The sequence below is a fragment of the Diabrotica undecimpunctata genome, chromosome 9 (assembly GCF_040954645.1).
Source record: "Diabrotica undecimpunctata isolate CICGRU chromosome 9, icDiaUnde3, whole genome shotgun sequence".
Lineage (NCBI taxonomy): Eukaryota > Metazoa > Arthropoda > Insecta > Coleoptera > Chrysomelidae > Diabrotica > Diabrotica undecimpunctata.
The window spans coordinates 103,173,995-103,318,173 of record NC_092811.1 but is presented as its reverse complement, the minus strand read 5'-3'; the positions used below and the strand labels follow the sequence as shown (position 1 = coordinate 103,318,173).

Here is a 144,179-nt window from a genome sequence, read left to right as displayed (position 1 = left end):
TCTTGTATGTAATGATTCCATTTTTTTTTCTCGTTGTTGTCAAGAATAATTTTATATTTCTCATCTAATAGGATACTACTGTGGTTTGTTTTTCTGATACCTTCCAGTTCTTTCACCTTACAATTTTCTATTCTTCTTTAAACATTTTTTATTTTCTTTATTTTGATATTTTTCTAATACAAAAAATTGCTTGACTAACAATTAGACTACTTTGTTAAATATTTCCGTTCTTTTATATTACTAACAGAAAAAACTTATTTTTTATATATTTATAATAATAATAATTTCCTAATATTTCTTCTTCAAAACAAAGGCAATGACCATTCGAAATCGATGTTCGATGTATATACATCGTCTACAGATTGGACTAGTTCTGTCACCAGAAAGAGAAAAAACTTTCACTCTTAATTACTGCACGGGCCCCGTGGAAATTTTTATTAGATCAGATGTGATCTCATTAAAGCCATAAATATTACATCTATCAGTCGTTCTCCGCTTTGATTTGCAATGAAGGAGTGTTATTTTTACGACTCTCTGAGTTGAAATCGAAATCACCATGACGTCTCAAGAGCTTCTTGAGGTAGGTAATTCAGTTTCGAATTAAAGTATAGCTGAGAATGTGTAATACAAGGTGTGTCGTATTGGTTTTTAATTGCTTATAATTTAGTTTATTTTCAAGCTATTCGTTAGAATATAATTTTACTGCATTAGTAAATTTCGATTAAGCGTTAGTTAAGTCTGAAATGTCATAAATGTTCTAAATATTTTTAAGCTAACTGGACGTTCTTTTATGCTGCATTTACATTTTCTACATTGTACACAATGTAGACTTGCTAGACATCGGTGGTACAAATTTTCTTGACGTCGTCAGTACTTCTCATGGGTGGTTTTTTCTAATTTCCTTTATCCAGTGATAAAATGATATAGTGATAAAATGATGAATTTTCATAAAATACATTTATATAATAGATAAGGGAGAAAATCTCCCAGCGGAATTATATAAAGAAGGTGGCCACGATATCTTAATAGCGCTACAGCAGCTTATAAAAGAAATATGGATACAGAAGTCACTTCCCAGTGATTGAAATATTGGAATACTCTGCACCATATATAAAAAGGGAGATATCTTTGAATGGTCTAACCATCGAGGAATTACGCTCCTAAATGCAGCGTATAAAATATTCTCCATTATACTATGCCATCGTAGGGCACCATATGCAGAGCGAATAATAGGACAATACCAGGCTGGTTTCAGAGGTGGTAAATCAACAATTCATCAGATTTCAACCCTGAGACAAATTCTAGAGAAAACACTGGAATACGGTGTAGACACGCACCACATATTTATAGAATACAAGGCAGCCTATGACTTTGTAAATAGAAGAGGATTGTTTAGAGCAATGATAGACCTAGAAGTACCAAATCAGTTGGTAAGTCTAACCAAACTAAGCCCTTGAAAAAGTTGAATGCAGAGTACGAATCCAGGGGGAACTCTTTGAACCTTTTAACCTTTTAACAAATAACGGGCTACGTCAGGGAGACCCACTCTCCTGTATATATCCTGTATATCTGTGCAAATCCTAGCATATGCTGATGATATCAATATTGTTGGGAGAACGAAAAACGCAGCACGAGAGGCGTACGTAGCACTAAAGGAAGCGGCTACAAAAATGGGTTTAATAATAAACATCAACAAAACGAAATACATGAAAATAGATACGCAACCACAAATACTACGGCCACTTGTTATAGAAAATGACGTCATCGAAGCAGTTAACGAATTTGTATATGTACTTGGGAACGCTCGTCAATACTGAAAATAACACTACCGCAGAGATAAACCGCAAATTTTGCAAGGCTAATAGATGCTATTTTAGGCTTATTCTCGTTTTTAAATCTACAGTTATATTAAGAAATACAAAAGTAAAACTGTACAAAACAATAATACACCCAGTCCTAACATATGGTTCAGAAACCTGGACTTTAACAAAAAGCAATGAAAACATGTTAGGATGTTTCGAAAAAAAAATACTAAGGCGAATCTATGGAGGGGTAAATGAAAATGGTGTCTGGAAAAGACGATACAACTAGGAACTCTATAGAATATACCAGGGACCAGATATCGTAAAACACATTAGGATAGGACGTCTGAGGTGGGTAGGCCATGTAATGCGGATGGAGCAAACCGACTCAGCTAGAAAAACACTCCTTGATAGACCTATTGATCAAAGAAGAAGAGGAAGAGCCATAACAAGATTCCTAGATAACATAGATCAAGATATGAGAAATATGGAAACACGTGCTTGGCGGAAGAAGGCGATGGATAGGGACGACTGGAAAAAAATTCTTGGGGAGGCTAGGACCCACACAGGGTTCTAAAGCCAAAATGATGATAATGATATTTATATAATACTTTAGTCTAGAGCTAAATTTATTATTTATTACCTCTTTTAAAACAAACTCAAATCTAGAATATGACGCATATAGGCCAATCACTCTAATTATGTTGTATAGGCAAATTATTGTATATATTATTATATAATATGTAGATATTAGAATCATCAAACCGATTAATTCAAGAACAAAATAGTTTTGGACAAAATTATTAAGGCATTGACAATATTTTTTATCTAGAAGTAATAGCAACAAGCAATCCTGCATTACAATTTTTTTTATCTAAAAAGAACACTTGTTGGAAATTTAATATTCTGCGAAAACTACATTCATCGAATATTCGTGATGATGGTTTAAAATTTCCAAAAACTTTTTTTGTAAAACCGGCCTTTTTCGTCAAACTACATAATACTTACAAGAGAAAATATATTAAAATGAAACTCCACAAGGTTTATTCCTAAACCCTACATTATTTCAGTTATACAGAAAAGTTTTTTTAACGCCTCTCGCCTCAAAAATATTACCACCCTCCCATTAAATTAACAGCAAAGTTTCTAGATATGGGGTTTGATCAAAAGCTAATGTGGCAAGAACATAATAAACAAATGCTTCAAAAACATTAGTAAAAAAATTTGACAGCATATACAATGCTGATATTTGAATTGCACTTGGAATCTTACGGCAACTTCCATTGAAAGCATACTGTTGAAGCAGCAAACCATCTCTACTCTACCGAAGAATATACCTAGCTCCAACACATGGCACATCTAAAGCTTTAAACATAAATAAACCTCTCGTCAGCAATACTTTTAACAAATATTTGAATCATTACAATAATAAACACTACGCCCCTAAAACTTAATTATGAAGGAATCCGTCTATTAAACAACCTAAAGTCATTTTAGCGTTAAGTTGATACAATAAACATAAAACTAGCCCCAGTATATTTAAAATCAAACTAAATTCAATCCTATCCAACAATACAATGACTGGATTAAAGTATATAAAGATGCACCTAAAAGTGAAGAAGGAGTTGGAGCAGCAGTCGTAACCCCAAATGACTATTTTCAATTTACACTTTCTCAAAATTCCAGCATATAAACCGCAAAATTATTTGGTATGTTTGAAACCATCAAATATATAAATATTAAAAACATGCCTCGCTGTTTATTCCCTTCCCAATCGCTCCGCGCAGTCAAATTTAACAAACATCTACCCTAAACACCTTATTGAACATATGATTTAAGTCAAATTAATTTAAGCTCAGGAAATCTTCAGAAGAATTAACTTCTCGTGGATACCATGTCATATAGTCATAGAAGTTAATGAACAAGCAGATACTAATGCGCGTAATGCTAGCACACATGATGCATCAGAAACAAAGTTGCTGAGTGTCGCTAGTGATTTAAACGTTTTGTTTTTTTTATAATCTACTAAGGGCGTGGAATCGGGAGTAGAAGGATTACAGTTCAAAACTTCTGAACAGTTCGTCAAAAGTGACATCTTTCCACTGCCAGATAAGTTGATGTACATTTCATTACTACTAGATTAACATAGAAATGCATCTTGCATTTATAAAGTTTGAAAAAGCCTTCGAACCTAGGGGATCTAGTGAGTTTAACCCTAGTTTGTAATTTTCTAAGCAGTAATTTAAGTTAAAATCCGCAAGGAATCTAAGTTCCTGTAGTTGGCTGTATACCATATATAACAAAAAATTTTATTAAAAATCCTTTATAGAAGATATATAATTTAAAAACCCAAATCGGGCTATATCACAAAACGTTGCTTTCAGTTGCTTTCATCAGGTCCTCGTAGACACATCGTCTCAGGACCAACAACTTCACGTGGAGTTTTACGTCGCCATGTTACCAAATCCAATGGTAACTTTAACATCATAGAATGTATCACCATATAATGTAAACTAAATTTATATAACAATTTTTAACGGGTTTTTACCCACATATTTGGTGGCTCAATACATGTATACCCACCTAGTGCACTGATGATGGAATATGGATTTAGAAAACGTTTTGTGATATAGCCCGATTGGGTTTTTAAATTATATACCTTTTATAAAGGATTTTTAATATAGTTTTTTTTTAATTTAAGTTAGTGAAAAAATTGCTTATTGGGAAAGGCTGATCAACATCGAATGGTAATCAATGTTTTAAAAGATGTTTATAAAAAAACGTTTATTCACTTTAATTTAAAAAATTTATAATATTTAGCCTTTGGTGACAAACATTTTAATTTTTTTTAATATAGTCGAAACAATGAAGAATTTAAAACTTCATTTTACATTTATTTTAAAATTATACTCTAAGGATACGTGATTATAAGGATTTCAACCTAATTACAAGACATATACCCGTCGGATAATACACTAATTATGGGTTGTAACAGAGGAAGGAATGTGAAGAAAGGCCATAAATTTAAATTATATTTTAATACAGCTTATTCGTACTTCCTGAATTGATACCGCTCGGATCCACAAAGTAAGACTTAATTTTCGTGCGGAAGAATTAGCTTTCACAAATCATCATTTTAAATGGATTTTAAATTAAATTATGATTTAAGGAGTTTGTAGAAAAAATTTAAAGAATGTGCAACTCTATAATAGATTATAATCGTTTACATCATTTAAATTAGTTCGATGTTCTTTATATTTAAAATTAATTAAGTAATTAGTAGAGATACACTTTGAATTATGTATCTATATTACTTTAAAATTAGTACCATAATTTATTATTAAAATTATTAGTAGTTAAAGAACCTTCTTTACCATCAGGCCTCACCAGACTTTTTTATATCTTTCCTTTTAGCTGTTTCCCAATTTCTCGATCACATAACACCCCGCTCATTCTCTTCCAATTAAACCAACCAAGGTCCCATTTTCCGTTATGTAAGAACAAAAGTATTTAAATTCTCCTACTCATCCTAGTTTTCCCCAAGCAACGCGATAGGTTAAAGTCTAGAGCCGGTGATAACGAACCTACAAGGGACGCACTTCAGACGGGCGCCACTGTTTCGGAGGCGCCAAAATGATATCTTTTTCAGCTAGTGTTTCATAATGGTATAATAGAAAAATTAATTTTTAAAATATGGTTTCACTTCCAGTCATAATTTTCTAATTTTTTGCATCCCACACACGTAAAATATACAAGGCATACAATTCCTACCAAACAGCGCCTATTTATGGATGACCATAACGTTATGGTCATCCGTGGTATATTGGTAAATAGATTCCGTTTCAAAAAACAAACAGTTTTGCGGTTATTCCAAATGCTTTGTTTTTCTTCTTCAAATTTCTTTGAAGTTGTTTATAGGTTTTCTGTCAGCAGTTAGGAGCATAAATAAATAATTAGTAGTAAAATAAATATTTTACAAAAAAATGTAATAAATTAAATATTAATAAATCAGTAAACTAATTTTTCGAAACCAAATTCAGATTTTTGCTTTAATCTGCTGTTTTTAAGAATTGCAAAACAGACGTTGATAAAGATGTTATTAGAAATATGGGGAATCTAAAATTCCATTCCATAATATATGAAGGGTAAGGGGAAAAACAAACGATGTCCATTTTATAAGAATTTCAGGTAATCAACTCATTGTGTTGACAATATCCGGTCCCAAACACGTGCTAAATTGTATGGGAATAATACCAACGGTGTCCAAATAAGAAAGCATTAGAAAATACCCATACTGGTTTAAAACAAACGTTGTCCGCGCGGTACTGGTAAACAACCGACGTAGTCCAACTAGTTGCATAGCAACGACAGTTAACAGGGCGTGACAATTTTACGTCATGTTTTGTTCTTTTCGTCTTTCGCGGCAGTTTATGTCAAGATGAGTTCGAGTGAAGAATATTTGTGTGACGATCTGTTAAAAAAAAACCAAGAAACGACAGAAAATTGGTCGAACTGCAGATGTAATGAAAAAGTTAAGATTGCAGGCTCACGAGTTAGGAGATGATTGTAAGTGTAAAAGACTGAAGTGTTTTGAAAACACTACTGCTCAAGAGAGGCAAAACATACTTAACGGATTCAATCAACTAGGATCAATTGATGCTCAAAACTGTTATTTAGCTGGATTGATTGCTGTATTACCAGTTGTAAGACGAAGGTCACGACAAGTCGATGGAGAACAACACCATGATGCTACCTACCGCTACAGAGTACGAGTGAAGAGAGAAAACATAGAAGAAATATCTGTCTGCAGTAGTGCTTTTACTGCAATGCATGGTATTACTAGATCTAAGTTGGTTCATATTCAAGCATCTCTGAAAACATCCGGACTTGCTCCTGTCGACAAAAGAGGAAAGCATTCTTCGAAACGTCGTCAGTTAACTTCTGATTTTAGTAACCAAATTCAGCAACATATTGCTTCATTTCGGGGCAGGTTAAGTCATTATAGCATTCAGGACTCGAAAAAAGTGTATTTAAGTGAAGAGTTAAATATTATGAAAATGTTTCAAATGTTTAAAGAAAAGTATCCTATTGCATCTGTTTCATATGACACGTACCGAAATATCTTTAATAACAAATTCAACATTTCATTTGGATACCCAAGGGCAGATACCTGTAGCAAGTGTGATGAGTTTAATACAAAAATCAAGACTTTTCATTCTGTTGACGATGCAGCACAGATAAAAGCTCTATCTACTGAAAATAACTTGCACAAAAGTCGTGCCCAAGTTTTCTATGATAGAAAACGAGCTGCCCGAATAAAAGCTAGGAGAACTTTTGAATATGAATCAATCGTCATGGACTACCAGAAAAACATTTCGCTACCCAACATCAGCACTAACGATGTCTATTATAGGAGACAACTTTCTATGTTTTCTTTCAACATTCATGTGCCGTCTTCAGGAAAATCCTGTTTTTTTACATATCCTGAATATGTGTCAAGGAAAGGATCCGACGAGGTATCATCGTTTCTCTTCTATTTCATTTTTAATGAACTACCAACAGAAGTCCGTCATCTTCACATTTTCTGCGACTCAGCTGGTGGACAAAATAAAAATTTCACAGTTGTTCGGCTACTTCATTACATTGTCCATGACATAAAGCGACTATTCAAGTTACATTCCCCATTAGAGGACATTCGTATCTAGAATGTGATAAAAACATGGGCTTGATAAATTTGAAGACTAAGATGGAACTACCCGTAGATTGGATAAATGTGTTAAAAGATGCAAGAAAAAAGCCGGAACCGTTCAAAGTTATAGACGTGGACCAGACATTAACGAAACAGTGGACTACATTTCTCCAAGAAAAATTTATTCGTAAGTGTCCAATAGCTCTGCAACAAGTAAGAGAACTTCGATTGGTGAAAGACAAACGCGGATTGGTTTTTTACCGAACCACTTATAATGGCATTTGGGAAAGCAAGCAAATAACAGGTAGATCAATAAAATCTGTTGTTCCAAGAAAAATGAAAGATGGCGAATTTGAGCTACCAAGTCAAGCATACCATAGACCATTACCGATTTCCCAGGCTAAGTACAACGATTTACAAGTTTTAAAACGATTTTGTCTTCAAAATGCTCAAGAATTTTACGAAGCATTGCTATACAAATGAAAAATCTCTGTGTAGGCTTATGTAGAAAGTGGACAACGTTGGTTTTTAACAAGTTATTTGTGACGTTAACGTGCTTTTTTATTTTTTCAACAAAATCTAATAACGTTAAGTTCGTATTCTTTTGTTTAGATATTAATAATATAGTAATAAACTACTTAAAAATATTTGTATGCAGTTTTATTTATTTCTAAGATCATAACCAGCAGATTAGTCACGTTGATTAACTTTTCTCTGTAAGTTACTTTTGTGACATCGTTTGTTTTTTCCCCTTACCCTTCATATCTCCTCAACTAAGCAAAAATCCTTAGCGAATTGGTTTCTAGTACTCATAAAGAGTATACCGGAATAAAAGGAAAAAGTCAGTTAAGATTTGATATCACGTATAGTGCGTCTGTATATCCGCCTATACGTATTTCACCATAAAAGAGATCATCAGAACGGATATTCACAGATGCTCTGAACGTGAAAATAAATCTTTCCTGTCTTGAGAAGCAACTCTAACACGGCTTCTAACACAACGAAGCAAAAATCCTTAGCGAATTGGTTTCTAGTACTCATGAAGAGTATACCGGAATAAAAGGAAAAAGACAGTTAAGATTTGATTGCACGCATAGTACGAACTGAAGCACAAAAAGTCATTTTTACTCCGAATTGAACATACTATGTTTTTTCTAACGTCGCAAATATTTTTTATATTACTATGGTTACTTCTGTTGATTGACACTTTGATAAATAAGAAAAATCACCGATTTTTGCGCTATTTGTTAAGATTTGTGAACGTTTGTGTTGCTGCCCAAAAATACGACAAAAACAGGCAGAATAAAATTTTGAAACTATTTACATCGGGTTTTACTAATTTAAAGGGAAATTTAAATAGACAGGAATTCAATTAGTTAGTATTGCTCATAGTTTTCGTAATGTGGTACGCAATCCGATTTTAGAATACATATGCTTTCTCTACATCTTCGTTTTCTTTTATCCCAATATCTTGTCTTATCTTTTTATTTACAGAATTTTGGAAAACATGCCAGTTTGTTTCATTAGTTGTGAGTTTGGGTCATGGTGTTCTCCATATGATGTGTGTGCTTAAAGTTATTATTATTATTTTTGTGGTCTGATGTTAAATCGAAGTTTGACACTGTTGCACTATGGATTTTAGCTATTCCTTTTGTTACAGCAAAATCTATCAAATCTGGGATTTTGTTGTGGTCCGTAGGCCAATATGCGGGTTCTCCCGTTGATAACTATTTTAAGTTATTTTGTTAAATGATATTTATTAATGCTCGACTTTAGGCGTGATTAACCCCTTAAACCCCATGTGGTGTGTTTGACATTCCAGTCTCCTGCTACTATGAATTTGTATCCACGAGCTTATATAAAATCATGATACTCTTCGCTTGAAAGGGGATGTCTAGGTCGGCTGTAGACTGATGCTACACTGAGAAAGGGGTTTGTTTCGATTTAAATGATTGCTGCTTGATTTTTTTCCATAATATAAGGTTGGACTCCATAGTGTTTAATTTTTGATTTAATAATAACGGCAGAGCCTGCATGTGTTCCTCCGTCTGGATGCTTTGCATAATACACAGTATAGTAAGGTATCTTACTAGCTGTTCTTTGTATGGAATGGCTTTCAAATAATAATAGAATGTCTACAATATTTATTTTTAAAGACAGTGATATCTCTAGTATATGGTTTGAAATCCCATTAGCATTCCACAACCCAATTCATAATGACTTGAAAGCTATTTTGTTATTTTGTTAATGACTGGAGTTAAGATAGTTAAAATCATGCTATTTTGGTTTAAGAGTTAAAAGAACATATTTTTGTATTCATTTAGAAAATTTATGTTTCCAATGGCAGCATCTCTATAACTACGAGTATGGAGAATATGGCATACTAGAACATATGATATTAAATTGAAGTAAAAACAGAATAAAGACCAACATTTTTATGGAAGCCATTATGACAATAAAAATTTTAGTAAAACCCATGAACCTTTATGGGTTAATAGTTTTTAACAATTTAGAAGTTTATAAGTTGCTATATCAATACATAGCAGTTAAAAAAAAGGAATATGAAACAATAGTTCATAAAGACCAATGTTTACCATAACTTGTACATAAATAAAAAAAAATAAATAAATAGACAAAAAAAATATACCAAAATAAGATATATAAAACATAATATAAAAAAGCATTTTAATAATAAAAAAAACAAAAAAAAGAATTTAAACAATATTAAAATAAAAATACATAAAAAATATTAAAAATATTAAAAAAAAAAGAAAACAACAAAAAAATAAATAAAAAAAAATAAAAGAAAAATAAATAAATAAATAAATAAATAAAAACACTGCTTGCGGAACTGGATAATACTGGAAAAACATGAACACTGGGCACTGGATGCATGGATACGAGACTGGATACCTACTACTAGAAAATTTTATACAAAATTGTATAAAAAATATATGATTTTTGTAAGTTCACCAATTGTATAATGTAAATTTTTTACCGTAGTTATATTGTTTTTAAAATATTAATAATGTAAATTTTAAATATTAATATATTTTATTTTAATCATTGTCAAGAATCAAAGTCTAACATGATTAGACGAATGAAACTATAGGTTTCGCAGTCAATATCACAACCACGCACACACACATCTCTATAACTGATTCTGTGGAAATTATGAGCATGATGTAGTGAGTCTCAGTTGCAGTGAGTGCCAGTTGCTGGCATATCTTTTGGTTTTTTGCAGTCCTTTGTATTGTGTGATCTATCAAATTTTACGCAATTATATGGTTTTTCACATTACGTTTTAGTGTGACCATATTCTTGGCATCATGTACATTGTGGTATTTTACAATGTTGTATATACTGTAGTTCAAATATTTCTTTGTTGTTCGTTTGAGGCTTGAGGTCCACAAAAAATAATGGTAATGGTTCGCGGCTTAATCTGTGTCTGACATTTGTAATGTTCCTTCCCTTATAACCCTTTTTCTGGATTTCCGCTTTTATTTCATCTATTGGCTATGGGTGATGTAGGTCTCGAATAACTGCTCTGGATGCTCTATCTTCCTTAGGTTGGTATGTATGGTGGACGATGTTTTCCTTTCGTACGTGATGTATTAGTTTTCTGTAGGATTCAGGTGTCTTTGGTAAAATTTTTATTGTGTTGTTTGTTAAGGCTTTAGTAAAGTAAATTTCTACTTCTACTGTTTGAGCTAAATAATCTATTATTTTGCTATAATCATTTACGCCATATATAAAAATTTAAGGGGGTTTTGAGATTGGTGGATTTTTATTCGTATCATTTATGAAGTTTTTCTGTGGAAGTGACTGAAAACTATTTGAGCGTGTAATTGGAGCTTCTTTTTCTTTTGAATCTTCACGTTTAAGCCTTTTTCTTTTTGATCTTATTGTTTGCCATGGATGTTTATTATTTTGAGCGTCTTTATGTTCTTCATCTAACATCGAATTATATTCATTCTGTTTGATGTAGAATGACAAAAGTTGGTTTGTTGGACAACTTTTGGCTGCACCTGATATTGTTGATAATTATCAAAAAGTATAATTTGGTTTACTGTTGGTTAATTTGAGCACAATGGTGGAGCTTGAGTATTTATTTGAGTTACTTGGTGATACTGTTTGTAGGCTCGTTCTGCATTACAGTTGGAAACTGCACTATAATGCAAACTAGCGTACTGAAAATCACTTGATCCTGGTCCGTTTCATTTTGGAAACATTTTCACTTCACTTAGGAGCTCACTTTTATTTCACATTGACTGGACAAATGAAAATTTATTAATTTACCAATAATTAATTAAAATTTATCAAATCTCGAGAAGATTAATAAATAGTGACACAATCTTCAGAGAACCGCCAAACATTAATATTTTTCCGGGAGAAAACCAAAATTTTTACAGTTATTTTGAGCATTGTTTAGGCTTAAAAGTGCTTCACTTTTATGTCTAGGCGTAAAAGTAACATTTTTGTATTGTCAATCAATAAACAAAATAAATACTTTTGTGGCGTTAAAAAAATTATTAATAATATTGTATTTTACGCGCATATTATAATCATTACTACAATTGCAATGTCTTCATAATAGCAAGAAAATTGAGTCCACACTCTCAACAATGTAAAAGTAGTAACGAATCTTGTAAAGAATACAAAACAGGCAATTAGTTTTGTTAAATTCGGTCAATTTTGTGCCCATATGTATATTAATCAAAATTACATCTGTAATCAATAAAGTGTCTACTTTTACCAAAAAAAAAAAATTATAAATATTTATTTATATTATGTTAATATTTTTTTTAACTGGCACCTGGCTGTTTTAAGCGATCGAAACAAATTAAATGATTTAAAATCTCCATTATTTATTTGTAAGTGCTGCATAACCATAACCGATTTAATCAAATTATCCGTAAAGATTATTCAATAAATATCATCACTTATTTTGTACCTGCGTGGATAATTTGTCTGTTGAATAACCTAAATTTCCAAAGTCAAGGTCGTACACAATAGTTTTATTTCGGAATTTTTTACAGAAACTAAGATAAAATGTGCAAAAAATAAGGAAATTACATGAAGTGAATGTACAAAAAGGTATAAAAAACAAGAAGATAAAATGAAGCGAATGACAATTGAAATGTTGCTTGAAATTCAAAATTAGTCCTAAATAACAAAATAGTTATGTTTATCAAAATTTTAGAGTTTTTATCTCATTCTTACAATAGTTAGCTTTGTACAAAATAACTACAGAATTTAAACCTAAGGAAACACACTATGTAAATCTATAGGCCCCATTAATAGAATCAGAAAGTATTGAACACTATGAAAAAATAAAATAAATAACTTTACAATAAACCTAATTCTACTGACTAGAGTCTTCGGGCATCGAATACTAAAACCCCGTGGTAATAAAACTTAATCATCTGCTGCATAATATGGCTTCTTCTTTTCTACGAGTATTTATTTATTCGGATACTTCTTTTTTCTTCAATCTTTTCCTCCATAGTCAATTTTAAAAACTGGTACTTTGAATTTCTAAATATATAACATAGGTAGGCTGTTTTCCCTCGCTTGACTATTTGCAGCAATTCTCTTTCTCTCGTAATTCTTCGTTATCTAATTCGTCCAGGGAATTTTACGAATTCTCCTGAACATTTCAAGGTCTCACTGAAATTCATAACGTGAGCTTTTGTTATCCAATTCTCGACCCCATACAGCAGCATTAAGTAAATGTGGTATTTCACAAAACGCTACCCTACCGTTAAATTAATATCCAAGGGCCGCACCCCACCGAAACGCCATGGCGACATGGCCAGCAACGTTTCCAATTAATGAATAGCAGTTAGCTCACTTGGTCACGGGCCCGAATGGGAGGCGTCGCCACTGTCTACCGCTCCTTTTATGGAGGCTGCCTACCCTGGCTACTTGGAGGCGACGCCAGCAATTTAAATGAGAGTTTATGTACCGTCACTCATTCACATGCCAAGTTCATTTCACTACGAAAACCAAGGAAGGACGGAAGAAGACCAAAAAGCTACTGGAGACAATAGGAAAAATACTGGAGATCATCTACAGAAAACTGATGAAACATGCAGAAAAAAGAAGAATCATTCAGGAGGACCAGTTTGAATTCAAAAGAGGAAGAAACTGCGAACCCCAACTAGCAAGAGTTATCAGCGACACGAAGATCAGATTCAACAGGGAACAGAAGACAAAAATGGCCATCCTGGACATCGAGAGGGCATATGACACGTTTTGAAAGAAAGCCCTAATCTACAAGATGGACAGAGCTAGATTACATTATTACTTAGTTAACATATGTGACACATATCTAATAGTACTTTTCAAGTTTTAGCCGACCAAAAGATGTCCAGAATTCAAGAAATCCAAGAAGGGACACTTCAGAGTAGTGTACTCTCGCCTATTTTATACAACAGATCTAAGAACAAGTACAGTCCTCTACGCAGATGACACGGCAATATATGCAACAGGAAAAGATGACAGAAGAATAGTCCAAAACATGGAAAATCACCTTGGAAGAATCACAGAATTTATGGAAAAATGGAAAATATAGATCAACACCCAAAAACGTAATTCATCATGTTTACACAGGAGAAAAATTCACCAGTAGTAGAAATTACAATGGGAGGAAACAGAATTAAATTACAAGGTTTAGTCCTCCTGTCCATCTTGACAGAAAACTCAACTTCACGAAGAACACGCAACAAATCAAGGTAAAAACAAATATTGCAAAGAAACTAATACTTCTTTATATTTTTAGGTCCAGTCCACTAGCGAAAGCCACGAAAGTGCAGTTATACCAGGCCTACGTTAGATCGGTAATATTGTACGATGTCCCAGTATGGAGCTCCACCTCGGAAACCAACTGGAAGAAGCTAGAAGCTACATAAACGTCATGCTAAATCAACATAGGAAGAAAGAAGAACAAATGCAACCATCAAAGAAAGGCTCCAGTATAAAACACTGAGGGAGGTGGCTAAGAATAGGGCAAGATATTTCTTCCACCAAGCCACAAAAAAACTCCATAAGACCAGGGACATTCTCACCAAGAATCGGATCCAGAGGATGTACAGATCAAAACCAGACTAATCGAGCATATGATGAGGGTCTAGCCAGGTGGTTGCCGAAGACAACTAATCAGGAAAGTAGGTACGATGCCGAAAACAAGTACCTACAGAAAAAGAAGCCGAAGAGTCCAGGACAGAAAAATTCAAGGTCCGAGAGGATGCAGTTCAACCAGTAGACGGTGTAGAAGCAGAACGTCAAGAAAGAAGGCTATATTATCTTAGGTTGAAATATCTTAAGTATGAAATATAAATTATATTAAGGCAATAAATGTTTTTATTTTTAATTTTAATTTTTTTTTTATTTTTATTTTATTACCCATTCAGTCACTAACCACTTGTCACGTGAAAACCTCGGGAGCAAAATGAGTCTTGATATAGAAAGAATTATTGTAGGGATCGAAAACCAGCCCTATACTTACTGATTTTCCTAACACTGTATCTTGTTTATCCAGACCATCCCGACATAAACTCAATAATTCATCAAATGATACCAATGACATTCTCACATAATTGAAAAATTCTTTAAGATATTTCAATAAATCTTTATACATTTTAACCAAAACACCACTTTCGCTTTAACTTAATATAAAAAGATGTACCCATATTTTTTTCTTCTTTTTCTGCTTAATATTTTTGTGACGTAGATAAAAATAATATAACAGTGCGATTTTATCAACTCTATTTAACGAGAGCGGCTACAGTGAACCGGGGGTGTTCTTGGCGACCCACGTTATCAAGAGTAGCCGTGGCGACTTCCTTGGTTACGTCGCTATAGCTCCACAGTGAGATACGGCCCTTGTCGCTAAGCATATTTCTGATATTCGTAACGTTGTTCTTGTTTATTCAATTCTGCTAAATATCTCTGTATCTGGGTCAATATCCTTAGGTATCCAGTTTCCGAGATACGTGAACTTGAAAACTTGAACAATATTTTTACCATTCACATTTATAGTGAAATGTATATTCGGTGTTCTGCTAACCACCATTACTTTTGTTTTATCTTTGTTAATTTTCTGTTATATTTAATCTGTCAATAAGACATTTTAGGGCTTCTTGTCAATTGGCTATTATGACTGCGTTATTGACTTAGTAAAGGTTATTAACAATCCACCCATTATTCTTTATGTCGCTTTTCTTATCTCTCAAGGGTCCTTGATTCAGAGTAAACATGTAACAGTAGAGGAGTCAAAATGCAACCCTCTCTTACATCTTTTTCTACTGGTATGTTCTGTGTAGTTTCATTTCTCACTTTTACCAATGCTGTTTAATTTAAGTAGAGGTTCTTAATGAATCTTAAGCCATTCTGATCTATCATTCTACCTTGTAGTAGTTTTATTATCTCTGGATGTTTGAATAATTCTAACGCTTTGTTGTAATCAGCGAAACATAGAAAAACATCTTTGCGCTGATCTGTGCAGTTTTGCACCGGTTTAGACAAAATAAATAGTATTTTACATATGCCGAAGACTTGCCTGAAGCTAAACTGAGTAGGACCAATGTATATTTTACATGTGTTTTAGATTATTGTATGTACTATCTTCAAGAATACTTTTAGGACCTAACTTAATAGACTAATCCAGGGCTTCCCAAACGATGCGTCTCGACGCCCTGGGGCGTCGCTGCGTTGTCCCAGGGGCGTCGCGTGTCAGCTCAAACTTTTAATAGAGAAAATATATTAATTTATTAATATATTATTTATATATCCTAAAGCCAAAGGACCCGGAGGAATACCAAACGAACTAATTAAAAACGGAACGGATAAGTTATTCCGCATGCTACATAGAATGTTCGAAAGAGGACTAAATGGAGAAGAAATACCTGCGGAATGGACACAAGCATACATCACATCCATACATAAGAAAGGAAACAGGAAAAAATGTGAAAACTATAGAGGAATTAGTATAATATCGTCGGTAGGTAGACTTTACGGGAAAATTATTAAAGAAAAACTAGAAACTGAAATAATAGGAAAAATTGGAGAAGACCAAGCAGGGTTCACAGTAGGAAAATCATGCCTAGATCATACGTACACATTAGAACAACTGATAGAGAAGAAAATGGCAAAAGGTAGACCGGTCCATCTGGCCTTTGTTGATCTAAAGAAAGCATATGACTCAATACCTAGAGTCAAATTATGGGAAGCAATGAATGATCTCGGAATCCGACAAACACTAATAAAAGCAGTTAAAGCACTATACAAAGAAAACAAAGTAGCTATTAAATGTGGAAATAAAGCCTACAATCCATTTAAGACGACAAAAGGACTTCTACAAGGCTGTGCTACGTCCCCTACTCTGTTTAAAATATTCTTGGAAAAGACACTTAAACCATGGAGGAGAAAGTGCGAAGGAATGGGCATACCAGTAAGAGACGAATACCTATACACCTTAAGTTTTGCCGACGATCAAGTAGTCATCGCACAAGATGAAGAAGATCTCAGCTTTATGCTCAGAAAACTAGAAGAAGAATATAAAAACAACGGAATGGAAATAAACTTAGAGAAAACCGAATACCTAACAACAGAAAACAATGATATGAGAAACCTAGAGATAGACGAGGGAAGACAAATAAATGGAACAGATAAATTCAAGTATTTAGGAACCATAATATCGAACCAGGGAACAACAGAAGAAGATATAAACAACAGACTGAGACAAACAAGAAACTGTATAAGACAACTAAACTCAGTGTTGTGGGATAAGAACATTACGATAAAGACAAAAAAGAGAATATATAATACCCTGACAAGAAGTATCCTGACATATGGGTCCGAAAACTGGACAATAAACAAGAGAAATAGAGGTAGAATAAGAGCAGTAGAAATGGAGTTCCTGAGGAGAAGCTGTAGACTTACAAAAAGAGACAGAATTGAAAACGCAGAGATTAAGCGGAGAATGGGAGTGCAATCAGACATAATCGACTATATAGAGGAGAAGAGACTATCCTGGTACGGCCACGTCAGAAGAGCGGACAGAGGACGCTGGATAAACAAAATCACAGAATGGAGCCCGATTGGAAGAAGAAAGAGAGGAAGACCCCGAAGGTCATTCAGAGATGAAATCGACGAGGCTATGGAGAAAAGAACCCTGCGAGATGGAGACTGGAATGACAGGGAAAATTGGAGAAAACGGTTGAGTGAAGGAAGACAGTGAAAACTGTGGAAATCCTTAGTAGTAGTAGTAGATAATATTATTGTCCTATTTATTTTATTTGGCTGCAAGAGTTTATTCGGCTTAATGGATGCAAAGATTCAGCTTAATAAATTTGATATTCAAAATGACTAAAGCATCCAAAATGAGCAAAACATCGAGCCATTATAAATGTATTAGTCAATATTCCGAAATCAAACAAGCGGAAAAAATTCAACACACAAAAACAAACACCTTTAATCAAATTTAAGAAGACGTCATAGAAATGCACAAAAATATCATCCTCGTTGTGTAATAGAAAGAACATTATCATACTACCTAGGAAGAAAAGGAATTATAGATATGGGTGAAAAATAGACAAACAAGTTGCTATTTTAAAAACTTATTTTCAAAACAGGCTTATACCTACTTTGAATGGGGCATTCAAATCATCTTCACCACTATCTCTGCATAATAATGAAGTCAGTCAACAACAATGTCATAGAAGAACTATCGAAATATTGGTCGATCCTAGGAAACATATTTCCTGAAATCGAGTATTTCCTACTTACCATTCGAATGAGTTATTTTTTTAACAAAAAATACCTGAAACGCGTCAAAAAATGTAAGTCCAAAATGACAAAAACCGCTATGGAGCACAAACCCAAGAAACGATTCAACCACTGTCCGGCTGCTATAACACATTCATTGTAACTGATTGTAAAGAACGGCTTGACTCAGTAAAAATTATACCCCATTAAAGCCTAGTCAACAAACTGTATTTTCTCCAAAGCAACAATTTCACGTATTATAAATATATCCGTGGTATCATACTAAAAAACAACAGTTAGCTACATTGTCCCTAATTCGTGTTAAACGCAACGAAAAACGCTACCTTTAGATGTCTTGGAATACAAATAGGTAGACAATGGAGAATGAAAAGTACCCAGACCAAACATGTTACCTCGTAATACCTATATCTCTTACTAGTGTCACTCTTAAGTGCTCGTTAGGGGACAACAAATGAGGTGTTCTACGGGAAACCCTATATATTTTTATAATATTGGTATAAAGACAAATTTAATATTTATTCCTAAACCTTTTCCTAAGCCTTTGAGTGGCACTTTTTCCTGTACAATATTTTGTGCAAATTTTTTTATTTGTTTCGTGTTTCTCCCGTTTAAATTGTTTCAGACGCTATACTGTACAAGATCATTCGCGCAACAATTCAATTAGAAGTTCTCAATGTTTTCTTGTCTTATATTTCTGAAAATTCAGACCAGGAGGGAGAGGTAAAAGATGCTCCACCTTCTAATTGAATATTTTGGTTAACTTACCTTAAACCATGAAGAATCGACTTTGACAGTAGTTTAATAATGCTAATCGTTTAGCAATGCATAAATCACCAAACCAAGTAGCAAATTACTAATATTTGTTAACACTCATGATACCAAAAATTGCAAAAAAACAAATACCCTTTATACCTCAGAACGGAACGGAATGTAAATATCATTTCACCTCACCCAAGTATATAAAGTGTGGGGTATTTATTTTTTTAAGCTTACGATTAAAATAGAAATTTTTGTCAAAAACACATTTTTATTTACTAAAGGAAATTCCTTGTTTCTTTTTATTCACAACGTTCACGGTTAGATTCCAAGGTATCATCATTTGGTGGTGTCACTATAATGTTGGGTGGCGGTTTATTAGGAGGACCTCCAAAACAAAACAATAAATAAAAAAAATTGGCGAAAACATTTTATGTTGTTATAAATCTATATTTATTACGTTTCATCAATATAAATTTTTAAAAAAGAAAACTGTTTAATTTCTATAAATATTTTTACGTTGCAAACATAATGCAGATACTTGTATAACTTTAATTACTAAATTATTCCGATAATAATAAAAGCGCAATATTTGCGGAACATGCTGGACGTCCCGCGGGACAAAGCACCAGTCCCGTCCCGAGTCCCATCCTGCAGAAAAATCTCTGCCCCTTCACTGTTCCGTCCCGCAGCAAAAATCGCTATTTTATCCCGTCCCGAGGAACAAAATTCGGGACAAAGTGCGTGCATCCTTAGCAACAAACAGCAAACTTAGTGAACATCTCTATATTATAGCGATGTTGATAAACAAAAAGCGGTACTACTCGTGGTATACAAATGAGTCTGAAAAGTTGTCGGAAAATTTGGTATAAGTCGAAATAGCAGCTTGGACAACATTATATGCTAGATCTTAGCGAACATCTTAATATGATATTGCTCAAAGCAGTATCACTTACAACGTCCAGATGTGTCAGAATATTTGTAGGACAACATACCAAGTCATCGAAGGATCCATTATAATACGGAAAGAGTATCCCCAGGGCTCAACCATTAAGTTTTTGCTTTAGAGGAATGAGAGTCGTATGACTTAAATTTGAATAATAATAAGGTCGAACAACAAGTTCGATCACAACAGTGTATGAACCAAATGAACAAAAATAGAATATGTTTGACAATCAGTGGGTTAGAGCAACTGGAGCAGATACGTAGTGGTTCTTTTGTTATTAAGTATTTGTGTGTTAATGCAGTATGGCCAATTCTTAAATGGTTAATAATACCTTTGTTTCTTCTGTTTAAAAGAGTCTCCAGGACAGCATTTATTTTTCGGCAAATTACATTTAATTTTGTACCTAATTTTTCCCAATGATTTTGCCAAGTATTAGTACAGTGGATTTTAACCAGGTTTGGCAGAAAATACTTATAATACTTGTAAATACTTATAAAAATACTTATTCTCATGAAGTCACGGAAACATAATTTTTGCTGTACAAAAAAAAAACAAGAACATTACCACCATAATTAAAAGAGGTAATCCACCATAAATATAGCTGAGTAGTCAAAAAAACAGCTTACTATAATTTGGACTTTACGAACATATTTTCAAAAATAGTGTGAGACATCTAATTTAAGATACGGTTTGTTAAACTCAGTTGTAACGAAAAATTCTGTTAATTTTTCGGTTACCGCTGTCACTTAGGTTCATTTGTAAGTAAATTTCAACGACAATCGAAATGGTATCGGTAATAAAAATCACCACAAAAATTGCGTGCTTATGCTTAAATTTGAAAAAAAAAAAAATGTTAAAAATAGTTCTCTACAACTGGTTGATGAAGCATAATTCGTTTAAAATCGGTAAGATAGTTTCGAAACAAATTCAGATTTCTGCTTTAATCTGAACCTTCTATAAATGCAAGGTATAACAGACGTTGATAAAGATGTTAATAGAGACATGGGAAATCTAAAATTTGCATTCCACGACATGTCTATCAACTAAGCAGAAATCCTTAACGAATTTGTTTCTTGTACTCATACAGAGTAGATCCGAATAAAATGAAAAAGACAGCAAAGATTTGATTTCACGTACAAAGCGTCTATGTATCTGTTGAAACGTATTTCGACTTAATAAGTCTCATCAGAACAGTTATTCATAGCCGTTCTCAACGTGAAAAATAATCAATTGCGTCCATAACGAAGCCATTTTATTGTTACTTCTTAAAAGACAGAGAAGATTATTTTTCACGTTGAGAACGGCTATGAATAACTGTTCTGATGAGACTTATTAAGTCGAAATACGTATCAACAGATACATAGACGCTTTGTACGTGAAATCAAATCTTTACTGTTTTTTTCATTATAATTCGTTTACTTTATTTGTTTTTTATACACAGCATTAATCGATATCTCAACTGCTTTATCTTACTCTAATCAAAATAGCTTAGAGCCTTTTTCTTTTGTAATATCCATTTTGACTGATACAATTCAATGGAGAATTGGATACGGTTTTAAAGAAACCACCATCGCATCTATCGTTGACCAAACATATCACAGATTGCTCATTTTCTGTTTGGTCCGTCCAGCAGGGAATCCTAAGAAACCACAGCTTTACATCGCGTAATTTACCCAGCAGATGACACACGTCTGTTTAAGTGTTTAACGGAGCAAAATATTCGTACGTACATGTATTTGTACGGAGTAAAATTAAAGATACTAATAATAATGTCTTGCAAATAATGAGAAAGGACTGTGAAATAAGCATAGCTATAAAACGACGCAAACTGAAATATAACTGCTACGTAACGCTTAACGAACATCCTGCTTTAAATCATTCTGTAAGGTAAGGTGCACTTCAAAAGATACCCAGGAAGGCGTAGAATATCATGGCTGCGAAATCTCCGAGATTGGTATAATTTAACGACTGCGGAACTTTTTAGAACAACAGTCAAAAAAGTTAGAATAGCCATGCTAGAAGCTAACAATTGTAACGGTAGGCACCGCAAGAAGATAATACTGCTATTGATTCCTAAAAAAATACTGAAACAGCTGTAATTAAATAAAAAATAATGCAATATAATAATAATACATGATTATCTTCTTTTATTCTTATAAAGTAATGAAAAATGAATATGATCATGAAAAACTAATAATAAATGTAGCTCTTACAGCTTTAAAAACTTAAATATGCATTAATTTTGAACAATGTTACTGGTGATAAACTTTTTTCCCTCAAAATCGTAATGATGAAACTGTAGGATACGCCCTTGCGGTAGCAGTAGCGTCGACGGACGATGCCGAGAGTCATAATTATCTTTTTTCGTTTTTATTTTCATCGAAAGTGAAATCTGCTGGTTTGCTAAATTGATGTTTACGGAATATTGCATTATTTATTTCGAAAAAAGTTCATTTTACAACAATGAGAGCTGAGGTATGAGGAAGATATTTTAAATATATTGTAATCCGAAATTTAATATTTAAAAAACAGGTTCAAATATTATATAAGAGTATTAACACTTCGATCGGTGTACTATATGACAATTTACAGTTGATAAAAGGTCCTCTATCATAAAGTATAACTGTCTTACTAATAAAACACTCGTATTCTAAGGTTATTCCGTATTTATATCTAGAATAGTTATCCTAAGTATAAGGTAAATATAATACTAAAATATTTTGTTACAAATAAACTCGGTATATGTTAGTTATAAGTATTCCCACTTTATTCCGAAATAATAGTTTGGCAATGTCGCAATCTTTTGCACAAATACATAGAACAACGACATATTGAGTGAAATATGTCAATATTGATTTTTCTTTGAAACTGACAACTGACACCAAATATATATTTTTCTTTATTTGTTATCTTATATCAAAGAATATAGACGCTTATAAGCGTCTATATTCTTTGCTTATATGTTGAGTTTGAGTATTTTAAAATTGCAAAAATGTTGCAAAAAATTGCAAAAATTGCCAGTGTATTTTGAAAATGGATTTATTTTTTCTTTGAAAGTTTTTCTTTTTCGTGTATTTTCCATAATGTTAATTAAATTATCAACCTCCTCGACAGCCGCAACACCTCTTAAACACATTTTTTTATTATATAGTACTCACTCACAAAACAATACAAAAAATAATATATTCTTGTCACTGATGACTTTGACATTTTATAAAATAGGTAATACCACGGTTATGCTAGACTTAAACAAGGGTGTGGGTCGGTATAATCTTGGAATAAATTCTTATACCAAGTATAACCTATATCTTAGTTATTCCATGTTTATTTTTAGTGATTTTGCCTATACCTGATTTATTCTGAGTATAAGTTTTATACTTGGTTTATTAGTTATGCTGTTAGACGATAAGTAATACTATTCATTTTCCTCAGATGCTTCTTTGTATTTCTATTTTTCTTTTACGTTTTAGTAATACCTGGTCTAGCTTTCTCTTATTTTCATTTTTCGAAATGTTGTTTAAAACGTTATATTTTCGATAAAATCTTAATTACCTTCTTTCATTGTTCTCTTGATAAGTTTTACTGTATTACTCATGTCAATTTAGAGAATTTTTCACGTTATTTCATGAGCGAGGTACCTAGGTATAAAAGTAGATAAAATACGTTCTTTGTATTGGTTTGTCTTTTTTTAACATAACATCCCATATATAGTACATGCCTTTTAGCGGCAAGATGGCTGACAAAACAATCCTTATAGTAGGGAAGAATCCTGACCTGTACAGAAAAATATAACTAGATATCTCTACTTTGGTTGCATTTATAATGTGTGTTAGCTAAATTATGCTAGAGATAACACTGATAAAATATCAGTATTATCTCTAGCCAGCTTTATATAATATTTAGGAATAAATCATACAGGTGAAATGTTCCAAAAGCAAACAGAGGCTCCGTTCGGATTTGTGAGGGAGGACTAGTTTAGAAAGAACGCCATTAAATGTTGAAAAATTAATCCACCATTAATGAACATGACCTAAAAATCTTAGAAAAAATTCCATTGGATTCAAGGACCAGACAACAGTTGCCATGTCAGTCAAATTCGACGTTGAAACACCCATTGAAGTGTTCATAAAAACCACTAAATGGGTAAAGAAGTTGAAACGAAACTGGAAGAAGGTTCTCTCGTATAGTATACGGATAGATCCAAGATAGCTGAAAAAGCAGGAGTGAGAGTTGCTGGGCCTAATTTCAGGCTATCAAAATCTCTTAAAAACGCCCCAAATATCTTTCAGGTAGAAATACACGCTACAGACTTAAGTGCGCAAGCATTTTTCAAACGAGACGCTCGTAAAGCAAAAGTCTTAATTTTATCAGACAACCAAGGCTCTTAAGGCATTTATTTGTAAATCAAAGTTGGTTTAGGACTGTAAAGAATTCCTCAAGGAGCTTCTGGAATGTAACAAAGTAACTTTGATGTGGGTGTAAGGTTACAAGGGAATTGCAGGAAATTGACAGTCTCGCAAAAACGGTCTAAAACCCCATTCCATGGTCCAAAACCCTTCTGTGGACTATCGAAAAGCCACATTAGAGAGTAACTTCGGACCTGGGAACTCAATCAACTAAGATTACATTGATCTAACACACCAGGAAAAAGGCAAGCAAAAAGGCTAATAAAAGTGTCGCCTACTGCAACAAACCGCCTTCTCGAAATAAGTAAAAAATATATCAAAATGGTCACTGGTTTTTTCATTGGCCACTGTCCTCTGAGATATCATCTCAAAAAAATGGGCAAAGTAGACAGTGAGAATTGTCGTTTTTGTAACAGAATTAACATATGCTACAAACGACTAAAATTCCTAGGAATGGTCAATCTAGCACGCTTTGACATAGGAAACAAGTGAGCTAGGAAGCTAATCAATTTCATCAGAAGTATTAGCATCCTAGATTTAACACTTTAACTGCCATGTGTACCATATATGGACAAAAACAATTTTGCTCTGCCATGTGTACATATAATGGAAATAGGTTTTTATCAGCGTGTCAGCCATGTGTTCGTGGCTGGTACACATTTACCGTGTATTTAAATAGGAATATAATTGAGTCTGGCGTAGAACTATGACGTTTAAAAGTATCCTGGGATATTTTTCATTTTTTAAGGTATAAGGGATAATAAAATGAAAATTAAATATACGTGTAGTATTTTTCCTCCCTAAGATAAAATCCTTCGAAATAAAACAAGCTATAGCACAACTAAAGAACAATAAGGCTCCGGATCCAGATGAAATACTTGTAGAAATGTTAAAGGAGGGGAATGAAATTATTCTCGAAGAATTAAAAAAAACTTTTCAACGAATGTCTTCACAGAGGAGAAGTCCCAGATGATTGGAATGAAAGTTTGACAATACTTCTCTTCAAAAAGGGAGACAGGGGAGATCTCAAGAACTATAAACCAATCTCCCTGCTGTCCCAAATGTAGAAACTGTTTATGAGAGTAATAACTAACAGTTTAACGTCGAAGCTCGATAGGTATCAACCGGTAGAGCAGGCAGGATTCCGAAAAGGTTACAGTACAGCGGATCATCTTCTTACAGTCAGAACTCTAATAGAGAAAGCCAATGAATATCACTTGAACTTATATATTGGCTTCGTTGATTATGAAAAGGCATTCGACTCCATAGACCTTTGGGCAATAGAGAGAGCTATGAACAACTGCAGGATAGACTCCCGATACAGAATGCTCATACACAATATTTACAAGAAAGCTACAATAAAAATACTAATTGATGCGAAAACCAAAGCTATTTCAATGAACAGAGGAGTTCGCCAGGGAAATGTTATCTCACCAAAGCTATTCACACTAGGACTGGACGACGTGTTAAATACATTAACTGGGCAGATATGGGAGTAAATGTTAATGGAAGAAAACTGAGTCATTTAAGATACGCTGATGACACTGTAATATTCGCTACAAGTTTCGAAGAACTACAGACCATGATCACGCATAAATTTAGAAACAGTAAGCGAATACATCTACCTTAGACAGATAATGAAAATTAACAAAGAAAATCAAACTGCCAAAATTACCAGAAGAATAACGTTAGCGTGGGCAGGATTTGGAAAACTGAGTTGGATCTTCAAGCACTAAAATAGAACAGTATTTGAAAACCAGAATTTACGATCAGTGTATCCTCCCTATACTCACGTATAGTTCACAGACGTGGACACTCACCAAGTCCAATATGGATAAAATAGTAAAACCACAAAGAGCGATAGAAAGATCAATGCTCGAGGTGAGACTTATAGACAAAAAAAACAAACAAATGGATTAGAAGCAAAACGAAAGTAAAAGACGCAGGATAAGACATGGAACCACGAAATACAACAGTGAAGGCCATGGTTAGGAAAGAGAAGCAGAGGAAGACCACAAATGAGATGGGCTGATGATATTAAGAAGATCAGAGGACACAACTGGAAGCAAGTGGTGCAAAATAGAAGACACTGGATTGATTTGGGGGAGGCCTATGTCCAAAGTTGGATTACTTAAGGCTGAAGAATAAGTAGTATTTTTTAACTAGAAAATTAAGTACTGCGAGTCAGTTTTGTTGTATATGTTTTAGTTACTCGTTTTGTTTTTTATAGTATAAATTCGACCATGTAGTTCAGAGTTTTTTGTTTCAAATCGTGCATCTGCCTCTTTTATTCAAAGCATTTTCATACAGAAAGAGGTGGACTACTACATTTAAGAAATTGCATGCACACATTTTCTTTGAATTTTGTTACTGACCATTTGCTTTGGTTGATGTTATTGAAAATAATTAGAGCATTCACCAGTGAAGTACCAGTGATCATCTCAAATGCCACTTTTCTGTACCATTTTACAGACTTTCGTAAGCAGTTTGAGTAAGCTGTCTTTTAATCTGACATGTCCACAAACGCTTTTGCGTTATTGTACTCGACAATGGCTGCAGGTTTTCTTTTAGGACCTTCCCTATGCGCTACCTCTATCATATCGTCTCTATGTTTTGTAGATAGAAAAAGTACGTCTTTATTGTCATGCCATTTCATAACTAAAATATCATGTTTGTTTTCTTTGGCAATGATCTCCCTTTTCTTGAGTTTGACTTCTACAGCATCTTTGGGTAGATTTTTTCAGTTTTGACGTGACAACGTCTTAAATTAGGTTGTGGCTCGGAGTCATTCATGAAAAAGTGTAACGCCCGCTCACGTCTGTTACAGTGAGTCGCCGAACGAGAGAGAGGCCCGCCGGACCGGCGAATGCCTTGCGTCTCTCTCCCACTCAAACATGATCGGTCCGCTGCGCGCGGCACTAGAGAATTAGGCGCGTTGAATCGCTAAAGTTGAAAATCGTTGAAAGTATCGTCAGCTGTGTCTATAGTGAAAATGTGGAGTGCTTAGATTCGTCATTTACAACAACTACAACAATAAAGGTAAATAATTGTACACTAATATTTCATTATCGTAAACTATGATTGATTGATTAATTGTTAGAGTGACACAAAAGTTGAGAAACTGAGTTTATAGGTTATGTCATACTATTGACAAATGTTGATAGTGTTAAGTAAATTATTAGTTTAAATCACTCTGCAATCAATCGTAATTCAGTCGATTGAGAAGAAACAGCGCGTTTTGCTAGTCAAACATTTAAAATAACAAATTATAACTTCTAACCTGTCAAAACAGGGCGACCAAACAAAGGAACTAAACCGACCAATCACCACGCGCGGAGTTAGAATTTAACTGTGTTTAGCAAGAATTTCAAATTCCAATTTTAGTAAATGTTTTAATTTTCAACTTTACCATTTACATTTACAAATTTTAATTAATTTCAAATTTATTTAGCAAAAATTTGAACCTTCGATCTGAATAAGTGTTTTGATTTTCAAATTGATTCTTTAAAATTAAAAATATTAAAATATATATAATCAGAAGTGAACGTCACATAACATTATCTGTACTTATTATTATTTAATATGTAGGCAAATACATGTGACCATACTTGGTAGACACAATTGGAAATAGTAATTTTTTATAACTGAAAAAAATAAATATATAAAATACTGGTAGCAAACAATAACTTCAATGATCGATATCTCCGCAACTAATTGATATATCGAAAAAATTTTCAAATAAATTTTGTAGAAAATAATAAGATCAATAATATAATATAAAATAAATAATATATAAAATAATATATAAAAATATATATAAAATATAAATAATATATAAAATACCTAATAAATCGGTAATGCAATTCTTATTTTCATTCAATTCCTTGTTCCTATTGTGCAATTTAATAATATTCATATCAATAAATATTCTACCGAGAAAAAGACGTTGTCACGTAAAATCTTCGTCCGTAAAACCGACTTTACAGGCAACCAATTTTTTTCTTAATGTTCCAATAAGATAAGTAAATTTTGTTATTAAAATTTCAACAAGGTTAACTGATGTATACCAGTTGTCCGTAATAAGAGTCCTACCCTGATCCAATAAAGGTTTAATAATTTCCATAACTACCCTTTCAGCAACCGGTGGTCCATTAATTTTTTCTTCACCTTAATATATTATAATAATATATAAACCTATGACGTTTTTCTTTCACGTACTGTCGAAAAGGTAACTTGCCTCTAAGTAGGATCATAGTTTCATCAATGCAAACAGTTGAGCCTGGAATCATACATCGATGAAAATTAGTGTTCATTTCATTGACCAGACATTGAATTTTATGAAGTCTTTCATTTTCGGAACACTGGTCATTGTTTGGTAGATGAAACATGCGCAAGAGCAATTGAAACCGATTTCGGGGCATGTATTTAGCAATATTACTTTTATATAATGAAATTTTGCGCCAGTAATCAACTAATGACTGCTTTCAGTCTAGTCCCATCCAAAAAAGGAGCGCCATGAATGTACGCATTTCAATGTAGATAGTCTCTTTCCAATAATTAAAACGTGACTCTTTCGTAATTGTCTAATTTACTATTGTAGTAAGAATTTTTTGTTCTGCATACCTATTTGTTTCGAGAACAATCATATTTATAACATCTTCAGAGACAAACAATTCAAACAATAACAGTTTATTCTTACCAGCCATTTCGGTTTTCAAATGTTGAGGAATGCCAAAGTTCAAAGGACAATCGAAAATTGGAAAATTTCCAGCAACAGGTCCTCAGTTTGAATCTTGTAAGGAATTTTCTTCTGGCCTAACAGTATCTGCCAAAAAATCATCATCTTGAGTCAAAGAACTATCTGATTCTTCCTCCATTACTCGAGATAACTGAACACAATGTGTTAATGTCATGATGATCCTGCAGAAGTATTGGGTTTTACGTCTACTACAAAAAAATATCGATATATTAGTCCCTTTTCAGATAATGCTTACTCTATCTATGCTCAAATCAAGGTTTTGTGTCAGTTTAAATAATATATTTATAATACGTAAAACAAACGCAAATTCATTTGTATAGGAGTCTGTCCCGGAAAACTGTCGTAATTTTGAATTTTTGTTAAGTGATTTCACACGAATGATTTTTTCCTCCTGGATTCATATTTATTGATATAATAATAAATAAGATTATTCACATTCGTATTATATAAACAATTCTAATAATGATGACTGCACAACTGATTGATAAGATATTTTAATAGGGTGCCAACAGAAGACGTGCTTAATTCTTGAAATCATTAAAATGACCAATTCAGCAATTCACCGTATCACATTTCTTAAACACATTATTTCAGTGAGTCGTTAACGAATATAAACATTAAAAAAATCAAGAATTGATGAATTTAAAAAAAAACCGATCTCAGTTTACCCTAATCATTTGCAGTGTGATTACATTTCGTTTTTTTTTTAACGGTGGTAAAATACGAAAACACTTTGTGTTTTATTTAATTGCTGTGTTTGATTTAAAATGCCGAAAAGAAATTGCAAATTCACAAGCGAACTTGAAAAAGATTATCCTTTTATAAAAAAGCTTTGTAGTGACAATGGCAGGGTGAAATGCCAGCAATGTTTTTCAGAATTTTTAATTGCACACGGTGGGCGAGCAGATATTAAAGATCACTTAAAGTGTGCAAAACACAAGACTGGTGTAACGGCGATTGCAAGTACTTCTTCTATCAAATTTTTTTTTAATGATGATCTCATTTAAAACGATTTAATTATTGCCGCTAAAGGTGCCACATTCGCTTATAACACGGCAATGCATGATATAATAAGCTTCAAAAGATCTGATTGTACGTCGAAATTGATTTCAAAATTTTTTAAATCAAAATTTGGGGTTGCGAGAACCAAATGTGAAGCGATTATTTTAAATGTGTTGGCACCTTTGTCTTTGTCAGAGTTACACACCGACTTACAGAAGGCGTTTTTCGTAAGTGTTACTAACGACACCTCAAATAAAAAGCACATCAAACTGGCACCGATTATTGTTAGATACTTTTTACCATTAGAAGGTGTACATGTAAAACTATTGAATTTTGAGTCCATTCAGGGTGAGACATTGGAAATATTGACTCAAAATATAATTTCAACATTACGTCGTCATGACATTACAAAAAAAGTAGCTGCATTTTGTAGCGACAATTGTAATACAAATTTTGGAGGTGTGCATAGAAGAGGACAAAATAATGTTTACAGAAGACTTTAACAAGAACTTGGTGTAGATATTGTAGGAATTGGATGTGACGCACATATTGTACACAATGCACTTCAAAATGCTGTGGATGGTTTACCAATCGAAATTGAAGCACTATTTGTCAAAATATATAAACACTTTCATATCTACACAGTTCGAGTAACTCAGTTGAAGGAATTCTGTGAATGTGTAGATGTGGAGTATAAAAACCTAATCCAACATGGAAGTACCAGATTTCTTTCTGTTTTGCCGGCAATTGAAAAAATTCTAAATATATTCGAAGAACTAAAAGCATATTTCCTGTCCCAAGATAACTGTCCACGTGCAATGCGAAATTTTTTTGAAAGTGAAACGGGTGAGTTATATTTTTGGTTTGTGCATGGACAATTAAACAATTTTAACAAGACTGTACTACTCATGGAAAAAAGTGAAGCAAGTGCGACTGACATTATTTTGGAATTAAGAAGATTGAAATCTAATCTTCAAGAACGCATGAACAGCAATTTTGTACCATAAAGAGCGAAACAATTATTATTAAAAAATCTTGGTAGTAGCCAGGATATTGATAAATTTCAAACAGAAGTAACCGATTTTTACCGACGATTCATTTCATACATTGAATTGTGGGAAGACAGTTTCGGAGGAACCGACATTTTCGAATGGATTGGACTGAATCACGTATTGATTTGGGACGAAATCGAAGGATCTGCTGAAATTATAAACAAAATACATGGTTCGGACGATCGACAAAATATTAATACTGACAACCTTTTTGCCGAGCTGGCACTTACGAAAGTTTTTATAGCATCAAAGAATGATGAATGGAATTCCACGACGATACAAATTGACTATGTTGACAAATGGGTTCTACTATTTAAACATTTTCATGAACAACACATCGATACACCAAACCTGGTAAAAATGGTGCAATATATTTTGTGCTTATCAGGCACCTCCGCTCATTTAGACTAGAGCGTGTCTTCTCGATGATGAAACATATTTGGTCGGACGATAGAAGCCGTATGTTGGAGTCTACCGTACAAGCATTACTATACTGTAAATTAAACTTTAATATGACATGTATCGATTTTTAAGAAAAAATAAAAAAAAATAACATTTTATTAAAAAAAGTATATACAAGCGAGAAGTATGAATGGTACAAAAAATAGGTATTTTATTAATAAAAATTTTTGGCAGCAGCTTAATAGTTTTCTTTTATACTTTATCCTATCCACCATTTACTGTCCCGGTTAAAAGTTTCATAATTATGGTAAGCCTATGCATATGCGCCAAATACATACAAGAACTCTTTGATGATAATCCGTCCGAACAACCTTCGTCCTACATATGTAATGACCACTTACCAATCACATTAGATGAAGTGGAAAAAGCAATATCACAACTAAAAGATGGCAAAGCTCCTGGACCTGATAATGCATAAATATGCTGAACTCATAAAGCTATTTAACACCGACGGTATTCAAAGACTAACAGAAATATTCAATGACATATATTTAGGCGGAGTAATACAAAAATAATGGCTGAAGTCAATGTTTATTGCTTTACCAAAGAAAAACAAAATCCATATCCTGCAATGATTTCTGGACCATCAGCTTAATGAGCCACATTTTAAAGTTATTTCTAAAAATATTACATCAAAGGATATATACACTATGCGAAGAAAAAATCAGCCGTACACAGTTTGCTTTTCGGAAGGCAATGGGTACGAGAGAGGCTCTCTTTAGCATACTAGTGCTATTTCAACGATGTAGAGATGTTAATTGCGATATATAATACGACAAACTGATGTAGATATTAACAAATATTGGAATAAACACCTGTGATGAAAGAATTATTAGCAATTTTTACTGGAATAAAACATCGTTTATCCGTACAAAGGCAGGAGAACTATTTGTACCCATAAAAATTAGGTTACTACGATGTTATATCTTCCCTATACTGCTGTACGGAGTTAAGTCGTGGACTCACAGACGCTACCTGTAAGAAAATTAAGGTTTTCGAAATATGGCTTTATCGTAGAATCCTAAAGTTATCCTATACCGACCACGTTACTAACCAGGATGTTTTATTAAGAATGCAAAGAGGAAAAGAGTTGTTAACCACAATGAAAACAGTCAAAATTAAATACCTCGGTCACATCATGAGGAACAGCGAAAGATATGGGTTGCTGCAATTAATTCTTCAAGGAAAAGTAGAAGCTAACGATGACGAGGAAGGCGAAGAATTTCCGGGCTGAAAAAGCTATGTACGTTTTTCCACACAACAACCAGAAATCTTTTCGGAGGCGCAGTTTGCAAAATACAGATTGCCATGATGGTCGTCAACATTCGAAACGGATACGCACTACAAGAAGAATCCTTTTTTTCATATGCAAATTCTATATAAAATACCTAAGTAGGTACTCTAATCTATATAGAAATCCGGAAATGGATTTCTTATAATATAAATAAATTAATCGATTGGATACCTTAAAGAAAATTCCGATGTCAAATATAAAGAAAATATACAAAACATCCATTATCTTGTTTATTGATATTATATTAAGGGGTTTTGAAAGTTTAAGCGCCTCATTTTTCCAGTTAGCGTATGTTAATTTCCAAAATAAATACCCTGTATATCCATTATAAAGTTTTTTTTATTTTTCCTCGATTTATTTGCAAAAATAAAGTTTTTCTATTTTTCCTACTGTTGAATTTCCCTGATACATTTAAATTTGTTTTTACAGCGCTGAACAATGTTTTTTCTTCGGTGGTACACATATCGATCAATCATATACTGACTGCAGTATTTTGTTTTTGACAACAAGCGATAGCCATTATTAGTAACCGAGTAATAAAGGTACTAGTTCTGTCTGCCATATATCGCTACCACTCGTATATGTAAATGGCTTGCATCTCGACTTTGGGCAGGGCAGGTGAAAGGACTTGTGTAAGGATTCAGATGAAATTCTGATACATTTCTAAAAGAGTTCAGTTCTCGAGAATACTACACCGCATACGCATCTTGGTACCACTAAGACAGTACCTCTTGACTTACAGATAAATACAAACAACTCGTGTTTGGTCTAGTAGTTCGTTCAGTTAGTGACAGTTCTTAGTTCAAGGTGGACCTAGAAGAATTATGCTCAGCGGCATGCAGGTTAGTGATGGAGTTGGCGTTATTTTGGGAACTGTTCTTTCAGTACACGTGAAATATTATTTATAAGTAAATATTTTAAGGGTATCTATAAATTCAATTAATTAAATTACGAAAAACTTGGATAATATGTGAGTTTACTGTTTAGAATCTTTATTATGTCAAAATTTAAAAATCCAATTTTTTTTTAATAATTTTGAGAAAATCGCACAATGAAGTAATCGCGATATCTTCACGTTTGAACTAAAAAGTAGAAACTGAAATAGGTGAGTCAAAATGTTAAGTGAAACTTTAAGAATTTGTTATACCACAGACAACTATATTAAAAATTTTACACTTAAACAAAAATTATTTTCCTCATATTTATCATAATTAGGTTCTATTGATCCATTAAAATATATTTTTACTATTTTTCTTTATTATGACTAGGGACTGAAAAATATGCACAAAAAAATGTCTAAAATGTGCACTTTAAAACAGGCTGAATATGCTCAAATAATATCCCAATATACATTGTAGAGCTCGGGAAATATGCACTTAAAAACCATAAAATATGCATGCGAATATGCACACAAAACAGCTAAAATATGCACTAAAATATGCTTTTTATGCTTTTATGCATTTATTGCATATAAATAGAAAACGCAGTAATACTTGTATGCAAGTTATTTATTTTATGCTATATAGTCACACAAAATATTTATTGAAATTTGTATTATCTAAATCCTTATATTCATTTATTCTTTGATTCATCATCATTCATCATTATCATCATTCTTTTTTATGCTATTATTACAGTTAAAACTATATATTATTCAATGTTTCTCTAAATTCTCTATAGAAAAACTGTGCCGTCTATCTGATAATTGTTTATATGCTGAAAAACTTACCTGTTCTACCTGTAAAATTAAATTATCTTCACAATTCCCCATCTTAATAATATTATATATTTAAATTATATTTCAATATCCCTCATTTTTCTTTAACACTGCGCAGAATTTTTAATACATTTTGTTCGTTTCCCCAATGTGTTTAATTTTTTCATTTAATGAATTGATAATTTCAATACTTTGGTCTAATGAAATGTTTTGCTTTTCTAATCTAGTAATTGATTCAGCAATATTCACAAAATTGGTTTGGATATGTGCCAAATTACTTTTTAATAACGGTTTTTTTTAAAACGTCCACACATTTTTTTATAGCACCTGAGCTATCTACATCGAAACTATAAATGAAGTCTCTAATTCCCTCAAAATTATCGGTTATGAAATTAACTGAATTTAACCATGTTTTCCTTCTAGTTATCACCGGTTCAGGTGGTAAAGGTAGATTAGGTAAACGATTTTTATACGCCAGTACCCGCAGAGGGGCTTTTAACAATATTTTTTTTATATTTGATACAAGGGTATTGACCATTGAAATCTCTGTCCTTACAATTTCTGCTACTCTATTAGCATATGCTAAACAGGTTACGTATCAAATTTGCTTTGATCATATATAGCGCAGCGTCACTTAACAATAAAAAAAATTTTTCAGTTATCGGTTGAGTTAAAAAAAAGTTACTCAGACATTCATTCACAAATCTGCAAATAGCTAAATTGTTCGTTTTTTGCAACTCAACGGAAACTAAATATCCGGTGCTACACTCACTCCCGTTTAAACTTCCTATAACCAAATTTGCAATATACCGTCCTTTAACATCAGTCGTCTCGTCAACAGATATCCATATTGGATTATTCTCAATTGCAGTTTTAATCGCTTCAACAGTAAATTGCATGCTGAAATCTACATAAATATTTTTTTCGTAGAGTCGTAGCAGAAGGAACTTCTACAACATCATTGTTGCAGTACTTTTTTAAAAATTGTTGGAGCAATGGATTATCCAATTTTGCGATTGGAATATTGCAACCAATAATTAAACTGCAGAGATCCTTATTAAATTAAAATTTCGTTGGTAAGAAATTTTCGTTTTATTTGCAGTTATGAGCTGCTGAACCGAATCTTGAGGCTTTTGTGCACGAGATTTATGCGTTGCAGTGCCCAAGTGTTGATCAACTTGAAACATTTTTAACATACAATCCGAAAATTGGAAATAAAAAAGTTAACCAATAAACTTGTAATACTTCGCCACTTTAAAATTATTATAATATAATATTCCAATTTAACTGGTTTTCACCTTTGTTAAAATTTTATATACAAGATATTAAGACAAAGAACGATTTCCTTAGTCAATTTTAAATGGGCAAAATATGTTAATCAAGCACACTACATGTTAAAATTTTATAAAACTTGTTTCCTTAACTATCTCCTATATAAACCTTTTTTTTTGAGTTTTGATCGTAGAATTTTTCTTCAAAAATATCAGAGGTTAGGTTAGGTTACGTTAGGTCACATTTTTATCGTAAAAAATAACGTATAAATTTATGACGAAAATGTCAGTGTCTAAACCATGTTTACACTTTTGCTAAAAATAATTTTAAAATCAGTGCATTAAAAATAAGTTGTTCATAATGAATGACAGTCCTATTCTAAAACTTACATTTTAACGTAAAATTATATCTAGCTTATATTTTTAGAAAAATATTTAAAAATTAAAATAATAATCTAATAATCCACTTTTTCAGAATTCATTTACTTGCACTTTGTTTTGGCATTTTCAAACACTTCTGATAAGCACTTAATCACAACTTTACTGAACCTAAGAATACACCAAACTTAACTAACTTTAACTATGGACAGAATGTCAATTGCATTTTCTCTTTTGCTAATACAAATTCTGGTAATTTGTTATTTGTTAAGCTTTCGGAAAGAACCATATTGATTTATGATTTATGATTTTATTTAATGACGGCAACCGGTTTATCGCGTTTTACTGTTCATATTGTCATATTATGCTAATACCAATAAGGGGTATTTCTGTGGAATATTTTTACCTACCTCGCTAAATTGCATTGCTTGATTTCTCAGATATTTGTCTATATGGTATACCTGAAAATATGCACTTTTAGTAAATGCATATGCACTTATGCAATTTATCCAAAATAGGAAAATATGCACTTAATATGCATTTTTTATATTTCCCGAGCTCTATACATTAGTGCAGGGACCAAACTAGATCACCGTGGCTTTTTCAATTCTGAATCCACCCAAGTTTTTTATGTATTTTTGGCTATTAATTATGAATTTCGAGGGTGAATTTCGATTTGAGTGGTCAATCAATTGTTATAAACAACTTATTTGTTTATAAGGCTGTTTGGCATAATTGTTTATCTAGCTCATAAACTAAAAGAGATAAAAAGAAATTTTTCAGAAAAAATGTTTTTCCTTGAAAAAATCAAAGAAAATAGCAATTACTAAACTTTAATATAATAATTATAATTTAAAATATTGTAAATATAGTGCAAAATGGTTGCAAAATAAGCATTTTTCGAAGCTTTTTCGATAGTAACTCGGCTTCTACGCACACAAATGAGCTTTACAAAGGCCCATTTTAAAGCATAATTTAAGTGCTTTCAAACAAAATCTGTTAAGGCCCATCCTCGAAAATCCTAGTAATGAATTTCAGTGGGCTATCTCTACTTCAAAAATTACTTTTTTTACGAAAACAAAATCTGTTCATGAAGTAATATTCTAAGCGTCATTCAGATATCTCTCTCAAGTCCAGGTCAAAAATGCTTTCATCTATTACTCAAGCCGATTATACAACCAGGACACCCTCTGAAGTGACAAGTTTGGGGCTACACAATAAAACTATAAATTTAAGTAGGCGGTTTTCTCTTTAGTGGTGTTATGGGTAATTAAAATAACAGACCACAGCAATATTATTTATTAATAAATTTACAATGTAACAAAGGTACATATAGGTAACAATCCTCCTGTAAATAATTAAATTTCGAAGACAGACACAACTTTCATAAAATGTAAATTTATTGTAAATTATAGTAGAAACATGCATATGTATATTTTCGACAAAAATATATTTAAGATTATAAATTTTTAAATAAAACAAATTTAACAAAATAATGTATAGTAAGATATTTTGAGGTCACAGTATTGCTGAATTCCTTTGTTTATATTGCCTTATATTTTCTTTTGTTTTCTTGTGACTTTTTTACGAAAAAAAAGGCTGTCTGAATTTTAACGTAGATTAAACTTTATCGAAAATGAAAAATTATCAAAAAGATTATCAGGTCCATTCGCTCAACTCGGGCATATTTTGACAGATTCATAGCTGGAAACCTACAACAAAAAAGTTCCTAGCTCTAACAGCTTAAATAAACTTTTATTACAGACTTCTTTCAATACAAAAAGAAGAAATATTATTAATAGTGGAAGTGTATAATAAACCCATAAAATTTTGGGTAGTATATATTTAAAAGATATTGTTTAATTGTTATAATTTAACATAACTATTTATTATATGGTGCAAATAAATAAATATTGATTGTCGGTAATTCGTAAAGTTCTATTTTATATACTATTTAGTTTGTTTACTATTAATATTATCTATGAGTACGTGTGCTTGGTTGTATAGTAATTTCCAGCCACTTCGATTCTGTCAAAAAGTAACTAACATCGCAAAAAAATAATTACTAAATTCAATAGACAATTCGGACTGGGAATAGCGACCCGACTATAATTGTGTATTATAAGAATTTTATTAGTATCACAATCATTAAAGTCGATAAAATGAAACTATATAAATATATAATTATGTGTAATGTTTCTTTAAAAGATGTTTCAAATAAAAATTATAATAAAAAACTTTTTTTGTAGCAATTTTGTTGGCGTATTTTCCGACAGTTCTATCTTTATCAATCTTTTCGACAAAATACCTTTTAGGGTCCATACACCAAACTATGTAACAGCATTCGCCATTCGATATAAATAACTGTCCTTGCTCTTGATAGTAATAGGAATCAGTTCTTTTTAAATGCAATTGACCGTCTATTAGTTGGCAATTTTTTTTGTTCGATTGCTTCTTTAGGCGTAAGGTCTCTTGCTTTATATGGACATTTAATTTCGACCATGCCTGAGTCACCTATTTAACTATCAGGACTAGCTGCAAGAAAGGGATATTCATCATGTATGAAAAGTCCTGATAGTTCAATATTAATATTTAAAATTGTTTCCAACATTTTTTTGCTTTTGGTCCGCTCCCAATTTCATATTCTGTAAATCTATTCCCACAAAACGTTGGATTCAATATTGCTTCCACAGTTTTACTTGTGTATGTTTTTTCTCGTATCTTACATATTTTACCGAAATTGCTGGACCTTAACCGTTGTTGACGTTCTATATACTAAGCAGAACTGTTATTTTGAGCCGTTCTTCCTGATGTTTTTTTTTGTAGATTTTTTAAAAATTCTTCTCTTTTTTGCTTCCAAGTCTTCATCCGATAACTAAACTAACACTTTCCATTACAGTCAAAGTACAGTTATAATTTTTGTAACATACGTTTCAAATAATAACATTTGACGCACACACAACAATACTTGTTTTTTACGCCTCAGTACAATAGCTTACGGACCGAGATAGTACTAGAGCAGGAAAAGTTCAACAACGGCCCAGACATAACAGAAGATGAGGTATTAGAGACGATAAAGCGAACAAAAAACAACAAGGCAACATGTCCTGACGAAATACCTGTAGACATATTACGGTTAATAGAAGAACAGCAAATTGGAATATTGGTCCTCTTATTCAATACAATATACAGTACAGGAATCATTCCCAGAGATTGGCTGATGTCAACATTCATAACACTACCAAAAAACCCAAATGGAAAAGAATGCCAAGACCACCGGATAATAAGTTTAATGAGTCATACGCTCAAAATATTTTTAAAAATTATACACCGGAGAATACACAACAAACTTGAGCAGGACATAAGTGACAAACAATTTGGATTTAGAAATGCACTGGGAACGAGGGAAACCCTGTTCGCTGTGAATGTACTTGTGCAAAGGTGCATGGATGTTAATCAGCCAGTATATATGTGTCTCTTGGATGCCTTTGACAAGGTCAGACATAACCGTCTTATCGAATTACTTGAAAAGAAAAACTTAGATATTAGAGACATCAGGATCATTAGCGCTATCTATTATAATCAGTTCGCTGTGGTAAAAGAGAACAACGTCTTTTCAAATCAAATATATATTGAGAGGGGCGTCAGGCAGGGCTATGTCCTGTCTCCTACTTTGTTCAATTTGTATTCAGAGGAAATGATCCAGGAAGCACTAGAAGAACTAACTATGGGAATAAAAGTAAATGGCCGACCAATCAATAATATACGGTTTGCCGACGACACTATTTTATTAGCGGAATGTCTTGAGGACTTACAACAAATGGTTGACAGAGTGGTAGAAGTCAGTAAAGAAAACGGACTATCCCTAAATACAAAAAAAACACAATTTATAGTAATTACAAAAGCCCAACAGCGCCAAGAAAACATAACAACACATGAAGAACAAATTAAAAAAGTTGAAAAATATAAATATCTCGGTACCATAATTAACGAAAATAATGAGTACACAGAAGAGATTAAGGGAAGAATAGGACAGGCAAGAAATTCTTTCAACAAACTGAAAAAAGTACTCTGCAGCATGGACATTTCAATTTCTTTAAAGATAAGACTTCTGAGATGCTACGTGTTTTTCCTAGTAGTCGTCTCGTTTTAGATGTGTCAGGGCTTGTCTCTGCCATGTATGTTAATATATTTCTAATTGCTGTTTTATAGATTTTGGTTTTTGTGTTTTGTCTTAGGTGTTTGTTCTTCCAGATTATGTCATTAAGAGATCCCGCCGCTTTAGTTGCTTTCAAGCTTGGTTGTCGTACATCTTCTTCAACATCTCCTAACTAGTTCCCAGATATCTAAACCTTACTTCTTGCTTTATTTTTATCCCATCAATTTCGATTTTATATCGTAGTGGGTATTTAGATGTTGTCATATATTTGGTTTTTTCTGCTGATATTATCATATTGTATTTCTTGGCTGTTGTATTGAAGATGTGTGTTAATCTTTGCAGCTCGTCTTGACCTTTACGTACTGCTTGTATTATTTCGTCGATTACTATATTCAAGAGAAGTGGGCTGAACTAGTCACCCTGTCTGACTCCGCTTTGTACTGGTATACACTGTGTTAGTTTTTCATTTATCTTTGTCTGTATTCGATTATGGAAGTAGATGTTTTCGATGGTTTGTATAATATTGATTGGTATGTTTCTTTTATACAGTAGGTGTAAGACGTCTTTGACTTGGATGCGATCGAAAGCCTTTGTCAGGTCTATAAAACATAGATATGCTGGTTTATTGTACTCGATGGCCTTTGTGTGATAAGCCTGATCGTGCTCGTTCTTCTTGTTTCACTCCACTGTATGCTAGAAAATATAGTCCCTTTGGTCTTTACCTTTCTTTTTGGTTTCTTGGATTGCACCAATGTCTATGTTTTTATTTTTCATTTCTTTTATTTTATCTTGGTCTTTGTTGTTAAAAAAGTAATCCAATTGTTCCATGTTGCTAATCTGATTGTGGGCTTATTATTCCTTCTCGTTTTTCTTTTCTTTGCGTGTCTTTGTTTGTCATCTTAGGTTCTGTCTGGTTCCGAGGCTTTATATCGGTTCTTTGAGCCTTGTTGTCTTTTACAATGGGTAGGATGCTAACCTGGCCCATCAAACCTCCTCTTTTATCCTGACTTGGGACCGGCTATGGGCATGAACGCAGCTTCTGAGCTACTCAATCCACCCAGTCATCGCACTCATAACCCCCAGGCAGTTTTTCTAAAGATTTTCTGAACGTAGAACATTTTTATTTGAGCTTGCAACTTATTACTGTGATACAACCAAAATACCATGTAAAGTGTGCTATCAGATCCAATATTTTGGTGTCTATTTTTAGGAAGTCTATTTGGATATTTATTTATATTGATCCCTTACAGTCTACTGTTGGTACTGGATGTGCTTTCTACATCCCACACAGAAAAACTTTTTCAACTAAAAATCCTAATTTTCACATCTAATGCTAAAGCTTAAGCAATATATGAAGCATTAATATATTTTGCAAAAACTCAGAATACATCTGATACAATAGTATCTGAGGTACTGTAATTATAGCCTTTGAAAGTTTGAAATTTTTTATTTTTGAGATATTTTTTTGTTTTGTATAAATACATTAGTTTAAAGTACCATTTTACAGCAATAATTATCTTCTTCTTTTTTTTTATAAAAATTCTATTAGCGCAGCCTGAAAGTAACAAAAGTAACACCGACTGGTATGCCTTGATGGCAAACTGCATTTCTTCCCTCTGCTATATGAGGAATCATGTAGATAAACACCTCTCTTTGCAACTACACCAACTTTATTTTTAATATTTTGATTTCAAAGGAATTCTGAGACGATATTTCAAAACTCCTGAGCATCTCATATCGGTCACAATATTTTTTATTGTAACATCTTGTTTAGTTTTTTTTAATACAATGTTTTGTCTCTTAGCATATACTTCGAATTTCTTGCCTAAATACTTTAAACTGATATATTAAGAGCACAATTTAACTTATTTTGACATTTTTATTTCCACTTTTATATCTTTTATATAAAAAACTATAATTATTTAGTGTTAAGTACCTATTTCGAAATTAAGTAATGTTAAGTTTATTATAACCTAAAATGTAGTATACCATCGCAAATGTTTTAAGTTATTTTTTAATATGTAGATGAAAAACAATACCACATAAATATTACTTCGTTCCAAAATAACGTAATACTATCTTTTCAAATAACTATCTCACCTTTCTAATAGAAGTCAGTGTTAATGGTTACCTTCACCTTGCGGCATGCGGCATGCACTTCTTTAGCGGTGAAGATGAATGAAAAATTGAGGAAAGATTGGGTAATGGTGTACAGGAGGTCTTCTTTCTTGTTTTTAATGGGTTTATCTAGATAAATGTTAGTTTTTTATTAGTGATTAATAAGTAGGTGTCAGTCCAAACACCAAAATATTTTTATACCATTAGGAAGTTGAGATAATCATATTAGGATGAATTAGTTTTTACTATAACTAGAGCTATGATTATAGTTAAAAGTGTTTTCTTAAATTTTTGAATGAATAGGACATATTATCTAATAGAGGAGAGGCGCATGTCCAAATTGTTCTACTGAAACAAAGTTTTAATCAAACCACTTATGTTAAGAGTTTTGTATTTCTATTTTACTTTCATTACAAACACAACACACAAAGTTCGAAGTTCTAATTGCTATGATGATATTTGCATAAACGTAATACTTTATCCGAGATTATAAAATATTATATATATTATATATATTATATATATATATATATATATATATATATATATATATATATATATATATATATATATATATATATATATATAATTTAGCTCTCCAGGCCTAGAAGGCCCATGGCTTGGGTTACTATTATTTTCCATTCTTTTCTGTTTGTTGCTTTATTTTTCCAGTTTGGTATTTTAAGTTTTTCTATGTCTTTTTCAACATCCTTCTTCAACCTAGTTTTCGGTCTGCCTTTCTTCTTTTTCCCTCCTATTCCTCCCATTAGCATTCTTTTTGGCAGTCTCGTGTTTTCCATCCTTTGGATGTGTCCCAACCATCTCAGTCTTTGTGACTTTATGATCCCTACGATATTCGGCTCTCCATACATCTCCTCTAATTCCATATTTGGTCTTTTTATCCATATACCATTCCATAATTTACCTCCAAATATTTTCCTGAGGACTTTTCTTTCCCAGACTTGCAGCAAGACTTGCTCGGATTTGTTCATTGTCCATGTTTCACTGGCATATAATACAATAGGTCTTATTACTGTCTTATATATTCTTAGCCCTTCTAGATATGTTTTTGCTTCTTAATAAATCGTTTAGTGCAAAAATACAACGGTTACCGGCCATAATTCTCGCTTGGATTTCTTCCTTCATATTTGGTCTTCTCGTAAATGTCGCTCCTAAATACTGGAATATTTCTACTTTTTCGAATTTATATGTTTTTTCATCTGTTATTACTGTCAGATATTGTTCTTGTAGGTAATCTCTTTCTGTCCATTCCATATATTTGGTCTTTTCTTCATTTATGTACATTCCTTTCTTTCTCGCTTTGATTTCTAATCTTTTTATTATTTCTTTTAATTCTTGCTTACTTCTGGCTATCAGTACAATGTCGTCAGCGAATGCTAAGCATTGATGTTTTCTTTGATATATAAGTCCTGACCTGTTGATTCCAGCTTCTCTGATGGTAACTTCGAGGACGATACTGAACAACAGCGATGACAGGGGGTCTCCTTGTTGCACCCCCTCACTGACCTCAAACTTATCTGTTTCTTCGCCATTTATTTTAACCCTATTCTCTGTTTTTCGGAGTGTCACTTTTACCATTCTTATCAGTTTTTCACTAATTCCCATTTCACGTAGTGCTTTGTACATTTCTTTGCGCTTTATCCTATCGAACGCTTGTTTAAAGTCGATGAATAGGGCCATTGTAGGTTTCCCATATTCGTAGCTTTCTGCTTGTATTTCGCGCAGTAGGAAAATTTGATCCACTGTGCTGCGCCCTCTTCTGAATCCACACTGATATTTCCCTATGTCATTATCTATATTTTGAGATAACTTATCTTTTATATATACTGCAAGTATTTTATATGCAACATTTAGTAGGGCTATTCCCCTGTAATTGTGGCATAAACTTTTGTCGCCTTTTTTGTGAAAAGGGCACAGTGTCGCTTCGGTCCATTCCTCCGGTAATTTTTCTTGTTCCCATATGTCTTTTAGCAACTTTTCCAAATGCTTAATTAGTACTGGTCCTCCATATTTAAACATTTCAGCTGTTAATTCATCTCTTCCTGGGCTCTGGGCTCTTATTATTCTTTAGTTTCTCTATTATTTCTTTTATTTCTTTTTCGTTAGGCGGTCTTTCCTCTATTCGTTATTGATCGACATTTTCCTTCACTCCTTCTTCCTCTTCATATTCTGTTGTGGGAATTTCATTTAAAAGTTCTTCAAAGTATTCTTTCCATCTGCTCAATATTTCTTCGTGACTTACTAAATTTTTTCTATTTTTGTTTTTGTAGTGTACAGGTTTTCCTTGGTACCCCTTTTTCTCATTTTTCACCCCTTATAAAATATTGCTCTAGGAAATATTTCTCTCAGTTTTTAATTATGGGTATTTTATAGTGGTCTAAAGAAGCTGTTTCGTAATAAAACAAAAAAAGTGAAAGATATTTAATCTATTATAGCTCAAGGATCAAAATATATCCTATGCATGTATGTGCAAAGTAAAGACACTATTTTCGGAATTTCTCAAAAATCTCCTTTTTTCCAAAATAACTCAACAACTTAAAAGATAAAAAAAATGCTTTTATAAATATTTGTTATTAAATTATTGTCGAATATACAAATCAACATATTGCTTCAACTGCAGCCAAATATTCTTGTGAAAGAGATACATCACCTACGGACATGTGCGAGCTTCAAGCACTCTTTGGATTGTTGTACTTAGCCGGCGTGTTAAAATCAAGTCGCTTAAATTTACGGGACTTATACCATACTCAAGGAACAGGGGTGAAGTTATTTCGATTTGTGATGTCTCTAAACAGGTGTCAATTTCTTTTACGTCGCTTAAGATTCAACAATTCTGAAACTCGCGAAGAACGCAAGAAGCTGGGACAGCACCCATACGGAAAATATTTGATGCCTTCGTTACCAATTGCAAAACTGCTTACAGTCCTTTTCATTTGGTAACAGTGGATGAGAAACTAGAAGCGTGTCGAGGGCGTTGTTAATTTAGGCAATATATTTCAAATAAACCCAATAAATATGCTGTGAGCAACTCTCCCCTGCTGCGGTAGTCTTGCGGGTATGTGAACCCATATATGGATAAGGAAGGAAGAGTCGTACGCGAAAAAGCTGACGTTAGTTGGTATAATTCGTAAAAACAAAACCGAATTACCATCTGAGTTTGTCAACCCCCAAAGTCACGGTTAGTTAATAGTAGTTTACTTGGCTTTCGACAAAATGCCACTCTTGTATCCTACAAACTCAAGCAAAACAAAAACGTCCTACTGTTATTCAGTCTTCATTATGATAACAAAATAGATGAAGTAACAGGTAAACCCAAAATCATAATGGATTAATACTAAAGGGAGTGTTGATATCATGAACAAGTTGTGTTTTGCCTATAACACTGCAAGAAATACCAGTGCCATGGCCAATGTTAGTTTTCCATTATATGCTAAATATTTCAGATATTAATGCAAATATCATTTTTCATTGCAACAATCCCGATAATGTAACCAGGAGAAGATTTTTTTAAGTTAAGTTAGGCAATTAGTTGATAATCACCTTCATGTTCGTGCTACTCTTTCTTGTTTGCCATCATCAATGAAATTAAGAATTAGAAAATTGGTTGAATCTAAAGATCCACTACCGCCTTTAGCTGGTAATATTGGCCAACAAAGGGGACGCTGAAATATTCATGTGTTAAATGTGCAAAATATATGTATTTACAACATTGCACAAATATTTGTAATAGCTGTTTATAACATGCAAAATAATTAATAAATAGGTGTTGCTATTTGCTATTTCAATATGCGGACTCACAATCTGCCGCGTGTACTAATACAACTTTTTGAGACGAGTGCGCTGACAGATTAACGCCAACTCGTGTGCAAGAGCTCTGAAGGTCTTGTAGAAGTTTTTGTTTGTGGCTTTAGCACTTAGCTATGTAGCCCATTACTTGTTGAGAAATAATACATAAAAAATTACTAATATAAATATTTTAATATACTTGTAGAAGTTGGAAAGCATGATCTACCTGATCTATAAAATAGAGATCTACAAACGTCAAGTTGTTCAGAAACTCCCCATTATTATTGACTCCGATATTTTTCCAATTCAAAATATACTTAGAAAAAGCCTTGACTACATGGAAAAGAAAATGCGAAGGCATGGGAGTACCGGTACGGAACGAATACCTATATACGTTAAGCTTTGCAGACGATCAGGTAGTGATTGCACAAGACCAAGACGACCTCAGCTACATGATGAAGAAACTACAAGATGAATATACCAAGGCTGGCCTAGATATTAACCTCGCGAAAACAGAGTACCTATCTACAAGTGAAGAAGACATAGAAGATCTACAGATTAATGACAACGTAACAATCAAAGGAAAGGATAAATTCAAATACCTGGGGTTTATAATCACGAAAAAGGCAACAAAAGAGGAAGAAATTACACAAAGATTAGGACAAACAAGAACAGCAATCCGACAACTTAACTCAGTATGGTGGGATAGACACCTAAATATGAAGACAAAAACGCAGATTTATAAAACATTAGTGCGAAGTATTATGACATATGGGGCTGAAAATTGGATCATAAACAAGAAAAACAGCAGTAAGATAGTAGCAACAGAGATGGAATGCCTGCGAAGATGCTGCAGAGTAACAAGAATGGATAGGAGAAGTAATGAAATAAAGCAAAGAACATCAATAGAAACAGACATACTAACATATATAGAACAAAAAAGATTAAAGTGGTATGGACATGTAAGAAGAACTAGCGACAGCAGATGGATAAAGAGAATAACCGAATGGAGCCCCATAGGAAGGAGGAAAAGAGGACGACCCCGAAAATCCTGGAGGAACGAAGTAGACGACGCCATGAGTAAGAGAGGCCTAAACGATGGAGAATGGAACAACAGAGAGAGATGGAAACGGTTGAGCGAGGGAAGGCAGTGAATACTGTAGAATCCCTAAATATATATATATATATATATATATATATATATATATATATATATATATATATATATATATTTCCAATAAAATTTTCTCTATTAAAGACTTTATTAGTTGTAGGTGATCATTTGTTCTAAAGCCACTCCTAAATCCGGCTTGCTCTAGTGTTTGACGAAAATCTAACTTAGATCCCAGTCTGTTAGTAATTACTGTGATAAGGAGCATATAAATGAAATAACAAGCTAATAGTGTTGTAGTTTTTAACTTTTGTTACGTCTCCTTTGTTATGGAATATATTATCATAACGACACTATTTTCCTGGTGTAATTCTTTTAAAGAAACACGCGTTAAAAAGAGTTTTTTAGGCCTTTACGACGCATTCGCCTTCTAGTTTTATCATTTTACCCACAATGCCATCTTCTCCAGGTGTTTTGTTATTCTTGATATAACGCTGATTCAATTTCCTCTTCGGATATTTCTGGAAGTTTCTCTGATCCTTGATTTTGTTTGCTAGGATATATACCTCTGGAACGTGATCATATCGACTATAGAATGTCCTATAGTACTCTTCATATGATGATTTTCAGAATCTCTGGTCGTTCATCAGCATGTCCTTGTTTATTGTTTAACTTATGTCTTTCCTAACAGCTTTTGAAATGGTTTTGTTTAAATTTTTTAGCTTTCTAATGTTCATTGTGTGCTTATCTTTTATTTCCCTTCTTTTTTGCATTAAGTTTCTAGTATCTTTTGAGAGCTTTCATTTTTTCTTTATTTGCTTTCCTTGGCACGTCTGTGCCTTCATCCGCAAACGTCCACAAACATATTGTTAAGCCTTTTAACCTGAACAGCTAATTAACACTGTTTGATGACTAAAATACCAACATTTAATTAAAAGCTATGTATGCAAGTTAAAATTGGTTATTGTGTTTAACTCTTTATAGGGCAAAATGATTTTTTTCAAAATTATCTCAAACAATAATGCTAATTTGTTTATTATTGTTCAATGTATTACGAGTGACATTTACATGTTTTTTTAACACTAGAGTTCAATATTTTTAAAAATGGTCGATATTTCAACCAGTGTTCATTTACAGTCAGTAAAATAGCTTATCGTTAAATGTTAAATTATCAACCACTTCTGAAACTATAAGATATAAAAAAAACAAGAATTATTCAAAAAACTTTAATTGCAGCTGCAAAACATTCAACCAAAAACTATCGATTTTAACAAAAAAATTGGATCGTTTTGGTTTTTCTCAATACTACATCGTGCATACCTCCGGGATGTAGTATTGGTTGGCATTCAATCGCTTACGTTAGACAATCTAGTGGAATTCTAGACTGTCTTCCATGATAATTTCCGACCAATTCATTAGGGAGGATACTTCTGAAGACTAGATGACTTTTAGGTTTTTGACTGTAGTTATGAAAGAAAACTGTGGTTTTGTACAAAATATAACTATTTACAATACTAGTATCGAAAAAGTAATAAAATAACTTCAGCTATTACATTCCTGACTTTCAAGCTTAAGTTATAACAGGAATGGAGTTGGTCAAAGAGATCAACCCTACCCACATGTTTGTTGTAGTCCGCAATAATTGCTCTTGGACATTATATTACCATCTTGACACCCCCTTTATGTTTACGCATCACTGTGCTCGTGTCTGAAGTCTTGTGAATGGTGCAAAACTTTTTTTCTTCTGTCCATCCATTTACTATTGAGTATATCTCAACTACAAACACGATCATATTCATCTGCTTGCAAGGACTTATCTTGGCGTGGTTAACTACTAGAAAAATACTTTCAATAGGAGCTTATTGTGCCACATACAAAAATGTTACGAAAGAAAAATATAGTCATTAATAACAAACTTGTAAGAAAGTTATCAAAATATACAGTAAAATGTTTCCTTGCAATGCGGTAGTTAGTTCCAACACAGTGCGTTCACCTAAAGTTCACATAAAATTTAACAAATAGTCTGTATCTGCATAAATCATAGCTCATATTTTGATACCACACTTTATTGGTTTCTGCGGCATGTATTGCTTCAGGCTACTATCACATTTTACTTAACTTAACTTTGTACACTCTGTGCTTTGCGGATGACCAGGTCATCATCGCACAGGACTCTGAAGACCTTAGTTACATGATGCGAAAACTATTAGAAGAGTTTACAGAGTGGGGTTTGGAAGTGAATATGGAAAAAACTGAGTACATGACTACAAATACCTAGGAGTAAAGATCACTCAGGACGAAAAATTAGATGCAGCCATTAAGGAACGAAATACACAGGGAAGGAAAGGCATAGCCTTACTGAACAGCGTACTGTGGGATAAAAACATCTCTAAAGAAAATAAAAGAAGAATATACAACACCATAATAAAAAGTATTACAACATATGGATGCGAAGTGTGGCCCCTAAAAGACAGAACAGAGAAAATGCTTAGAGAAACAGAAATGGACTTTCTCTCCAGACTCTGGAATCTCCAGACGTGACAGAATAACAAACGAGAGAGTCCGAGAAATCATGGGAGTTACACATAATATTGTCGATGACATCAAAACGACACAACTCAGATGGTACGGACACGTAAGGAGAATGCCGGAGAATAGAATACCAAGACAAATTCTTGAATGGCAACCAAGAGGTAGGCGAAGACCAGGAAGGCCTAGAAGGAGTTGGAGAAAAGGAGTTGATTAAGAAATCAGAGAAAGAGAACTGGAGGACGATCTATGGAACGATAGAATGAGATGGAACGTTGTAAACCGACATTATATATATATATATATATATATATATATATATATATATATATATATATATATATATATATATATACTATCACATTTGAACCACCATGCTATCGTCAACTACCATATTTCTACTTGAATTAAAACTATTCATAAAATTCTTTTGAGGACTGGATACCTTTGGTCGTACCTTATATAATTGGTCGAAATCAGTGTTCCCATTTTGGTATATGTTCATTATCTTTCAAATGTAAGAAACGAAGTATTTTTAGAATCTTTTCAAAGACATAATATCAGCAATTCTAGCATAATGAAAATTAATATCCGTGAATTAATAAAGGCTTAAACTAGGTTTTGGATTCAAACCCATTGTAATTAAGACTCCTAAAAACTCTTTGAATTTATCTACTGATATATCTAAATGTGCGTGTTTCTGATCCGCATATTTGTTGGAGTCTGCAACAATGTTATTACAGAGTTCTTCATCAAATAACATCAGGAATATTTCTAATGCAAAGTTAATATTTACTTTAATATTTGGTCCGAACGCTTCATCAAAAATAGCTGATGTGTACTTGTTCTCAGATTTAACACTTTTGCTCCATGTGTATTTTGTTTCAATCAAAGCTGCTTTTTTTGGCAAAATACTTAACAAAGGCAGATCATCATCATCACCAGATGTGAAACTGTGTCGCCTCAATGAACAGCGAATATTTTTATTTTTAGGAACAACGTCTGGATCATAATATAGTCGTCAAAAGATATATTTCGGTTTTTCTTATAAGTACTAGTTGTGGGCACTGTATTATATTCTAGATCAAACATTTTTTTTTCGTCGCTATCACCACCTACATCAGAGTTGAGTGCTTCTTCTATTGGCACATTATCAATAAAGTCATACAGTTCATCTAACCCTATTTCTATTCCATCTTTGTACTAAATTTTAAATAATTTAAAAAAAAACATACACATAATTGTTTAAAAATGTCTGAATATGGACGACCTTGTGATTTTTGAGGTTATACCAACTACATCGTAAAATTAAATCTGAACTATAGCCTCATGCTTTCTCAACATTTTGTTTTTTGATTGATTCGCTTATGTTGGATAATACAAAAGTTAGATGCTTTAACAACTAGACATGTTTTTTATCAATTTTTATCTCCGCGGGAGAGAAAAAATAATCTTTTTGAAAAAAGGCATTTGTTACAGTAAAAATCCAATGAATAAAATCTTCGAAGAAAATTTAAATTGACAATATTTTGGAAATCAAAGTCAAATTGAAAAAAAATTGGGTATCAGTAATGGGCGTTGCTGCCTCTAGCCCTTAGGACTTCTTGAAGCCGGTTTGGTAATCCATTCATGATATCCTGAATATCAGATTGGGGGATATTGTGCCACTCCTCTACCGCAGCTGTCTTCAGTTCTTCAAAGGATGCAGGGGCTGGTACTCTTGCTCTTACCCGTCTTTTGAGGTTGTCCCAGATATGCTCAATTGGGTTAAGATCAGGACTGTATGCTGGTCATGGTAGAACTTGAATCTCGACCTCATTAAGGTACTCACGGGTAGAACTTGCTGCATGGCAACGAGCATTGTCATGCATTACTCTGAAGTTATCACCAATAATTGGTGCAAAAGGCATGACATGGTCTTGGAGAACTTTGTGCACGTATACTTGGGCATTCACACTGCCTCTACCGAACACAACAAGATTAGTACGCGCTTCGTAAGAAATACCTCCCCAAATCATTATTGACCCTCTTTGGTAAGCCACTGTTTCGGTTATAGCGCATGCAGCAAACCTTTCAGTTTGACGCCTATAGACACGTTGGCATCCATCTGAACCTTTTAGGGCTATTCTGCTCTCATCTTAGAACAGTATATTCTTCCATTCCGCCATAGTCTAGTTAGCATATTCTCGCGCAAATGAAGTCTAGCCCTACGGTGTTGTGGGAGCAGTTGTGGTGTGCGACCTGGACGAAAAGCCCTCAAGTTTATTTCTGACAGTCTTTTTCTAATCGTTTGTCTACTCACACTAACGTTTCTCACCTCAAGAAGAGACCTACGAGCTTCAGGAGCGGTGCAAAAGTGGCCTGCGGTTGTATGATCCTGTCTTCCGAAATCGTCTGATGGCATCTTGTACCGTAGTTCTGGATACATCGAGTATACCAGCGATATGACGTTGACTGTAACCATCATCAACTAAAGCCACTGCCCTAGCAGCATCAGTTGGAACGAGTGGCATTTTTAAAATCACAAACAATAAATAAGGACTAAAATTTAAACTTAAACTATATTCGCTCACAATGATATAAAATTACAATTTTAATTGTTAATTTTATTACAAATTTAATTTTAATTACAAATTGTTCAAGAATTGTTATTAACACGGAATCAGATTTGCAACAATGTCGTACACATGTCAAAAATCCTTCGATGAGACAAATCTAGAAAACAAACTGTCGCAGGTAATGTAAGCAAAACAATAATAAAGGTTATTTTGCAGGTGAGTTAAATCGTCTGTATTGATGAAAAACATGGCTAGTTGTTAAACTACCTAACTTTTGTATTATCGAATATAAACGAATGAATCAAAAAACAAAATATTGAGAAAACATGAGGCTATAGTTAGGTTTTAATTTTAATATTTTATAAAGGCTAGAATATTTCACAGGGTGATGCAAACTTTAAGAAAAAAACACAGTTTAATTCGTACACCCGGTATACAATGAAAATTTACCTATTAAGCAACGATATTATAATAACGATATTGTCAAGGAATAAGGCTATAATATATTAAAAAAATTACTTAAATCGGACAACAGGTTTAGGAGATATAAGACATCAAAAATTACCCATTTTTAAGGTGGCCGGTTAATTTTGGCCCAGAGTGTATAACTAGTAACATAGACATATAATACAAATAGACTGATTGTTGCAATAGACGCTCGTTCCCCCAGTTCGACAGAAAAAAACTGACGCAAAGCAGTTTATGCGTCTCTTTCTAATAGGCTGGGTTTAACGACCACGTACCTTAATAACCAATAGGAAGGTCACGTGGTCGATAAACTCGGTCCATTAGAAAGAGATGCGACAACTGCTATGCGTCAATTTTCTCTGTCGCACTGGAAAAACAGGCCTGTGTTGCAACAGTCAGTCTTCCTTGTATTCTATGTCTATGACTATATATAAAATCAATAACAATTCACAAAAAAATAACAAAATATCAACATCAATCAATATCAATATCAAAATAAACGGTACAGCAGCTAAACAAATACTCGTCAAAATTACAACCCGTTCTTCTGTAATGTACAAATAACAAACATTTGGTTTATTTTTCAACCACTATGCCTCTGTAAAGAGTGTTTTGTGTTAAAGCACTAACACTTGTGTTGGTTAATATTTAAACCACTAACTGTTAATTACGCATTTTAATTTCTGACTGGTTGAAATATAGACCAGTGTCCTATAAAGGGTTAAAGTTTGTTCAAAAAATTAGTAAACTTTGACTAAAAATAAAATTAAAAATTGATCTCAATTTTTAACAAATAATAACATGTTGCGTTTACTTTGCACCTGATTGTAATACTCTATAATTTGTAAGCTATGTTGCTTAACTTTTCATAATCATCCGCCATTCCCACATAATCTTTAATTAAGTAAAATATTTTATTAAAGTATTTATTAAACCACATTAATCAACCAAAAAAAAATTATTAACTTTTACTTTTTTGGAGACCACTAACGTTAACGACCTTTTGTTTATACAGAAAAGAAAAGAAGAGTAACTGCATCTAGACAATCGGAAGATGAATAATATCCTTTCACTAGAGGATATAATTATATTAACAGTAGGAACAATGTGTATATTCTTTACAATGTAAACGAAAGTGTCACGGTTTTGGTACCGGAGTTTTTCTTATTCGCCGAAGTAATTAGCTGTTTGGATTCTTGGTTGCAAGTTGAAACATATGACTTTGATATGTAGATTTAGAATTTACTACAACTCAGCAAAATAGAATAAACGGAAAATATTTTACAAAAATTAAATAAAGATCATAGAAATGCAAAACTATTTTATGGATTCTTAAAGTCACTGTCAAAAGTGGAAATGTAACAAAAAAATAACATAAAATGTAACAGAAAACATTTTAAGATTATTTACAAAATTTTCCTCTTAATATACTAATTTAAACGTTTTTTCGTACAAATAGACTGGAAAAAGTCATTGTGAAAGATTATAGCATGAAATATGTAAATCTATAAAAATTATGAAAGCTCTTTATTACCCTCCTTCTTATTAATTAATGTATAATGTTTTTGTTTTAGAACTATGTAACTATGCAAAGAAACCGCAATATGTATTTTATTTTTAAATGCAGCTCTTTCTCAGCCAGAAGTATCTAATGATATTAACAAATAAAAATAAATATATTTATTGTAAGGTCTGTGAATCTAAGACCAAAAGCATTTAATGTCATTTAACTAGTTTATTAACCTTTAAAAAATTCTTTAAGTTATTTCGGATATACAAGTATACCACAAGAATTATCTTAATATGGGTTTAAACCATAATTAAACGTAATACAAATTACATTTTACGTTTGGTTTTGATAGAGACATTAGTAACTAAAACTAAAGTAAAAAATAATGTCGCAACTCGGAACGAGGGAAAACAACAAGAGCGAAATACTAGTGATTTTGGAGTGTAAAAATGTCGCGAATTAAAATAATTGTACCTATCATCTGTTTACCTTTAAACCTTTTTAAAAAACAAAAATGAAGTCCTTTTATACTTTTAAAATAATTTTTTTGTTTTTCTCTGCGCTCTTAATCTACAGGGTGAGTTTTAAGTAGGGATCGCTCTAATTATCTCGGAAACGGCTTGCAACATTTTTATAGATTTTGGAAGGTATGGGTCTTGTGATGCGGCCGATATTATGGTGGTATTTACATTGTTATTAGATCTTTAGTTTTTCTGAAAATCTAATGAATTTTCTTATTTTAAATAGATCACCCTGTATATTTTTTGCTTTTTGAATAACTGAAGAAATCCTGATTATTTTTTATGTTATGTTCCCCATATCTAAACGCTATTATTTCGGAGTCATTACTACATTTATATTGTCTTTCCCAAAGTTAAAATAATACATTTAGATATCTATGACTGTTACAATAATAACTGACTTCTTCTTTTTCTTCCTTCTTGTATGTAGGCTTTAAAGCCTGTTTCTTTTTCAATATTAGCCGGCTAAATTGTTTAAATGATCGCACCATCTTTTTCTTGGTCTGCCAATACTTCGTCCATTTAGTGACATCTCGTGCTATTCGTACTATCCTATCCTATGCTATTCTGGAACGAACACTAATGTGTTCGTTCCACTCCTGTTTCCGTTTTGTCACCAATTCATTTATATCTTCTTTATTGCATGCACTTCTTATATTTTCACTTCTCTCCCTATCCAACAGACTTTTCCCTGATATTCGTCGAAGTATTTTCACCTCTGTTGTTTTTATTGTGTGAGGTCTTGTCTCCGCTGTGTATGTTAATATAGGTCTAATAGCTGCTTTATAGATTCTTGTTTTTGTGTCTTGTCTTAGGTGAATGTTCGTCGTACTTCTTCTTTAACATCTCCGTAACCAGTTAAATCTATTCCCAGATATCTAAACCTTACTTCCTGCTTTATTATTTTCCATCAATTTCGATTTTATATCGTAGTGGGTATTTAGATGTTGTCATACATTTGGTTTTTTTCTGCTGATATTATCATATTGTATTTCTTGGCTGTTGTATTGAAGATATGTGTTAATCTTTAGTGCTTGTCTTCTGTCTCGGCGATTAATGCGGCGTTGTCTGCATAACATAATATTTGGATTTCTTTGTCCCCATTCTGTAACCATGACCTTTATGTACTGCTTGTATTATTTCGTCTATTATTAGAAGAGAAGTGGGCTGAAAGAGTCACCCTGTCTGACTTCGCTTTGTACTGGTATACACTGTGTTAGTTTTCCATTTATCTTTGATTCAATTATGGGAGTAGATGTTTTCGATGGTTTGTATAATATGGATTGGTATGTTTCTTTTATACAGTAGGTGTAAGACGTCTTCGACTTGGATGCAATCGAAAGCCTTTATCAGGTCTATAAAATATAGATATGCTGGTTTATTGTACTCGATGGTGTTTTCTGTGATTTGTCTTAGTACAAATACGGCTTCTACGTAGGATATTCCGGATCCAAATCCTTGTTGTTTGTAGGACTTTTTTGGTAAGCTTAATTACGGTGTTCAGTAGATTTATACCTCTACAATTGTTGGGGTCTTATTTATCTCCTTTTTTGAACATTAATATCATTATGCTGTTTCTCCATGCCAAGTTTGGTATCTTGCAATGCAATATTAGTTTTTGTGTAAGTTTTGTCATCTCTAGAGTTATACTTTTTCCTTTGTGTTTTAGAAGCTCGTTTTTTATTCCGTCTGGTCCTGGTGAATTTCTATTTTTGAGTGAATTTATGGCTATATGTTTATAGACACTTCCTAAAAACTGATTTCTATTTCGTGTTTTAAATCAGGTACGTTATTGTGTTGATTATTATTTTCCTTTCCTTTAAACAGTTCCGTCAGGTGTCTTTCCCATTCGTTTGCTGGTATGTTATTGTATTCCTTCAATTGTACCATTTCTTTTCGTTTGTTTCTTATGAATCTCCCTATTTGTTTTTGTGTACCGTAGAAGTCGCTTTCCATCCTTTTTGTAAACTATTCCCAGTATTTATTTTTTGTTCTTCTTACCAACTGCTTTGTTTCATTTCGTATTCTTCTATAGGTGTCTCGGGATTTTGGAGTATTTGATGTTTTGTACTTCGTGTAGTCTTCTCGTTTCTCTTTACATTTCTCTTTTATTTCTTTTCTGAACTATGGTGTATTGTTGTTGTTTCTTTTATTCAGTATGACTTTGCGTTTTCATAGAGCTTGTGTTGCTGCTTCTTCAATGTTGTTTTTAATTTTCTCCCAGCTCGCGTTTATATCTTTGATGTCGTCTCCTTTTTTTAGCTGTTTTTTCTGTGCTAGCCTTCTTTGGTACATTTCTCTTTTAAAGTCATTCCACAGTGATTCTATATTGAAATTTTCCTCGATTTTATGTAGAAAATGTTTTGGTGTTATTTTCATTCTTATTTTTGCTATTACTAGTTTGTGTTCACTCCCTGCGTCTGTTGAGTTTAAAGTTTGGATATCTAGAATCTGCTTTAGGTGGATTTTTCTATTAGTAACTATAAAATCAATCATATATATGTGCCCCCTGGAGTTTTTAAATGTATATTTATACTGGAGCTTATGGTCGAAAAATATATTATTGGTTCATAGTTCGTTAAAAGCACAAAGATTAGCCATGAGTTCTCCATTTGCATTGACATAGTTTTCATTAAATCTTTGTTTTACTCCTGGAACTATTTCCAATTCGTGCATTTAAGTCACCTATACGAATTGAGGCTTCTTCATGAGGTATTTCATTCAGGATGGTTTGCAATTGTTCGTAGAATGCCTCTCGTTCCTCCTTAGGTTTGCAGTCCTCGGAGCTATAGATGATCACCTATATGGAGAAGGAGAAACAGGTCCTTCAATCGTTAAATCGGAGATAGAAGATGCCATTGCAGCTCTAAAAAACAATAAGTCAACAGGTCCGGACAATATACCCTGCGAAATATTAAAGATCCTATGTAAATCAGACAAAAAGTTTCTTGATAATCTAGTTGTACTTTTTAACAACATATATAATAGCGGTAAAATCCCGGAGAACTGGCTACAGTCAACATTTATTACAATCCCGAAGAAACCAAATGCCCAGATCTGTGATGACTACGGGCTTATAAGTTTGATCAATCATGTCACTAAAGCGTTCACTAAGATCATTCATAGAAGAATATATGATAAATATAATCATGAACAATTGATGGATATTCTGCGAAAGACAGGTTTTGACGACAAGGACATTCGAATTGTGGCAAACCTATACTGGGGTCAAACAGCAAGAGCAAAAATTGGCAACGAACTCACTAGAAGGGTGCAGATCAAAAGAGGTGTCCGTCAGGGGTGTATCTTATCCCCACTCCTATTCAATATTTATTCCGAGGAAATATTTAACAAATGTATGGAAAATGCAAATGAGGGCATAAAAATAAATGGCGAGTTAACGAACAATATAAGATATGCCGACGACACGGTCCTTGCCAGTACCATAGACGAATTACATCAGGTAATGGAAAGAGTTTATTCAGTTAGTGAGGAATACGGACTGAGCCTCAACTTCAAGAAGACAAAGTGGATGCTGATAAGCAAAAGGCAAGAACCTGCTCGACAATTACTGATAAGTAACATACTAATCGACCATGTAGAATCTTATGTGCACCTTGGCACCAACGTAAATGCAAAATGGGAACAGGTCACCGAAATTAAGGCGAGAATAGAACGAGCTAGAGCAGCATTTAACGATATGAAAAAGCTCCTCATAAGCAAGGGTTTATCTCTTCCCCTAAAACTACGTCTAGTTAAATGCTACATTTTTTCGATCTTACTATGTATGGAGGCTGGACGCTGATAGAGACGCTCACGAGAAAACTAGAAGCATTCGAAATGTGAGTGTACCGAGGCATTCTTCGTGTATCCTGGACCGAACATGTCACCAACATAGAGGTACTCCAAAGGATCGGAAAGGAGAAAGAAATCGTGAGCACAATCAAACAAAGAAAGCTTGAATATCTAGGCCACATATTGAGACACGATAAGTACCGTCTACTGCAATTGATTGTCCAGGGAAAAGTAGACAGTAATCGAGGGCCAGGCAGGAGAAGACACTCGTGGCTCCAAAATCTGCGAAAGTGGTTCGGGCTCACATCGGTCGAACAATTCAGAAGCGCCGCAAACGAAATCAGAATTGCCATGTTGATAGCCAACGTTAGCAACGGACAGGGCACTTGAAGAAGAAAAAGAAGGAGCTATAGATAAATATGACATTAAATTTCTGGTAGTCCATTGTGATGTTCATTATGTCTTATTCTTTCGGAGATATAACGGCAGTTATTTATGTTGTTTTTAATTTTTTATGGTAAATTATACCTACGCTTGCTCATGCTCGTTCTTCTCTCTTCACTCAACTCTATGCTAGAAAATATTGGTTTTAGTCTCTTTGGCCTTTACCTTTCTTCTTGGTTTCTTATTTATCAGTTCTTCTTCTATCTCTTGGTCTTTGCTGTTAAAATAAGTAATGTTCCATGTTGCTAATCTGATTGTGGGTTTATTTTTCCTTCCCGATTTCCTTTTTTTTGCGTGGTTCGTCATCTTAGGTTCCATCTGATTCTAAGGCTTTATATCGGTTCTTTGAGCCTTGTTTTATTTTACAATGGGTAGGATGCTAACTTGGCCCATCAACCCTCCTCTTTTATCCGGGTTTGGGACAGACTGTGGGTATGAACGCGGCTTCTGAGCTAGTCAATCCACCCAGTTCTCGCGCTCATAACCCCCAGGCAGAGTTACATGACTGATAATAACTGACCTTTCAATATATTAGAATTGTTTGTGTCTAAAGTCGCAATGGATTGTACATCTGAAAAAGAACGAAATGAGATTTTATTTATATTAGAATATGGTGATATGCGTAGAAGTGAACAAGAGACGTGTAATATCTTTAATAATTTATATCCTAATCAATATTGCATAACAAGACCCGTATACACCAAAATTTATAAAAATCGTGCCGTTTCCGAGATAATTAAGGAATTTCATACTTAAAACTCACTCTGTAGATTGAGAATGAAAAAAAAAACAAAAGCATTATTTAAAAAGTCTTAAAAAGACCTTTATTTTTGTTTTTTTAAAAAGGTTTGTAGGAGCTTTTGTACAGATTTTACAGTGGTTTTATTTCGCGACATTTTTACACTCTAAAAAATTACTATTAATTTGCTCTTTTAATTTTTAAAATTTTGCAACAAAGACATGATTACACCCGTTCCGGGTGGCGGTATTATTTTTTTCTTTAGTTTTGAGTACGGCAGGGCGAAAAAAAATTGGTCCCAAAAATGTGCATTGGTCCCAAGAAATTTCAAAATCAATGTTTTTGGCATCAAAAAAGTGGATATTTTCTATGGAAGTCGACATATGTATTAATCTTTTACCGTTATTATTTAGAATTTTCTCTTTATGTTTGGTTTTACAGTTTGGTATTACCCAGAATAATTTGTTTAAAAAATCAATAAAAATTTATTATCGATCCTTTAAGCAATTATTAGAATCGCATATCCACATATCACCAATTCTTTTAGGCCTCAAAACTTATCTTGTCGGAATATACTAAATGTTTAATCTATGTCGTTCATTTCATACTAGTGCTTGTACCTGTCACTATTACCTTCCATTTTTGTCAACAACCAACTGTGGGAAAATCTATTCGACGGTTACAATGTGGGTCAAAACTATTAATTCTCAAATACTTGCTTAAAATCTCGCCCGAATTGCATAAGAGTAGACCGTGTAGTATTGATCCAGATAGTCGTATTATAGTGTAACAATAAATTTTCAGTTAACAATAAATTTTAAATTTCTATTGAGGCGTGGCTAGTAAACGATTATACATATATTGTCAATTTATGGATAGCTGTATGTGTTTAAGTAAAAGTTAAAAATTTTTCCGATTTTTTACAAAATATGGTTTAATTCAAAGAATATTATTGTTTTAATATAGAAAACTACTTAGACTTATAACACTAATATTGGTTTAATGAGATTATGGGATATTAATATCCCACTCTAACACGAAAGTTGTAATTTAGGTCAGGGGTCGACCTTTTTGAGACGGCGGGTCATTTAAAAAAAAATACGGTGGCGACACATTCAAATGTAACTTAAATAAAGCTTTTATATCATATACGAGTCTAAATATTATTAAAAATCAATATAGAAAAAAATATTTGATTACATGTTATAATAAAAATATAATGTCAGAGAACAAAAATTTTATAATTCTTAAATTGAAAAAAAAATACAAACTTCAATTACGTATGTATAAATATGTAAATAAAAAAATATGTAAATATGTTAATATAAAATAGTTTATCTTTCATTTTATTCATTCATTAAAACAGTTGTGTTCGGTATACTAAGATCCTCAAAAGTTTCTATAAATTTAAATTCTTTAACCTTTTAATGGTGGCTTTATGAAATATTTGGAATAAACGGATAATATGTAAAAGGTGTTTTGATTTTGTCATATTTTAAGATTTTAAAGTAAAAAAAATATTGCTGCTGTATTCTGTCCTTGGTTAGTGCCTTCGGGAATGTGATTTGTCCCGTCAAATTTTATGTCAATTAGAACAGGGGCAGATGGACCGCTTTTTCTTTTTCGTTGACCTGATTCTGCTTTTACAAGTGCTAGGGCAACGTTTCTGCAAAACTCAAGGTGTGTTATATTTGTTCCTGAATTCACATGTTGAAAAAAGCGAAAAGCTGCCACATCCACCAAATTCAATGCATGAGCAAACAAGCTCCACCACCATTGTTTTGATCTAAGTCTGGGACGATAAGAAGCAGCTAAACGATCAAAAAGTCAACACCACCCACTGCAATGTTATATTATAAAATTTGGTTGAGTTACATTTTTTTTATGTTCAGACTTCACTCGTCTGGTTGTATTTTGAACAGGGATTACTACAAAATGATTACTTGCGACTATTACAGGAGCATTGTCATTCCATTTGACACAAATAACATCGCCATCTGATTTCTAATCATAGGTCCCTCGATCTTGTTTTTTGATGGTTGACGATGAAACTAAAGGGCATTTGTTAATCCTATTTTCTCGAACTTTACCATAAGCCCGTATACCGGTTTCTAATAAAGATTTCAGAAGGGAGTAGCTGATAAAATAAATTATCAAAATATACAACATGGCTGTTTGTATTTTGCAGAATTTCTAACATATTATTTACAACTCGAGTTCCTAAGGGAGTTTGAGCATTTCCCGATTTTCCGCAGTAAATATCAAAGTTATGTGGATATCCACCATCATTTCCACAGGGCATCCATAGTTTGAATCGGAATCTAATCGGTTTATTTTTATAAACATTTTAGCTGAGTAATGGCCTTGATATGGAACCATTGATTCATCAATGATTACATGTTTATGAAAAACTCCAAACTACTGAAGAGTAATTATTAATTTTTCGAAAAGTGGTAAAACTTTAGCTACTTTTAAGTAGCTCCCATGACAGATTGTCAATTGAAATCTCGGAAAATCCCCTGAGATTTAATTACCTGAAAATTACCTGAAATTTAATTTATAAAATATATAAGTATTATTACATCATTGATATAAAATGAAAAAAAAATATGTTGATTTTCTGGGATTTTCCGAGATTTCCAGGGATGTGAAAATTATGTCATCATTATTAATACTGTGACAGACTATTCCAGCCAAATTAAAAAAAATAGTAAATTTTTCACGGTGAATTTCAAATGGACTCAATTTTTTCGAGGTTTCCCATATTTCCCGCCAGTGAAAACTATGTAGTTATTCATATTTCGACGAGCTACCCGAGATTAAAAAAAAGAGGCTTCTAGCTGCAATGGAAGCCGAGATAAAGTAAATTTATCGAAGAAAAACGTTTAATTTGGTATGGACATGTGAGAGGAACAGATCATACAAGGTGGATAGCAAAGATTTCGGATTGGAGCCCAATAGGAAGGAGGAAAAGAGGTAGACCCCGAAGATCATGAAGGGATGAAGTGGACGAGGCCATGGAAAGACGAGACCTTAGAGATGGAGAATGGCAGAACAGAAAGGACTGGCGACGTTGGCTGAAAGAAGGAAGGCGGCGACAGCTGTAAAAATCCCTATATAGATAGTATTTCTCTATCTTTTTTCATTCTTCGTAGCGTTGTCGCATTTGTTATGTGTTGTGTCCAAGATATTTTCCACATTCTTTGATAACACCTGTACCTGTACTTTTGGTAAATTCAGTTTGCTCTTGGGATATTTCTCATTGTAGGAAAGTTTTCAGTCTCTCATTGATTATGTGTAGCATTCTTTTGCTGGCATGTCAAATAAGAGAGATGGTTCTATAGTTGTCGCATATATGGACGCTGCGTTTTTTATGTATTGTCGTTATTGTAGACTTTGTCCAGTCGTCAGACCATTGATTGGAATGCCATATTGTAATACAAACCAAGTAAAGTAATTTTATTATGGTTTCTTCTGTAGCTTTGAGCGTTTCTGCTGTTATCATATCTGGACCTGGTACTTTGTTATACTATAGTTTACTGATCACCAGTTTGATTTCATTCTGGAGTATTTTAGGTTCTTCTTCGATTTCTTCAGGATTTTCGCGAACAAGTTACTAGCGTTGATCATCTTTATATAGATCCTGGCAATCTCCATGTCTCTACTATATCTTCTTCGTTGGTTCTCAGGGTTTCTGTGTGGTCTTTAACGGCCCAAGTTCTGGCTTTGTTATGTATTGTTATGAGTTCTGATTGTTTTGATCGTGGCGCTCATATCTGGACCTGGTACTTTGTTATACTATAGTTTACTGATCACCAGTTTGATTTCATTCTGGAGTATTTTAGGTTCTTCTTCGATTTCTTCAGGATTTTCGGGAACAAGTTACTAGCGTTGATCATCTTTATATAGATCCTGGCAATCTCCATGTCTCTACTATATCTTCTCCGTTGGTTCTCAGGGTTTCTGTGTGGTCTTTAACGGCCCAAGTTCTGGCTTTGTTATGTATTGTTATGAGTTCTGATTGTTTTGATCGTGGCGCTCAATTTCTTTGCATGTATTATGATAATATTGTTGTTTATCAGCCTTACATATTCGTTTTATTTCTTTGTTGAGGTCTATTAAACCAGCTTTTTCCCTTTCACTGCGTACACCACTTTGACAAATATTCCTTCTATTCTTAATTTAGGTTATAAACTAAATAAAATTAAAATACGCTACCATCCTAAATATTTAAACGGACCATTTCTACGCTTCGCTTACAATGCAATAAAAATAATTTAATGTTTGATATAACTTTACGATAATTTCATTTTTAAATGTCGTCGTCCGTTTAATAACTCTCACTTGAAATGCTTTTAATATTAAATGAACTCAATGAAAAGTGAAATTAATGATAAATTGATTTAACAGGAAATTGGTATATATTAACTTGTCAAGTTTAGAATCGAAATTTTAGAAAAAAGTTTTAGGTAGGTAATTAATTTGAATTTAAAGAAAGTCGTATAAAATACTTATTTTACACAAAAATTCCGTGAAATAGTTAAAATTAAAATATATTTTATATTCTTTTAATACGGATAATTTTTTTTTAATTAACGTGCATGTGACATCTATAGTCATCAGCACGAATTACGATTTACATGGTAATATATAAATTACAAAATTATGTAGTTAACATTTAACATAAAGAGAAAATAATAAAAATTTGTAATATAACATTTATATTTTGAGCAGTTGACTTTTCTTGAGGAATTTGATAACCTTGTTGATTTGGTCTGTGCTGTTTAGGACATCTTTAAATTCAGTACTGATATCGAGCTGTTAGCGTATTTTGGCATAAAAAGAGCATTCGATAAGTATATGCCTGATTCGGAGAGTCGTATTGCAGTGCGTCTTATTGTTCCTTTGGAATAATCTTGCGTTTTTCAAAATATCATAAAACACGTTTGTTGATCATTTTTTCCATTAGCTTACACATAGTGCATGTGTGAGAGATGGGCCTGTAAGATTGTGGAAAGATAGTTGGCTGATTTGGCTTGAGTATTAGTATACCAATAGATAGAATAGATAGAATTTGCTCCACTGAGATGGAAATTTATGGGAAGTCCAGATTATATTGTATAAATTAAGGAGTTTATTAAGACTATGATTAGACAAATGCTTTAGGAATGGATAAGGAATAGCTCATGGAGAGTGAAAGGAGAATTAAGGGATCTACTATATTCAGATGATATCAGATGATTTCTGTGTGAATATAAGTCATGATGAGATAAAGTAATATTATTGGTTTTATTCCTGAACTTTTCTTCGAAATATTTGGCAAAAGCGTTAGGAATAAGTTCATGTGAAGTGATCTCTATACCATTTGAAATTAAAAGAGTAATTTTATTATTAGTTTTGTGACCTTGAATTTGTCGTATTTTTTTCCAAAGTTGGCTAGGATTGGAGTTTTCATTGATAGATGATACGTAATCTTGCCAGAATGATTTTTCACTTTTTTTAACTACGTGTTTCGCTTTGGCTTTGAATTTTTTGTAATTTATTAGATTTTCAAAGCTTCGATTTTTTTGGTACTTATTTAAAGCTTTTTTGGATAGACGAATCGCCTCTTCACAAGAAGAGTTCTACCAAGAAACTGCTTTATGAATTGGAAAAAATGATGTTTTGCGAATGTGAGTCTTAGCAGCTGAAAGAATAGTGTCTGTTATTGACGTTAACAAGTAGTCTACATCATTGATTATTAGATGATCATGAGCGAGCAAGAGAGTGTCAACAGCTTTTGAATACTCTGGCCACTTAGCTTTATTTAGGCGATAATAGCTTTTGGCAGAGATAGTCCCATTACAATTGTTGGAAATTATTATAGGATGATTGCTACCAAAGAGATCGTCAGCTGTTTGCCAGATTAAAAATGGTGCAGATTTAGGGTCACTAATACTAAGATCTATAGCTCTATAGCTCTATTAGGTCACTAATACTAAGATATATATATATATATATATATATATATATATAGGGAAAGATCCAGAGGAAATATTAAAATGAGTATTAGATCATGTGTTAAGAAGACATGAGTTTGTGCAGTTAATAATATTTTCAACTACTTTTCCCCGTCCAAATGTTGATTGAGAACCCCACATACTGTTATGTGCATTGAAGTCTCCTGTGAGTATAAACGGCTGTGGAAGTTGAAAAATAAAGTCTAGGAGCTCTTCTTCTTTTAGAGAATGGTTTGGGGGAATATATATGGAGCAGATGGTAAGTTTATTTGGGCAATATGTAGTTATGGCAATTGCCTCAAGATTCGTTATTAATGGTAGCATTGTTGAGAAGATTTCGCTGGACGCAAATATTGATACACCTCCACTAGCTCTGAAGCAGTCCGTCCTAATGAAGTGGTATCCTTCAAAGGATTTAGGATGAGGAATATTAGTTGCATTAAAATTAGTCTTTTGAAGACAAAGAAAATCTGGATGGTAAATTGATATAAGATATTGAATGTGTTTAAGGCGCGGATAGTATCCGTCGCAGTTCCATTGTAAAATACTGAATTTAAAATCTTATTTAGTTGGTGGAAAGAATATACCTTGTACTAATTACCTAATTTTTGAAAAGATCGATATCATTGCAGTTAGAGTCACATGAATTATTGGACGTAAGGCTGGTAAGTTCGTCAGCGTCTATAAGATTTAATGTGCGTTTTAGCTTTTTCGTTATTCTTGTAATGCAATTTTTAAGTGATCTATCGGTTACAGTTTGGTATATTTGTGTAAAATCTTTAAGGAGAGAATGAATGTTCGTGGTGAAATTATGAGCTTCTTTGAGAGGATCACTACTTCCAAAGGAATTTTCTAGGAAGGGAATTATTTGTAATGCTGATAACGAAAATTTTTCTGGATTAGCACAAATTAATTTTTCAATACTTGAATGGGCAGATGGAATAACTTTACCAATTTCATTGTCATCAGTTTTTGTTTTCTTTTTAGGAGCTGATTTAAAGTTGCGAAGGTTGTTGTGTTTGGTGTGTTACTAGAGTTTAACTTTAGTGGGCTAGCGGCAACTAGTAAAGAAGGTGATTTAAGACTTGTGTCAGTGAAATGAGTTCTTTTTATGCTAGAGTTAGAAGGGACAGATAATGGTGTTATAGACTGTTCATTTGGGATTGTTATGTCAGTAGGTGGGTTATTTGAATAGATCTCTTCTTTTGAGGAGGGTGAAAGAGGAGTTATACTAGAAGGAGGATTTGGAAAGGGATTGCTAGATATTTCTTGAGGGTTAGGGCAGGAGTCTGCAGTGTGTCCAGATTGCTTACATAAAAAGCATTCAAGTTTGTCCGTAGTAATAAAGATCCTATAATTTGTATTTTCATAGAAGATTACAATTGAAGTATTTAACTTAAAGTATTCTTTATCTTGTATCACAAAGACTGAGCGTCGAAAACTAAAGATGTGAGCATATTCGTCTTCCGGTGAACTACAACGGATAAGCGAGATAGGGGAAGCAAGTTGTAATCCAAGTTCATTTTTAAGTGCTTGCTTTATGAGTGCATTCGGGATCGAAGGACATACGTTAGAAAGTAGTAGCCTCTTTGCAGATGTGATAAGTCTGCGAATAGATATTTGATTTCTAACAGAAAAAGTCAGATTATTTTTTAGACGATTATCTACTATGGCTACGGAAGAAAGATAGATGCATATACGCTGGTTAGAAATACGTGACGCAAAGTTTATTTCTTTAGGGGTAACAATTTCGCCGATTACGTTTATGTAATCAAATAGCACTACGTCTGGGATAGCGTTCATAACAATGGCTTGAGTTCTACTCGGACATGAGGTTGCTGTTATAGATTTTTTCTGTGTGGTTTTGGTTACTGCAGCGAAGCTAGGTTGAGCTGTTTGTGATGATGATGCCATAATTTGATTTTAATATTTTGGATGCCAAAATATTATGTATGGCCAGAAACGACTGGCCTAATTTTATTTGTCGAAAGTATTTAAGTGATATCGACTTACCAATATTTACTTGATATTGCTTGATGCTGAAGCCTGATGTTCACTCGTTGGCTTTTGAAATGGGAATGACTGATAAATTGTTAGCACCCAATAGCATTACTTTATTTTCTTTATTTTGGAACGAGATCTAACGAAGAAAAAGATTGCTGAAGTTTTTACGCCAGGAAATTTATCTATGATGAACCCTCATTTCGATATAAAGGCTCATCGCAAATGGACATGAATAAGCCCAGATAACAATGTAAAAAGCCCATTAAAAGTTTACAATGTTTAACCGAGGAACCACCTTTACATTTCAGAAGAATTTACTTGTCATTAACATACGCCTGATCCATATATACGATAAAAGCACACCCCGCTTTCCATCACATTATCGCTGAACGTTTTAAACAAACTTATATAAATAAAAAACAGACGAACTCTCCCTTTTACGAGAGAATCAGAAGATATCTCTCTCTCCCTCTCCATAATTTTCAATTCCCAAAATTTTTTGATCAGACAATGACAGATCTTTCTTCCTACAATATGTGATCTAACTCTTTCTAAATACAATAAGCTTGAGACCCCATATGCAACAATTATTCAACTATTTTACATCATACTAGGTTCTTTCCCAAATCATTGACATATTAATACAAATTCATCCAAAACTATTGGTTGTGTGGGATGAGCAGTTATAACTCTAACTAATTATAGAACATTGTATTACAGTTTATGTTATCTTCCACTTGCAGTATCTACTCTGGAGAACTATATTCAATTTTACAAGCCCTTATTCATATACAACGACTTATTCATATTTATATACAACGACTAGAAAATAAATTGGAATTTTATCAGCCCATAGAACAGGCGGGTTTTAGAAAAGGCTATGGAACAAACGATCACCTATTGGTAATAAAAAATCTTATAGAAAAATGCACTGAATATAATAAACCAGCTAGCTTTAATATTTGTCGACTATGAAAAGGCATTCGACACCGTAAATCAACAAAAAATGTTGGAAGCCTTGACAGAATGCCGAATTGACTATCGGTAGATAAATATAATTAAACACATATACCAAAACGCAACAGCCAGTGTTAGAGTGGGTGATCGTCAAACCCAGAAATTCCCGATACAACGTGGAGTACGCTAGGGGGACACCATATCGCCGAAACTGTTCACTACGCTTGTAAGCAAAAAAGCTTGTATATGTAAAAGGGCAAAACTGACCCACAAGGGCATAAACATAAACGAAGAAAAGCTTAGCCATCTAAGGTTTGCAGATGATATTGTACTAATAGCTGATAGGATAGATGAGGCCAAAGAACTTTTAAATCAGCTCTACCTTTCCTCGCTAGAAGGGGGATTAAAAATAAATATATCTAAAACCCAGATGATGACAAATCTTGTAGTCAGCAAAGATATATGCGTAGGAACAAGATCCATAGACCAGATAATGGCCTATAAATACCTAGGTCATGAGATTCGCATAGGAAAAGATAACCAAACCGTTGAGCTTCTCCGTCGTATAAGACTGACTTGAGCAACCTTCGGCAAGCTGAACCATATTGTCAAATCGTCTGATATACCAATATGCCTTAAAAGAAAAACGTTTAATCAGTGTGTTTTGCCAGTGTTAACTTACGGTGCGGAAACGTTGACCATGACAAGGAGAACAGTTCAAAAGATCCGTGTGTGTCAAAGGGCAATGGAGCGTGCTATGTTGGGCGTTTCACTACGAGACAAGATCCCAAATCGCCAGCTACGACAAAGAACAGGAGTGGCTGATGCAGTAGAGAGAGTAGCAACACTGAAATGGAACTGGGCAGGTCACGTGGCTCGAATGACAGATAATAGATGGACAAAGCGCATACTAGAATGGAGACCAAGAGATGATGCCTACTGAAGCAGAGGTCGTCCACCAACACGTTCTAACTGTTGATGATCTGACGATGTTGACGAACTGACTGACGATCTAAAACGTTGTCATAGAAATTGGATGCAAGAGGCACAAGATCGAAACAGATGGAAAATGATGAGGGAGATCTATGTCCAGCAGTGGATAAGCGAAGATTGAATGATGATGATTCATATACGTGCTTAAAAAATTGCAAAATCTGTCATAATTACATACTCTTTTAGTGTATTACATTGGATAGAACAATAATTATATACAAGTAATCCTATAGGTATTTTAATAAAAGAACGATTACATTTACTAAATATCGTGAGGCAACAAGTACGCTTTATATGGATTTCATCACACATTGGACTTCAGGGAGAAGAAAAAGCAGAAATGCCAGAGAAGCAATAGATGAGAAGCTTTGAGAGGAGAGCAACATTTGAGATACGAGGAATTGGTTTTTATTCAAATTCATACCTCTTATTTGACTACTTCTAATTTGCTTTGTAAATAAAAGGTAGTTTTACTGGTAATAGATCTTTACGGCCTCACTATAAAGATTTTACGGGTTTGTACATGACTATTACTTAGACCGACAAATTAAATGGTCATTGGAAGTTAAATCCGACAAAAATTCGGATTCTAATACTAACTATAATGCACTTTCGATGTCGGTGTAATTTACACTGTGGACATTTTTACTATAAACCTCAGTCTGTCTGCTTTGCTTATTTCCCTCATTTTCGAAGTATTGTCGATAAGTTGGGTTCGCGTTTTGTGCTTTTTGTACATAACAATATTACCTTTATTTTTACAACCATGGGTTCGAAGAAGAAGATGATGTCTATTGAACTAAAACGTGAAATCATTAACAACATGAGCAAGGTACACGAGTAGCTGACTTGGCGAGGATGTACGGGCGTACCACATCAATGATATGTACTGTACTTAAACGGAAGGTGTAACGTAGTATTTTGCCTACAACATAAGGTATAATTATAGGGGGAAAATTGAGACAAAAGTTACTTGGGCAGAGATAGGGCAATCAAAATAAACGAAACTGTGCGAACGGCACTCAGGGTCGTGGATAAGTTGAATGGCAATGGGGTTGGATTGGAGCAACTAAAAAGTGAAACACAAAAAGGGGTACTTACAAGAATCTTCTGGAATAAATGGATAAACAAAACAACAGGAAGGACCTCTAACAATTTAAAATAGACGTGGTTCGAGGTGCCAAATTATAACGATTACAACAACTAGTTGTAACTATTGAAATAATTATTAGAAATGCAAAAATGGTTAGGAGGCTTTTCTAAAATAAAAAGACAAAATAGTTCAGAGAAATAAATTAAACATTTATTGTGTCTCACCACAAACAGTTAGAAAAATACAGATGGCACAAAAACACTATATTAATAGTGACAGAGATTTATACCAAAATAATAAAGAAGAAAAAACTTACATAATTATGTCCTATTCGTTTACAAACTTTGTTGCTACAAAACTTACAAATGTTACTGGGCTCTAAACTGTGGCAAATAAAAATTATCTTTTTAAATAATGAAAGCAATTATTATTATAAAAAAATGTATGTCTTTACTTTAAAATTAAAACACAGAAAAAGTTACCTGATTTCACCAAAAAAAAAGACTAAAGTTTCTGAGGGTTGAAACTGGATTGGAAATTTTTGAACACGAACCAATTTATCTCCAAACTGCCAAAAAGCCTGGGATGACAACCAGGGAGAAACAAAACGAGGATGGAAACAACGATTCTTGTTCCTCGCCTTCTGGAACCTCACTTAAACTGCAACTGAACCCTTAAACTGATTAAACTGCTACACATTTTCCATGAAAAGGAACAAAACAGAAAACTTTCAAATTGGACGTAGAATTTGGACATAACGCTGAGACCCACCGCTCTTGACCACGCCTCAGCGAGAGTGAACACTGCTACACATTTTTCCATAAAAAAAGGACGAAGGACGAGGAAACATTACAAATTTGAAGAAATATTTTTGACTAACACTATAAGCGACTCTAACCGACAGCCGCCTTAGCGAGAGTGATCTAATTATCTTGCCGGCAAAATTTCTCAGCGATCTCAATGAATGTTTATTGGAAACGCAGAATATTTAGCAGTTTAGATCAAATATCAAAAAAAAAAATATCAAATAATTTGCGTCCGTGATATAAACAAACTTTAAAATGGTTTACATTAACTTCAGCGACGTAAATAAAAGGAAATTGAAAGATTCGGTGTTTTAACTTGTACAAAAGGAAACAGAAATACACTTAAAATATTCTTTGATTGCTTTAGCAAATACGAGGGGATTTCAATAGATTTCAATATATGTTTCAAAGAATTTGCAAATGCTACAAAGGAGGTGATAAATGGTATAATGCCAGCTAAGGGCGTTACAATAATTTCTAAGCTCCGGACTTCTCTCCATGAAAAGATGGAGAAACTACTCATGGTGTGTGTGACAGAGAAGCAGCTTCAAGGAGGAACCTTAATACAAAGCATCATATGTGAGAAGGCACGAGCGATTTACGAAGATTTGTTGAAGCCGATTCCACACACTTCCACAAATGATGAATCGGAAGACTCATTTAGAGCCAATCGAGGCTGGTTTGAGAGCTTTAGAAAAAGGACCGGCATTCACTCCGTCCTCAGGCATAGTGATGCAGCAAGTTCGGATGTGAAAGCAGCTGAGGTTTACATTAAAACGTTTTCCGAACTGATAGAAGCCAAAGGATACATCCCCCAGCAAGTCTTCAACTGTGACGAGAAGTGCTTTTCTGGAAAAAGACGCCGAATAGGACTGACATACCGACAGAGGAGAAGACGCGACAGAAGACAGGTCACAAACCTATGAAGGATAGATTAACTCTACTACTTTGCGCTAATGCGAGTGGCGACTGCAAAATCAAACCTCTTCTAGTGTACCATTCAGAAAATCCCAGAGCCTTTAAATCACATAAGATTTTAAAAGAAAAACTGCCAATTATGTGGAAGGAAAATCCAAAGGCGTGGGTCACCAGGAATTTTTTTGTGAAGTGGATAAACCTGGTATTTGCCCCTTCTGTTAAAAAACATCTACAGCAAAACAACCTACCCATGCAAATCCTTCTTGTCCTCGATAATGTCCCTTCTCACCCACCAAATCTTGAAGATGATTTACTCCAGGAGTTCAAGTTCATAAAGACTAAGAATTATTGAGCAGGCCTGACTAGGTGTTACAACAAGGACCTTAACCTCTGCGTGGAAGAAGCTGCGGCCTGAGGCTGTAGATGAAAGGGCCTGCGAAGGACTGGAATCTGAAGTGTCAGTGGTAGATGAGATTGTTTCTATTGGAAAATTCATAAGTCTGGAGCTGGATGAAAGAGATGTGAATGAACTTGTCGAGGAATAGTCTCAGAAGCTGACAACCGAGGAGTTAGACGAACTAAATTCGCAGCAGCATATTATGGTGGTTCAACGAAAAATTAGTTTTGAAGAGGAGCCAGAATTGGAAGACGTTGTCTCTACAAGAAATATAAGGGAGATTATGGGAATATGAGAGAAAGTTGCAGAGTTCGTAGATAAACATCACCCCGAAAAACTTACAACTGGTCGTGCATCGGTGTTGTTCAACGAAACTTGCCTAACATATTTCCGAAATATTCTGAAAGGGAGGAAGAAACAAACCTTCTTTGATAGTTTTTTTTTAAACGATCTGCAGATGAAAATGAGAAAAGTGTGACGAAAAAAGCGAATATGTATGTATTTTTTGTTACTTATAAATAAATGTTTCTTCTTTTAAATACATTTTTCTTATTGAAAAACACTTAACAAAAACAACTAACTTGTTTTTTTTTTTGGGAAGTGGAACGGTTTAATGACATTTCAGTTAATTTCAATGGGGAAAATTGCTTTGACATACGAGCAGTAGTTTAAGTTCATAAAGATTCTCTACCAACCAGCCACTGGTCGGGTCACCAGGAAATTCACACCACAATTCAACACCACTCATATCTTGCAGCTCATGTAAGGACCACTCTAACATAGTAATATGCCTAAGAATTATTAAGCAGACCTGGCTAGGTGTTACAACAAGGACCTTAACCTCTGCATGGAAGAAGCTGTGACCTAAGGCTATAGATGAAACGGCCTGCGAAGGACTCGAACTCGAAGTGTCAGTGGTAGATAAGATTGTTTCTCTTGGAAAATCCATAGGTCTGGAGGTGGATGAAATAGATGTGAAACGAACTTGTCGAAGAACAGTCTCAGGAGCTGACAACCGAGGGGTAAGACGAACTACAGTCGCAGCAGCATACGGTGGTTCAACGAAAAATTAGTTTTGAAGAGGAGCCAAAATTGGAAGACGTTGTCTCTACAAGAGATATAAGGGAGATCCTGGGAATATGGGAGAAAGTTGCAGAGTTCGTGGATAAAAATCACCCCGAAAAAATTACAACTGGTCGTGCATTGGTGTTGTTCAACGAAACTTGCCTAACATATTTCCGAAATATTCTGAAAGGGAGGAAGAAACAAACCTTCTTGGATAGTTTTTTTTAAATGATCTACAGATGAAAATGAGCAAAGTGTGACGAAAAAAGCGAAGACCACTGACGAAAATTAAGCGCTTCCGTAAGTATTTCACTTTTTCTTATGTTTTTAGAGAATATGTATGTATTTTTTGTTACCTATAAATAAAAGTTTCTTCTTTTGAATATATTTTTCTTATTTAAAAACACTTAACAAAAACAACTAACGTCTTTTTGGCGACTGGAACGGTTTAATGACATTTAAGTTAATTTCAATGAGGAAAATTGCTTTGACATACGAGCAATTTGACATACGAGCAAGATTACAGAACGTATTACACTAGTATGTCGAGGTACCACTGGGCGTTATAAATTTACAACTGTTTAATTACATGAAATATATTGATGTTTTAAACAAACTGTAACTGTTAATGTTTTGTAAACCCTATTTAGAAATTGGAAAATATGAGATTGTTACCTACGTAATTGTGAACCTAATAATTAATCAAAAATACTGTATCTATGTGTTAATTATAGTAAAGCTTGTGGTTGTAAAATAACCCAAAGTGATTGATGCTGTTATCAATAAAATAAAAAAAATAGCAACGAGGAATAAAAGATTACACAGTATAATCCAGTTTAAAATATGGAAAGCATTCATGTAGAATGCTTCAAACCCTCGCTTCATCTAAGACGACAACAACTTCTACTGCTCTATTTCGCTAGAGTTTCAGCAAATCCCACAAATCCCACAAGAAAACAAGAAACCTCATCTGTAATAGACAATTACCAGTTACTAATAATCCTAGAATGGTACCGTCCACTATACAGATGTTAATTCCTTATTTAGATATCAATCTATTGTCGACCAGCCCTTTCACGGTCCCTCAAACTCCTCCATGGATATGTAAACTTCCAAATTTCAATATCGAATTATCCAAATATAATAAGAATGAAATATCACATTCCGTTATCAAACAAAGATTCTATGAAATACTACATCAATGCAACTTCGTTAAGATCCTTTACTCAGACGCATCTAAGACTGAAGAAGGTGTTGGCTGTGCTGTTACAACGACTACAACCACCGTCAACTTGTTTCGACTCTCCAGCAATTGCAGTATTTATACTGCTGAACTATATGGAATACTACAAGCGGTGAAAACTCCACTCAACGATGATAAAATTATATCAATCTGTACGGACTCTCTGTCTTCCATGCAGTAAATAAGAAACGTACATTCTATTCACCCAATAGTTCAAGAAATCCAGAGTATATGTAATCGCCTTCAAACTAATGGAATTACAGTAACAATATTGTGGGTTCCATCACACGTTGGTATTCCAGGTAACGAAAAAGCCGATGAAGCAGCAAAACAAGCATGTTCTCTTAACGTAACAACAGGCATTCAAACATCAACAGATTTAAAAAGAATAATCAAACATAAAATAATGGATATTTGGAATGATCATTGGAAAAGAAGCAATACCAAGTTACGCGTTCTACAACCAAACATTTTCTACCACCAGCTCCCACCAATGAAAAGAAAGGACAAATCTATCATTCGAAGATTGAGAATAGGGCACACATGCCTTACACATGGACACCTAATGAATTCCAGTAATCAGATTTTGTGCCAGTACTGGAACAGCACGACTTCCGTAACACATGTACTTCTTGACTGTCAACATTACCTAGCGGCCAGAAGAAAATACAATCTTGGTAACAACCTAAAAGACATACTTATCTCAAACAGCAGCAACTATGAAAATGTATTAAACTTTTTAAAAAACACAAAGTTATACAATTTAATATAAAACAAAATGTATTATAAAACATGTATTGTAACTCATTTGTACCCAATGTAAAGTATTAACCATGTAAACATGAATGTAAATTGTACCTGTGTCAATGATCATTAGCTGTCGAGACCCATATTTTTCGAAATAAAAAAAATAATGAAGTTTTATAGATCAATTATTAACTTTTTAAACTATTAGAAAGAATGTAATCAATCAAACCAAATAAGTTCTCACGCACTAAAACCTTCCAACTAATTGAAAAATAATTGCTGGAGACTTAATGATTTGTCATAATTAATCTACAGCAGCCAAATTAGACTATAAACGTCATTTACATCCTCTTAATTCCGATAAAAGATTGATCGGAATAATTTATAATTTCAGCTCTAATTAACAAATACGACAAACTGAGGAAGGAAACAGAAAAAAATGTTTACGAAACCTGAACGATTTCGTTTCTCGATAGGAAAGTCTTGAAGGTGGTTTTATCTTCAAATTTAAATTGATCCTTTCAATCAGTATACAGATGAGTGAGTTAGAATGACATTGTTTCATTGTAGTAGCAGTGACCTAATTTCTTCGGTGTGTGGAGACTAAGAAATATGAATGAATCGGTTTTAAAATGATAAATTAAGTTATTTTAAAAAACGAGTAATTTTAAATATTAAAGTGTTTTGACATATATGTTATTAAAAAAATCATTAAGAAAATTGATATATTTTTATCCTCTTATAATAATAATATTAATAATAATACTAATACTACAAGTACACAGATCTAGAAATACAAATCAGGAGACAATGGAGAATGGAAAGTACCCAGACGATACCTATTATTCTTTCTACCACTGGAGTCATCCCGAAGAGCCTCCTAGAAAACATAAAAAAGCTGGGTCTAAATGAACATCTATATAAGATTATGCAGAAAACTGTGTTACTTTCGACGTCCAGATGCGTACGAAAATTTTTGGGAGATACACCGACATACCAAGTCACCTAGGACTCGATAACATGCAAAGAGTCCCACCAGAGCTGAATCCTTTTGATACCGTAGGTATCTGGGATGAGTGAATTTTCCCCTTAGAGGGAGTGTGAGCCGTATGGCTAAATCTGGATAATACTCGTATTAATGTTTATTGCCTGTGGGTATAATAATAATGGGGGATACTATCTGGGTACTTTTAGCATTGATAGCTAGAGGGTATCAGGGTTACCTGCCGTGGAACAAAAACTGACACCTGGCAGTAGGTATAAAATGCACACCCATGAAAATGGAGATGAATGATTTATGTTGAGAGTCGCTGCCTGGGGATCGCCAGGGCACCTCTGGAGCCGGCGCTGGACGTGACAGCATGCGGGACGTCGGTGGCAGGGTGTTGAGGAGGCGGGCCCCTATCATACAATCAGCTACAGCCCAACAACAACAACCACAAGGGAGCCAAACAACAACAAGAGCTCCACTCGCTGAAGGTGCTTGTACTTGTTCAAAGTCACCAAACTAATGTCTTCGCTTTTTCAAGGGAGGTTCTAAGGTAGTTTCATCTGAAATTTCTACTGGAGTCTTTATGGTGGTAGATTCACTCGTTGTTATATTTATATTTTCCTTTTAGATCCTATTGGTTTGACTGAGACAGTTTCTCTTTTTACTGGAAATTTTCTATTAGTTGTTTTTTTGAACTCCAACCGCTAGTAATATACGAATCCACTGTGAAATGTTTGGAACTAATTTTAGAACTCTTTGTTGATTTAAAATTTTCATGGCGCATCGCTATAATCCATTTTTTTGCAATGATGAATCTTTAGGAAATCTAAAACAATTTATTTACTTAATCCTTCAGTTTTCAATCTAATTATAACATGAAAATTATATATAAGACTCTCTCTCTCTCTCTCTCATATGTATTTATTTTACATACTTTGGGAGGGAAAAGTAAAATAATACATGCTAAATTTCTGGTATGTTTAATTTGTGAATTTACTTACCCATGAAATATATATCTGTCCCTTTTTTTGTCGCTGCGTACAATTAAATGCACTGCAAGATAACCACATAATTAAAATATTAATGTATTGGAAAATTTTTAAATTGGAACACTTTAAAAAGTTTACAACGCCTATAAACACTTCTAATCTCTACCGTTTCTGCCGTAAACTGACGTCACCCACAGCTGTGTGAATCGTTTTATGTTGGCTTTACTCTTCGAGACGAGAGAATAGCATTACGGCTTGTCTATCAGTTTTATGGTCTAAGTTTTAAACAAACTTAAAAGAAAAAAGATTATCTGATTTTTGAGGTTATAATGTATAGTTGACAGTTTTCTACCATTTAAGTTAAAGCTGGGTCGCAGCAGGTATTATGAAACTGAAATTTGCACTTACAATGGTCTTTTTATTTATTTAATGTTCACTTTAAATCGATTATGATATCTGCCTTTATTAAACAGTAGATTTTATATTGTTATTATTTGGATGGAATTGCGTTTATTTTTTTTATATCCCTTTTTCTATCCGAATTGTCGAATAAAGGCCTCTCCCATTTCTCGCCATTCATCCCTGTTGTGTGCTAGGCGTTTCCACATTGGTCCTGCGACTCTTTTGATATCGTCGCTCCAGCGCATTTGAGGTCTTCCTCTTGGTCTCTTCGCATCGTACGGTCGCCAGTTTCCGACTTCTTTGTTCCATCTACCATCTTCGAGACGTTCGTTGTGTCCAGCCCATTTCCATTTTAATTTAGCTGCTTGTTTCGCGGCGTCCTTTATTTTTGTTTTGTTCCGGATTGCTTCGTTCGTTTGCCGATCTATTAGTGAGATACCAAGTATCTGTCGTTCCATGGCTCGCTGAGTTTTTCGAATCTTGTCCATGTTCTTTTTTGTGAATGTCCAGGTTTGAGCTCCGTAAGTGAGAACGGGAAGGATACAAGAATCGAACACTTTGGTTCGAAGGTTTTGGGGTATCTTTTTGTCTTTCAGTATGTATGAGAGTTCTTCTCCTAATGTCTTCGTTGGTTCTTTGGACTTCGACGGTTTTCGCAGGAGAAGAACCGGAGTGACTGACATCATCGAGAAGATAGCCAGACTAAAATGGAGATGGGCAGGACACATAGCCAGAATGACAGATGGGCGATGGACCTAGAGGTTATTGGAATGGAGGCCAAGGGAAGACAAGAGAAGCGTCGGTCGACCACCTACAAGATGGACTGACGATTTAAGAAGACTCAATAAAAACTGGATGAGAGCGGCGCAAGATAGACGGGGTTGGAAACATAAGGAAGAGGCCTCTTGAGGCTGGATGATGATGATGTATAAGAGTTTTCCAAACGCGGCCCATCCCATTCTTACTCGTCTGCTTATTTCGGTAGTTTGGTTTTCTTTGTTTACCTTGATATTCTGACCCAGATATATGTATTCTTCTACATGTTCCACTTTTGTTCCTTGGATGGTTATCGTCGGTTGATCATCTTTATTCGACATTAGCTTAGTTTTACTCAGATTCATTTTCAGTCCTTTTTTTTATGGATTCCGTATGAAGCTCATCGATCATCGCCTTCAGTTCTTTCCGGCTGTCGGCTATTAGTACTACGTCATCTGCATATCTTAGATGGTTTAAATACTTTCCGTTTATCGATAGTCCCTTCGTTTCCCAATTTAGTGATTTAAAGATGTCTTCAAGTGCGGCAGTAAATAGTTTTGGAGATATGGTGTCTCCCTGTCTTACTCCTCGGTAGATTTTTATTGGCCTCGTTTTCATTCCGTTATCCATCGTGACTACCATTTCAGCGTGTTGATATATATTATGTATTAGTATACTATATCTAGAATCTATTACGTTTATAACTTTTGACATTTATAATGAATTTTGACGTTCGAGAATCATTACGATTCGTTTATTTTTCCATTGGTTTTAGTATCTTTTATTGACAGATGTACTTTTAATTTTTTAATTTTCTTTTAATGTCTGTATTTTGTTTGTTATTTTTTATGTAGTTTTTCATTTAAACCAGCCTAGAGTAAATATATTATGACTAGAAACGAATTGATAGAGTACAGCAATTCGATGTGAAGACCTGTTATTCTATGACGCTGTTTGTGACGACTTCATCTTGTGGCGCTAGTTCCGTGACGCTCACCTCAGCATTTCAGTACAAGTAAAATACAAAGCAAGTATAGAAGCTTCGCTTTAAAAAATTCAATATAATCTTAAACACATTGGAGTTGAATCTGGCATTTTTTTAAATTTTATAAGCATATCACATCACGAACGATAACCCTAGATAGAATGTATTTTTATATGTATTAGCATCATCAATTAAATAATGTCATCTTATATAATCTAAGGTGTGTCCAATCAAGAGCCAAGATGCTATAATTCTACACTATATATGGAAAGCAATTATGCCTTTAAAGACATCGATACGTTTCTTTAAATAGATAAAAACATTTTTAGTTAGAAGCATACATATCTTACTACAAATTTTTGCACGTAACTTGTATATTTTATAGTAATAAATATACTTATCTATCATGAAACAATACCCTACCGATCTATTTATTGATTTGTAAGTCGATTTGTCAGCAGTAAATGGATATTAAGATTTATGTAAGTTTTATTATATGAATAATACTAATATGTCCTCCACCAATTGGCTTCTAGTTTTGTTTGCTTCCTTTTTTGGTTACCTCACGTTGATTTTTCCTTCGCGCAGAGATTGATTGATATGGACAAAAATAAATGTCAACAGCTCCTTATCGGAAGAAGCTTAAATCGACATTTATCAAGCTCGTTGTTAGAGATAATCTGCTCATATATGTGTTCCTTTTCATTATTGTTTTTTTGTACTCAAATTTGTCTTTTATTATCATATGTAAAAACTCTGCTTTTTTAACGTTGTGTTTCACATAAATTTATTGATTAATAACAAATTAAAAAATGCCATTGAAGAACATGGTCACCAAGTTGAAAACATGCGCCATTACCTATGTTTTACATTGGCATAAAATCAGCTAATAATAATAAAGAAATATACAACTTAGAATAGCTACTAAACTGTTGCATAAGGATTGAGTAATCACACCATAAAAGAGAAATAGTACAGTGTACTGTTCTGAAGCTATTTTGTTGTGGCATATTAAAGTAATTACTAATTTAATGGGAATAAGCCACAATTAAAGTTTTAAAAAAAATTATTGACGTTTCAATTTCCACTTCGAAAATAGTTTTCAAAGTACATACAAATATTAATAAATTAAAGAAATTTTATTTTTTGTTACTTGATAAAAAGAGAAAAATCAAAGAAGCAACTCTAATTTTGCGGAATGAGACCATTTGTGTCGCAAATTCCTCGGCAGAATGCAGTAGGATCTGGTTATCCATAGTAAAAGAGGAAGTTAATAAAAGGAAAATACCACTATTAGTAAGTCTGTAACATATCGAGGATATATTTATTTGTTTTCTAAATAACACACATATAAAATCAGAATTTGGTATTTATTGAGAGTCAACTAAATGTAAGACCAAATACTTACCATGTCGGGATAGTATTATGAGGTTTTTTCCTGGTTTTTCACTCATGATTTACTATGGAATCACTAACAGGAAAATTTGACTGTCATCATGGCATGCGGTTGTCTTTTTAAAAACGAATCACATGCTATGATTTTTCTGACGGATATTCTCAAGTTAAAGTTGATTAGATGTAATCGAATGAACAATCTTAGGAATTCAAAGTCGTCTACTTTAAAATGTATAATGTATATATCTGAAGTGTCAATATAAATGAGTCAGATAAAATTAAATTGTTCGAAGAATTTTTCACTAAGTAACAAAAAAAATTTGTGTTTATAATCAAAGGTATAGCAGATAATCACCTGACAACTAAATCATGCTTCAACTTAACATTCGATCACTCCCCAGTATTTCTCGCCTTCTGAAATAATTTATTTACCTAGACCTCCTACACTTTATGCATCAAAAAACAATTGGACTTTTTAAAGAAACCACTCTTCTTCTTCTTTACATGCCATCTCTGCGACGGAGGTTGGCAATCATCATGGCGATTCTGATCTTAGATGCTGCTGCTCTGAATAGTTCAATTGATGTGCATCCGTACCATTCCCTAAAGTTACGCAACCATGAGATTCTTCTCCTTCCTACACTTCTCTTGTCCTTGATTTTCCCTTGTATAATTAATTAAAGTATGTTGTATCTGTCATTACGCATAACATGCCCTACGCATGGCAGCTTTCTTGTCTTGATGGTTTCCAATATTTCCATGCTTTTGTTGACTCTTCTCATGACTTCGTTGTGTGTTACATGCTCGGTATATGATATTTTTAGGATTCTTCTATACACCCGTAGTTCAAATGCTTCCAACTTGTTAGTAGTCGACGCGTTAAGTGTCCATGCTTCTATGCCGTAAAGCTTCTTCTTCTTATGGGGCCGTGCACCTATAGTGCGTTGGCGAATTATCTTAAGGTCAGACGTCTGTCTTTTGCGGCATGCAAAAATTCGCCAGTGTTAGTTACGCCTGTCCAGTTCTTTATATTTTTTATATTTCGCAGCCACGACATAAAGTCTACGACTCTGCCGTAAAGCAGAGTCAAGTAAATATAACACCTTGCCAGCCTAACTCTCAATTCTAATTGCAGTTCTCTTGCACAAAGTACCTTTCTCATTTTATTGAAGTTTGTTCGTGCTTTCTCTATTCGAACTTTGATTTCTTTGGATTAATCGTTTGTGTGATTAATTATTGTGCCAAGATAATTGTAGTTTTCAACTTGCTCTAAGGTTTTATCGTTAATTGTCAGGCTTTCATCATTATTTTGGGTTTTTGATATCCTCATAAATGAAGGTTGTCTGCTATTATGGTAGTATCGTCCGCATATCAAATGTTGTTAATTGGTGTTCCATTGACCTTTATTCCTACTGTTTCTCCCTCAAGAGCTCTTTTCATAATTTCTTCAGAGTATGCATTAAACAGTAGTGGTGACAATACACACCCCTGTCGCACCCATCTTTTATTTTCGAACTGTTCCAATATTTATTCATTAATGCGTATGTGTGCCTGCTATTTATAATATAGATTTGTTATAATTCGAAGGTCTTTGTATTGTAATTGTTTTTCTTTGAGGACTTCCATTAGCTTTTTGTGGCGGACTTTATCGAAAGCCCTGTTGTAATCTATGAAACAGACGTACATATCTTGGTTCACATCCAAGCATCTCTGGATTAGTACGTTGAATGCAAAGAGAGCGTCACGGGTACCTACGCCTCTACGGAATCCAAATTGGGTTTCTTCAATATCCATATCAAGTATTTGGTAAATGCGTTTATGGATAATCTTTAAAAACATTTTAAGTGTGTGAGACATCAGGCTTATGGTGCGGTAGTCGGTGCATTCGCTAGCATTTTTAGTTTTTGGGAGACAAATAAATGTTGACGTTAAGATGACATCCATGTACTCGTTTTTAATTATTTTAAGGATATCAATAGGCAGTTGATCTGACCCCGGGCTTTTTCCGTTTCTGGTGTTCTTTAGTGCATACAATATTTCTTCCTTTGTAATTTCTATACTTGTTTCTCTGTCCTCGAAAGATATATCTTGTAGGTTTCCTCTTTCGTCGTCGAAGAGCTCTTCCATATATTATTTCCATCGTTTTAGATTTTCGTCAGTCGTTATCATAGTATTTTCATTTTTATCTAAAAGAGTGTTGTGATTTCTTTTTTGCTGCCCTGCTATTTCTTTAACCATTTTATGTAGGTTGAATAGGTCCTATTTGTTCTGAAGATCTTCTCTCTTTATATTTTTCCTTATAGTAAGTTTATTTTGCCCCTCTTATCATTTTTCTAATTTCATTGTTAATAATTTTATAATTGTGACTGTCTGTGTTCTTGGCTTGTCTTCCATCCTGCCAAGTATTTCGTCGGTCATTTAGTTGTCTCTCTTTCTTATCGGTTCTTTTAATATCTTTTTGCGTGGAACAAGGAGGCAGTTTTTTATTGTTTCCCATTGTTGGTTTATCTCGTAGGTATTAGTATCTAATGTATCAAAGTTTTCGTATATTTTCTGTTAGAGTTTGTCTTTTATATCAGCTTCTTTCATTTTTCTAACATCTAATTTTGGAGTTCTTTGGGGTTTTCTAATAATATGTTTAAGCTTAAGCGTGACGTTAGCGATTAGTGGGTTATGGTTTGACGTGACATCTGCTCCTCGATATGTTTTAACTGATTTGACAGTGTTACGATATCTCTCTTTAATCATTATATAATCGATTTGGTTTCTTGCCACTTTTTCCGGTTTATTAGCTGGTGAGCGCCATGTATATAACCGTGTCATAGGTAATTTAAAAGACGTATCTGTGATTATTAGACTTTGTTCTTGGCAGAATTTTATTAGACGATCTCCTCTATCGTTACGTTCCCCTAGTCCTTGATCTCCCATTATTGTTCCAGCTCGTTCCTTGCCGACTTTTGCATTAAAATCGCCCTTTACCGCGATTTCCCTATTCTTTGTAATTTTCAGTGCATCTTCAATTTGTTGGTAGAATGTTTCTACTTCATTTTCTGTCGCATCCGTCGATGCAACCATTACTAATAACTTAAACTTAAACTTATGTCTAAAGACAGAAAGTGATCTAGACACTGCTGTGGATCATCTCACTACATGTATACATAAAGCGTGCTGGTAATCCACCCCACCAACCAATAATAAACCTAACAAAGAGGTTGGCTAACATCCCGAGGCCATTACGCAAAAAATTGGAGAAAAGAGAAAACTTAGAAAGACATGGCAGAACAATCGAACACAGACCAATAAAGCTGCATTTTACAAAGCAGCGGAAGACCTGAAAAAAATGCTTAGTGATCTAAAAAATACATCAACTGTAAAATATTTGAGAGATTTATCGCCATTAGAAGCCACAGATTACACCCTTTGTTTTTGGAAGGCTACCAGAAAATTGTTAGGACACAACAGCATATCTTCTTCTTCTTAGTCGTTAACCTGATGCAGGTATCGTGATATCATGAAGCTATTAGCTAAATTTCCCAATGTTCCTCCACGTTTTTCTATCTTCTGTCATTCTAGCACATTCTGACAATGGAGCGCCAATGGTAGCAACAATATGAACCGTGTATCGTGTGGGAGATCTACCTCTATTTCTTTTGCCTTCTACTTTTCCCTGGATGGTAAGTTTTTCAAGACCATTTCTTCGAAGCACATGTCCAAAATAGCTTATTATTTGTTCTGATATTTGTGTTCTTAGTCTTTTCTTTATGTTTAGCTGGTCCAGTATGGATTCATTTGTTCTTCAGGACACCCATGGTATTCTCAGCATTCGTCTCCAGCAGTACATCTCAAATACATCTATGTTCTTTTTGCCTTTCTTAGTAAGGGTCCAGCATTCCGATGCATAAGTAAAAACTGGAAAAACTAGACTTCTTACTAGTCTCATTTTTGTATCGGTAGTTATTTCATGGCTTTTCCAAATTTTTGTTAATTTTGCCATAGCGGTTTTTGCGATTGCTGACCGCCGCTTTATTTCTTCAGTAGAGCCTCCTTTGTTGGTTATTAATAAGCCCAGTTACACAAATTTATCTACAACAGCGATATTGTTTATCATAACCAGATGATTTTGATTGTTGTTAGCTCTGTCAATTATCATGATTCTCGTTTTATCTCTGTTTATTTTAAGGCCCATCGTTAAGCTTACGTCTTCTATCCGTTGTAGCAGGTGAATCAATTAAGCTTCAGAACTAGCGGGGATAGTAGTATGATCTGCATATCTCAAGTTGCAAATCTTCTTCCCGCCAATGGTGATGCCACCGTTCCAGTCCTCAGTAGCTTTCCGCATTATCCATTCACCATAGATGTTAAATAGAATTGGGCTTAGTATGCAGCCTTGTCTCACGCCCTTTGTGACCCTGAAACTATCGGTTAATTCCCCATTTATTCTAACTCTGGTATAATTGTTATTGTACAGGCTTTTAATTAGCAGTATCAGATGATTGGGGACTCCCATTTCAGACAAAACCTGCCACATTTTACTCCAGTTGACCAAATCGAAAGCTTTACTATAATATATGAAGCACAAAACAACAGCACATACCACCTCTCAAAACGAGTAACGGACAGTGGGCACGCATGGATGACGAAAAGGCAAATGTATTTCTCGAACACGGTAGTTTCCAATACCTTTACTCCATTTCCCTGTGAGTTACAACCAGAGGAAGAGAAAAATATTTATAGAAATTTGGACTGCCCATACTAGATGTCTATACCTATTAAATATTTTAGAAAAACCGAAATTATTGACGCAATACTTAATACTAATGAAAAAAAGTTCGTGGTTATGAGCTAATTACTGGATTCGTCTTATGTCAATTACCACAAAATGCGATCCTCTTATTAACACAAATCTACAACGCTGTATTAAGATTAGGATATTTTCCTTCACAATGGAAAGTGGCTTAAGTTATTTTAATCCATAAAATCGGCAAACCTTTAGAATCCGTAACTTCATATAGATCCATTAGTTTACTACCAATTCTTGCTAAAATTCTTAAGAAACTAATAATAAAGAAATTTAGTTCTAAAAGGAAAAAGACAGTTAAGATTTGATTTCACGTATAGTGCGTCTGTATATCCGCTTATACGTATTTCACCGTAAAAGGGATCATTAGAGATGGATGTTCACAGACGCTCTGAACGTGAAAATAAATCTTTCCTGTCTTGAGAAGCAACTCTAACATGGCTTTGTATGGACGCAAATAGCGACATCTGACAATAAATTGGTTTTATTGGTTGGTTTCGAAAAATTAGTTTACGGATAAATTGAGTCCTTTTCTAGAAGAAAACTGCTTAGTTCCTGACTACCAATTTGGTTTTCGAGAAAAAAACGCTGCATTTGACCAAGTGCACAGAGTTGTTAATATCATAAACCAGGTTTAGAGGAAAAGCGTTATTGCTTTTGATAAAGTGTGAATTACAGGCTTACTGTATAAAATTAAACAACAACTAACATCTGAATACTATAGGATATTTAAATCTTACATAACCGACAGATATTTCCAGATAAAATACGGAAAGGTAGTAATAGTATTGGGATCTATAAACTCTGGCGTACCTTAAGGTAGTGTGCTTGGCCCACTCTTATATCTATTATACACGGCAGACCTACCTAATTCTGATCAGTGTTCCTTGGCAACATTTGCTGATGATCCTCTCGTCGCACACAAATTCGTTCGAAGCATCTAGAAGGTTACAAGTCCACTTAAACACCATTCAGATGTGGTGTAGAAAATGGCGAATCAAGGTTAATGAAAGTAAATCAAAGCATGTAACTTTTACAATTAACCGTCTGACATGTCCACCTGTACAACTAAACAATCAAGATATACCGGAATCCGATAGTGCAAAATACCTTGGTATTCATCTTAATAGACGACTTACTTGGAGAAACCACATCTTTAATAAACGAAAACAACTGGGATTAAAATTAAGACAACTTTACTGGCTGCTTGGAAAAGTTTCTGTACAAAAAATAGTAATTTTTACAGTGTACAAAATGCCAACAATATGGGCATTAAAGAAATACTGCTACCATAGACCGAGATGCATTAAATATAAAGCAGACAATTCAATTGGGCTTTATGTTCACGTAAAGAAAGGACAGCCAATGTAAAATGCATACTTTGCAAAGGTTGTTGTCACGTCTGGTGTTGATGGTTCATTATCGTTATCTCTAGCAAATAGGGATCGAAAGTAGTCTGCCGATGTTTCCTTCTGAATGTGAATCTAAAAATACTTAAACAACATAATCTATTAGTAGTAAATTATATAGTACATACCACATATTGTCATTTAACAAAAAAGTTTGAGAAAATTATATTTTGACAGATGTCAATAAAAAATGAATTTTATCAGCATCAGAATGTGGAAATTTATAAAAATAAATTAAGCTGTTCAAATGCTACAGAATATCATATTCTTGGTAGTGGTGCATATTTGTGGCACATTGTCTTCATTGAATATTTAACGGAAACCTTTTCGAAACAAAGCGATATGGTCGCATAGAAATTTATAAAACCACTGAGTAATAACACGGCTTTTAAATGATGTATTACTTGCCATATAAACCCATTCAAATATTATTGTATTAATAAATATCATAGACTGATATCTACCTTCAAAACAGGAAGACTGTTTGAAAATACTTGCATCCGTTTATCAGAATAATATCCTTCTAATTCTGATAAACTCGTTTGCTAACCTCTTTAAAAGATACTTTTTCCTTAGGAATTTTTATCATTTGAAATAGATTTTTAATATATATTTATCTGTTATAATATGTCAAAAATATTTCGTATATTTATATTTTTTCTCTTTCCAGACGTCACTGTTACTGTTTATACTGCTCTTCGCGTATTCTCACACTGTCAAACCTCCGGGATATGTAGAGCCACAAAAGACCGATGGAGATCCGGTAAGTTTCGATGTTTTATATATACTTATAGTATGTAAAAATTGTATGCCAGCTGCTCTTATTTAGCATTTCAAAAAATAAATTCAAGAAATAATAAATTTATAAAATATATAAATACAGTATAGCCCAAAATAAACAGTACTGAACTTATTATTATTGACACTTTTTAACATTATTTAAATGGGAATAAGCCACAAAAAAAGGTTTAAGTACGTTTATTGACGTTTCAATTTCCACTTCGGAAATCGTTCTCAAAATACACAACATTAGTAAATTAAACAAATTTTGTTTTTTAAAATTTTAAAATTAGTAAATTAAAAAAACAAAATTTGTTTAATTTACTAATGTTTGTATTTTGAGAACGATTTCCGAAGTGGAAATTAAAACGTCAATAAACGTACTTTAACCTTTAATTGTGGCTTATTCCCATTTAAATAGTAATTACTTTAAAATACCACAAGAAAATAGCTTTAGAACTTTTTAACATGTTCTAATAAAAGTTGTCTCAAGTCCGTGAAGAAGGCTCTAATGGCATCCTTTAACTCATTGATGGTTTGTGGTGCCCGTTTAAAAACGGCAGTTTGGGCCATGTTCCAAATGTATGCGCCTGGAGATGTTAAGTCTGGAGACTATGCAGAATAGGGGAAGTCAGTAAATCGTGAAATGAATTTGTTTGGAAAATACCCCTGAAGAAATTGACGAACTGAGACAACAGTATGGCAGGTTGCCCCATCATACTGGAACAATTGGTCTCGAAATGCCAAATTACGTGTAAGACAAAATTGACGTAGATCAGGGATAAAGCGTGTTAAAATTTGTATGTACCTCTGTTGATTAAGTGTGACTTGCCTACCATTTTTTCGATAAAGTATGAACCAACGATTCCGTGTCCCGAAACTGCACACCAGATACTCACTTTTGCGCTATGTAAAACAACTTCATCTGGTCTGGCAAAGCCCAGAAATCGGTTTGTGCGACGATTTACATGGCCTGACAAATGAAAATGTACTTTTTTTGAAAACCATACATTTTTCAAAAATTCAGGATTTTCATACTGTAATGCAAGAATTTTGTCACAATATTCCACTCTACTGTGATAATCCCTGGGATGTAATTGTTGATATACCTAAATCACATACGATAATGCACCCAGCTCCTTCAAGATTCTTTGCAAGGAAGTTCGTTTTAAGCCAAGATGCAACGCTGTTCTTGTCTGGCTGGCTTTCGGATTTTCCAAGATTCGCTCAAAAACACGTTCATGGTTATCGTTGTTGTTAACTGTCCTGGGACGCCCTGAGTTTCCTTTTCGTTGGCACAATACATTACCCGTATTTCTAAACTTTTCAACAACCTTCAAAATTACAGGAGAACTTCATTACTTGGAGAACGTTTATTAATCCGTTGTGTGAATTGATCACACACGTATTGCAAACTTGCACTATTACGTCGCTGGAGCATTATTTTCGCCGATTCCGTATGAGCGAAAATAATGCTCCACAAAAAACACTTTCTTCTCTGTACTTAACACCATTTATAACAATTAGGCCTTAATAATTAATTGTTTAAGGATTACTTGACAGGTCTATACTAGTTAATTTGAATATGACAGCACGCACAAAGAGACATCTATGTTTCAGTTTCAGTACTGTTTATTTTGGGCAATACTGTAAGTCTTCTGTAGAAATCTAAATCTTTCAGTGAGAATGAAGAATCTTTTTCTTCTATATGTACATCACCTTTTTATTTGGCGTCAACAGAAACAAGTTGACTATGGGGTGCGTTTTACAAAATTAGGGAAGTAAGATAATTATCACATTAATTGATAAGCGGTCGAAACTAGTCACTTTATGAGAGGTCATAATTGTTTTAGGTTTATTTTAAAAAATAGCGATTCCCCGAAAACGATATTTTTATAATTCCTTTCATGTTATGTAACACGGTATTTTTATCTTTAACCTTCGGCTAATAACGTTATGTCTCCCGCACCGACCGATTCAAATTTTCGCAGTTTTAGCTCCGCTAATTTTTGTTTTAATCTGCACTTACAAAGAAAGTAATGTTAGTCAAACAAACTGCAAGAATACCCTGTCTTATCGGTAAAGATGGAACTACCAGGTGATGAAAATATCCTGTATTAGCACGGAATGCTCGAAAACGCTAATCGTTCGAATGTTGTGTTAATAAAAATAACCGAAGAAACGCTGAAGATTTATTTAGGACAAACGGAATAACTTTGTGCATATCAGACTTACTAGGTCCCGGTCATGATTTCAGTTTTTGTTGAAACATATTTGTTTCTATGATTAAGCTTTCAGGCAAGAAAGAGTACAAGTTGACAAATTAGCTTCAATTAGGGAAATTTATGACGAGTTTGTATCCAATTTGTCCCAACATAACAATACGTTAACATTCACTACGATTGATGAAAAACTAGAAGCATTTCGAGGTAAGTGCCCTTTTGAAATTTGTATACCTAAAAAAGCCAAATCGCTACAGAATAAAAATATATGCCTTAGTGGACGCCAAAATGTTTTATTCTTCAAATTTGGAACTGTACATAGAGAAATAGCCTGACGGATCATTACAACAGGATAATTCAAATTAATTCGATTATATCAAAAAGAAATGTCACGCTTGACAACTTTTTACCAGCTTACCTATGACGGAGATACTAAGGCAACACTAAAGTCTAACTACAGTTGGGACATTACGTGAGAATGTATCGTGATAAATAAACGTGAGATATCTTCTCAAATGTTATTTATGACCAGAAACCAGAAAAATCCATTATGTTCGCTTTTAGAGATAAATGTATGCTCGTTTCGTATTCCCCAAAACAAAAAAGAAATTTCCTGTTAGTATCGACCATGATGCTATTACGAGGAATCTGGAAAACCGGAAATAATCATGGACTACAACAAAACAAAAGGAGGTGTCGACGTTGTTTTTGCGCTCATGCAACCCGTCTTTGGCAAATGGTCATTTTTTATAGTGCCGTAAACGTTGCTGGAATAAAGAGTTACGTCATTTACACCTCTAATACCCAAACAAAAATCGATAGAAGGAAATTCTTAGAAAATTATTGATTTATGCTTAAAAGTGCAGTGCTTTTAAATTTTGGTGCAGCATAAAATGTTATTTTAATTTGGTTGTAGGAATTAAAAATTATTTTTTGATTTATATTCATGGCCTTTTAATGATGTATCAGTAGGTGCAATAATTTTTAATTTTATTTCTAATTTACCTTATTCAATATACAAAATCAACAAATACAAAAGTATTTTTTTTATTTACTTTTTACTTTAAATGTATTATTTAATTATTAGAAAGCCATGAGTCTAAACTTGGACATAATTTTTAATACCTACAAACATTTTAAAATTACATTTTCTTGCATATCTAATTTTCTTGATTATCGATTAATGATTTCTATGTGATGCATAACCTTTAATGAAGAATAATTTTTTTTTTTTTTTCGTGAAATTATTAATAAAGAAATTTCCCATTTTTTGCCAACTTTTTCAGACATGAAACGGAAAACTTAAACATAACAAGTCAACATGAATAAATATGAACCTGTTAAAACGAGTAAATCGGTTCTCACCGAACGGACCTCAGACGTTCAGATACAATTAGCGTATCTTTGTAAAGACAATGAAGTCGACTTTACTAAAGTAACAAGACATTTACTCAACACAGACACTACACATTACTCCTCTGAGTTAGTGATAAGTTATAGTCTAAAAAAATCATTATGAAATTGACTGGCCATTGTGAAAACCAGTGCCAATAAAACAAAAAACATTTACTTCGTTGAGACTTAAAATAATGATTAATAACAATAATTATGGGAAATTTGTATGTTTTAAAAAGAGTTTTTTGACATTATGCTTGATGATAATATTTGATCTGATTATATGTACCTATATACAGTTGTGCTATGCTTGGCTATTATGCCAGTCCTGGCAGCTTTGGTAGTTGTGATAATTATACAACAATGGAGTATTTACAAGGGATTATTCAGTTTTACAGCTGTTATTAAAATAACGTTTATAATGAGACACTAAATTTCTGGATACAGTATACCTACCTAACAATATTAGTGCATTCCAACAATAATTATCAGTTTTTAAAATTCATTTAGAATAGATATGACACATATTGTAAGCATCTCTTTGATGTTTACATCAAAGAGATGTTTAGATTGTTTGTTACACGTTTAGACTTTAATATTGGATTTTTGGAATCATAAAAGTCGTTTAGATAATCCACAAAAACATTACCTGACTGCCAGATTAACCTCTGTAACAAAGATTTAGATTTTAGGTATAAATACAAATAGGGTCCCACGGGTCCGTATTGTCCCTTTACGTGACAAAATTCTTTCGATGCAATAATTTCAAAAATAATAATGAATATTTTATGAGTTATTATATTTAATGAATATTTGTTATGAGATGCTGGCGAGTTCGCCAGCTGTATGTCCAATTCTAAAACCTGTTGCCTTCTGTTTTTTGAAATTTGCAGTATAGTGTCAATCCTAGCTTTAAAATTCTTAAGTTTAGCCTTATTAGAATTTCACATTTGTTGCCAATTTTTTTCACAGTGCTGTTTAATATTGATCTTCATATCAGTGAATGGAATTGCTGTTATCATTTCAGTTTTTACCATAACATACATTACTTGTGTGTGACGGTAGCCAAATTTAACGTTTGCGTATCTGTTTTGTAGATGGTAAAGTGCAAGTTGTATTTCTTGCGGGATAGGATATGCTGGATATATTTGCCTTAAGCTCTGAAAAACAGATAATGAGTCAGTAATGAAAAGAAAGTTTGAGCTTGCATGAATCTTATATGCAGGTAATGCCTTTAAAACAGCGATTGCTCCTCCCATAAAAATGCTGCAGAACAAGATTAAATTAAACTGTCCTCGATATATGCCTTTTATTTGATCAAAGTTCATTTATCCGAGCATTCAACCTTATATTTAACTATTAGAAATGACTATAATCGTTTTTCGCAGTGACTCCTCAAATGTATTTACCTAATTTGAAACAGCTGTTCAAAAGTTTAAGATACATCAAAAACTTTGTGCTTTCAATCGTGTTGGTATTAATTCGTCGATCGTTTACTAGATTGAATACGTATTTATTATCCAGTCATAATTTTTATTAGTCCTTGTACAGTTTTACCCCTCACTTTTGCAAATGTAGACCAGGTCAATTGATCCTTATGATTTGTATTAGTAACAGAATGTAAAATTAATAATTTATTGTTTAGCAAATCAACATTTATTGTCCAATGTTTTCTGTTTGATGTCTATCTATATCTAAAAATCATGACACGTTCGTTTAAAGTAACTGGTACATGGACACATAAATTTTTTCGTGTTGTCGATTTACTTCGAGATACTGTTGATCTAGATCTAATTAATGTATTTACATAATTGATAGGTACTTACTATTCCGAAAAAATTGGTCATTTCATTTTTAAACTAATTATTATAGTTTTGTTTATTTGGTTGTTTATTTTATAATTGGTAACCCTAGAAAACAATATCGACATATTCCTATATTGTTGGAAGACAGCAAGGAAAAGGGATAGGAAAAACACGTAGTTATTAGTTGGAATAACATGTTAACATTTTAATGTAGACGCGTTTTCTCATTGTGAAAAATTATTGAATACCAATTATGTCACTTACAATATGAAAAACCAAACATCCATGGAAAAGTTATTATAAGTGTGTTACCTTAAAAAGACCCACCACTCTTCGAGTGTTCCTTAGTTTATATATATATATATATATATATATATATATATATATATATATATATATATATATATATATATATATATATATATATATATATATATATATATATATATATATATATTGTTATGATGTATTGTTTGTGAATGATGAGCAATGAGTATTTTTTAATAATATAGGGTTTTTATCGCGGTTCTCAAAGAATTAGTTTGTAAGTACTTTTTTAAATTATCTTTACTATTATGAAACACACATATATATCTAACCTAGCCAATGTAAATTTAAAATAAACTATCTTTAAATTGAAATTCTTATGAAACTAATTAAATTCTATAGACAATGTAAAATTTAAACAAACTATCTTCAAAATTGAAATTGTTATGACACTAACTAAATTATATTAACAAATTTTTGTACCTTTCTGTCACTAAATGCCTAAATGAACTGTTTTCCACTGTATAGATTATAATCACCACTCAATGTCTTCTTCGCAGCTTCAGTTATCCTTGTTTTTGTGAAATTACTTTTTCCAATTATCAGCTTCCACCAATTTAAGATATTTTTCTTCACCAGCATTTATAAACCACCAAGCAAACCAGCAAACAGCATTTATATTTATTCTTCTTTTCTATATACCAACATCCAATCACCAAATATATTATTTAATGTTAATATTCAATTAATACTTCTTCCATTATCCAATTATCATTTATACATAACATAATTTTTAATCTTCAATAATATTTTCTTTATACTGTTTCTTAATCTTGATTTAACTCACTATATTAAACAATTATAACTGATTGACTGACTCTAACTAACTTTCATAAAAAAACTGGCCATCATAGTAACTGTAACTCATAACTGATTGACTAACTGAATGCACCTCTTACTATAACTTTCTGACTGACTTCTTGAATCCAAATCACCGGGTATTTATATCTTTTTGGATGTTCCAGAATCATCTGGTAAGAAATCATGTTCGATTTGTTCCATTAAACACATGTCTGAATTTTCTGGAAACAGTATATGTTCGATCCACAGACATAACCATTATTCCAGAATGTTCGACCGTAAACAAAGGTCAAATTCTGCATTCTGGAGAATTCGTTAATTTTCTATTGATAATTTTGTTGACATTTAGGCTTTTCAGATCAGAATATACACTTAAATCAGTAACTATATATAAATTAAACATTTTAAACTAACATATTTTATAACCTCACTTTATATTCCTAATTATGAATTTCTATCTGTCACTTACTGTATAGTTGGTTGCCTAGTCACATGGCTCACTTACATATATCCACAATATTATAATCATTAAAATACAACTTTCCACAATTATTATATGCTAATTTCTTAAAAATGCCCTCACATAAATATATTTTTATTAAATTCTCTAGTATATAACTTCTTAAAATAACCAAATACTTTATATCTAATATTATCTAGTAGTGTAACTTATAAATTATTTTCTATAAACACCAATCATATCAATATATATATATGCAAACGATTAAAAGCTTTCATCAAAATATCAATAGATGTTATATATCAATAACTGTTATTTCGGTCACCCCGGCTAATACAAATTATAAGGTGGAAGGCCCAACTAAAGTCTCTGAAATATTTCCCCAAAATATTAATTAGATTTTATGAAAATACTAAAACAAGTTGATTTTTGTTTCAACTGGGACATTTTTAACCATATATAAATATTTCTAATTTGTCATTATTTACTATAAAGAAATAAATTAGTAATTCAAAAGAGTTTACTCATCAGCTATAATTATTTAATTAAATATTCAAAATGGTATCCACCAACGTCCATACAATTATAATGTCGCTGTTCGAAAATACAACGAATGTTTTGAAGCATTTCAGTGGTTACCTGACTACATTCATGCACTATTCGTCGTCTTAGTTCTTTTGGTAGTAGCAGGATTGGTATTACAAATCTTACTTTTTAAATAACCGCATAGTAAAAAGGGTAGTTAAATCGGGAGATCTTGCTGGCCATTCAAAAAAACCTCTTGGTCCAATCGATTTCGTAGGAAACCGTTCATTAACTTATCGGCTTACGTTTATGTTATAATGCGGAAGTGTACCGTGTTGTTGGACAAATCATCTTTTGAGTACCTGTTATTAATTTCGATTATATCAGTCAAACGGGATCAACTATGTCTTGGTTCGCCGAACTTTTTTTATCGAACAATTTCACAATTTCACAATTTCGCCGAACAATTTCTACAGAAAACCTTAAAATAAAAACATTATGTTGTGCAACATATTAATCAAGATTATACTTTTCGTATTGATCTTTAAAAGCACGAGCTGCTTCTGATAGCTTGGATTTCAAATAGCACTCCTCGAAAAAATGTCTGTTTTCACTAGCCATTCCCTCATTGCAGCTTTATTCCAGGAATTATTTTTAGAGAATCTCTCTTTACGGAAGTGATACGATGTATTGTTCATTACATTGACATTCCTGCGACCATTATTTGGTAAATTTATTATTAAAGTATCTTTTAAACCAGTACTTAAACCTCTAAGGGAAGCATTGCGACTGTGGTATCGTACCATTTATAGTTAACAGATTTGCTAATAATAACCCACGATTCGTCCAAATTTATGATATTGCAATCGTCTGTTCGGAAACGTCGTATAGTTCTCTCACTCCACCATGATGCTTCTTCGGCCACGTTTCTTATAAACAAATCTGATTTATTTCCAAAGCTTGTATAAAGTAGAAAGAGACAAGGGCGGTGTATTTTCATTACTTTGTATAAAGTTAGGTCTCCACTTTAAGTTTGGCCGTAAATTTTTCATAAAAAATTCATAATGATCAATTCTCTCTAGAGAACTCTTTAAAACCTCGTCATATGTAAATATTCTAGAATAGATTTGACTCACCCGTTTTTACGATTTTTTTGGCGATTTTAACATTCCACTTTGCTCTTTTCTTTTTTGATATTGTAAATGCTTCTTTCACTAACACCAGTCATCAACTAAGTACGTCTTACAACAGCACTTACATTAAGTTGTTTCGTATTTTGTAAAAAACAAAACATATTTAACATTACCAGCTTAGCGCAACCATTTAATGATTCTCAGACTTTAAATTTACGAGACTACATGCTCTGCTCAAAGTCGGACTAAATACTGAAAAGCAATTTCATTTTTTAAAGGCACTTTCACACATACCCATCCGTAAGTACAAAACAAATGTCTTGAGGTTATTTTATGCTAATTAGGATAGCAAGATTATGCCATATTTGGCTGATTATGTTAATGATAGTAATTTCCAGCGCAAATTTTACAAAAGTATTTTAAAAAAATTTTAAAATACTTTTACAAATGTTATTCAATTTTGCATAAATCGAGCATTATTTGTTATGTATTTAATCACGTTAAATTTATTTTTATATTATATGTCACGTTGACGTTTTATAAGTAAAATTAATATTTTTCATTGTTAATAACATTTCATGTATCTAATTTCATAAATTTACCTCGAAACTATTCAAGCTATTTATATACTTCGTGGAGTATTTAATAATTACATCTTTTACAATCCTTTTTTATTCTACTGTATACATAATATCAAATATTATCCTCGTACCGCCGGGAGATGCATTTTATCCAAGCTGGTTCTGTGCGACGCTCTTGAGTGAGCAATTAACAGCTGGCGAAGGCCGACACTGCTGTGCGTATATTCTCCATAAGAAAAGCATTGCCCTATCTTAGCCGTACTGCACCCTCGGTGTGAATTTTACTCTAGATATTTGCTTCAAACTCAAAAAATACAAAATTAATTTAGGTAGAGCTCTAATATATTTATTTCTTACAGAATCCTCCAAAGTATGAATATGGTTACAATATAGTCGGAGATAAGGGAGGAGAGCAAGGAAAACAAGAACAGAGAGATGGTATTTACGCATCAGGAAGGTATTAATTTTAATAGGTAGTTTATCGATTTTTATGATTTCGATGGATTATATTTATATAGGAGCACTATGATAAATTTATATTTATATATATATATATATATATATATATATATATATATATATATATATATATATATATATATATTACAGGATCCAACTTGTAAATACAATACATTTTGGAGACGGCTGTCGCCGTATTCCCGTTCTCCTTCGCCAATCCTCCCGGTCCAAGGCATGCTTCTCCTCCAAACCTCTCGATTCCATCGTTTTTCTAATTCCTTCATTCCATGAGCGTCGACGTCTACCTCCTTTTCTTCTTTCAGGGGGCTTCCATCTGTGAAGTTTTTGGAGCCAACTTTTGTCAGGCATTCTCAATAGGTGTCTAAACCATTTTAAATATTTTCTTTCTATTCTGTCAATGACCGTTTCTGTAGCATTCATGTTATTTCTTGGTCAGCCTGGATGTTCAAGCACTTCTTCTCTAATAATCCATTTTAACTACCAACAATCTTCTCCTTCTCTCTACATTAATTTTCCATACTTCAGAGCCATAACAAAGAACTGATTCTATCATAGTTTGTCCTATTCTTTTTTTGTTCCTTTTGGAAATGTTGCGATTCCACCATAAGAAGTTCAAACATCCTACAGTTTTACATCGCTGATTAATTCGGTGTTTAATTTCGGTTTTTTCGAAGCCGTTCTTATCAATGAGTGAACCTAAATATTTAAATTGTTTCCCTTGTTTGATTTTCACGTCCTCGTATATCAGCAGTTCAAATATTGCATCTGAATTGATAACTAAATATTCTGTTTTCTTCATGCTGACTTTTAACCCCCATTTTACATATTTTTTGTATAGACGCTTTATCATAAATTTTAGATCATAAGAATCTTGAGCTAGGACGAACAGTACGTCATTTCCTATGGGGATTCCCATTCCCTGGCAGGGGTTTTTCCAATTTTGGAGGGCTGCCTCAATATATAAATTAAACAGTAAGGATGACATACTGAAAGTAGGTAGGACACTTAATCCTCTGTAGTAGTTAGGATCTTCTCGATTACCCTTTTTAAAGATAGACACTTGGTGAGCAGTTTTCCATTCAGATGGTACTTTAATTTATTGGCAGCATTGATTCGTTAGAAAAGTTATTCGTTCTATTAGGAGTGGACCTCCTTGTTCAAGTAACTCTACAGCTATATTGCCAGGTCCTGGAGATCGCCCGTTTTTCATTTTAATTAATGCAGTACGGACCTCGTTGTTAGTAGTATTAATGTTACTATTTGTTTGTCTCTCCATACTGTATTCCTCTCCCATATATTCAAATCTGGACTCTTGGCATAAATTTTTATAGTGATTTTCCCACTTTTCTATAGGAATTAAGTTGCTTAAAAAGTTATGGGTGTTTTTTTTTTAGATTAGTGATACTTCTTCATGCTTCCGTAGTCTGAGAACCACCAATTAAATTTTTAACTTGGAAACATTTTTGTTCCCAGAAATTGTTTTTTGTTTCTTGTATTTGATTGCGTACTTCTCCGTTTTTCCTTTGATATGTTACTCTATTGCTAGATGTTTTATTTGTTAGCCATTTTTTATATATTTTGTTTTTTTCTTGTATCATGTCTTTTACGTTTTCTGTCATCCATGGTGGTTCGTGGTGTTTTTTGTCGTTGTTCTCTGTTCCTAATACTACATAAGCAATTTTTCTAATCTAGATTGAAAACGATGTTTAATACTTGGTTGAAATAAAAGGTGCAATTTATATCACTCCGTTTTGTACTGTGTAGTATTGTTTCTCTCACTTTGGGTATTCTGTTTGTAGTATTGTTTAAAGGGACAAAAAAGATTAGCTAAAAGAAAGTAATGATCTATCCCACAGTTAGATCCTCTTTTTACTCTGCAGTCTTGGTACTTAAATTTTGATTTGTGTCTCATTATTCTATAGTCTATGATCGACTTCTGTTGGAGTGAAGGTCGTTCCGAAGTGTATTTATGAATATCTTTATGTTGGAATTGGCTATTCATTATTTTTAAATCAAAAAGTTAAGCTGTCCCGTGAACCATTTTTAACTATTTCTTTGTGTCGTCCCACCACGTCATCGTCTATTTAAGAACTACTCTGGCATTTAGGTCTCCTAACAGTATTATTTCTTGATGACTTTTTATTTTATCGCAAATGTTTGATAACTCTTCATAAAACGAATCGTTAACTTTTTGATTTGAGTCGTCTGTTGGCGCATAGACTCCAACAACTATTGTTTCCATACCGTACAATGTGACAGTTATTGTCAAAATTAGTTCAGAGATGTACGCATAATCTTTTACATATTTTTTTAAAGATTTTTTTTATAAGAGTTGAGACCCCTGATTTAGCGTTTACGTGTTTCTCTAATCCTGACCATATATGAATGTAGTCTTTAATCTGTTCATTTCCTTGGCCTTTCTTTTTGGTTTCAGAGATTACTATGATATCCATTTTTGCTTCGTCATTTCAGTTAAAATTTCCATTGTCTTGTGAGTCATGCCTTGAGTGGTCCAAGTACCAATTTTCAAAGTCCTTTTCTTTGCTAGGTGTCGTCGTCGTAAGTTTCCATCCATATTCCGAGGCTTGGCGTTAGAATTTTTAGTCAAAAGAGTTTTTTCCAGATGATGAGGGACTGGTCCATCGGTCCAACCTCCAAGCTTGGAGGATCAGGATTTTCTGTTGGGGTTTCTTCCCTTAGTCGCCATGTTCCAGTTTTAAGGCGCCAGAAACTTTCACCCTCTCCGCTGCTATATAACGCACATCCATTGTATGCCATATATGTCTTCGAGGACGTGAGAGTAGGATTTACTGGCAGAGCCGAGTTCTGGATTTTTTTTCTAGGTGTAGCTAAAAGCCATTTTTGAGTTACAAATCTTCGCATAGGTAACTCCTTATCATTCTCCTTACTTTTGTCTCTATACTTGGTCACCTTCTCTAATTATATTTCTCCATAAGTTTAGATCTTGGGACATACCAACATCATTCCCCTTTACCGATATGTCCTGTCTAAGCGTCTCCCCCCAAATCTTCTTCGTTCTTCCTTTTTTACTCCTCGTAGAAACTTGCACATCAACAAATTCTTCATAACGGATAATTAACGTCTCGTCTTTGAACATGCCCTGACTTCCTTTAATATACTCATTCTTAATTTTATTCTTTTTGTAACTTTATTCATCCATATAAGCATTCATAATTTTACCACAACATTCGTTATTTCTATTTCTCCATGTTTAGATCGATGTAGAGATATCCTATCAGATATCACCATGGACTTTACCACCTACTCAAAGACAAATCTCTGTCATAATTTGCTAGAGTAAAAAAACTTGCCTTACTTTGGACTGTAACGTCATTGGAAAAAGTTTATTTTGTGGCGTGGGATTATAAAAGCTGAAGAAAAATATTGTAAAAACAAATACAATGATTCAATTATGGATATACAGCAGGATAATTACGATTTTAATCATAGAGAGAATCACAAATGTCAAAGTGATAAGACAGTTAAACAAAAAATGAAAACGCCTGTATACTGGGACGGCAATAACTGGCCTGCAAGATATGCACTGCAGGCTGGCGCTCTTATTTGGGAGCGCCAAAATGAGCTTTTTTCTGCTAGTATTAAACAAAATTGTTGGAAAACGCACGTAAAATATACAAAAATATACAAGGCATAGAGTTCCTACCCTGTATTAATAGAATTTATTGGTAAATATATTAGGTCTCAAAAAACAAACAACTTTGCATTCATTTGAAAAGCTTTGTTTATTTTGTTTAAATTTCTTTTTAAGTTGTTTAAAGGTTTTATGTCAACAGTTAGGAGCTGAATGAAATGAATGATTTGTAGTAAAATAAACATTTTACATCAAATTTAGTTTATTAGAAGCTTTAGCAATTTATTATAGTAATACAGAATAGTCAGCTTACTGTGCAGTTAAAAGAACATTTTCTAGTGTTGCAGTCAATTAAGATTATATAACGTCATAACGATTACCAAAAGATTAAATAAATATAATTTAATTTAAAAAAAAAACCGAAAATTTTAATTTAAACTGTGATTTAAATCCAATATTTTAAACAAGTACCATTACAACTTACTTTAGTTAAATAAACACATAGTAGAACCCTAAAAATATTATTAACAAATCTAACGGCGTCGCTTAATGAAGAAGTCAAACAATAATACAATATTTCTCTAAATCTAATTATGAGTTCGTTAAATTTTATAAATCCATAATAGAATTCCTATAAAACAGTCAGTTGTACTTCAACTAACAACTCGTTATAACTATTTTATTTGCATTTGAAGAAATCCTTATCTCTCAGTCTCATTTAACGTAATGATTGGTTTATCAGTGGGACTCCACTTAACATTTACTCAACAACAAAGAAAACGTAAATAAGCAACATCTGTAGTATACAATAAAATTAACTTATGATTGTTAAAACACAAAATGTTAATTATGGATTTAAAAGAAATCACTTTATTACGTTAACCATGTTTAAAGAAGCAAAGAAACAATTTTGTTCAGAAGCTAAAACATTGATCACGGTGTAGAAAGCATTGAAAATCATATGTTTTAGAAATTAAACTAAATTTTACTTCAAATCAGTCAATAATGTTTATCTAATGTATTTAATGTTTAAATACAAATTTATTAAATGAAATCGAATGCTTCTAGGGCCAGATTTAAAATTAAATAATCTTTTTTGGGAATTTGCACTGACTGTCGTTTAGAATTATAGATGCAAAGGTGAAATTTGACTGTAGATCAAAGTTTCACCTCTGGATATGTTGAGTATTTGAGTTTCTGTGCGTAAATTCCTATTTCGTCTATTGGTTTTTGTCTATATATTCATTTAGAACTGGTAAATAAAAAATACCTACTATGATCTATCACCCAGACGATAATATACATGGAAATCTCTACGAGACATTGAATAACACAAAATTAGAACCAAATGAATTATGTTCCAAGAAATAAACGATTCCAAAATATCATTAAAAGAGTTGCTGCTTACCCTGGTGCAGATATTGGCTATGACCATAACCCACTAATTAGTAACTTTAGGTTCAAAGTTAGGAGTGGAAGCGTGGACTCTAACTGAGGCTATCCTTAAACGCTTGACAGCCTTTGAGATGTGGGTATACAGACGACTACTGAAAATAAGCTGGGTCGACAGAGTTAGAAATAAGAAGGTCCTTAGACGGCTGAACCAAACAACACAACTGGTCAATATAATAAAGAAACGCAAGCTGGAATACTTCGGTCACATTATGAGATAAAAAATATGATCTTTTACATCTGATCATTCAGGGAAATATCCAAGGTAATCGTGGTCCTGGTAGAAGAAGAACATCATGGCTGAAAAATCTAAGGCAATGGTATGGAAAATCAACTACATCGTTATTTAGAGCTGCTGTCAATACAGTCACGATAGCGAATATGGTAGCCACAATGATATCCAACGATCGATAACGGTCATGGAACTAGAAGAAGAAGAAGAAGGTTTAAAGGTAAAATGATCTCTAGGCCTACGAAAAACGTTGCATATATTATTAAAGCTTTCTAAAAGAGCTAAAAGATAAATACTTTATATTAGTTCATTAAAAATAAAAAAGAAAGCGTGAAAGATCAACGGGAAAACATCAAAAATACTATAGATAAAGCTTCACAACTCTATGTCAGAGTAAATTCTGGACATGATGGAAGAAAGAAGAAATTTAAAGAATAATTATAGAGAATACAAAGAAATAAATAAATGAATTAAAAAAAAATAAAAGACACTAATTGATGATTAAAAATTGCCAGGTGTCAGAACTGCTACTTCCAAAATATGACTCTTTCAACTTCTATAAAAAAACTCAAAGAAATAACAAACACTTTCAGAAAATGTAACTACTTAAAAATAACAAAAAACAGTAATACCATAACAGATCACAACGAACTCTGCAAACTCTGGCAAACACGTATACTGGATTTTTTCGGTGACGATCGTAACTTAAATCTTACGAATAAAAAGACAGGTTTAACTGTCCCACCAATATCAGAATCAGAAGTGAAATATACAATCGCAGCTTTAAAAAATAATAATGCTGTAGGACCAGACAACAGACATAGTTAAACTCTGCAATATCAAGTACTTATGTAAGCTCTTTAATAACATATACATACAATAGTGGAAAATACCATCAGATTGGCTAAAGTCAACTTTCGTAGCATTTCCAAAAAAACAAAACGCCAGTCTCGGCAAAGATTTTCAAATAATCAGCTGAATGAGCCACGTACTCAAACCGTTCTTAAAAGTAAAAATTCATGACAAATGTGAAGAGAAAACGGAAGACACTCAGTTTGATTTCAAAATTGGTTAGAAACACGAAAGGCACTTTTTTGTATGCAGTTATTTGTACAAATGCTATGAACAGAGGTAGGAATTTCTTTATTTGCTTTATCGATTACCAAAAACATCAGACCAGTTACCGTTTGATAATGTCAGACATGATACGTGTTAATAGAGGCATTTGGTCTTGGCTTAGGATTGATTAAAGGGAGATCTTGATGGAAAAGATATGGGGATGATTCAACAGGTAACTGAAATAAAAAGGCAGAATAAAGGATCTCCAACAGTATATATACTTCTTCTTGAAGTGCCTAAGGGTTTCGGATGTTGGCGACCATCATGTCAATCTGTATTTTGCACACTGCTCTGAAAAGATTTGTGATTGTTGTGTTGAATCACGTACGTAGATTATTAAGCCAGGAAATTCTTCTCCTTCCTGGTCATCGTTTTCCTTTTACTTTTCCTTTCCTTTCCTTTCGCTGTTCCTTATCATGTGACCAAGGTATTCAATTTTGGCTGTTTTTAGTCTGGTTAACAATTTTTTTTTGCAATATTATTAAAACGTCCTAGATAGTAACGTAGTCGGTATATTCGACGATAAATCCACATTTCGAAGGGCTCAGTTGTCTTGCAGGTAGCGTTTGTGAAAGTCCACGATTTAACTTTGCACAACAGTATAGGAAAGATATGACACCGTAGTAACGGTGGTAAATTTTTATGGTTACTGATAAATCATGGTATTTAACAGCTTTAGACACTTTTTGATATGCAGATCTTGCTTTCTCTATCCTACATTTGATTTCTAGGGATTGATCCCAATTTTCATCGACGGTCGTACCAAGGTAGGTATATGCTTTTACTCTTTCTATTGATTGACTATTCACACTGATTCTTTCAATTTGCTGTTCCTTCTTAGAGATTTTCATACATTTTGCTTTCTTAATTTTCAGTGAGTCCATAGTCCATATCTGTTACTCACTTCTGTGATTCTATTCATTAAATCCTGGAGTACTTCATAACTGTCAGCGAATACCACCGTGTCATCCGCGTATCTGATGTTATTGATACATTCTCCGTTAATGCGAATTTCGGCTTTAACATTCTCCTACTGCTTCTTGAAATATTTCCTCAGAGTATATGTTAAACAGCAGGGGTGATAGTATACATCTCTGTCGGACCCCATGTTTGATTTTGATATGCCTCTGTATGGATAGACGATGTTTAAGAGTTTCTTGAAGTAACTTGAGGGTAAAATCGTCTCCCATACCGTACGCTTTGCTCTAGGGTATTCGTGTATTAGTATACGAAATAACGTCCTAGGGACTTATCCCTCTGCAGATCGGGATGCTGAATTGTATTGACATCTTCTGAATTTCTTACAATACCATAAGATACTTGGATTCTTACATGCACTTGTATCGAAGAATGATAAAATAAAACGTCAATAATTGTAGAATACAAAACAAAGCCACAGAGTCTAAGGCGGGAATGGAGCCTCGATGATCGGCTCCCTAGAGTTTAGGGCTCTAGGAGAGACCAAGGTGAACCTACTCACTTTGGCTTGGATTCATTGTAGCGTTGATTTTTGTGTGTTGTGTGTATATCTTGGGTATTGGGTGTATCAGCTGTCCTGTTTTAGGCTTGTGCCTCTTCAGGACGTGTTTCCTTTGTGATGGGTGTGGCACTGGGGTTTTTGATGTGTCCACTGGTGTTGCGGTGTTTGTTGGTGGTTGATGCTGCTCTACTAGTCCTGGACAATCGGGGGCGAAAGGGATACAAGTGAACGGTTCCTTTTAGAATTATTTTGGTCTAAAACAAAATTAGTAAATATATGAAAATTATATGTTTATTAATTAACAAAATCTATTTAATTTTTGAATGAATGTCGCGACGCGTGAGGGCAGCTGTGGACTGGTGCCTCGAAAAACGACGGGGTATCATTGTGCAATGGGATCGGAAAACCACAGAAAACCGATCCCCCCGTCGGTGTCAGTTCGAAGTGAACTTTCGGTATTATAATAAGCGACGGTAAAAGAGGGGAGTTGCCTCCTGTATGTCAATGTATTCGTCAGGGAGCTCGTTGCTGGCGAGTTCCAGCAGAATAGCGGGTAGGAATGGGAGTTTGGGTTTAGGTCGTCGTCTGAATACATTGCCTTGGGACGAGCAGGTAGTTTTGAGAATGCTTTGGGCTCTGAGGTTTTGGCCCCGGATGGTGCGAATTGTATAACTCCTGCTCAGAGAGGAAAGCCTCTCATTGATGGGCTGGATGTTCGACAGGCGATGAATGAGTGCCGAAGGATAGTCGCGTCGTTTTCTGTTAAGTTTACGTAAGATTCTCCTTTCCAATGTGATTAGTCTATTGTTGAGATGTTTGGGCATCACAGCACAGATGCAAGATCTGTACTCGATGACCGGTCTGATAAATATTTTGTAAGTATGGATAAGTGTACGTGAGTGAGTGCGGCCGAATCTGCCAGTAAGAGCGTTGAGAAGTCCGAGTCGGCTCCTAACCTTATTACAGGTTCTGTCAGTGTCGTCACTCCAGCGTAGTGTTTGCGTAAACAGTACGCCGAGATATTCGACCTGGTTTCGGAGACGGAGTCGTTCTCCCCATAGACTCAAATTGTGCCTTTCGGTGATGATAGGTGTAATGTATTGGCTGCGATACGGGTGTCTGAAAAGGATCATCTGTGTTTTGTTAGGGTTAGGTGTCACTCTCCATCTCTGACACCATTGTTCAACAAGGAGCAGATGATTTCGAGCGAACCTAAGTATAGAGTCGACGTGTGGTGTAGTTGTAAGGAGTGCAGTATCGTCTGCGTATAGTAAGGTAGTTGTATTTGTATATCTGGGATTAGGGAAGTCGCTGTTGTATATTGTGTAAAGTATTGGTACCAACACGGAACCCTGAGGAACTCCCGCAGTGGGAGTGAAGGATGTAGAGTATCGATCACGCTCCTTGACTGTAATCCGCCGTTGAGAGACATACGAGTGGATGAGTCTGACGAATGGAGTTGGTAGCCCGATGCTCACGAGTTTCTTGACCAGTCCCACATGCCAGACTTGGTCAAAGGCTTTTTGAACATCGAGGAAGATGCCTAGTGACAAATTGCCGTCGTTCAGACTTTGTGTAAGGTGTGTGACGATTTCAGTCAATGCCGTTTTGGTAGAGTACCCTTCTCTAAAGCCGAATTGGTAAGGTGGGATGATGCTGTGTTCTGTGGTGAAGTCTACGAGTCTTTCTTTAAGGATTCTCTCGAAGACTTTCGCCAGGGCGTTAAGGAGAGATATCGGCCTGTAAGAGTGAGGGTCGGTACGCGGCTTGTCCTTTTTCAAGAGCATAATTGTATGTGCTACTTTCCAAGGTTTTGGGAAGTAGCAGAGTTTAAGAGTGGCATTGATTATGTTCGTCAAGTATAGAGTGACGCTCAGCGGGAGGTGTCGCACGCAGTTCCTGGCAATTTTGTCAAGCCCCGGTGCGTTCGATTTGCCGATTTAGCAGAAATGTATGAAGGTTTGGTGATCCACAGGCGCCATGATTGGATGTTCATGGGGTGCCTGAGGGTCGAAAGGGGTTCTGAGCAGTCGTGTTATGTCTCTCACTGCGCGATCACAAAAGGCATGATCGAATCTCGGATCGTCTGGGGATACTAAGGTATTTTGTAAGTAAGTTTTGAAAGCTTCTGCTTTCTGTTCGTTTGAGTTAATAATATGATTGTTCACCACAAGGTGAGAAGGATTATTGGTTTTTTGTTTGGTTAGGCATTTGAGTTTTTGCCAGAATTTACCGCTGTCACGGTAATCAAGACTGGAGGTCGCTGCAGCCCATTGTCTGGACTGCAGATTGTTGACCTGAAGTTTGATGGCCGCAGACAGGCGGTAGTATTCTGTTTTGACAAGGGGATTACGGGTACGTTGGAATTGACGGAGGAGACGTCTCTTTTGTTTAATTTTATCAATGATAAACTGAGGTAGAGGTGGTTTGTTAGGGTTGATAACCCTATTAGGGACCGACAAATCAACTGCTTGATTTATCAGGTTAGTAATTACCGTGATACCTCGGTCGATATCATCTGGGTACATAAAATTGCCTTTGACAAGTATGTTTGGAAGAGTTCCCAGTTGGCGCGTTTGTAGTCTCTTATTACTTTAGGAGGGTCAGGAGGTGGAGGATTTAGTATCTGTTCCCTAACCAGCAGAGGTAGGTGATCCGACGTTATCGAATCACCCAGGAAGCATTCGTCAGCCAATCGATCAATTAAGTCGTACGTGCATACGATATGATCGATGACTGACAAGCCCTGGGGACCCACAAACGTCGGCTCACGGTTACGAATACGGTGTAGGGGGAGGTTAAGGAGCAAATCCGAGAGAACATTGCCTGCACGGTTCGATACCGTGTCGCCATATCTGGTTTGTCTGGCGTTAAAGTCTCCTAGAATGATAGCCTTGTTCAGGCTGGAGACGTAATCAAACAATGTCTCGGACAGCGGTTGAAGAGGATGCTTGTAATAAGAGACTAGGGTGATGGTCTCGTTGTTGTCGAGGTGGATGTCAACTGCCAGGAAGTCTTCATCATTGAGAAGGATGTGCGGAGGAATGGTATGTGGGGAAAAAGGGATGCCATACTTAATCAGGAAGCCAATGCCGTGTGAAATTTGGCTTTTAGGTCGGTGTAATGTGCAGTAGCCTGGGAAGATGGGATCTTGTTTGGCGAGGGTGTCGGAGAGGGCAAGGATTTGTATATTATATTGTTGGAGGATATGCTTGATGAAGGGGCGTTTTCTCGCAACACCCTGGCAGTTCACAGCACTAATTGTACTGTCCATTAGAGGGGCAGGAAGGTGATGGACGCTTTGTTGCTATGAGCGACAAGAGTACTCTTGTGCCCAAACATCAAAGTGGTAAAGTGGTTGGTAATGTCGAGGATAAGTTGACGTCGGTCAGGGAGGAGGTTGATTAGGATGAGCGAGGTGAACTCCATGACCGTCTTCATATCGGAAGTCAGTTCGTATGGAGGATCTCGCTTTTCGGTTGAGATTGGCTGTGTCTCTTGAGGAGTCTTAGGTGTTTCCCTTCTGTGGGGGCATTTGGCCGAGTAGGCCGCATGGTCTCCGCCACAGTTGGGACATTTAGGTGATTGTGGGGTGGGACAGGCCGTGGATTTATGGTCTTGGCCACAGGTGGGGCAGCGGTACTGCTTTTGCGGGCACTCCGTGATGGTATGCCCGTTCTGGCTGCACCTGCCGCAGTATTTTGGAATGGGAGGCACTGGGTTTGCATTGAGTGGTAATTCTACGTGGAGTCGGAGGCCGTCCATAAAGATTCCTCTGGTCAGCATCTCCGTGTACTTAAGTTCACTCGACGTGACCAGCTTTACGAACGTGGTGGGAAGATTGGACTTAGATATAATCCTCCATAGTCGAACTACGGGGATATCCATGTCCGTGAAGGCTCTGGTAAGATCGGCGTCAGAGTAGTCTCTTTCGACCCCCTTGACGACGACCATGTAGGTAGGTTTGGATGAACGGGTGGGATTTCGGGGTGTTGGAATATGTTTGGGTGTGACGAGGACTTTAGGATCGCCCAGCGCATCACGGAGCTTACGTTGTAACTCGACGTGGTTTACCGGGTGGAAGGTAGTTAGGTGGGCAATTTGGGTATGAAGGACCTTGACAGTCGAGATTTGGTTGAGAAGGATCTCTCGAGTGTTAATGATACGAAAGAAATCTCTTTGGTTCGATTTCTCTCGAGGTATATTGGTGATGGTATAATTGAAAGATTTTGGTTGTGTGGAGGTAGTGGCCTGGGATGCAGGGACGGTAGGTCTGGGAGTGGTGGTGGCGTTAGCGTATGATGCGTGTGTGTTTTGTGTGGAAGGTGGGTTGATAGGTGCGTGTGTTTGTTGTGAATTTCGGGTATTTGTTGGTTGTGGGTTGACTGTATTTATTAATTGTGGAGATTGGGTGTTAGTCGCTAGAGCGGTATGGGTGGATATTGGTTGAGTGGTATTAGTATGTGTGGTGAAATTGTGTTGTGGTTGAGTGGCTAAAGTGGTGATAGGAGCAGTGGGTGGATTAAGGATAGCAGATGACCGGGTCAGCTGCAGTTGAGCTATCAACCGATCAATCTGCTCTACGGGTAGGGTGGATATTATATCTGACATAAAAGTGTCAGACAGGTTATTAGTGATTGAAGATTGAGTGGTATCTGGGATGTGTAATGTAGGTGGGAAGGAAGAAGTAATCGGTGGAATGGTAGAGTTGGTTGGTGTGATTAAGGTCTGTGGTACGGTTGTTCTTTGCGAGGGTAGCGGAGGAAAATCGTAGTTGTCAATGTTAGGCATGTCTTTGGAGTGTTGACCAGGGTCGGGTGGTTCAGCAGGAATAACTTTGTTCGACCTGTTGGAGCGGGTCGACCTTGGCATTTTCGACGTGGATTGCTAGGTATTACACCCAGATGACACCTTTTTTCTTGTACCTTGTGCAATGTGCAAGATGGCAGGTATGCCGGACTATACTTAACTAACTTTAGGCTAGCGGTCCCCCGTAGATATTATATATGTATTGGATAAGTGCAGATTTATGCCGGCACGACCGTTCACAGACTCCGACGGAAGTTGATAGCCCCAGCAACGGCCTACGTGGATGGCTTCTTACAGGACCACCCACTAAGCCTACACCGTGACCAGCAGAATCTCCGTCAGAGAGTACAAAACGTCGGTAGACCAGCAAAAAACACAGCACTTACCTTATTAGTCTCCAAGTACGGCCACGTGGCGACCACGTGGTTGGTTTCACCAGGTTATCTCTTCGATACCGTATTCGACGGCTTTGTACTTCTTGGCGGCTTCCAAGCGGTCAGAGCTTGGCTTTGTCTATGACAGCCGTCTGACCCTCTGCTATAGGAAACCTAAAAACCTAAAAGCACAAACACTAAAACACTGTACACTATGTACTAACTTCGGCGAACGGACGAAAGAGGACTTTGGCTTGGAAATCAACTTATATTTATACATAATATTTTATAAGATTCCAAGCCAAAAGACCAATGACAAAATTGGAAAAGGAGGGAAGGCGGAGCGATGCGCGCCAAGAGTGCTCCTTAGCCACTCTGATCGAGTACTTGGCGACAGTACCTCATAATATATCCTTTGATGTATGATTTAATGCCCTTGTATTCTCAATATTTCTATACGGGGCAGAGACTTGGACTCTTCGCGGATGCTGCGCATATCTTGGCAGCTCGTAGGAAAAACGTTTCTATTCTAAACCAACTCGAGATTAAAAAAAGGCTGACCACAATATATCTGCAATGTATTCTGCAATTTTTCGGTAACGTGGTGTGCAGAGGGGATGATAGTATGGACTATAGAGAGATTAGTTATTTCTGGAAACCTTCCGGGGAGAAGATCAAGAGGACGATCACCAACTAGATGGTCCAACCAAATTAAGAATTCAGCTGGAAACTCATTTTACCAAGCTCTCAGAGCAGCTGGAGATAGAGACCAATGGACAAAAATTGTTAGGAATATTGGAAGAAATCACGATCCTCAGTAATTAAGAAACGACAAGAGAGAGAGAGAGAGAGAGAGAGAGAGATGATTTTTAGAAATAACTTTAAAATGTGGCTCATTAAGCTGATGGTGCGGAAATCATTGCAAGATACGGATGATGATCTTTATACACAACAAGTAGAAATTTATTTCAACACTTATTTCCAAAGTAAGGGCGTGAGACAGGGCTGCTGATCCTCTCTGCTGATATAATATATCGGTATATAGTACTAAAAAATTATGATTAATTTTGGTACGCAGTATATTATTGAGATTTATTTATAGGGGAAAATATTAGGAATATTATAGACTAATAATTTTATATCTATAATTTATTTGCATTGTACAGATGTGTTTCAAATTAAAAGGTCTTTATTTTTCGTTTAAGTATTGATATCAATATCCTTTAAATCCCTAATAATTTCTACTTTAACTAAATCATTTAATACTCTTAAAGTTGAGCAAAAGGTAGCTGCTTTTTAAAAATTTCAGATATTTCGTGCAGAACAAAGATGCAAGGCAGGACGTTCAATACTTTGCTGATGACTGGGGCTACCATCCTGCCGTAGAATATACTAACGTTGGACCACACAGTAAAGCCAGCGCAAAATTTGCTCTTGGGCATGAAGCCGTAGTCCAACTGAGGAATAAAGAGGTATTTTTTTTATTTAATTTAAATATATATTTTTACATTGCTTGCAATCTATGTTACCTTTGTTTAAATGTTTAAATAATATTTAACGCCGTGACTGACCTTATTAATTTTTTTACTACGGTTTACGTTTATTTACATTATATGAGATGTTTATTTTAAACTGTATTCTTATTTTACTAATGTATTCTAAATTACGTAAACTATGAAAATTAACTGTCAACTGATTAAAATATATCCGAAATTGTTAAAGACCGCCCATTATATCTCTGTGACTTCCTAGTCGGTCAAATGTATGGAAATGAATGGCACATTCATTTATTCGAATGATTTTAGAATTCTGTCCAAAATCTAAACGTTAAATTTGTGTTTTCTTGTAATACTAGTCTCATATTTGACGACAACCAACAATATATCCTGGTTACTCCATAATCATCCCCACGCAAGATATTTATTTCTTCTTCTTCTTCTCTAAAAGCAAGTCTGCTTGTTCATTGGCGGATTAATACCTCTATGAAAGGTTGTCACTCTACATTTTGCGTGGTCGTCCGATACTTCTTTTGCAGATTGGTGACTTATCTCTTGCTATTTTGACGCTCCGTTCGGCTCGCGGAGATAAGAATACGGCCGAGGTCAGAAAGCCCTGCCTGTCGTAAGAGGCGACTAATGGGTAGGAATCTAGAGGTGGAGAGCTGTCGCCTGAGGTGTCGGGATTGTAGAAACGCACACGGTCGCTTAGGCGACACGGTCACCGGTCTACATTCCTAGTATCCGAGACGAGACTCTCGTGGGACCACTTTACTCTCATTCCAAAAGAGCTTGGCGAGGTTGAGGTTAGGTTAGGTTAGGTTAGAACGAGGTTGAACGAGCTGGGCCCGTACATACCTCTCCTGGCCTAGTGTCAGGCGTAGTGTGGGTGCCCCGGCACGTACCCGTCGGAATATTCAAGAGTGGTAGAGGAGAGATCCTTGGCGGCGACCTGTCTACGTGCGAGGTAGAAATTCCTCTGCATTTGAAGGGCACAAAGCATAGCAATGCTATTTTGATGACACGGCTCTTATCCATTCTGCTTATGTGATTATTTCATTCTTTTTTCTATTTTGTGTCCATTCATTTATACACTGTATGTTACATTTTCATGTAATGTCTTCACTTCTCTTTCGATCTGTCACTGAATTTCCTGTAATTCTTCTCAGTACTTTCATCTCTGTCGTTTCTAGTAGACTTTGCGTTGTGGCTGTGTCGGGTCTTGTTTCTGAGGCATATTTCAATATTAGTCTTACACTGGCTTTATAAATTATTGCCTTCATCTCAGTGTTAATGTGTCTGTTTCGCTATATAGTGTTATTAAGGCATCCTTCCAGTCTATTTGTTTTTGTACTTGATCTCTTACTTCTTTGTCCAGGTCTCCATAGCTGGAGAGTGTAATTCTCAGGTATTTTATTTCTATTACTTGCCATCAATTTCTATTTTACATCTGGTTGGTTCTTTGTTGACTACTATTGTTTTAGTTTTCTGAGATGAGATTGTCGTATTAAATTCTTTTTCTCTTATGTTAAATCTGTAGACCAGTCTTTGCAGACTATCTTCATCTTAGGCTATCAATACTGCGTCTGCGTAACAGAGTATTTTTATTTCTTTGTTTCCCATTCTGTATCCTCTTCCTTCGTTAACGCTTTTGATGATTTCATACAGAATTAAATTGAACAGCATAGGACTCAATGAGACCCCTTGTCTTATTCCGCGTCCTATTTCTATAGGTTCTGTAATATTCTAAATTCCATTTTATTGTTTTGATAGATGTTTTCAATAGTTTTTATAATATTTATGGAAACTTCTCTATTATAGACAAGATGGATTACATATTTGAGTCCTACTCTGTCAAACGCTTTCTTTAGGTCAATTAGACACATCAATGTTGGTCTATTGTACTCTAGTGATTTCTCAGTAATTTGCTTTATAACGAATATTGCATCTGCACATCATCTTTCACTACGAAAACCCTGTTGTTCATCTGCTAAACTTATCCTCTAAAAGATATCTTTTTATTTGTGTAAAATCTTCCCTAAAAAGTTTTTAAATTTTTACGCAATTTTTATTATTCTTACAGCTACTCTAATCAGGACAATTTTTACTATTTGATTGAATTGTTCGACCAAAAATTACTTCTCCTTCCACAACAGGCTTCCAATAAATCTGCAATATGTGTTATCCAGTAGCAGAGCTATTTCCTCTCCGTAAAATAATTCGTATAACACTTAACATCTTATCAGCCTTATATTTAAGCCCATTGTGATATAATGTTTTTATTTTGTTTAATAAATTTGTTTTTTTTTTTCGAAAATGTCTTCCGTGTACTCTCTCTCCCTTCCCCTGTCTCTCTTTCTCTATCTCCAATATAGCTATATCCAAATCAAGCCTTGGAACATTACCGGTTCTGCACCGCTCTTCTCCAGATTCTCACTTTTAGCAAATTTTGCTCGTTTGCTGCCACTTCATCGTCCCACTGTTTCTGCAGTGTGTGTCAAAAGTGTCTTTGCAGACTTTCCACATACTTATCATCATCCTGTGCATCTCACCATCGACCTGTAAATCCCAATTATCAGATCACTTGTTGAGAAATATCGAATTCCTGAATATTGTTCTATTTTTACAGCCGAGGCTGCTGCTATACAGAAAGCACTAACCTGGTGTGTCACTAATTATTGTGAGAACATCGTAATAGTATCAGATTCTCAGGCAGTATTACAAGCTATTCGTAGCCATCCACTGGATAGTTTTCAAAACTCCATTATACTTGATATCAAAAAATTATTACATGATCTAAAATTCACAAAAAAAACAGTTACTTTACTCTGGGTTAAAGGACATAATGGAGTAATTGGAAACGAATTAGTGGATGGTATGGCAAAAAATACATCTGAGATATCCGAAATTATAAATGTTTACTACTTTAAAGATCTTTTTTCTATTATCAGGAGTATTGGCAGGGAAAGATGGATGTCAAAATATAAAGAGGTTCAGAAGACTTCAAGAAACCATTATGTACTTTTCTATTCATCCATGCTTCCAAAAAAATATTCCCGATTTTAATTTTAACTATAATAAAGTACATTCTTCGTTAATAACCCGGTTAAAACTTAACCATGGCCTCTTTCCAGAGCATCTACATAGGATTGGAATCTATGAAACCCCTTTCTGTCCTTGTGGTGGTAAATCTGTTGGAGATTTGAACCACTTATTTTTCGATTATCCTAATCATATCGAATAGACTCGAAGCCTATATTTAGGTTTAATTGATCTCAATATTAGCCTACCAGTTAACATCAGCAATCTGTTATCTTATTCTGACAAATCTATATATAATATTCTAATCAAGTTTATAAACGATTCTAAAATAAAAATTTAAACATCCTTATAACAATTTTCTGTGGGAAAAAGATTTTTTGTCTAATGCCCTCTCTCTCTATTTCACACATACACACAGATCACATCCTCGACTTAGGTGGAATCTTAGACAATTAAACTGGAAAACTGATTGAACTTGTCGTGACCTTCCTTTTGGTCTTGCACCCTGTATTTTACTATCTAGGGTTCTTTTTGGCTATTTCTCGATCTTTATTCTCACTATATGCCCAGCCCATCGAAGTCTCTGAACTCTGAACTTGGATCTCTATACCCATACGATCCATAGAGATACCTTCTCTTTGGTTAGCAAATCTTGAAGTCTTGCGTTGCCATGATGTATGTAAAGTTGTTTAAAACTACAACATCTTTTAAATTTCTTCTTCTTCTTCTTCTTCTTCGGCTTTTCCCATTATGAGTTCGCCGTTTTCGTCCTCCACAGCACTCTATTCTCCCAGTCACCTTTTCTGAGGTCTCTATCTATCATAGCATTTCCGACGTATGTTTTCCATCTTGTAGCAGGTCTTCCTCTCCGTCTTCTTCCCGGCGGGTCCCAGTTTAATATTCTTTTCGGCCACCTATGCTCTGGCATTCTTTGTACATGCCCGTACCACTGCAAGGCTCTGTTTTCCAACTTTTTTGTAATTGAGCATTTTACTTCCATTCTGTTCCATATTTCCTCCGTTCTTATTCTATCCGCTCTTGTGATTTGTAGACATCTTCTCATAAAGTCCAATTCAACTGTTTTTATTTTATTTCGTATTGTTGTTGTCATTAGGCATCACTATGCTTTGAAAGATACTCTTTTTGTTTTCTTTTGTTAGAGTGTTGTTCCATATCACTCCATGAAGTGCTCTTGTGGCTTGTTTTCCCCGTGCTATTTTCATTTCTATATCTTTCATACAAGTACCATCTCGGCTAATCATTGACCCTAAATACTTAAAAGCTTAAACTTAAATCTTTTAAATTTAACAACAAATATGTATTAATTAACAGAGTTAGCATCATTTAAAAGGTTTTCACTCAAATATTTAGCGGCTTCCCTCTTGCATACCTGGTAACTGCACTGGTGATGGACTTATTAGTCCGAAAACGTTCTGTGATGTAACCCGAAAGGGCAATTTTAGAATATATACAGAATGCGGCAAATAAACGGTCAATTCGAAATATCTCACGAACTAAGGGTACCTATCATAAAAATTTGAATGAATGGGTTTTGAAGCGTGAACTATTTAATGAAAATATTTTCATGTATTTGCTACTTCTGGTTATACCAGATAATATCAAATAATATTGTGCAACAATATGGAATGAGTATATTTTTACTAGCCAGTGCGCCCACACTACCCGAACTAGAAGAACTGATACGAACTATATTACAGCGATAACTGATTTTCTTCCTCTGTAATTGTTTTATATTATTTAAAATAATTTCTCTAAGATATATAATATGCATATATAATCGTTTATCCATTGTATGTAGTACGTGAAATGATGGGGAACTCGTCCTCTCACGAAGTTTATAGAGATATGAGAAATGTTACATAAAAAAACAAGAATGTCGTTCACGACAATTTTGGTTCGCCACAACTCGTTATAAATTTTATTAGCCTTAAATAATTGGAGCATTATATAAATACATGTTATTATTCACATATTATGTAAAGGACGAAGTAAGAATGTTCGTGTTGTACAATAAAACGTTAACAATGATGTCCAATTAAATAACGAATAGGAGAAATTGTTATAATAAAATTTCTTTTATAAGGAAATGCTTTTACATGAATGTAGTCGTCCGTTGTTATGTCCTTTATTGTCATTACTGATGTGCTGACTTTTTTTACTATTTTTCGTCAATTTTAATTTTCGGAAAAAGTGTTATGGTTCTTTAGTTCTTCTTCATTTTTATTTTTCTTTCATTTTTCATTTTAATGTTGTTGATTTATTTAATTCTAAGTATGGGGTTTACATTTTTATTCAAATTTATCTTTATATTTGTCCTAAGTCTTTTTCGAATGTTTATTTTACTATTTTTAGTAAATGGTTTATATTCATAGCTTTATTTTGAGCTTATAGCTACTTATGCTGTATACGTCAAGCTACTTACATCGCACCATATACGCAATACTTTTTTACGCACATTTTTTAAAGCGGTTCTGAATATGTTTTCTTCTGATATGTTTAACTTAAATAATATTGTATTTCTATGGGATTAACCCCAAATTAAATGAAAATTACATTTTACAATTGTTTTTGACATTTTGATTTCCAATTAATAACATTACAGGTTAACATAATTTATTAATTATATATATATATATATATATATATATATATATATATATATATCATCACTTATAAAATAAAGATAAAAAGGGGTGTCAGGCAAGGTGATACCATGTCACCAAAGCTGTTCATTACCGTTCTTGAGTAAGCATTTAAAAGACTAACATGGCAACATATCGGATAATGAAAGGAAATCCATGATGGAGAAAGATTAAACCATCTACGTTTTGCGGACGATATCGTGCTTCTGTCAGATAATATGGGAGAGATCAAAGACATGCTCCAAGAACTGAATGACATACTACAAGAAACTGGGCTGGAGATAAATTTCGAGAAAACCAAAATGATGACCAATATGGTTCCCAGCGAAGAGATACAGATCAATAACAACAAGGTAGAATTAATCATTAAATACACATACTTGGGTCATGAAATTAGAATAACCAGAGACAACCAAACCTGCGAGCTAAATAGACGAATCACGTTGGGATGGGCGGCATATGGAAGGATGAGAGACATTTTTAAAACAAATAACCCAATTCACCTGAAAAGGAAGGCATTTAACCAATGCATCTTACCAGTCTTGACCTACGGAGTAGAGACCCTAACTTTAACGAAAGCTTCTGCCGAAAAACTGAGGGTAACACAAAGGCGAATGGAGAGATCAATGCTGGGCCTGAATTTGAAAGATCGCGTGAGAAATGAGGAGATACGCCGACGAACTGGCGTAGACGATATTATACTGCGAATCAATAAACAAAAGTGGAGGTGGGCTGGACATGTTGCTAGAATGGAAGACGGAAGATGGACAAAGAGATTATTGGAGTGGAGACCAAGAGCCGACAAGCGAAGTCGAGGCAGACCACCCACCCGATGGACCGACGATCTAAAGAGAATAGAAACAAACTGGATTGCAGCAGCTAAAGATAGAGAGAACTGGAGACGTTTGGAGGAGGCCTATATCCAACAATGGATGTGAAAATGGGGCTGGATGATGATGATGACGATGATATATCATCATTCTCAGCGTATTCTACCGATTGTGGTGCGGCCTCCCCTACATAGTTGTTCTTTATTTTTGTCCACGATTGTCTAATATTCGTTTTTCTGTGCCATGTTGTACCGGCTTATTTACTAATGTCATAGTTCTATCTTAAGTTTATTCTTAATTATTAATCTTTTTGATCTCTTGACGCCTCTTAGATACCACAGCGTAATTCTACTGGACCATCTATTTTCAGTTCTTCTTGCTAAATATCCCTCCGACTGCCATTTTAAAGATTTAATTCTGTGCTTTCCATTCTTTTTCAATCTCTCTTTGTTATGCATGGCTCTATTGACCTTTGAGTGACTTAGAGTTTCGCTATTATCCCTTTCTTTATTGTACAGGTTTCACAACCGTTTGTCATGATTGGTAGTATAAACTGATCGAATGTTTTTTTTTCTTCATGTGAAGTAAAGTCCTGGATTTAAATATAACTGCATTTTTACCAAAAGATGCCACTTTTATTCTTCTGTTGATTTCTGGGAGTAAGGACAGAATTCTTTCTGTCTAAGTTCTTGGTATCTGTATCTATAGAATAGGGAGGGTGAGTGAAGTTTCACAGCACTTAGGCCACAATTGACCCATTGTGCATCCTCTCAGGGAGCTGTCACCCTTAGCTCATTGTCCATCCTGCCATTTCTAGGAAGGTGGACAAGTCACCAGGAGATATCTCTCTTATGTGGGCAGGTGTGGGCCAGGACGCGCCGAACGCGTACTCTCGTATTAACGATAACTCTGGGCATTCACATAGGACATGCTCTACAGTTTCGTCTTCTCGTTCACACTTCCTACATAGAGGTGTGTCTGCTAGCCCCAGTGTGTGGAGGTGTTTGCTTAGTTAACAATGACCAGTTAAAAAACCAACTGCCAAACGTAGATTTTTCCTGGTCATTCCCAAGTACTTCTTTGGTGTTGACTCTTCAAGGTTACTTAGTGTTACCTTGGCAAGTTTACATCCTTTCCCTTCTTCCCATCTTTTTACGGTTTGCGCATGGGAGTGACATTTGACAATTTCCGCGATTGTTGTAGTTCAAAGAACAACAAAGTTCTTGGTATCTTTCTGTATTCACTGAAAAAGGAATAAAGATAAATATTATTACAACAAAAGTTATGTAAATAGGAGAAACAAAAGAAGAACTTAATATAGAAATTGAAGTAACAAAAATAGAACAAGTTAAAACTTTTACATACTTAGGAGTAATATTAGAAGAAACAGGATCTCTAGAAGCAGAAATCGATAGCAGTGTAGAGAAAACGTATATTGATTGATACTGTCATGTGATATCTCGTATGTCAATATATGTTCATTAATAACGATGATAAGTTGAAGTATCCTTTTGGTAGTCGCTTTGTTTGTTTTTTTTATATTAGTATAAGTGTTATACTTTTCCCTTTCATTTAACCTATCACACGTTCCAATCGGACTATTAACAACGAAGATATGATGTAATGCTGCTTTGGGGTTTTCGTTACAGACACACAGACAGAATATTAGGCAAATTATATACATATTGATTGTACCCCGCTGGATTCGACCACGCAGAGAATCCCCAAATTAACTAAAGGCAAATTTTAGCTAATAAAAACAATTTCTGTTTTGTCAAAGATGTTTTACCTGTACTAAAAAAAGAGATATATTAGCCGTATAAAATTCATAATGTCCAGGAAATAAATGAGAATGTAGTTTTGCGAACTAATGTAAACAAAATCCACGCTTCACTGGTGAAACCCATTTTTCTAATAAACCAACCTTCTGTTTACATGAAGCAATGAATCGGCAAAACTGCAAATATTGGATTATTGTGCATCTTCATTGGATGACTAAGACATACACTGGGCACTCTTAGACGGAAAAGATATCTTGATGTGTTACAAAATAAACTTATACTCACCCTTACAGATATTATTCCAAATTAAAATGATCGTAATTTACCAAATGGAAAGTATAGGTCGAAAGAAGCAATCATGGCTAAGAAATATAACAGATTGAAAGAACACCAATGGTCGCTAACCTCAACAAAGATGGTACATAGGAGGAGCATTAGGCTATAGTAACTGATATTTTTTTTTCTGAAATTTTTAGTTTGGTCACTACAATGTTACGCAGACGACGCAATATTGATAGCCCAAAATGAAGATAATCTTCAAAGACTGGTCCACAGATTTAACACAAGAACAAAAGAATTTAATATGGCAATATCATCTCAGAAAACTAAATCAATGTTAATTAGCAAAGAACCAACCAGATGTAAAATAGAAATTGATGGCATCAGTATTGAACAAGTAATGGAAATAAAATACCTTGGAATTACACTGTCCAGCTATGGAGACCTGAACAAAGAAGAGAGAGATCAAGGACAAAAAGCAAATAGACTGGCAGGATGCCTTAATAACACTATATGGCAAAACAGACACATTAAAACTGAAATGAAGTTAAGAACTTATAAAGCCAGTTTAAGACCAATAATGACATATGCCTCAGAAAGAAGACCCGACACAGCCACAACACAAAGGCTACTGGAAACGGCAGAGACGAGAATACTGAGAAGAATTACAGGAAATACGCTGAGAGATCGAAAGAAAAGTGAAGACATTAAAAGAAAATGTAAAGTACAGTGTATAAATGAATGGACACTAAATAGAAAAAAGAATGAAACAATCATATAAGCAGAATGGGGGAGACCCGTGTCGTCAAAATAAGAAGAGATAAGTCACCAATCGGCAGAAGAAGTATCGGACGATCGCGCAAAAGATGGTGTGACAACCTTCCATAGAGGTATTAATCCGCCACTGAACAAGCAGAATTGCTTATGAAGAATAAGAAGAAGAAGAATAAGTTTAGTCAAATTGGTCTACAAATTTATATGAAATTTTTGACATAATTTAATCTATCAGCAATTCAGGAATCACTTATCGTTTAGATTTCGTTTGAAAAATAATGATTCTATATTATAGTTCACCATTGAGGTATTTTGGTGTGTTCACCAAACACAATTCGTCATTATTTTTTCTCATTATTTGTACGTGAACCAAATTTTCTCTAAATGTCATATTTCTCCAGAGATACAATCTTTTCAGCTACTGTACCTACTTTTAGCCTATTTAGAATTTAAGAAATTAGTTACTTTAGATACACTTTTTATTATTTTACTATATTTGCTGATTCTGTTGATATTTTAAGTGACCAAGTGACCTTTTATAAGCTGTCAAAGTACTTTTAACAATATTTACATACTGTTCACGTATTTTTGCAGAATTTTAATTTGGCAAGAATCTGTTACTTTTATTGTCCTACGTTAAATACATTTCTATACATTTTTCTTCCAAAATACCTAAAAGAAATTTTCAACGCAATAAGATCAAATACCCATCGACTCTAATGTGCTACTATATATGCTAATAATATAGTTTTCTTCTACTCGTAATTTAGGAATGTTCACAAACTAAATGAAAGATTATATAAGCAACATTAACCCTAATCTCATGCGTGCTTTAATTAAAAAATTATAATAATCTCTAGAGTATTGCAAAAACTATTAATATTTATACCAGTATTGAACCAATTTCATAACAAACTACAAATAAATTCTAAATTAAATTGAATTTCATAATTGTTTATAATAGCTACGCTAAATAATTTTATTCCATTCCCACATGCATTGAGGCTATTTTCAATATGCATAAATGGTTCAGTTATACTTTTCTTAATACAAATATTTTAGTAGGAGTAAAAGGCGCCTCTAGTTAAATCTTGCCTGTGCTCCAGTTAAGGTAATGGTGAATCCCACTGCATCATTAAGTGTTAATATTAAGTGTTTGTTCGTTGTTAATAACGATACAAAATATAGAAAACTAGGTTTCAAAAAGCATTTGCATCTACAAGTCGTTCTTATGCTTGATTTTACTCACTAACACTATAACGAAATGCAAATAATAGTAGATTATACCACGAGTCCATAATGATACATCGCTATTATTTCCGATGAATATTTAGGAAACTAACTAAGCAATATTATTCCTAGAGAATAATAGTCATTAGAGCTAACGCACACTAAATAGGGGCTCCGGACACGACCACTGTCGGACTTTGGCCGCATCGAGTCTGACCTACAATGCGACCGGCGCTGCGGCCAGCAACATGGTGCTTCTACATTGGTCGCACCTCCGGCCAGGCTTTCTACATTCATTTTTCTTTTCAATTACGAGATGGATGTCACGGAGGTAGCTGTTGCTGTTTATATGTATAATTGTATAATAAAACGGAAGGAAAAACATATTGAGTAAATCCCATTTTTAAATATTCCTATAAGTACAATAAAAACTACAACTACAATTACAGTAAAAAAATTAACTGTATTGGTGTATGATTTGTAAGCAAAATTTTTGATTACATATTGAGTAAATGTCTATACTTGCTGCTCAAAGCCTACATACAAGAAAGTAGAAGAAGAAGAAGAAGAAGAGAATCGAAGACGAGAGATTGTACACGATACACTTCGCTGACGATCAAGTCATTCAAGCCGAAGACGAGACTGATATAGACTATATGCTTAGACAGCTGAAAGAGAAGTGCACCAAGTGGGGCCTTACAATTAATATAACAAAAACCGAGTATTTAGTTACAGGAGATAAATCAGAAAGCCTACTACAAATTGAACTAGTAACTACAAAATCAACTGAAACCTTCAAATACTTGGAAGACCAAATAACTTGAAAAGCAGGGAGTAATGAAGAAATACATTCTAGGATTGGCCAAGCAAGATCAGCCAATAGACAGCTACGTGGACTATTGTAAAATAATAAAATAACAAAAGAAAAATAGAAAAAGAATTTATAAAATAATAATAGAAACTATTGGGTGGTACGGCACCGAACTTTGGGAAATCAATCAAAGAAACAAATCAAAACTCAAGGCCATGGAAATGGACTATTGGTGGTAATGTTGCCGGTATACTAAATCTAGTAGTATGAGGAACGTAGACATTAGGATAACAACGGAAATTTACCTAGACGTAATAGATTCTATCGAAGCCAAAAGACTAAACTGGTATGGACACTGCAGAGAATGTCTGAAACCAGATAGCCAAAAAAGATAAAAACATGGACTTTGCCAACTAGAAGAATTCGAGGTAGATTAAGACGGCTATGTAGAGAAGATGTCGCCAGAGATTTAAAAACTGAAGATTGCTTCGACAAAAACCGCAGGAAATTAGCATGCGAGAAACGACGCCAGCTGTAGAAGACTTCTAGATTTAGCTATACGGCTCACACTCCTCATTAAAAATTCACTCATCTCAGATACCTACGGTATGAAAAAGATTGAACTCTGGTGGGACTCTTCCCATGTTATCGAGTCCCAGGTGACTTGGTACGTCGGTGCTTTCTGCATGATCTTATAGAGATGTTCATTTAGACCCAGCTCTTTTATGTTTTCTAGGAGGTTCTTCGGAATGACTCCAGTGGTAGAAAGAATAATAGGTATCGTCTGTGTACTTTCCATTCTCCATTGTCTCCTTATTTACATTCTCAGATCTCTGTACTTGGCGATCTTTTCGTTGTACTTAATACGCAAATTACCTAGCACGAGGTATGGTTTATTATGTGCTACAGTTTGGTCTGTGAGAATAGTGCGATCCGAGTATAGCTTGTAGTTGTTATTCTCAAGCATACTTTCAGGAACGTATTGATAATATGGGAGATGGTTTGTTTGTAGAAGTTTCAGTTTAAAAGCTACCTCTTGATGGAGGATCTTTCCTACTGAGTCATGCCGTTCCTTATATTCAGTTGTAGCAAATGCCTGGCAACCCCGGTAAGATGTTGGATGGTTTCTTGGGCTTGACGTCCATATAGGCATTTGTCGTTTTGGACCTGAGGTTCTTTTACAATATATTTCAGGTAATTTTTTGGTTGGTATAACAAGATTCTGAATGGCAAGTAATGAACCTTCTGTTTCAGGGAACATCTTTCCTGATGTCAACCAATAGTTAGGCGCTATATTGTCGACATAGTCTTGACTGACTTCATTTGAATGTCGCCCGTGCAGAGATTTACCCATCCAGATGCGCACTTTTTCGTTCTTAGTAAGATGGTTTATGCGCATTTCTTGTTCCCTCTGTTTTTATAATTGCTCGCTTATATCCATAAGTCCTCGTCCTCCTAAATACGTTCATTCGTTCTTTCTACTACACTTTGAGGATGGTATTTTTGTGCCTTTGTGGAGTCTGTTCGTACTTTTCTAAGTAGCTAAGCGCGGAAAATGCGTAGGTGTTTAATGCCTTCAACAAATTTTTACTATTAACATGTGAGCGGAGTAGCTGTTTTAGCCTTTATATGAACTCTGATGTTAGTTCGATTTTCATTTGTTTATGGTCAATTTTCCGCACTTTCTTTACTCCTAGATATTTATACATCTCATTTTCGCCCATAGCCTAGATGTTTTGGCCATTTTGCATATCGAATCCTCCAGGCTGAACCTTTTCCAAGACTATATTTAGTACACGACATTTGTCTAACCCAAAGTACATACTGATATCATTTAAGGAAGACTCACCTATCATTATTATTATTATTATTACCCTCTGTATATTGAATTATTATTGAATCCTAACGTCAATACGAGTTCAACTAAATAAAACTCAATTTGGATCGGCTCGCAATATGATTTTGATTTCCTCGCCATGATCTATGACGTTGGATTTTAAGCGACTATTTGCCAATGTAAATAAACAATTGAATTTTGTTTATTCTAATCAAAGATTTTAAGATGTCATCCCAAATTTTTCTCTTTTGAAAATTTGTGATACAACTTTTAAAGAAGTCATTATTAGAGTTTGTTTTATTCTTATTAACAAGTATAGCAAAATGTTGTATCGTTTTCTTAATGTTTCGCAAATTTATAATATTTATTTTATATTTTAGGCAAACAAGCCTCAACTGGAAGGATTACCTGATACAGGACCACTAAAAAAAGATGGCGTGGGAAGCTCACCTGTACCAACACATACCATTCCAGCACCGATCCTCGAGCAACCAAAACCACAAAACACATTACTTGTACCAATACCTAACCAACAAACTATAGTCCAACAACAGGAAGTACCGCAAGTACCATATGATCCATTTAGGGAACAACCTCAGCCAGTCAGTCCAGCTCCAACTCAGCAAGTTATTTATCACGATCAACCCAAAGTGCAAATTCAACATCAAATTGAACAGCAACCTCAACCGCAAATTGTATATGAGCAGCAAGAACCTCAGCCTGTTGCCCAACAAGAACAGTCTCAATATCAGCAAGTTGTATTTGAACAACCTCAGCTAAAACAAGAACTGGCACAACCAGCTCAACAACTTTATATCCAACATATTCCACAACCTGTAGAAAATGTCATATTTCCTCAACCAAGTCCTACTCCCCTTATATATCAAAGTCATCAACCAGAACAACAACAGGTATTAATAGAACAACCACAGCCAAATATAGTATTGTTGGATCAACAAAAACAAGAACAATTAGTTGCTGAAAAGTTGGTTAAAACTGATAATCAAGACAATGCCTTCTCTTATCAAGAATTTGGTTTAAAAATTAAGACAAAAAGACCTACTAAGTTAATAGAAAACACACAGCACCTAGTTAATGGTCAGGATGTACTAGACATAAATAGTGCTGTTACAAACTATGAGGAAGATAGTATTAAATCAACAACTGCTTACCCTACAGTTACTGAATACACTGTTACCGAACCAAGTCTTAAAGAACAGCCTATAGTAGTCGCTGATATTGATAATAAAATTGTATCATCTACACAAAGCATTCTTAAAGAACAGGAACATATTGTATCTACAACTGCTAGTAGTGTAGAGTCCGTTTCAACCACTTTTGAGTCCACTTCCCCTACTCCAACTATTGTAGTAACTCCAAGACCTGTGAGCACTACTTTCTTAGCACCCATCACTGCAGGAATTAGACTTGAAAGTACAGAACACGGGGAAGAGAAATATAAATTAAATAAGCAAAATGTACAAATCGAAGTACAAAAAACAGTTCCATATTATTTAGGCAAGTATGAATATCCCCTTTCACAAGAAGGATATTATGCAGCAAATAATTCTTTGACAGAACAAAATGTTAAAAATGATTTGGAGTTAGGAAAAACGCTTTTGTATTTCCCAGGTCAAGTACCAGCACCACAAAATCAAATATTGGAAGTTGACAATCACATTAATGTTCAACAATTACCAAATACCTTCATACATAATCAGTTCGCCGAATTAGACCAACAGTTTGCTCAAGGTTATCAACATCAAGTTTTCTTACAACAATTACCAACACAACAAAAGGAAATAACTAAAATTATTCACCAACCGTACGCTGTAAATGTTCCTTATGAAGTACGGGTACCGATAGTCAAGCAAGTTTCTGTACCTGTGACTGTTGAAAAGGTTATAGAAAAACCTGTACATATTACAAAAATTGTTGAAAAACCAGTACCGGTGCCGCAACCTTATCCTGTTGAAAAAATTGTAGACAGACCAATTCACATACCTGTACAAATTACAAAGTATGTTGACCGACCGTATCCAGTAGAAGTACGTGTCCCCTATCCCCAACCTTACCCAGTAGAAAAAGTTGTGCAAAAAATCGTTAAACAACCGTATCCTGTTGAAGTTCGAGTGCCAGTACCTGTAGAAAGAATAGTTGAAAAGAAAGTACATGTTCCTCACTATATTGAAAAGCCTGTTACAGTAGAAAAAATAGTAGAAAAGCCTGTAACTCAGTATGTTGATAGACCTTATCCCGTTCATATTCAAGTACCTGTCCCTACTCCAGTAGCAGTTCCTGTGGATCGTATAGTCGAAAAGAAAGTGCATGTTCCTCAATATATAGAAAAACCTGTACAAGTGGAAAAAATTGTTGAGAAACCAGTACCTCAGTATATCGACAGGCCATATCCTGTTGAAGTTAAAGTACCAGTACCACAACCTTACTATGTTAAGGTGGAAGTACCTAGACCTTATGCAGTGCAAGTCCCTGTCAAGTTCATAGAGAAACCTTACTATACTTTTCCATTGCAGAATGTTAACCAATGGAGTTATGGAGGAATAGCCCATAATTCCCAAATCAAATCGAACGTTAAAACACAGCTTCATCAAAGTTTAGCTTCTCATGTACAACAAAGTTTAAACTCAAAACTCCAGGCGATTAATTTAAATCAATTAAAGGATTCTCAAGTTCACTCTGGATATGCTAACATAAAAGATGCAAAACTCGAATCAGCTTATTCTAACTTAAAAGATTCTCAGATCCAGTCCAGCTATTCTAACGTGAAAGTTGTTGACCAAAGTACTTCTGACGGTTATCATTATCCCAATCCCTATGCTTACGCACCACAAAATAACTTTTATTTGCCACCTAAGAAGGAATTTGTAATAAGTAATGAATATCTACCTCCTGTTAACAACAATTGTGATCATCCCCAGGTTAAGGGAAACGATAATTATCTTGGATTGTTACCTCCAAAAATCGGACAGCATTTGGGTAGATATTTAAGAAAGTATAGAAGCGCCCGGTCTAACTTCGATGAAAAAAATATTAAGATGGAATACGGGTTTATGCCTCCTTTGGTACCTTCCTTAGAAATTGACGAATATGGACAACCTGTAGAGAAGGGAGAAAAGTAATGTCGTAGTAAGAGTGTTAATGTCTGTGAAAAAATGGTGATTGTTTTATTGAAAATATTTTGTTTGTTTATTTATTTTATAAAATAAGGTTAAAAGCTATTTATTTTGGTTAAAGATAAAACTGAGATTGCGTCTTTTGAAAAATGTATGTCAAAGGATTTCATAGATAATCTCTTATTTTAACGCTAGGTTCCTACCTTCCTTTTCAATGTAAATCTTCTATCACCAATTAATATTAATGGCTATATATAAGAGATTATTACATAAAGGGTTTATTATATATAACATTTAAAGTTTTTGAGAAAAGTGAAGTAAAGTTTTTAATTTAAAAATTTACAAATAACAAATTTACAGAAAGGAAAATATGAATTGTTTAACGTTTGTGGATCCTTCTTCTTCTTAGAGCGCCGTCCCCTACGGAGGATGGCAATCATACTGGCTATTTTTATTTTTGAACTTGCTGCTCTAAACAAATCAATTGATCTGTATTGATACCAATCACGTAGATTCTTCAACCGTGAGTTCTGCCTTCGGCCAACAGATCTTCTTCCTTAAATCTTTCCCTGTATTATGAGTCTCAAAATTTCATATTTTGGTCCCCTCATCACGTGGCGTATTCCAGTTTTCTGGTTTGTATAGTGGTGATTAGTTCTGTTTCTTTACCAACCCTCTCCAGTACTTCTTTATTTGTAATTCTATCAGTCCATGATATTTTTAATACTTTGCTGTATAACCAGAGTTCGAAAGCCTCGATTCTTTTTAAATTGCATTTTTTTAATGTCCAAGTCTCAGCTCCATATAATAATATTGAAAATATATACCAGCAAATGGTACTTAGTCTTATCTCCAAATTTAGATTTTTGCACGTTAGGAGTGGCTTCATTCGTATAAATGCTGATCTGGCAATTTCTATTCGCCTGTTTATTACTGCAGTATGATCATTGGTTTCATTGATCAAAGTTCCCACGTACTGATATTTTTCTACTTGTTCTATCACGTTACCATTGATTGTCAATAGGTGATGTATATTTTGAGGTCTTTTTGTAATTAAAATGTGTCGTTTTTTTAGCGTTTATAGTAGTTCCCATCTCAGCACTATTCATACTTAAGCTTTCGATAAGATGTTGTAGATCTTCTATACTCGTTGCTATGATCACAGTGTCGTCTGCATATCGTAAGTTGTTAATTAATTTTTCGGTAACGGTAACTGCTTTGATATTATTGAGCGTGTTTTGGAAAATTTCTTCAGAATATAAGTTAAACAAAAGTAGCGATAAAACACATCCCTGTCTAACTCCCCTACAGAACTTCATTTCTTCTGGGTGTTGCCCATCAACTTGAACTATGGCACTTTGGTTCCAATATAATGTTTACACTATATTTATGATTTTACTGTCAATGCACTTGTTCATAAGTATTGATATTAGTTTTTCAAGCTTTTTCGTAGTCAACAAAGCACAAATGTAGATCAACGTTAACATCCCGACATCGCTGAATCAATATTTTGATGGCAAATAGTCCTTCTCGAGTACCCATTCCATGTAGATCCTTAGTCCAACCCAAAAGCAAGAAATAGATAAGAACGTTTTTATATAACCGTGCCAATAATATTGTTATTATTTACCCTATTTTACACATCTTTGGTATGTATGTTTTCTGTTTGAATTTACATTTTGGCCAAGGATATGACGGTAAAAAGAGGAGAAAACCTCTATATTTTTTTTTGTATGCATGAATTTGCTTGAAATTTTGACAGCAGGTAAGAAATTGGTCAAATATCAAAATCTACCCTATAACAATATGTGCTTTTCCTGAAGTGGAAAAAGATCATAAAAAAACTATGCTAAATCGCTAAAATAGTCAATTTTAAAACTTTAAGAAAAATGATTTTTTTGAAGTTTTTTCGAAAAGTCAATATTTTTGGAGTTATTCGGGACTGAAAGTTATATGGGCCTGGTTTAGCGACCATGTGACCTTCTCATTGCTTAATTAGATCACGTGGTCAATAAACCTGGCAAATTTAAAAGAGATGCAGGTACTACTTTACGTCAATTTTTCTGTCGCACTGGGGGAACGCGACTATATTGTAGCACTTAGTCTGTTTCTTTTTGGAGTTCTTCGCGAAAAATCGTTTAAAAACATACTTTTTGACGTGTAATCTGTGAACTTTCAGTCATGAATAACTTCAAAAATATAGACGTTTCGAAATTAATTTTTGTCTTAAAATTCACCATTCTAGCGACTACTATGAATTCTTATCGATAAACTTATCCCACCCCCGAGTGTTGGTGATGGCCATCCCCAGAGAGAAAGCAAATACATATTGACATAGTGTAAATTTTAATTTTTGAGTTACTGTCAAAATTTTAAGCAAATCCATGCATATAAAAAAATTATGAGTAGCATGTCATTCTGTCATATCCTCGAATATTTATAGTTCTGTTGATTTTCACAAATGCTGATGTAAAAATATCTGTGTCCTCCATAAAGATCAATTGTCAGTTATTTGTTCAGACAAATCGTTGATTATATTCTCTTAGTTTTCTTATATTAGCCTTAAGGGAATGTTCTTATCGGATATTAGGATTGCAGTCTTGTTTGTGATGTTGATTGCAAGCCAACTCGACATCTATTAAAGGGTTTTTTCTGGTGGTCTGGTTGAAATTGGTCTTAAATCTACAGCTATTCGAGCTAGTCTCATACTATCCAATTATCTAACAAGCTAGTTACATTTTCGTCATCTCTGTCTTTTCATCTTACAGTATCCTGTATTTTACAGAGATCTCTTATTTGGTTTTTTTGAGATTATGTCTATTTATATCTTCCCTGAAATTGGTCTAAAGGCTTTCGTCTGTCGTTTTTTTTTTTCTGTTAAATCTGCTCCGGTTGGTTTTTATTCCATATGCCATTATTGATCTTACACATGATTAATATATACAGACTTTTAGGTGGCATCTCTCAGACATAATGAAATTTAAACTGAGTTATTTTCTCACACTGCCTTTAAGGTTATCTTAGCTTGATATTTCTACTCCTAGATAGTCGAATCTCGAGACTTGCTCCAAGATTTTCATTTCTACTTTGCGTCGTCTAGGTTATCTTGCTACCATCAAAGATGTGTCTGTAATGTAGTGAGATAATATGTAATGCCTCGCATTTATGCAAGATCTGATTGACTGTTTCAGGTACTTTTCGACAGAGTATATAGCTGTCTCCATTTAGGCTTGTTCTAACCATAAGTCTCCATTCAGGCTTGTTCTAACCATAAGTCTCTATTATATTCAGATATCCCTTGGCATCTGAAAATTTGAGCATATTCAGTAAGAAAACATGTTATGGCTCTGAGCTGATTTCCGCTTGTTTACAGCAGTACTTCAGCCCTATTAGCACGTTTCCGCCTAATATTTTGCCATGTACTTGACCGGGTATAGTTTCTCAGTGGTCGTTATATTAGCTTCTAATTCAGACTTATTTCCGATTGCGGACAATATTTTTTGGCACTCCCACAACCTGCTCTGTGTCTTAAGGCTTATGAGAGTCATATGTTTGCTTGGCTCTCTATACATATATTGTTACGCTTTTTGTTCTAATGTTCTCATGTTAATTTCTCCTGCATAGTGCAAGATTGCAAAAATATATGCCTGAAATCCTGAGGTACATTATTCTAATGGAAATGAAATGTTTAAATTTCCGCCACCACTCAATATTCCTGCAGCTGACTCTTCTGCAATTTTAAACCCATCTGTGTAATAGGTATAACTCTGCAGAATGAGCAGAAAGTGTTTTCGCTGCTACATATCTCTCGTGGGCAAATGTCCACTTGAAAAGGTACTTTAGGCATATATTTTTATACCATATGGTTAGAAACTATCATCCATTTATTATCCCTGATTTCAAAATCAAAGGCAGAAGAAGAGTAGGAAGACGTAATATCTCGTAGGTATGCAATCTCCCTGAATGATTTTAATGCAGTTAAATTAAACTATTCAGGCGCTTAAAAAACAAAATTAAAATTGCCAGAATGATTTCTAATCTTAGATAGATGCGGAACTTGAAGAAGAAGAAGATTTCATTTATAGTGTGACTATTTGCTGATCTAACAGTTAGTTTGTTCAGGTTTTCTCGTAGTCCATAACATTCCATTTTCTTCCTTCTTTTATAACTGGGTTTAAAGGGGGAAAGTCTAGTAGGGCCTTTAGATCTGCCATTTTGTGCCCTTCATAGTCCCTGTGATTTGAAGCAAGTCAGTTTTTGAATTAGTAATTATTGGCTTTACCACTATGTTATAAATCCAATATAACATGTCTGGGCTTTAACCTCACATTTTTAATAAAGGCTACCATTAAACGCTACATGGGTTATTGGTTTCATCTGCTGATTCCATGTAATATATAAATCCAATATTACCACAAAATAATTTACTTTACTCAAAAGATTCAGATTTATAGCATTTAGGTTTAGAGAATCCAATGCCTCTAAATTCTTTCTTCTGGTAAATTTCATGATTTTGAACTTGAAAGATCTTATGTTAAGCCTTAAATTTAAATTCAATTCTATAACTGCAGTTCTGTTGCATTCTATCTCTGAATGTGTTGTTAAAATTGTCTTGGGCTAAGAATGCTAAGTAGATTCTAATTGCTCTAGCGATTATTTTACTTATCATCAGCTTGCATGATGATGATAATAATTAATAATATTAGCCACATTATTAATATTACCAGCATTAATAATTATTGTCAACCTGGAATTTTCTGGATTCCACATCTATAAGAATTAAAAAGAACTAAGAACTGAGTCGTGATAAAATCCGTAGTTTCTCCTAATCCTTGGATTAGGAGAACACTAGTCATTGCACGATTATATATCTTTGGTAATCTTATCACTTTTATAGCTGTATAGTTTGTCCATTGATAAACATCTCCTTTCTGTTACTTACAAATACAAAGATAATACTTTTTTATTTATTTGGTGTTTGCCCCACTTCCATAATTCTGTTAATCAAACGAATCTCTTGCAGATCTTTCCATCTTGTGCCATAACCTTTGCTCCTCTCCAAGTAACTCATTTTTTGTTAAGTTCTTTTGCTATTAGATTGCTCCAAATCTCGTAGGTATTTATCTCTTTTTTTCTTTGTGCTTTAGATTCCTATATCTTTTGACCATTATTTTATTTTTTAAAACGCTGCAGGTGACCCCAGCAACTTAGCTGCCTTTTTCCAATATAGGTACTCTATATTGTGCTATTGACTATTTTTAATTTATCCTTTATACCATTGTTTCTTACTCAATCTCTTCTAGATACCTCCTGTACCCTTCGTAAATATCTTATCTCTGCCACCTGTATCTTACTTGATGTTGCTTACTTAGTACCCAGGACTCATACCCATACGTAATAAATGGTCTATTTCTAGCTTTAAAAACATTTGCTAGTTCTAGTCTAGCAGAGAACTAGATTAACTAGAGAAATTCCTATTAGTAAGGGCCTAAAGCAAGGCTGCTGCATAGCACCTACACTCTTCAAAATATATCTAAATGAGGCACTCTCAGTGTGAAGAAGAAAGTGCTGCAATATGGGCATCCCAATCGGAGATGATAGATTGTACACAATACACTTCGCTGACGACCAAGCCATTCTAGCTGAAGACGAGAGTGATGTAGGCTACATGCTTAGAAAACTGGAAGATGAGTATACCAAATGGGGCCTCACAATTAATATACAAAAAACTGAGTACTTAGTTGTAGGAGAAAAACCAGAAAGCCTACAAATCGAAATGGGAACTATAAAACCAACAGACAATTTCAAATACTTGGGAGTCCAAATAACATCAAAAGCAGGAAGTAGCGAAGAAATACACTCCAGGATTGGCCAAGCAAGATCAGCCACCAGACAGCTACACGGACTATTATGGAATAAAAAAATAACAAAAGAAAATAAAAGAAGAATCTATAAAACAATAATAGAAATTATTGGGCTGTACGGCGCCGAACTCAATTTTCTTTTGGGAAATAAACCAAAGAAACAAATCAAAAATTAAGGCCATGGAAATGAACTACTGGAGACGATGTTGCCAGCTCACTAGACTTGATAGGGTGAGAAACGAAAATATTCGGAGAGAAATGGAAATCGATCTAGACATAATAGACACAATCGAAGCCAAAAGACTTAACTGGTATGGACACCTTCAGAGAATGCCTGAAAATAGATGGCCAAAAAAAATAGAAGAATGGACTCCGCCAACTAGAAGAAAACGAGGTAGACCAAGACGATCCTGGAGAGACGATGTCGACGATGCAATGACCGCCAGAGATTTAACAACTAAAGATTGCTTCGACAGAAAACGCTGGAAATTAGGATGCGAGAAGCGGCGCCAGCTGTAGAAGACTCGCTTGTTATATTTAAAAACATTTGCTTTAGTTTATTTGGTTATTTCTTTCGTGTTATTGACTGTTCTTCCTATTGCCTGGTTTAGTGGATTGGCTTTATCCGTCCTTTTATTTATCTCTACTTCTTGTGTGCTAGTTTCTTCAATTTTCACTCCTAATTATTCAAACGCTTTCACCTGTTTGATTTATGTTTCTTCAATCTGAACTTGTATATCCACTCTGTCTTTCAAAGCTTTGTTTGATACTGTGTACAATTCTTTGGATCTCTTCTTCTGTAGATGCTATTATTGCTACATCGTTTAAAAACACGAAAGCTAATATCTTTCTATATGTAGTGGCTTAGTTTTTGTTTCTTTTAGGATGTCATCATTAAAAATAAAACAATAGTAATTAACAAAGAACCAACCAGATGTAAAATAGAAATTTATGGCATTACTATTGAACAATTAATGGAAATAAAATACCTTGGAATTACACTGTCTAGCTATGAAGACCTGGACAAAGAAGTGAGAGATTAAGTACAAAAAGCAAATAGACTGGCAGGATGCCTTAATAACAATATATGGCGAAACAGACACATTACCACTGAGATGAAGTCAAGAATTTAGAAAGCAGCCAGTGTAAGACCACTAATGACATATGCCTCAGAAACAAGACCCGACACAGCCACAACACAAAGGCTACTGGAAACGGCAGAGATGAGAGTACTGAGAAGAATTACAAAATAATAACGCTGAGAGATCAAAACAGAAGTGGAGACATTAGAAGAAAATGTAACGTACAGTGTATAAATAAATGGACACAAAATAGAAAAAAAAATGGAATAACCACATAAGCAAAATTGGGCAGACCCGTGGCGTCAAAATACCAAGAGATAAGTCACCGGTCGGCAGAAGAAGAATCGGACGACTGCACAAAAGATAGAGTGACAACTTTTCAATGAACAAGCAGAACTGCTTATAAAGAGAAAGAAGAAGAAGAAGATCAATAAGCGTAATAAATTATAAAGGACTTAAACTGTTTGACCCCCTCTGTCGTTGTGATTTGGGTGTTTTTGTATAATGATGGAATAACTCTTATTAATTTATCTAGTGTATATGTATATCTTTTTTCTTTACCTTCTTGTTGATTAGCTCATTAATTGTAAAAATATGATCCTATGTACTTCTACCTGGTCTAAAACCGCTTTCAGATTTCTCTACTATTGGTTCTACTATATATCTCAGTTCCTTTTCGAATACTTTTTGGTATAATATTTATATAACTAAATTATAATTAAAAGAAAAAATTTACCAGTTGAAAAGATTTACAGTCAACAAGAGATGAATCTTTATGTAATGATGTCCTGGTGAAATTGGTTTTTTACTCTAAACTGAAATAGGTAAAATACTAGCGGACCAATTCGACATCGAGTTTTTTAAATGAAATTTTTTATTTTTATTTTATTTATGCGCGTTTCGGGTCACTTCCGGTGTCGGATCGCAACCGGAAGTACATATTTAGATTTGTCTCGACGAGACCTTTCGATCCATATATACATTGTGGGGTCTAAAACTTAAAGTAAATTTTAACTTCCGGTCATCTCAAAACCGGAAGTGAATTTTTGTACCAAAAGTATATCTTGACAATCTCATACGTAATACTAATAATATTCCGAAAAAATATTTTAATTATCTAATATGGTTTTTGAGTAAAGTGGTGGACAAAAAAAGGGCTTAGCGTTTTAGTATATAAGATACCGTTACCTAATAGGTTACTTGTGATTTAAAAACTGATAATTGGACACTTGGATATACAAATTGACAAGAAGAATATGGATGTGCAAATTAGAATATCAGAAACATAAGCCACATACAAAAAAAAGGCACAGAAAACTTTTAAACTTTTAACTTCTCCTCTTCGACGTCCACTTTGTCAATGTTTCTTCTTAACTCTATAATTTTTATTAATTTCTTTGAAATATTCCTTCGAGATTTTCAATCATTTTCGCGTATGTGATAATTTCTTCCTGTTTTATTGTATGTTCTTTAATTTAAATAATTTTCTTTTCCTCATTTATTATTAATTAAAATAAAGACAATTCCCTGTTTTGTTTTTTATGTAGTTCCAGATTAGTAGCTTAGTTTAAAAAAAAGTATAACTATTTTTGGTTCTATGGCAACATACTTTTATGTTTTTTATTATTTTTATTATTATGTATTATGCATGAGCAAGATATTTTCAATATTGTAACATCACCTTGTAAAGAATCCTTAAGAACTTGCCATATCGGATATATAGATGTAGGTGTTTTCTCTATAAGTGAATCTTCGGTTACCCGCTACAACGATACCTCATTAGATTGAGATAATTTTGTTGTATATTTGGGAAAATTTTATTGGTTTGGAGAAGGTGTGGATGTAATTATTTAGATACATATTTATTATTAGCGACTGATGCTTTTATAAATTATTTAATGGCTAGTTTGTTAAATATTAGATAAGAAAATTGGTTGATATTTAAAAATATAAAAACATGGTGAGTATATTATCTAAATTTTTGGCTTGTCATCTCTTCGGCTTTCTTGGGAAAGCAAGGTATTATATAGGTTAAACGACACAATGTTTACTATAGGTAATAATTATATAAGGATATAGTCTACTGAATGTTTCAGAGTGCCAAGATTTCGTACACAAAATGGATACGTCGTCCAAAAAATTTTATATACTTTATCATGTTATATTACTACATTACATTATATCAAAAAGCTGACGGCTCTTAATGTTCTTCAAATAATAAATCTTCGGAATGTCTATCGTTATTTTTTTCTCAAGTTCTTACAAATTAAGCTAACGATACAATAATGTGTTTACGTCTCCTTACAACTCTTTATAATCTCTTTCACATCGGATGTAATTAAACATCATTTATGGAGATAACGCAAAAATTCATCACTTGGATTAGACTAACTAACCTCCTTTTTTTCCTTAAACAATGTGCAGAATCTGTAGTCATCCGTATATATCTCATAGTGAATGCTTCTTTTAATCGGGATTCTCTCCCCTTGTCCTGGAAATTACCTTCAGTCACTTCTGTATTCAAAAAAGGAAATAAACTTGATTGCAATAATTATCGTCCAAGCAGCATGGTTCCTACTGTCGGCAAAGTCATAGAATTCACTATTTCGGAAGTTACCTCTGAATTTCTCCTTCAAGAAAATAGCATCCTTCACCAACAACATGACTTTACTAATAGTCGTTCAACGATGACAAACTTGTTTCATTGTGTAAACGATTGGTCGTTATCTTTAAACAATCGACATCCTGTTGATGTAGTTTACTTAGACTTTTCAAAAAACTCTTGATCGTGTTTCCAAGCGTTGATTGCTAGCTACATTGGATCACTATGGTATCTGCAAAAAGTTATACCTTTGGATTTAAAATTTCCTATCCGATAGGTACTTTCGAGTTCAAGTTGGGAAAGTCTATTCAATAGATAAAAAAGTCAAAAGCAAGGTTTTACAAGGATCAGTACTTAGAGCACCACTCTTGTGTCTACACTAGTGATCTTCCGCTCATTGTATCCAGTAAGGTTTTGATTTACGCTCATGATACCAAACTATATGTGAATCCCATTATTAACCAACCTGTTGACGTAATACTCAAATGGTCCTCAGAATGGATGGTTACTTTTGCTTAACATTGAAAAATGGGTTGTACTATATATTGGCAAAAATAACCCATCACTACCCAACTTTATTAATGGACATACCATAAAGTCAGTAACCTCCCACAACGATCTTGGAGTGATAATTAATAGTGACTTAAATTAGTCTGATCACATAGTGCTGGCGTGTAAACTAGAAACTGTTTCTGCTCCATAAATTTATATTTTATATGTATATATCTAACCTCTGTTAGTAAACTTTACTCAATTTACGTCAGACCTATTCTTAAGTGTGTCGTTTCAGTGTAGGAGTCCAGATCTCAATCATTATAAAATCTTACTTGAAAATGTTTAGCGTAAAGCTACAAGACTGAAATTCGGCCTAATTATGAAGATAGACTCTCTATGGCTCGGCATAACAGCTAAAATACTAACGATAATAAAATAAGGAAAAAATAAGTAAAAGAAGACCAAAAATTGTTGAAGTATGCGCGAAGATAATTATGTGAAAAAACAAAGATGCAGAAAACGGTCAGAATCAATTAAAAAAATATATCTAGTACACAATAACTTTAGATAAGAAAAACACAAGGGGTATGTTGAGTTTCATATCATCTTCGATACTTGATATTTGGCAAGTACTTGCCAAGTGCCAAGAAGTCAGGATGCGGCTTATGAACAAGTTATGCTAAATAGATATCATATCGGAGCCATCATTATTATTTGCTTTAATTTTGCTTTGGCAGTTTCTGAATGTTACCATGAGTAATTTTTTCTTTGAATTCTTTCAGGTATTTTTAGGTGAACTTTATTTCTGTTCTTCTGAAATTTGTGACTGGGGTTCCACATAACTCTTTTACGTTTATAATAATTGAATAATTTATTAGTTGTCTCGTTAGATTACTCCATCCAAACGATGTTCAATTGTACAAATGTGTCAAATTAATGTGGTCTACTTGATGCTCTACTTGTATATTTGAATGGTTTACTAACTGCCAACAGTAAGTACAAATAGCATGCCGATATTCATTTATCACCTTCGTATATACGACTTTGTATTTGCATAATACTCCTTCAGTGTCAGTAATGAGTAGCCGTTAGATATATTTTCCTCTAGAATGTATTTCCTATAGCTACAATCCTACAGCATGCTGTGTTGCAACTCCTACAGATGATTGGAATGAAAGTTTGACAATACTTCTCTTCAAACAAGGAGACAGGGCAGATCTGAAGAACTATAGGCCAATCTTCCTGCTATCCCAAATGTACAAACTGTTTATGAGAGTAATAACTAACAGGTTAACGTCGAAGATCGATAGCTATCAACCGGTAGAGCAGGCAGGATTCCGAAAAGGTTACAGTACAGCGGATCATCTTCTTATAGTCAGAACGCTAATAGAGAAAGCCAACGAATATCACTTGAACTTATACATTAGCTTCGTTGATTATAAAAAGGCATTCGACTCCATAGAACTTTGGGCTATAGAGAGAGCTATGAACAACTGCAGGATGGACTCTCGATACAGAATGCTCATACATAATATTAACAAAAAAGCAACAATGAAAATACAAATAGATGAGAAAACCAAAGCTATACCAATCAACAGAGGAGTTTGCCAGGAAGATCACCAAAGCTATTCACACTTGGACTGGAAGACGTGTTCAAAGACATTAACTGAGCAGATAAAGGAATAAATGTTAATGGAAGAAAACTGCTATTTCAAGCTTCGGAAAAAGTATGTCTTAAGATGAACTTGGAAAAAACAAAAATAATGACAAATACACCGAACATTAGAGAAATAACATTGAACGACATAAATTTAAAAACACTAAGCGAATACATCTACCTGGGACAGATAATAAAAGTTAACAAAGAAAATCAAGCTGCCGAAATTACTAGAAGAATAAAGTTAGCGTGAGCAGGATTTGAAAAACTGAGTTGGATCTTGAAAAGCACTAAAATAGAACAATATTTGAAAACCAGAATTTACGATCAGTGTATCCTCCCTATATTCACGTATTGTTCACAGACATGGACACTCACCAAGTTTAATATGGATAAAATAGTAAAGGTACAAGAACGATGAAAAGATCAATGCTCGGGGTTACACTTATAGACAAAAAAAACAAACAAATGGATTAGAAGCAAAACCAAAGTAAAAGACGCAGGAGAACATGCTGCCAAATTAAAATGGAGCTTTGCAAGACACAGTGCTCGACTGAATGATAAAAGATGGAACCACGAAATACAACAATGGAGACCATGGTGATGAGATTAAGAAGATCAGAGGATACAACTGGAAGCAAGTGGCGCAAAATCGAAAACACTGGATTTATTTGGAGTAGGCCTATGTCCAAAGTTGAATTACTTAAGGCTGAAGAGAGAGAGGCACTCCTACAGCAGTGAAGTATGGTAGATAAAGAAACAATAAAGAGAAAACTTGGGTCAACGGAAATGGATTTTTGGAGACATTTGGAAGGCAAATCGAGATTGTTAAGAGTTACTAACAGTAGAATAAGAGAATTTAGAGTAAGAAAATCATACAATAGTAGAAGTCTCTCTCTCTCTCTCTCTCTCTCTCTCTCTCTCCCTCTCGCCTTGGGAGAAAAGGCATAAATCGGGAAATAAGGGATAAAGAAATAGAGTAAAAGCTATGGACGAATCAAGAAAAATGGCGATTGGGTATCGGAGGACGCATGAAAATTTCTTAAATCGATATATTTCTCTCTCTCTCTCTCTCTCGCCTTGGGAGAGAAGGCATAAATCGGGAAATAAATGATAAGGAAATAGAGTAAAAGCTATGGACGAATCAAGAAAAATGGCGATTGGGTATCGGAGGACGCATGAAAATTTCTTAAATCGATATATATATATATATATATATATATATATATATATATATATATATATATATATATATATATATATATATATATATGTAAACAGCCCTATTAGAACGAATACAAAGAAAATAGTTAGAGGATACCAGAGGCCGGTTTTAGTGAAGGAAGATGAGTTATCGTCAATGAAACTAATTAATCAAAAATTATATGAGTCTTATGTACAAACATTATTTATACAAAAAACATTTTTTTGAAAATAAATTATAATATAATTCTTAAATAAGTATTTATCCAGTATTTTCCTTATCTAATAATTTCCTGGCTAGCCAAAATCTTTCTTCATTTTAGGTATTATATTAATGATAAATTTTAACCCCCATTTATCGCTTTTCATATAATTTAATCATTGTATCTAACTGCTCAAGAATATGTGTATAATAGACAATAAAAATATAAATGTGGTTTTTAAAAAAATGTACTGTTGCATATGGTTTTCCTATAATCTTAGGAATCATTCATCAATGTAAATAACTTTTTTTGGAAAAAATCTATTATATAGCAACCGCTAATTTACTATATCTGAGTATGTTTATATGTGGACTAGTAGTCATGTATTTATCAACCGGATCTCTTCTTTTTTTCCACTTCTTGCTTTAAGATAAACACTACCTCTAGCACTTGGCTGTAAGATCTTTGTACCAAACCCTGTTCTTCCATTACACTTAACCAAGAAGTAACTCTGTTCTAGTCAGCAATTTTCTTATAGAGAGTCTATAAAAGATCAAATCTATAAAAGATACAGATTCCAATTTTGATGTCTAATATACCAATATTTAGCTCTTATCACATAAAGTTTGGTCTCCTAATCTTTAATATGTTCAACTATTGCTTCTATTATCATATCTTTCGTCTACATAGAGCCCCTTTTGATCGTTTTAGATGAAATAATCCATGAGTCGTTCGTTTTTTTGCACCTATAAATTTTATTAAGACATCTATTGTGGACCCATTTTCATTATCAAACATCATTTTGTCTTGGTAGTTCACAATTTTTGGGGAGGAAGTCGCAACTCTGCTTTATTTTGTAATTTTCTCATCAGGAATAATTCTGATAGTTAGATTTATTTTTGTCGAACTGCAAAAACCTAACACGAGTTGGTAATAAGACTTGCAGTCCATCCTATTTGCTTATATCTTAGAACACTTGTCGATATAGAGAATAACATGAAGTATTTTCATTGACGGCAAAATTGGAGCTTAGAATTGCTTGGAGTACCAGTAGGTTCCTATTTTTGTTTACCAAGACAAGCTAACATTATCTTTTAATAATCAATTTTGGTCTCTGCACGGTATGGAAGTACTCCTTTGATTTAGAAAGCTTTTCAGCCTTAACAATTTTTCAGTCAGTTTTTCTTCTTTAATACATAACAACTCATTAAAGAAATAATTCATGAGTCGTCCGTTTTTGTGCACCTATAAATTTTATTAAGACATCTTTTGTGGACCCATTTTCATTATCAAACATCATTTTGTCTTGGTAGTTCACAATTTTTGGGGAGGAAGTCGCAAATGCATCAGTTCTTAGACAAGTAATCAAACGTTACCATAGTATGATGAGTTTTTTAGTTTCAATACATCCCTCGTGTTTCTGAGCTTTTTTTTAATTTCGGATATGAATTACCGACATACCTTAAGTTTGTTGGTGTTTTCGATTAGAGAACTCAAATCATCCGCTAATGTTGCTTTCTGTCTAATATTTTGTGGACCACTGAAGACTCTTACTTATTCTCCTCAACATTCTTTTT

General features: G+C 34.0%; 1 protein-coding gene across 1 annotated transcript; it reads left to right on the top strand.

The window, feature by feature from the left end:
* Positions 1 to 33,644: 33,644 nt before the first annotated feature.
* Positions 33,645 to 129,772, top strand: LOC140450357 (uncharacterized). The gene is made up of 5 exons (XM_072543948.1): positions 33,645 to 33,801; positions 88,702 to 88,794; positions 98,420 to 98,517; positions 112,929 to 113,091; positions 126,743 to 129,772. The coding sequence occupies exons 1-5, from the start codon at positions 33,784 to 33,786 to the stop codon at positions 129,500 to 129,502; spliced, it is 3,132 nt and encodes a 1,043-aa protein (XP_072400049.1). The 5' UTR covers positions 33,645 to 33,783; the 3' UTR covers positions 129,503 to 129,772.
* The last annotated feature ends 14,407 nt before the right edge of the window (positions 129,773 to 144,179 follow it).

Coding starts and splice junctions, on each gene's coding strand:
- LOC140450357 (XM_072543948.1), top strand. Junction 88,795..98,419: donor AAAAGACCGATGGAGATCCG/GTAAGTTTCGAT, acceptor TATTTCTTACAG/AATCCTCCAAAGTATGAATA. Junction 98,518..112,928: donor GGTATTTACGCATCAGGAAG/GTATTAATTTTA, acceptor TAAAAATTTCAG/ATATTTCGTGCAGAACAAAG.